The sequence below is a fragment of the Thermobia domestica genome, chromosome 16 (assembly GCF_964235325.1).
Source record: "Thermobia domestica chromosome 16, izTheDome1.hap1.1, whole genome shotgun sequence".
NCBI lineage: Eukaryota > Metazoa > Arthropoda > Insecta > Zygentoma > Lepismatidae > Thermobia > Thermobia domestica.
This window is the reverse complement of record NC_137469.1, coordinates 188,616,753-188,760,931: the sequence shown is the minus strand read 5'-3', so window position 1 is coordinate 188,760,931 and position 144,179 is coordinate 188,616,753. Positions and strand designations below refer to the sequence as shown.

General features: G+C 35.3%; 1 protein-coding gene across 2 annotated transcripts; it reads left to right on the top strand.

The window, feature by feature from the left end:
• The first annotated feature begins 28,916 nt into the window (after positions 1 to 28,916).
• On the top strand, positions 28,917 to 123,135 carry LOC145673571 (uncharacterized). 2 transcript variants are annotated; one of them, XM_081743411.1, is made up of 3 exons: positions 28,917 to 29,020; positions 37,478 to 38,030; positions 114,814 to 123,135. In XM_081743411.1, exons 2-3 carry the CDS (start codon positions 37,543 to 37,545, stop codon positions 116,414 to 116,416), a joined length of 2,091 nt encoding a protein of 696 aa, XP_081599537.1. In that variant the 5' UTR covers positions 28,917 to 29,020; positions 37,478 to 37,542; the 3' UTR covers positions 116,417 to 123,135. The 2 variants fall into 2 exon arrangements, with proteins under 2 accessions (XP_081599537.1, XP_081599538.1); XM_081743412.1 differs by lacking the exon at positions 28,917 to 29,020 and adding an exon at positions 34,588 to 34,964.
• Positions 123,136 to 144,179: the final 21,044 nt, after the last annotated feature.

Genomic DNA, 144,179 nt, shown 5'->3' with positions numbered 1-144,179 from the left:
GTGCTAAATCGAAGTGAAGAAATTAAGGCAAAGATTGAAGAAGACAAAGGCGCTTCAGTCCATCAATGCTCAAAGCCAATTGCAGAAAAGGAAGTGAAAAGCAGTTCATCGGAAGCTTCAGATGCTGACGTCGAATTAGCTGAAAATTTTCATTCGCTTCTAAAACGAAATAAGAAATATGTGATGGAGAACTTACCTCGACGGACTTTAAAACTTGATCATTCCGGACAGGTGAAAAACCGTGATAGCATACAGGTTGAAAAAACTAAACGTGACGATACCTGGAGTTATCGGGATCCGGATGTTGAATCATTTGTTGACTCAGTTAAGATTGATTATGCAGATGTTATAACGGAATGCGTTGGATATATTAAAGATCTCGTCGGAAGGCTTATAAGTATATATTTGTTTATTTGTATTATTAGCTTTACTCTTGTTAAAATTATTAGCGAGTACTCTGGGCTAAAGATGAGTCCAATCGAAGCTTTATATGGACGTCCGAGTTATACCCCTTTGAAAAGCCGATGGAATATCTGTGAGTCCGATCTCGCTGGTAAATCTTCCCAAGAAATTTGGCTGAAAGCTTTGGCCAATATGGAAAAGAGCTGGAATAACAGGAGGAAGCTCATGATGCAGCGCAGAAGAGAGGTGAACTTCAATATCGGAGATAAGGTTTTACTCCGCACACATGTTAAATCGTCCTTAAAGGATCATATAGCCAAATCTCTAAGTAACATGGGCCTTATGTTGTCAGGAAGTTCCTCACACCCAATACCATTCTTGTCTCTGACGAGAACGATACTATGACTTCTTATAGAAAGAGTCATGTATCAGACGTAAAGATTTATCGTGAACCTCCATCGAGAGATTATTAGATCGGAATCAGTACAGGAAGAGATAAGAAAATTAATAGTATGAGATGGGTAATAATATAATTAAGAATATTCCAAGGAATTATGTATATGTATATATGTGTTTTTTTAGATGTGTAACTTCTTTGTTTTGTTGAATGAATTCAGAAGCCGTGGCCACGGATTCAACAAAAATTGTCATGATGGTAAACTGAAGAGTGTATTAATATTTGACTTAATAAATTGTAAATAGTATTTATTGAATTACGTATATTTGTTTTGTATTTATGTTAATGTTTTCTTATATTTTGTAGCCACTCTATTCCTTGCTGATTGGAGGAAAATTTTTGCATGTTGCAAAAATTTTTTTTACGGACGGGAGGATGTAACGAGTCGCCTTAAGAACACCCCCCGGCTCGCGACTCAATGGACTCGTCCCATGTTGTTGATGACTTTTGTGAAGTAAGAAATGGAAAAAAATAGAAAATAAGGGAATATAATTACATTGTTATAGTATTGTTTAAAACAAGTTAAATCTAACCTGTTTATATATTTATTCTTTGTATCTTTTTTCAGTTAGTTTTTTAAAAAAAAAGTAAAAAGGAAAGAGTACGAATGCGCGAATATTAGATCAGATATGCAAATCATTCATGTTTGCTAGCGCGTCACGTGATGGTTCTTAGCTTCGTGGTATGTGGTTGCCTTGTGCCCGCATACTCTCTCGTAGTTTACCAGCCAGGACGGATCGTGAGCTCGTAGCTGTAGTTTACCAGCCAGGACGGATCGTGAGCTTGTGGTTGTAGTTCGTCAGCCAGAACGAATCACGTATTCATGGTTGTATGTGTTGTGACGGTTGTGGAACGAAATGTGTACCAGTCTTTGCATGGTGTCGTTGTTTGTGTATGAGTTTAACAGTGAAGTTGAACTGGGGCAATGAATGTATTGGGCATAACGGCAAAAGGAGTGAAAAGGTTGATTACTATAACCTTAGTTGTCTGGTTAGTTTGTGGAGCATTTTTGCCCCAAAGGACGAATTCTGCATATTTTTGTGGGACTATAATCTGCGAAAAGAAAAGAAAAGAACTGAGAAACAATAGTTACTTGCTTGGGTTTTGTAATGCAGGAAGCTTTTCCCTTAATAAGCTCTACTGCTATTGCAAGTAACCGTTTGTATGCCGAAACTAAGTTTAGTTTGGATTTTTTTGACGAGAATCTTTAAAAAAAAAGGTTCTGGGTTGAAGTGCCGTTTGACCAATATGTTTATTCGCTTCAAGTTTCATCTCGGTCAGTCAACTGTAGCACCACGAAGTAAGGTAACAAGAAGACGGAAAATTTGGGTGAGTGGATTTTTAATTTAAGTAGTATATGGGTCACTTTGTCAACAATTCCTGTTTGGTTGTGGTTAAAGTCGTTTCCCCTTTGGTTAGGACGCTATTTGCATTTGATTTAAATTGCCACAGTAGGGATCTGTTACATAACCTAGTTGAATCCTCCCCAGATTGTAATTTTGAAATTGGTGGAATGATAATCCGGGAGTATTGATCCGAATAAATCTAAAGAATATCAAGAAGTTTGACATTTTTTCCTTGTGGTTATGTTTGTGGCTTTAAAGTGTAATTTTGACTCGTTAATACGTGCATATTACATTTACTATTGATGAATGATTTCCATTGAGATTCTATATCGAGCACTTAAGAGAAAAGCTTCCCAATGAGCATTTAATTCTGAAGGCACTTTGTGCGATATTTTGAACATCATAAAGATTAGCAATTGTGGAATTAAAATATTACGTAATTATCTAGTATTATTTTCAAGTTTGTACAGTCACGGTCAATAAAAGTAGGACTAGGTACAATTTTAGTAAAGAGTGTTGTAATTTGAATAAGAATTTGATTCGAAAGAATTTAATAAGATTATTTGTGGTATTACTTGATGTCATCAATTGGAAATTGTTCTACAGTCGGTGACAAAAGTTATTGAATCATACATTTTCTAGTTAACATTGAACTTTCACTTAATATTTACGAAAGAAATTCTTTGAATAATATATTTACATTGAAAGCAGATTGTTGAGACTGACTAGCTTCAGAATTATTTTATTATTATTAAATTTTCTATTACTTTTTGAAAAATTACTTTACGACTTTGTATTATATTCAAGCGAATTTAGATTCAAATCGAGATACCGAGATTGCTGTTAGATATTGCAATTAAATTAATAGTTAATATATTTGAATTAAATCAATTTGAATTGGATCTCTTACGTATTACTACGCGGGATATACATATATTTTTTTAAATTTTACTTCTGTTGTTATTCTTGCTTTGTGCATTTATATTAATTTAACGTATTAGTATATATGCACAACCAACTCTTTGAAATAAAGTTTATTGAAAATTTGAAATCTGGTTGTTCCGTTATTTATGATTAGCTGTATATCCTATTTATTTGTGTTCTGTATTAACATATTCACAAGGAATATCAATCCGTCCAGTCTGACGCTACGGCTTTGGGTTTATGTGTCTGTTCGGCCAAGACTCTTCTTCCGGGTTTGCTACTCGAGTTTAAATCGATTGTTGAATTATAATTATTTTTCTTAGTTAAGACTCTCGATTTGGATTCGTGTGGCGTGACTAGGGGAAAGGGTAGTTTCATGTTGGAAAACCTAACTCTACTGAAGAATACCAGTGTTACCATCAAAGAAAATAAAAGAAATAATACTAATAGTTTTATTAATACTGGTACACTACATATTTATTAGTAGTATCAGCACCTACGGCCCTAAACCTATCAGATGTATGAGGGATAATGTTCTTCATCGTCCCGAGTGGGCGAGCACACTATTCACGGAAAGTATTTTGTAAAACACATATTTTACTTCAAATAGGCTATAAGCACAATCCACACATTAATTTGTTGTATAATTATCTCAATCTAAAGTACGGCTTTTTAATGCATTCAGAACTTTATAAAGGTCTTACGTTGAATGTTGTATATCTTAACGTGAAAGCACCTAATTCAACCAACTAAAGTCCAAAATCTGATAAAATGTGATCACATTAATTGCACCAAAAACATACTAACGAAAATCTCAAAATCCTAAGTGACAAACCCCGAATACAATACTGAAATCGAATATATATAGAGTGATTCCATTTCAAATCGTCCAGGGTGGTCCACACGACTATCTCAGATTTAACTTATTTTTTAAAATAAGAAACTACATACAAAATTATTAGACCCATATTTTTTTCTTTTTGCTGAAAAAAATTTTTCTTCGATATACAGCCTTCCAAAATGGCTGCCCTCCTCTCGGATTGCTCGAAAAACTGAAAAACATGTCAAGTTAAAAATTTTATTGTAGAGAAACGAGTGTACTTAGTAACGTAATCGCAATAGCAGGAAGAGTATAAAGTTGTATGTTTCGTTGGAGGGTAAAAATTCGTCTATTGGTCCAATAGGAATCGCGCAATTCACTCGCAATGTTGCCAACTTTGATGAAATTTTTGCTAACTTCAAATTTTTTTTTCTGTCCTCACGAGCAATATCAACCATCTGCTTGTAGCATCGAAATGTACTCCATAAGGTCTCTTGAAAATGTAAAGGACTTACGTTTCTGATTATTACATCCATCGTTATAGCATGATGAAAAGCTGAAAATTTCATTAAGACGCCATGTTTGGACGCCATTTTCTCAAAAACCCCACCTTTTAAAAATCTGAATTTTTTACATGTATTGGAAAAGTACCTAAGTATTTAATATCCGTTAACCGTTCATGCGGCTGAAGCCCCTAACATTCGCAATTAATTATTGAAATTTCGATTTTTGTACTTGCAATGTAAATATTTCCTTTGGGCATTTAGGTCCTATACACAAGGTGATTTGAAAGGGAGTATGAAAATTTTGAGAGATGAATCCTAACATCAAATCCAGTAAAAAAAAGTTTCTATAAACATGAGTCGAATTCCGCTTAGTTTTCGAGTTACAGGGTTTCCAACTCGGGACCAAAAATCGGCTCGCGACAATGGAAAATAGAATATATATTTCGCGTTAAATCAGAAACTGTGTGCTAAAGTTATGATGAAGTTCAGAAAGTTGATTTGTATCAATATGAAAATTTTTACGTGCGTTGCAATTCGGTTGGCAGTGTTGCCAACTTGGTAGAACTTTTATTTCTTCCCAAATGACACTACGTGGATTTTATTTGATATTCATTAATGATTGCAAACATCACATGAAGCACAATTTTCCCAACATCATCACAGTTTTCGAAAACTTACATGTATTTCATTAAAAGGTTTATCTCATGCGTTATTGATAGTTTGTGTGATTCGGTGTCGTGAACATCGTCCTAGTGTTCTCTGGAACCATGAAAATTGTTTACACTGGTAGCATGACATTCTAGTGCACTAGTTAAGTGTTTGTGTGAATAACAATGGGGAAGTCCTATTAGAGTAAAGACCGTATTAAATGTGTTGGTTATGCTAAGAGTCGTAAGAGGATTGTGCACAGAAAGACTTCTAGACAAAAAAATTATCTTGCGGTAAAATATATGGATTGAGTACAGCGTGTCAGCCCAAACGTACTATTAGGGGAGGATGATTATTTCTGTCCTGTACACAAAGCGATATGAAAGCCAGTATGAAAAATTTTGAGAGGTGAATCCTTCACCGTAGTCTAGGTTTCACCGATAACGGCCGTTTTAATGGGGCCACATTCATCTTTAGCATGTTAACTGTCTGGTTAATGGTTTCAAAATCTACATTCAGAGGAACAAATTCTTTATCTTGCTGGTGCATAATTTTATATTTACAACTCTTTCGTGGTCACTAATATCTCACACACATACACGTTGTTCACGGTGAATATTCAAAGCACCCTTTACACAAATAATCATCCTCTCCTAATACTACGTTTTTGGCAGACGCGCTGTACGCAATACATATATTTTACCACAAAATAAAATGTTGGTCAAGAATTCTTTCTGTACACAATTATCTTATGCCTTTTAGAATCATCAACACATTTAATACGGTCCTTACTGTAATAGGACTTCCTCATTGTTATTCACACAAACACTGTAACTAGTGCACTACAATGTCATGTTACCAGTAAAAACAATTTTCATGGTTCCAGAGAACACTAGGACGATGTTCACGACACCAAACCTCGTAATAAACTGTTTCGTGGTTTCAGCAGAACTTCTTGAATAAGTTCGAACTTGATGCGTGGAGTTATGAGAGGTTTTGCAATAATAAAGAATATTTTTTCTTCTTTTTATTATTATTATTATTATTATGATTATTACAACTTACACAGACGTAGTTTTTATTCGACATTTTGGTTTTACTAATGATGACAAACATCGAGTCAAATTCACACTTAATGTTGCAAACTATCAATAACGCATGAGATAAACCTTTTAATGAAATACATGTAAGTTTTCGAAAACTGTGGTGATGTTGGGAAAATTGTGCTTCATGTGATGTTTGCAATCATTAATGAATATCAAATAAAATCCACGTAGTGTCATTTGGGAAGAAATAAAAGTTCTACCAAGTTGGCAACACTGCCAACCGAATTGCAACGCACGTAAAAATTTTCATATTGATACAAATCAACTTTCTGAACTTCATCATAACTTTAGCACACAGTTTCTGATTTAACGCGAAATATATATTCTATTTTCCATTGTCGCGAGCCGACTTTTGGTCCCGAGTTGGAAACCCTGTAACTCGAAAACTAAGCGGAATTCGACTCATGTTTATAGGAACTTTTTTACTGGATTTGATGTAAGGATTCACCTCTCAAAATTTTCATACTCCCTTTCAAATCACCTTGTGTATAGGACCTAAATGCCCATAGGAAATATTTACATTGCAAGTACAAAAATCGAAATTTCAATAATTAATTGCGAATGTTAGGGGCTTCAGCCGCATGAACGGTTAACGGATATTAAATACTTAGGTACTTTTCCAATACATGTAAAAAATTCAGATTTTTAAAAGGTGGGGTTTTTGAGAAAATGGCGTCCAAACATGGCGTCTTAATGAAATTTTCAGCTTTTCATCATGCTATAACGATGGATGTAATAATCAGAAACGTAAGTCCTTTACATTTTCAAGAGACCTTATGGAGTACATTTTGATGCTACAAGCAGATGGTTGATATTGCTCGTGAGGACAGAAAAAACAATTTTGAAGTTAGCAAAAATTTCATCAAAGTTGGCAACATTGCGAGTGAATTGCGCGATTCCTATTGGACCAATAGACGCATTTTTACCCTCCAACGAAACATACAACTTTATACTCTTCCTTCTATTGAGATTATGTTACTAAGTACATTAGTTTCTCTACAACAAAACTTTTAATTTGACATGTATTTCAGTTTTTCGAGCAATCCGAGAGGAGGGCAGCCATTTTGGAAGGCTGTATATCGAAGAAAAATTTTTTTTCAGCAAAAAGAAAAAATATGGGTCTAATAATATTGCATATAGATCCCATATACAAAAAATAAATGAAATCTGAGACTATGATGGGGACCAATTGTGGTTTGCCTGGACGATTTGAAATGGAATTGGTCTATACAAATCGCAAAAGAATAATTGTAATTGTTCGGCAAATCTAGTCTGATGACCTCCTTGAATTTTATATATGCCAGGTGAAATATTTACATGTCACCTGCCACAAATCATTTAAGAGACAATAAGAAAATTAGGGAAAGAATTATAATTTTTCAACAATTATTTCGAGCGGCACGCCAACAGTAAACATGCACGCACAATTAGGCAATACTCTAGCAGAACGTTTTACCAAATTTTGACGCATTTCTTGCATTTCGGGTTCCTTTTTGCAGAACATGCACTAAAAGAAAAGAAATCCTTAAGTTTAGCGTCCCACAGTTATGCCGGTTAGGCTAAAGGACACTGTGATAATGAGAAATAAGTGAAATGAAGAAAGTGGGAGCACCGAGAAAACCCACGAGAAGGTTAACACGGCGCGAGCTGGGATCGAACCAGGGACCCGAAACACCGGAGGTGAACGCTCTACCACTGAACGACCACGCCCCCTATGCACTAAATGAGGAGCTCCGAAAGAAAACGCGAAACAACTTCTGCTAGGTGGTCAATAAAAAGCACGAATGCTATCTAACCGAGTCTTGCTGTCCTTCACCTTCGCAATGCTCTGACTCAGATAGTATTGGTGCGGGAAGGTTCTAGAACGCAGGTACCCCATATAGGTTAATATATGTTTTTTTCTGTACCAAAGTAAAATATTTAATTCACATAGTATTGCCGAGCGATCGTTAGCAAGTTAAGGTGGGTTAGAGCCACGCAGGGCTCGTTGATATCTGTCTTTATTACAGATAATGGGAAGAGGAACCTCTGTTCTAGAACCTGCCTATTGGTGCTTTTTAGTGGCCACGTAGTACAGATTGATTTGTATTTTTTGTACTGTAGTTTGTACGTCGTACATCCGGCCCCGTATATATATATATATATATATATATACAGGCCCGTAGCCAGCCTCCAAATTTAGGGGGGGCTAAATGTAAATTAGGGTGGGCACACATACAGAGACAGAAAGACATTATACCGTATATATATAATGTCTGTCTCTGTATTTGATTATGAATAATTTCTTATGCTCTTAAAACTAAACTACAGCCTGAAGGAATTATTATTAAAATTTTCCCCTATAGCGCTAGTACAACTGTACCTCAAAGCTAGAATACTATGTGTTTCCTTTTTATTTATTTATGGCAACAAAATATTTCTCCCGTTTTCTCTTCTTCAAGGAAATAAAAATAATATTTTTTTTTAAAAAAAATATAGTTCGCCGAACGAACCAATCAATAAAATTTCCAAAGAATTAGTACAGGATATTCGTTTTTTTAAAGTTTTTGATCGAATGAAAAAGTAATCACTGAAATATCGTATTCACAAAAGACGTTGTGGAACGTACGAAATACACGTATTGTTGAAATTTTAAACCAAATCATGTTAGCTGAAACATGTTACCTAAGGCAACAAAAACATCACTTTTATTTTGTCAAATGTGGTTCTATCTGTTAATATCCCGCCAAACAGCAACCAGCTTAGTCTTCTAGACCAGTGGTTCTCAAACTTTCCGATAACGCGGACCAACTGGCAATGTTATCTGAAATTTCCCATGGTATTAAAAAATATATATACTGATTAGAATTACCACTGACAAGAAAAAGATCAAGAAACTAATGCAATAAGTATTTTATTATAGATGGAGGTGTGTGTGGTAACACTTAAATCCTTGAAAATAAAAAGTTGAAAATGTGAAGGGCAGTTAAACCGTGCTTTTATGATCTAATCACATGATTTTGATATTGAAGAAAAAGAACAACATCGAGTGTAGTTTCTCTTTGTTGCTTAACAATACAGCAAGTCCCAAGTTTAAGTTGTTTTTTTTTTTTTTTTAATTGATCACTCATGGAAAATTAAAGGAGGAAAAAAACTTGCTTCAACAATAAGACCACAGTTCTATATTATTGTTTCAGAGTTGTTCTTATCTTTGCTGGAAAGAAAGAGGTTATAAACCAATATTGTGTGTTTGTTGACTGAAAGTGATTGAATCAAAGCAACGTTCTTGTTTCTCTGTTGCGATCTATCTTCCAATATAATTTAAAAGGAACCTGAAATTGGTGGTAGTGGTGGGAGCTTTCCGCCACTGGAAGATGAAATCCAGGAAATTTCGTGGCGTCGTGCAATTAATGTAAACTCCTTTTGAAAAAAAAAAATGCCCTAACAAAGAAGGTATACCTCTCACCTGAAGTAATCCTATATAACGGTTGAGCGGCCAGGGCAGAAATTTAGTAAAGAAAATATTCAAATTTACAAACGTAGGTATAATTTCTAATTGCTTTCTTTTTAGTAATTGAAAAAATACTTTTTGCATAACAGCTGTGAGTTCCATTTTATCACAACACATTTCAATTTTTAGACGTCGTGGACCCCGTAGCCGGGTAACGCAGACCCCCGGGGTCCGCGGACTCCAGTTTGAGAACCACTGCTCTAGACGCTTTGGAACATACTATTAACAATCATTTAGGACGATTGCTACTAAAGTCATGTTTAAATAAAAATCATCTGTTATGTTTTGGTACTCGAGCATTCAAATAAGAAATAACTCCAAAAAAGTTCCCTGTTCTAGCGCAGTTACCTTCTTTCTCGAAACGAAATTGATAAGAGAAGTAACAGTTCATTTTTTTTTTTTTTTTTTGTATAGCACAATTCATTTCAAAGTATACATGAAATTATTCTTTACATTGTACAAATAAGAATTTGTGATCAGTTGCTTTCGTAAGTACTAAAAAAGTTTAAGTTAAGAACTAATGATTTAAACAGCTATTTACTTATTTCTATTGAAGATATCTCTTCTTCAAAATGAAACTACATTAACAAATTGTTACTTTTGTGGGCTACCCAGTAGCCTCATGGGTACAGCGCTCGCCTTCGGCGCGTCTGGTTTCGGGCTCAAACCTACTGGGATTCCTCGGATTCAAACCGATAGTGATTTGGATGTTACTTTAAGCTATAGGTCCCGTGTCTATATAGCCTCTCTGGTGAAGAGGGACGCTAAACTCCCCAACACACCGTTTTAAGTCAAAGGTCAAATTTCAAATTTATAAAGCATTATACATATCATCCAATAAGGTTCAATTTTTAATTGAAAATCCTGTTTTTCCTATAAGTGCAACCACTACCTCCGTTTAGTCCGCTGCATTTTTTGTTTACATACTAGAAGATTGCAAGGTATTCTTTTACAAAATAGTAACTTTGGATGATTAGGCTTACGTCTGATGATCTGCATGAACATTTGATTCTGGCACCAAAGATTGGCAACAATTATTAAATTATTTTAATATAAGTATCTAATAATTCATCCCCGATAAAGATTAAGTGAATCGAACTTATCTTTAGTTTAAAGATATATTAAAAATATTACTTACCTATTCCAAGTTATTTAACAAATAGTCAAGTTGCTGCTACACTAGAATTCTCATTCTTCAAGTCAACTTCGGTGCATCTTCAGAAACCAGCATCGATCAACTTTCAATTATAACTATGTTCAACTCACAATACAACAAGAGTAAATACAATTCAGAAAATGAAACTTTTCTTACTCCGTTATCACGTGACATAAAACGTAGTCAAAATCCCCCCCCCCTTCCTCTCTCCATGTCCAATATACACAAAACAAACCCATACACCTGTGTGGTTATTAGAGCGAAGCAGTTGCGACCCCCTGTTGAGGGATGCTGTCTTTTCAATCTCTCGCATATTGACCGAAACCCAATGACTCACAGCAAAAGGATGTTTTCAGTTGCAAATTCCAAAAAGGACAGGAAGAAGTAAACTCTTCGTCCGCAAATTAAGGTAAAAGTATGATGTTTCTGAACACAAATGCATGTTTGCCGATAGAATAACCATAAATTATTTTTCTCCTGCAGCGAGGGTCGTTTGCACATGAAGCATTAAAAAAAAAAGTCTCACGCTCAAAGAAATATTAGTAATTCAAAGAAGCGTAGCGCATAAATAGGCCAATACTTTAAATGAGGATAATAAAAGTAAATTTTAATTTAGCACTGTAAAGTACATTTGGAAATACAATTTCTTCCAACATTACAGTCAGTGTTCGAATTAAACTTTCGAACGAGAGGGTGATACTTATGTATTGTTACTGTAAATGTAGAAGGCGAAAATTTATCCCAGACAGGGATATTATGTTACTTCTGTGATACGAGCCGGACATAAATTTTTACCGAAGGGGAGTTTCCCCGGCATCCCCCGTTAATTCAAACTATGATTTTAGTTAGGGGGGCTACAAAAAATTTAGGGGGGGCTGAGCCCGCCCTAGCCCCCCCTTGACTACGGGCCTGTATATATATATATATATATATATACGCAAATCATAAAAGAATATCTAATTTTTCGACGATTACTCCTGACGCTTCCTTTGAATTTCATCTATGCCATGTGACGTATTTCAAATCGCCTAGCGCAAATCATTTAGAAGACAATAAAAAGAAAATTACTAAAATAATCTATTTTTCAGCGTTTCCAATGTGAGCCAAAAGTAACCCTGCACGGAATTTTATGTATTGACATAAAAAATAGAAATCTAGCATCCCACATGCCTTTATTAATTTGTAAACATAAATTTCTCGTTTACACGGCGCAAGCTAACTTTGCATTTTGAAACCCTTACTTCAGGAACGAGTGAGATGAAAATGAGAGGAAATGGTTGATACTACGAATGCGCAAGATATGTTGCCAACCGCGATTATCCAAACTTCTCTGTAGTAGATCCTAAATCGTTTATTTTAAAAAAAAATAGTTTGTTTATTACTGAATGTTTGCCTCTTTGCAAAGCATCACACATCCTCTCCACTATTTTTGCAATTGGTACAATTGATAACAATAGACCATCGTTTGCTCTTTCTTTCTCAAAGTAAATTCTGACATTATATATCATTTCCCTATTTACACTTCTGATCGTAGTACTGCCCCCGATTTTTTTAAAAAAAGATATTTTATCTTCCATATCATAGCCTTAATCAACCAAAGTATAAGAGAATTTGAAATAAATTATTAAAATTAAGAATAACTGAATGTATCAAACACCTGAACATCCCTGCATTAAAAAAGGGTAAAGAACTCATACAAATTTATCCACACAATCCCAGATATTAACACACAAAAGAATAGATACACATAGTATTTTCGTTCTACAAAACACAAAACTTCAGATTTTTATACACCACTATAACACAATGCTAAGTAATACTGAGTGGAAAACATTATTTCACCCATCTTATTTTGACCTTTGGGTTACCAAAAAAAGAAAAGAAAGAAAATGGAAGCCTCCCACACATCTGTTGGTCAATCGCTTAGGGTCTAAAAGAAGAGACATGGCTCACTCACCCCTCGAAATTAGATATTTCCTATGCTTGTCGAGGTTTGTTCTTTGGCTGGGTTTCGTGTAGTGTGCTGGTAGATTGAAAATGAGATGTTTGTTGTTACGAGGGTATTATTATCGTATTCCGGTCCAGTGTAGTGTGGATAGGGTAGCGTAATGGTTTGTAGGTGTCTCGGTGGGTATTGTAGTGAATTAACGTGACTATGAATGTTATAAATGTTATAAACCTCACAGTGAAGCACAAAAAGATCCCAAGGATGGGTTGAGTCATGAAACACAACTTTCAAAATTAATGATGTTCAAAAACTCTTTGAAATTAGGTTCGGGCAAATTGGGAGGAACGAATGGATATGAGTTTCTAATCACGTGAAGCAAATTCAAACTGGGTAGCAGAAGGAATTATGGATGAAATTACTGAGAGGTTCGTTATCAGTCTTGGTGGTGTTGATAGTGATAGCAACAGTGATTCAGAAGAGGATACTGACGTTCACTTATCCGGAATAGAAGAAATGTAGATGGGTGTTTCCTTTATGTAGGCATACACATAGATGAAAAATATTTGACATTTCATTTTTATTTGTGGAATGCAACGTCTATTATTAATAGTAATGATCTAGATATACATAGATGAAAAGGTACAACGTACAAGTTATGAATAATACCTCACATTTCTACATTCATGGTGAATATTTCAGTTGGCAACGCTTATAAGTTCACTTTTCTGACTCCTAAATCACGGTCAAATGGGAGCCAAATAGCAAACAGCATTACGTCTCTCAAGTGCAGAGTTGTTGTGCGCTGTGTCTACAGACAATAAAACAATTATTTTATGTATTCGTTATACTTACCGAGTTTTCTTGTATGTTGTTCTTGTCTTGTCTTGTCTTCTTCAGTGTTTAGAGTAGTTTATGCGCCAGTCTTCGTTAGTGATGGGCAGTATGAATATTCCCGGTGGGAAGGAATTTAAAAATGGGAATATTCCCGGTTTTTTTCCCTGGCCTATAAATTCCCGGGAAGGAATTTATTTCCATTTCTTTACTTTATCTTCCAAATTATAAGAACCATATGACTAATTACTTTATTTTATTATATTATGATTTACTTCCAGGTTTTAAAGAGTTTGGAGGTTAAAAAAATTAAAATTATTTGACGGTACTTTATATAACTAATAATATGATTTTTTAAGTTCCATTTCCATTTGCACTAAAAACTAAGGTAATTGTTTAGTATTGGGGGCCAAAACTAGCAAAAAGTAGGATGGTTTGTGGAAGAAATGAGTTGATAGTGATATTCAAGTAGTCAAGCACGTATCGAACACATTTTTTAAGGCAGTAAGGGATTTATACAAAACGGGAAGGTAAGTGGAAGTGATTTATGTGAGAAAAGAAAGTGAATTGTTGGTAACGAATATAGAAAACAACGTGTCATGCGGGGTTAACCCGCCTTCATTCACTAACGCTCGCTCTGCAATGCTGTATGAATTTAATGGTAACGTTATTTACCGTATGAAACCATAAAACAACCGTATCGGAATAGAATATCGCAAAAAAGTAGGTGCAAAAGCTGGCCCCCAATGCTAAAGAAAAGCCAAAATTAGCAAAATACTAATTTACAAATGAGGAAAAGGTACCATTTTGTAAAATAATTTAGAATTATGTAGAAATAGAGATGAAGTACTATTAATAAACCCTGAATCACCGTTAGTAATAGACGTCCTGCAGTCTCCCCTCTCTGACTCGAATTTCTGAAGAGGTACTCGGACTTCTTTTACATGTGATTTAATGTATGGGATTACGAGAAATAGGTAGAATGAAAGGTCGTGTATGGCAATGTTACGTGCTAAAATATAAAGATAAGTATGTATCTTGCAAATTTTGTGAACATAAATATGTATGCGCAAATGTTGATAAATTGGTGAGACACGTATCTTCTAGCATTTACCCAATCTAATTGCTTTATAACATTTATAAATTTAATGTGTTCATAATATCAGTAATAGAGTCAAGTTGAGCAAATACATATAAATTTAAACTGTTCATTCATTCATTTAGAATTATGAATGTTTCTATATAATTTTTTCACACATATTTAATTGATAGAACATATAAATAAATATACATTTATGAGTACTCTCTAAATATAATAAAGTGTTCATAAAGTAACATAGTAGACTTCAGAATATACATTTTAAAGAATCCTCTGTGGACAACAGTAATAATATGCTGGGATATAAAATTTAATTCAACTTTGAAATCATAATATAGTAATAGAATGCAATTTACTTTCTGATTGAACATAAATTCCCGGATAAATTCCCATTTTAGAAATCTTCCCGGGAATTTACCCATCACTAGTCTTCGTGTGCTGAGATTACACATTATTATAGACTAAAATCTTGTTTTGAATTTTCGGCTCCGTTATGATACAGCTTACCTAAATACAGCTTGCTTAACTCAAATTCAACATAGCGCGCACGGAATACTGGTACTTTTCATAAACAAATGATGGTTGATGTAGCGATGCTAATTTGCAATCCTACATAGATGCATATGCGATGTCACACAGGATATCATAAATTTCAAATTTTTAACAAATATATTTCTTTGATGCTGCTATAATTAGTATAATGATTGGTAATAATGCTACTACGATACTCTCGTGAGTGAATTTATTCAACATTCGATAAAATATTCTTGAAATAATTCTAAAATTTTGCATGAAAATATTTCATTTAAGTTACAGGACAAGGTAACAAAAACATTTCCATACAAACTTAATAGGCGTTTTAAAAATATTTCTTATATTACTAACGAATTTATTTTGAAAATATTCGAAATATTTTAAAAAGTATATTTCATATGTTTTCTTGTAAGAATAGAAAATATTGTAAATGACATGTTGGAAAACATTTTATTCTGTTCATAGGCCTATTCTGATTTCTTTATCATGTATGTAAAACATTTTTAGTGTTACTTCGAAAACATTTTCTCTCTCAACTAAGGGTAAAAGTGTGGGGGGACGCCGCCCCCACCTCGAAACAATATGTACGGCGTCTCCTCAGTTCCTAAAAAAAATTACAATGGGCAAAGATAGGCAGGGGGAACGCCGTGACATTATCCGCTATCAACCGTCTCCCCACCTTTTCAGATCCACTTTTACCCCCCTCTCAACATTGAAAACATATTACATTACATTCAACACAATGGGCGGTATTCAGAGAAATTCGGTAATCGAAGTTTAGTCACAGACTAGTTAGTAAGCATACTAACCTTTTACTAAGGAAGGTGCACGTTATGGTATTCAGAGTCTACATTGAGTACAACTAAAAAGATGATTTCTGTTTGATTAACTTATATAACTCCAATACATCGGGTGAGGGAAATAAATGTGGCAACGACGGAAAAGTAGATGAGCGCATGCGTAGTCTGTAAAAATGAAAATATATTAAATACGAAATGTGTCGCACGCTAAGCCGTGGGTAAAAGATTAGCATCTGATCTAGATTAATTAGTCACATGTGATTAACTTCGTCGAATATTATGTCCTAATCAGAGACTCTGAATACAATTTTGATAACCATCCATTAGTCAACCCCGTAGTATGACGTTAATCAGACCTAAAAACGACTCTGCATAAGGCCCAGTATTTATATTATAATTTGTGAAAATTTTCCTTACATTATATTCCTACTAACGTTCTAAAAATGCACATCCTGTCAGTGGCGTATTTACGATTTTGTTTCGTAGAGGCAATCTTTGCTAACTTTATTCCTGGAAATGTGATAATTGTGCAAGATATTTCATTTACTTTAATATAGTAAAACAAATTTCGGGGGAGCTTAAGCCCGGAAAGGTTATTTAACGCCATTGTTTCCTGTACTTCATTAAATGTTTTCCAAACACATTTTAAAAAATATTTCCGGCAAATATTTGTGATACTTTCTCAGATGTAACAAAGAATATGTTTTCTCCAGTAACGGAAGAGTATATTCTGAAAGCAATGTAAAAGTGTTTCTATAATAGACCTATATCAGAAAATGTTCTTCACTAAAGGCACAAAATATCTTCCAAAACACAATGGAAAACATTTTCTATTCATTTTTAATGTTTTCTTTTACCGGTTTTAAAGTTTTATATTCAAAATTCGATAACATATTCTGGAAATAATACTAAAATATCATACGAAAATATTTAAGTTATGGGAGAAAGTTACCAAAATACTTTTGTAAAAACAAAGTAAACCTTTTTAAAACATTTCTGAAAAATATTTCTTATATTACGAAAGAATTTATTTGAAAAATATTCTAAATGTTTTACAAAATATATGTGTAATACGTTTTCTCGTAAAAATAGAAAATATTGCAAATAACGTATTAGAAAACATTTTCTAAATATGTGGAATATATTTCGTCTCATTGTTTTCCGTATCATATATGGAAAACATTTTTAGTATCATTTCAAAAATATTCCCCTTCTCAACAGTGAAAACATATTAAATTAGATCCAAAACAATATTTCTAATATATTTTTTGAATATTTTCCTGGATTTACTTTCCGGCAAACATTCTCAAAATGTACTCCCGGTAACTTCTGAAATGTTTTACAAACATTTTTGGGAAAATATTTTCGGGAAATGTTCGGAATACATTGGGGGAACCAGCATGGAAATCTCCAGAGAAGGAAAACCGTTTGGAAACCAAGGAAAATATTTTCTTTTGATTGAGGAAATATTCCGTGCTGTGTGGGTAACTGTGATTCACGTTGCATTTTGATGCTACCGAAATAAAACTGCTTGATTGGGTTCTTAATGCAGTATTATTATTAAATTGCATTGATGATGCATTAACACTAATTTTATACAATGATAATGATTTTCAATTTGTTATTAGTAACTTTAGTATTATTCCTCACCAGTTTTAAATTTTGGGTTTTTATGGTAATTTTTAGGCTTTCAGTCAAGCAGCTTACAGTACCAACACTGTTGGCGCTAGGATCATGGGTACTACCTCGTTTTTCTTGTAATGAAGCGGAGTTTCGTACTGCATCAGTGGAATTTCCCTATTACGTACCAAATAGGACCAGCTCAGGAGAGTAATGCTCCGTGAAGTAGGAACGAAAAACACAGTTCTGAATGGTTGGCATTATCCATTTCTTGCCACGTTGCATTCGAAGAGCAGAAATCAAACGTTTGCTGCTGCCGGCGGAGTAAGTTAGCGCTATATGCTAATAACACAAATCTCTTTTGGCGTGAATTCAAACCCGGCCGGACGAAAGTTTTTTTTTTACATTTTTATAACACTTTTTAAATTAAAATAATATGAAAATAATAATCAAAAACGTAATTTACTTATTTTTGTGCAGATAAGTAGTATTGGAACGGGTTAGAAGCCCCGCAGGTGCTCGTTTTGTTCCCCTTGTACTCCATGATATAAATTTTGCGACCAACTTAAAACAACTATGATAGCGCGTAAAACAGCTGGCAAGAGTAGCACGCGGAAAAACGTACTTGCGGGAGCATTACTCTCCCGAGCGGGTCGTTACCAAATGCGAGAAATTCCCGCTCAAAGTGAGAAAATGGGATTTTTTCAAAAATCCTCCTTTATCGCGAATTTCTCCGCTTAGGTATATGCGAATGGTACCAAAAGACTTTCCTTCATTGTGAAAGTAATGAGGAACAAAGAATGTACGGAAAAAATAGTCGACGCTATAGCCGATCTACCAATTTTCCCTCGATAATACAGTTTCAGTCAATTTCTATCGAATCCGCTTCAGCATAAAGACTAGTCATTGTAAGAACATGAATCGTACCTCGTCTTGTTCCGCATGAATCGGTCTTTCGAGCTGTATAACTTGCATATCCCTATCGTGCATCTGTGGGGCGAAAATTCCCCAAAAGTGAAATTTTTGTAAAAAAAATTCCTTTTTTCAATTTTGGATCCCTCTGAACGCACCGGGTGGTAACGCTCAGTGCCCAAAATATTTGAAAATATACTATATAATGTATGTAATAACTGAACGAAATACGAATCTCATATCTTGAAAACTAAGGGCGTGAAAAAATATTAACCCATGTCTCAAGAATACGCATGTTCCCCTATAGCATGAAAAAACGCCGAATTCTAGATGAAAATTTCCTGACATCACTAATTGTGGTAGAAACACGAATCATAGCTTGTTTTGTTTGGCATGAATCGGCCTTTACAACGGTATAATTTGCGTATCCGTATCGTGCACCTGAGGGAGACCTTTTCTTAAAATGGTCCCAGGTTTGACTCAAGGCCTTGAAAATATGCGTTTATGTTTGTTCTGTGGTGGGGTTTCAGGTTTGTCGTAGCGTAGTGGCTATGAACAGAAGAAACTTTGCGTGCTTTCATGATGATACGGAAAAAAAATGTCCGGTTATGGCTGGCCATCACGTCGACGATGATCTTAAACAAATAAAGATTATAGTTTACTAAAACGGATCGTAAGTTAGGACTGTCTGATGAAATAAAGTTTGATTAAACTTCATTTCAAACAATATCAATGTCTCGGTCTGGCTATGGCTTACCAAACGGTTCATCGTCTTAAAAACTTAGTCCCAAATATTTCTTCACCATAATTTAAATTTAAAAATCAGTAAACGGCTATGGTTAAATATTTTCAAGAAGTTTGTTTGAAAATTTGGAATTATTTCTTTTGTTCGAAACTTTAACTTTTAGTTCGACAATTTTGGGTTGAAATTTTAGGTCCAAAATATTTGATTTGAAAATTTCGTTATAAAAATTTTTAATTCGAAAATTTTAGTTTCAACTTTCTAGTTCAAAAATTTGGACTGAAATGTTTTGGTTCGAAAATTTTGATTTCATTTTTCGAAAATTTTAATTTAAAATTTCTAGTTCAAAAATTTCAGTGTGAAATTGTGTGGTTTGGAAAAAATTTGAATTCGAAAAGTTTTTTCAATTTGTTTTCTTCGAAAATTTTAGTTTCAAGTTTCTAGTTCTAAAAATTGGTTTGAAAAGTTGAATTCGAAAGGTTTTATTTCAAATTTGTGTTCGAAAGTTTTGGTTCGATGTTTATAATTCGAAAATTTCAGTTTGATTTCTTTTGTTTGAAAATTTGAATTCGAAAATATTGATTTCAACTTTTTTGTTCGAAAAGTTTAGTTTGATGTTTTTAATTCGTAAATTTCAGTTTGAATATTTTTGATTTGAAAATTTGAGTTCGAAAAAATTTAGTTTCAAATTTTCACTTGAACTTTTGTAATAACTGGAAATTAGTGGACTCAAAATTTAATCGAATAGTTAAAAACCGTTTATTTGTTAATCGAATAGTTAAAAATCGATATTTTTAATCGAATAGTAAAAACCCGGATAACGTTTGGCGGTTAACCGTGAAACGACTCCCTCTTTAATTCACTGAAAATTTTTGGCACATACTAAAATATTTTTGAAATGATGATTTAAACTAAACAGTCAATTTTATTTAAGATATAAATTACACGAACTATCACCAGGACCAAGAAGGTGACCTTAAATATCGTGGTTCTCTCATCAAAGAGCTTAAGAGGAGTGCATTTAGGTACGCATATCCTCATTATATGTAAATAAAGTAACAGCAAACTCTACTTTGAAGAGCTCAGACAACGTCTATGTAGAGCATAAATCCTAAACAGCACAAGAATTTAAGTTAATATCAAAGTCATATAAACTCTCATCGAGAATCAAACTTATGACCTTCGGAGACTAAATATAGACCGTGCATGGCTATAACGTAATAAAAAGAATACATGAGGCTAGATACCTTCCCAAATTATATCTTTAGCAATTTTAGGTGATCAAATACAAACATTAGTTCTGGGGACCATGACTTTGGTTCTGCCAAATTAACCCACAAAAAGTTGGTACCTATCACGTTCGTCCATGTACCCTTGGTCTATTAAAGCCTATACGCATCCATATACTGTAATAAATATCCAATCAAGCTTAGAAATATTACACAATATTGAGAACATTTTAAATCATGAACCTAAACAACATATGACAGGCATATAACAAGTGCTGTCGGCAGGGACGTACGGAGGGGGGGACACGGGGGTCCGGACCCCCCCCCGAAATTTCGACTTTTTAAAAATTTAGCCTAATTTTAGGGGCAATTTTAGCAATTTTAATATAAAATAGCTTCATATTTAGTTTGGACCCCCCCCGAAATAAATTCCTGGGTACGTTACTGGCTGTCGGAACAGTTTTCCATCAGCTAAGCCCTTACTAATTAAACTAAACACAAACGCTGAACGTTTAAATCGTTCAAACCAATAACAATGTTTTGTAAGAGTTATTACAATGAACTAATCAGATTTAAGCAAACAGTAAATGTAACGTCATTATTATTAAATCCACGAACGGAAACGAAAGGTAGTAACTAGGTTCGAAGTCAGCTCATCACTTCCATCTTTTATCTTCTCTAGGAATCAATATATTCTTTCAAAGTAAACCATTACACACTATTTGACAATTAAACACCGTATTTGTTCGAACAAACAATGCCAACGATACTGTGACAACGAATACGTAAGCATAGGTAACACGATATAGCTGACGTTTCCTTTTCACCATATGAATTATAAGTCAATACACGAAGAAACTTTTTAAATCTTTCCAACAGTTTAATTTAACCCACAAACGAGTACAATATAAATTATTGTTGTTAACCAGGTCCGGGATCGCCCCTCCCCCTCTTTTATGCGTCTCAATAAATGTATGCTTTCCTGTACACACTTTTTGACAATTGAATATCGTGGTTTGAGTCCCATATGTCCCGTGAATGAAAAATAATACCTTAATCAAAATCAAGTATTCCTCCCAAAGTTTTCGAGTTAAGTTGATTTTGAGTTTAACGTCCCGTTCAGCAGCGAGGATAAAACCTACTAATTAACGTGAAATCCAAACCGCATGAGCTTCTTCCGGGAATCGAACCCTGGTCTCCCACGTTAAAGGCACATACGCTAACCGGTTAGCCACGGAGAAAATCCAAAGTTTTCGAGTTTCATATTAATACTAATACTAATTTATACTATTACTGGGGTCTACTAATTCATAATGTAATAGATCGTCAAGAAAGATATCAAACCTTATTTTAGTAATTTTATACCCATAAAAGGGAACGAAACAAGCCATTATAACCTCCAAGCTAAAAATTCGAGTTCAGTGACGTCATACGAACATATTAGCTCGAACCAAATACCTCTAATTCATTCGCACCAGTGGGGGCGCGGTGGCTCAGTGGTAGAGCGTTCACTTCTGCTGTGTGGGGTCCCTGGTTTAAACACCGCGAAAGTAGTTTTGTGGTGGGCAACATTATGCTCGGGATACTCCAATTTTCTCCAGCACTTTCATTCATTTCTCATCGTCACCGTCTCCTTTAGCCTAACCGGCATAATCGTGGGACGTAAAACTAAAGATTTCATTTACACCAGTGTTAGTCCACCTCATCCAAGGGATAACAACCAAAAATCAAGTATTCCTCCCAAAGTTTTCGAGTTAAGTTGATTTTGAGTTTAACGTCCCGTTCAGCGTCAAAAATATAACCTACTAATTAACGTGAAATCCGAACCGCATGAGTTCCTTCCGGGAATCGAACCATGGTCTCCCACGTTAAAGGCGCATACGCTAACCGGTTAGCCACGAAGGAACTCCAAAGTTTTCGAGTTTCATATTAATACTAATACTAATTTATACTATTACTGGGTCTACTAATTCATAATGTAATAGGTCATCAAGAAAGAGATAAAACCTTGTTTTGGTAATTTTATACCAATAAAAGGGAACGAAAAACCATCATAACCTCCAAGCTAAAAATCCCAGTTCAATGACGTCAAACGAACATATTAGCTCGAACCAAATACCTCTAATTCATTCATACCAGTAGAGGTGCGGTGGCTCAGTGGTAGAGCGTTCACCTCTGCTGTATGTAGTCCCTGGTTCAAACCCCGCGAAAGTAGTTTTGTGGTGGGCAACATTATGTTTGGGATACTCCAATTTTCTCCCACACTATCATTCATTTCTCATCGTCGCCGTCTCCTTTAGCCTAACCGCATAAGCATGGGATGTAAAACTAAAGATTTCATTTGCACCAGTGTTAGTCCACCTCATAAAAGATATAACAATCTCCAAATTTTATGCCATAAAAGGGAACGAGAAATAAAAAGCATTCGTAAACCTGTACTATTTCATAACGTAATGAATCATCAAGACCATACTTTTAGTAATTTTAAAGAATCATCATAACATTTGATCCAAAAGTCCCAATTCAATGACGTCATAGCAGGGCCAAGGTACCTCTGACTCATTCGCACTAGCGTGCATGGCCCCTGAATAAGCATAAGCAAAATTTCAATAGGTGACGCAATCCCGGGCCAAAGCATCCCTGATTTATTCGCTATGGTCCATGGTGGCCCCAAATTGGATAATCGAAAGTTCGATAGTTTGGGGCAATTACTACTTAGTATATATGTACCATGGCACTTATATACAGTGGCGTAACAAGACGGGGGTCAATTGGGCATTGCCCCCCCAAGTTCTGGTAGAAGTGATTGGGGGCGCCGAAGGCGCCTAATGATCACTTTGCCTTTTTTAAAAAGCCGATTGAAGAATGAAAAGTTTTTGCACAAAAGCAGTGCTTTGTATGCTCTGCCAAATCTTCGGCAAAATATAGAGTGCAGTGTTTTGTATTATTATAACTAATGGACACTTTTCTGTTCCTTTTGTGTTGATTGTCTAGGGCACCTTTGATACAATAAAATAAAGAAATAGAAATTACCTATATGACAGTCAAGCAGCTGTATAAACATTTTCTTAATTCTTTTGTCGCCCCTCATTATGTACGGAAATAATGTTACAATGGAGGAGTATTGTAAATATATTAATTATTCCTTTCGTCGCCCCTGACTGTATAGGAAAGAAGATAGAATAAGAAAGAAATAATATTGCCCCTAGGGGCGCTGTAGATACATTAATTATTAATTTTGTTTCCCCTGATTGTATAGGGCGCCTTCGATAGAACAAACAGGGATATAATATTTCACCAGGGGCGATGTAGATATATAGATTATTCATTTTGTCACTCCTGATTGTATAGGGGCGTCTTCGATAGAACAAAAAAGGATATAATATTACACCAAGGGCGCTGTAAATATATTAATTATTCATTTTGTCGCCCCTGATTGTATAGGGGCGCCTTCGATAAAACAAACACGGATGTAGTATTGCACCAAGGGCGCTGTAGATATATTAATTATTCATTTTGTCGCCCCTGATTGTATGGGGGCGCCTTCGATAGAACAAAAAAGAATATAATATTGCACCAAGGACGCTGTAGATATATTAACTATTCCTTTTGTCGCCCCTGATTGTATGGGGGCGCCTTCGATAGAACAAAAATGAATATAATATTGCACCAAGGACGCTGTAGATATATTAACTATTCCTTTTGTCGCCCCTGATTGTATAGGGGAACCTCCGATAGAACAAACAAGGATCTCCTCAGCTACCGCGCAGAAAACAGACCCCGAAAAGACTAGAACACTCGCAGACATCCGCGAAAAATTACCAATTCCACACCCCAGAAGAGAAATTACGCGCAACCTATTCTGAATGTTTGCACAATATCATTTGCGAAATTGAGTCGATTCCATCAGCCTGAACTGAAGAAGTATCGTGCAATAGAGGATGCAATTCTCGAAGGTAACTTTTCTCAAGACATTAGTGACATTTTAAACGAATACCATGTCAATCCGGACCGACTACAACTACAGATGCAACATTTACTCACCACTATTCCCACTTCAAAAAAATCTGAGAGACCTGCTTGAGAATTTCAAGAAACTCTGTAAAGAAACAAGAGAGTTGTTCCCTGAAGTGTTGAAAGTCCTTCGTCTCCTGTTTTTCATCCCGGCGACATCTGCAACTGTCGAGAGAAGTTTCTCAATGTTGCATCGTCTCAAAACTTATCTGAGGTCCACAAAGACCCAGGCAAGACTGAACCATTTTGCAGTTCTTAATGCATACTCAGACAGGTTTGACTCACTGGACATGAAGGAACTCTGTAGAGAATTCACAAATATCTCCTACCGTGCGGCTATCTTCGGAAAACTGTGAATTCTGCTGTTTGAAAATGAAATGAAATCTCTGAGTTTTATGTCCCACGGTTATGCCGGTTAGGCTAAAGGAGACGGTGATGATGAGTAATGAATGAAAATGGTGGAATGAAGAGTGGGAGGAAACGGGAGAACCCCGAGGAAATCCACGCACACGGTGTTTGTCCACCACAAAGTTCACTTGGCGGAGGCTGGGATTCTGCTCTTTGAAGTGTGCAGTTTTTCTTGTCGAAATGAGCTATAGGATCACAGCGGCTCGTTATTTTCTACATTGAACATTTAATCAAATTGAAATTACATTATTCCGTTCTTGTTAAATATATTAAAAGTTGGATGTTACGTACGCAAGGGCTCAAAAAAGGGCTTCTAAAAACGTTTTTCCGCCGCTTTTATGCCTGTCAAATTTTTAACCTTTTTTTTTTTTTAATATTTCGACTTTAATGAAGAAAGTACTTTCCACCTTTGTTCCCCATTATAAGAAGAAATGCGACTTAATTACTGCATTCTGAAGAAAAATAAATATGAGACGTTCACCAATCAAGAATAATCGATCACTCATAAGAAAAAAGAAGGGCAAATATATTAACCCTTTGGGAACTTTTGGTACAGATCTGAACCATGGCGTCGACATTCGGAATTTGCTTTATAAATCTCCAGTAAAGCTTTTAAACTGATTTTTTGCATTCATTCAAGCGGAGACGCATCAAAGAATGTGTTTCATGAGCATTTTGCAGTCACGCTTGCGATGCCTGGGGGCAGTGACGCCATAAATATGGACGAAGGAAAAAAGAAAATGATAAATTTTAGAGCTCTTTTTTTTTTAAATCTTAACACATCGCTATTAATCCTAGGATCATGGACCGTACCTAGTTGTGTTCATAATAAAGAAATGTTTCCAACTGCACCACTCAAATTTCCCTATTATGTACCAGAAGCGGGAATATCCCGCCCAAAATGAAAAAAGGGATTTTCAGAACTTTTTCTTTTTTCGGGAATTCCTCTCCTCAGGGACATGTGAGTGGTACCGTTTAAAACCTACCACCATTCCAAACAAAACAAGGTACAAACCATGATAGTAGGGTAAATAGTGATCTTTCAAAAAAAAATCTGAATTTTCTCCCTATTACACATTTTTAATCAATGTGTTTAGTAAAGTAGCTACAGGTCATCCCTATTTGTCGTAGGATCATGGTCTGTACCTCATTTTGTTCGTAATGATGCAACATTTCCAACGGTACCACTACCATTGGGCTGTCATGTACCTGAGAAGATAAATTTCCGCGAAAGTTAATTTTTGAAAATTTCAATTTCCCCCTTTTCTTTATACATTTTGGGCGGGAATTTCTCCCCTCAGGTACATGATAGGGACATACAAGTGATACGATTTGAAACGCTGGTTCACTACAAACAAAAAGGTGCAAACCCTAATCCTAGAATAAATAGTCTTGGTGCTAGAACTGATTTACTAAATTTCCCTCCCCATTTCTGAGTAATAGTTACTAATGTATTGTTATTCAATAAGTTCTAGCGTCAAGAGTGATCATTGTAGGACCATGGTTCATACCTCAGTTTGCTTGTAATGAAGTAAGGTTTCGAACTGTACCACTGCCCTGTCACTAGCATGTATCTGAGGAATGAAATTCTCAAAAAGGTTACTTGTTCTTGACAAAAATCTCTTTTTTCGAATTTGAGCGGGATTTTTTCACTTCTGATACATAATGGGGAAATTTGAATGGTACAGTTGGAAACATTCCTTCGCTACAAATACAAAGAGTTACGAATTATGATCTTACGATAAAGAGTCTTGACACAACAGCTTGTTGAATAACAATAGTAGATATTAAGAAAAAACATAGTAAATTAATTTTAGCACCAAGGCTATTTACCCAAGTATCATGGTTCATACTTCGTTTTGTTTGGAGTGAAGCAAAGTTTTTTTTGTATCGTTCGCATGTCCATGTTGTGTCAAATTCGCAGGAAATGGGGACTTTTAAAAAATTCTTTTTTCCCCATTTGGAAGGAATTTTATTTTCCTTAGGTTCATATTAGGGAAATTTACAAATTAGGAAAGCATTGTTTCATTCCGAACAAAACAGGGTATGAGCCATGTTTCTACGATAAATAGTCTCGACGCAATAGCTGCTTGACTAAAAGTCTAAAATTTATCTTAAAAAGTGGAAATTTCAAAAGGGTTAATGTATAAGGTTTTCTAGTTCGAACGAATTGTTTGTACAATTCTTAGAATAATGTTTGACAAAAAAAAAAAAAAAAAAAAAAAAGTTTAGTGAAAAGTTAGTGGTGGGAACAATAACTTCTAAATAGTGGTTTAAGGTCTCGAAAAAAACTGCTTTTTTTAAAGAAAATCTTTTCCATGCTTTTTTTGGATTGAGATTTTATTCTTTTAATATTTCATATTTAGTGAAGAAACAACAGTGTGTTCCAGCTTTCTTTTCCAATCATTACTTTAAAAAATACTGTATTCTGAAGAAAAATAAAAGGTAAGAGCAACCGCACTAACATTTGTTGCTCCAGTTACTTAAACTAAATCATATTATGCTTCTGCTATTAGTGAAACATTTCCTTCTGAAATATGAAAAAAATTATGAAACTTTTTTGGCTCTAATATTAGGTATTGAAGAGTATCTGAAACAATAGTGTTTCTGGAACGGCGGTGATACTTTTTTCTTGTCTGCCAGTTTGACTTTAAGCAACCGAAACAACACATTTCAAGATGTATAACTTTCAAGAACTTGATATCATGGTTAGGCAACCAACGTGGGACTTATGAGATGCTAGTTGTGTCAAAAGAGCGAAAATAACCGTTTTCTTTCCAAAAGCCGTTTCTTTTTAATAAAAATAAAGCACGTGTCAAAAATCCGGCTATTTTGCATCTCTAGTCCAGTATATCAATACAAAATGCAGTTCAATCTATGTACTGAAACATTTGAAGATTAGTGTGGTGTGAAAGTTAAATAAGAAAAGTGTACGTGTAGGTGTATTGTGAAAATCTGTTGATCACTTTAGAAAAAAATTTTGTGGTTGTGATATGTCTTCAGCCCCGTGGCGGATCTAGGGGGCAATCGAGGGGGTGAAGAAGCTGTCTTTATTTCAAGTAAGTATAATATTTTAATTTTCCAAATGTATAGCTGTTTTCGTAAATTACAATTATTTTCCCCCACACACGAAAAAAATACAAAACAGTAATAATGTAAACATTAGTGGAAATTACGCGCTGTGATGGGGGGGGGGCGCAACAAAAAGACTTGCCCCCTCCTATATTTGAAATGTTGTTACGCGGCTTCTTATATACAATAAAAGGTTTGGTTAGATATACGATACCAGATCACCTCTTGTTTTAGTACTTTTTAATGTCAAGATCTGACAACCTTATATTTTGATGAGTTTACGCTGTTCCAATATCACCGACGCTGTTCCTGTGTAAACGTGAAAATCGCAAATTTAATTGTGTTACTCTATTATCCTTATTAACATAAGGAGTAAGTAGAGTTACAATAAAAACTTCCAAAATTTATGGCTCCCAGATAAAGAATTTAGCCATTTAATTAAAGAAGTGAGGAATAACAGTGAAATGTCATACTGTTTACTTTGTAAAGTGTATTTCAGAGCCCTCAAAACTCAGTTAAGCAAACATGTCAGTTAGGAAATCAAAGAGTTGCTCATTTTATTTTAACATCGTCTACCCAGTTCATTGCACATTGCAGTTCCATTACTGCCGAGGTAGTATGCAGTTTGCATTAAAACACAACCGCGGCCAACCCAGATATCTGACATAATTCCAACTCTATGGATTCCAAATTGATAAGGATATATATGATTCGTAAAAGTGTATAGCTGCAAATTAATTCATTTTTACATTTGCGCTACAAACTGTTTAAATCCGCTACCTTTGGAGCATGGCCTCGTTACTTTTTAATACCCAGACCTGGCAACAGTGTGTCTTTTGCTTTTATGTTGTAAGGGTTGCTGTATGTGGTGCCGATTGGACTATTTTGCGGAGAGGTACTCTTGTTTTACTGTACGGAATGGATCCATAGGCTGTAAAATGTACAGAAAAATTTGCGTAAGTCTTTAATATGCCCATATTATATCGAGAACAGAACCCAAACAACCCCTACAGTGCTTCTAACTTGTTCCTAGTGATGGGCAAATTCCCGGGAAAATATTTTTCCGGAATATTTCCTGGGAATATTCCCGGGAAGATTCCCAAAATGGGAATTTATCCGGGAATTTATGTGCAATCACAAAGAAAATTGCATTCTATTACTATATTATGATTTGAAAGTTAAATTAACTTTTATATTACAGCATAATACTGTTGTCCACAGAGGATTCTTTAAAATGTATATTCTAAACGGTACTATGTTACCTTATTAACATTTTATTATATTTAGAGAGTACGCATAAATCTATATTTATTTACAATATGTTCTATCAATTAAATATGTGTGAAAAAATTATATAGTAAATTATATAGTAACAGTTTAAATTTATATGTAAGTGGATTAGCTCAACTTTACTCTATTACTGATATTATAAACACATTAAATTTACAAATGGTATAAACAAATTAGATTGGGTAAATGCTGGAAGATACATGTCTCACCAATTTATGTTCACAAAATTTGCAAGATACTTACTTATATTTTAGCAAGTAACATTGCCATACACGACCTTTCATTCTACGTATTTCTCGAAATTTCATACGTTAATTCACATGTAAGAAATAAAGTCTGAGTACATCTTCAGAAATTCGAGTCAGAGAGGAGACAGACCGACGTGTATTACTAAAGTTGGTTCAGGGTTTATTGATAGTACTTCATCTCTATTTCTATATCATTCTCAAATTATTTTACAAAATGGTTCCTTTTCACCATTTTAAATTAGTACTTTGCTAATTTTGGCCGTTCTTTAGCATTGGGGGCCAGCTTTTGCACCTACATTTTTTGCGACATTCTATTCCGATGCGGTTGTCTACGTTACCAACATTAAATTCAGACAGCATTGCGGAGCGAGCGTTAGCGAATGAAGGCTGGTTAGAGCCCCGCATGGCACGTTGTTTTTTATCTTCGTTACCAACAATTCACTTTCTCTTCTCACATAAATCAATTCCACTTAAGTTTCCGTTTTGTATAAATCCCCTAGTGCCCAAAAAAGTGTGTCCGATACTTTTTTGACTACTTGAACATCACTATCAACTCATTTCTTCCGTAAATCATCCTACTTTTTGCTAGTTTTGGCCCCAATATTAAACAATTATCCTACTTTTAGTGCAAATGCAAATGAAACTTAAAAAAATCATATTATTAGTTATATAAAGTACCGTCAAATAGTTTACAATTTGTTAACCCCCAAATTCTTTAAAACCTATAAGTAAATCATAATATATTAAAACATAGTAATTAATAATATGGTTCTTATAATTTGGAAGATAAAGTAAAGAAATGGAAATAAATTCCTTCCCGGGAATTTATAGGCCAGGGAAAAAACCCGGGAATATTCTCATTTTTTAAATTCCTTCTCACCGGGAATATTCCCACAGCCCATCGCTACCCGTTCCCACCAGTGCTACTATTACCTAGTGATGGGCAATGGGAATATTTTCGAGTGTTTTCCCTGGTATATAAAACACGGGAAGAAATTTATTTTCATTTATTATGATTTACGTTTTAAATAACTTGGAGGTTAAGAGAATAAAATTCGTTGACTGCACTTTATATAGCCTAACTAATTAATAATATGATTTTTAAATTCCCATTTCTATTTGGACTAGAAAGTAGCAAAATACTAATTTATAAATGATGAAAACGACTGAGTTTGTAAAGTTATCCAGAAATTCTGTAAACAGAGTTGTGTATCTACACATCGAATATCCGTTAGTAATACATTTTGTCGTCGTCTCTGACTCGAATTTCGCTCTCTGATGATCAATCAAATATTGAATAAGGGAATCTTTGTAGCTGTAAATACATTTACATTTAAAATATAATATTATCAAAATGAGGGTTGCATCTCAGGATGTTTCGTTAGTACTGGCGTTTCCGGACTTGTGTTAATTAGTATTTGTTTTCTTCTTTACGTGTGTATATATGTGCAAGCGTTATTGCAGAATTTTTGTAGCACCGTAAATATTGTAAAGAATTTTCTTAAATTAGAGATTTAATAGTACACAGTAACAAAGCACAGTGTACTTTACTCAACATTCTGTATATAGGCCATTCCTTACACTGGCAACTTTACGGATTTTTCGACAGACGTATCTTGTGGTAGTTACATAACTTAATTTCTTTATAACATAAGTAATTATTGTGTTTACAATATCAGTAGTAGGATCAAGTTTAGAAAATTCACTAACATGTAAATTTATACTGCTTAGCGGTGTAAGATATTAGGACTTTCTATACCAAATATCTCCAACGTATTTACTTGGATAAGACATATTTGTAAATATACATTTATGCGTACTCTCTAAATATAATTAAATAACACAATACCGTTCAGAATGTAGTTTTAAAAAACTTCTGGAGATAACACTCACAAATGTACTCTTATAAATGTATATAAATGGAGTGTAGAAAATAAGCTTAACCTTAATATCAAAAAATTGCATTTATGATAATGTCAAGAGCGAAAGAGCGTATTAATTGTTATTCATATACTGTTAGTGGTGAAAACATGGAAGAAATTACCCCATGTAAAGATTTAGGGGTAAAAATTACACGTAATTTATCATTTGATAACCATATCACTGAAGTGGTTCTTCATGCCTATAGACAGCTTGGTTTCATTATACGGAACACCAGAAAATTAAATGATGTTGTAGCTATATCTATGGTGTGTAATACCTTGGTTCGGACCAAAATAGAATATACATGCGTTGTTTGGGCTCCATATTATAAATCTCTTCAGGAGAAAATAGAAAGTATTCAAAAGAAATTTCTAAGGTATCTCTATTTTAAAACAATGGGAGCTTCCGCTATAAGAAACAAAATATCGTATAAAACCCTTCTAGATAAATTTAACTATTTTAGTTTGAGTAACAGACGTGAGTTTTTTCAACAATTATTTCTCTATTAAATTATGATTTCTTATGTTGACAATAGTAATTTCTTACAAAAAATTGGACTCAATGCAAACCAGGCTATCTACGTAAGCGACATCTGTTGACTGTAGATGTTCCAAGAACTGAAATGTATAAAGGCTCACCATAATATAGAATGTGCAGTAGATTTAATACTATATCAGTATTAAACAAAGATCTAGATTTGGCATTACCTCTGTCTCTGTATACAAAGAAGTTGAAAAATATAGTGTACTAGAATGTGAATACATGTATTTGCATATACATGTGTACAGCAATTATTTCAATTTTAATGGTTTCTTTATTTGTAATACTCTTCACGTTTAAAGGTTAATACTCTTACGATAGTTATTATTGTCTTTGTCACATATTTACAGAAATTTTGTCAGTATCATTATATTTACTATTATGTATAATATTTATTATATGAATTATCTGTATTATGTACCTTCTGTAATTGGAGATTCAATTCTCTGTTGAAGGACAATAAATAAATAAACTAATTTTACTTAGAAATCATAATATAGCAATAGAATGCAATTTTCTTCTTGTTTCCACATACACTCCCGAAATATTCCCATTTTTTGAAATTTTCCTGGGATGATTCCCAGGGAATATTCTCGAAAAATATATTCCCGGGAATTTGCGCATTACTACTATACCCCTACTCTTACTACTACTACTATTTATACTCTTTAGCCGTATAGTAAAACAGCATGCCTAATAACGTAATCTAACGTAACTTAATTTAGTCCAACCAAATGTAACTGAATGCAGTTCAATTCGGTCAATTTTTACGATTTAGATGTTAGTCCGGCGATACAGCAGTAATGTCTAATTTTGCATCTGTGACCTGTATGTTGTATCTCTGAGCCCTTATTTTTTTTAATCCGTCATTGTGTTTGTGGAAGAAAATATACCAACGTGAGTGTATAAAATTTTGAATTCACAATGTGGCAACGTGAATTTATACATGTTTATAAATCAACTTAGGGATTAACTTTGCAATGCCTGCACCAACTTTTATACTCACTCAGAAAAAAAAACTGAAAATGAGTCAAAACTACCCTAAGGTTAAGCTAACCCTTTCCTATCTCTATCTTACAGTACTATACCTGAAGCGGTCCTACTTGTCGAGGCGTAGGTGGGTCAAGTATATTAAAGTTTACTCTGAGTTAGTATTTCACGTAAAAATTCGTACTTCTTACGGTTCTCATTATCCTCCAGAATTTTTTGCTCTCATCACAAAATTCTACTTAGCATAGATGGAATTCACGGGATCCACCAGAAATAATTTGGTGGAATTTTACTATACGAATCGAGAGATTCTAAGATGTACGGAAACATTTGTACAAGTCTTAAATTTGCTAATTTTATGTCTAGAACAGAAACCATCCAACCCCTGCGGGGCTTCGAACCCGTTCCTACTACTACTCCTACTGGTACAACTACTTATCCTATGGATCTGTATAGTAAAACTGCACGAATAATTGTTTAAATCATAAATTATTTCATGATTTGTGTGTAAATAATCGGTACAATTGAAAATATCTACAATAAAAAAGAAACCAGTTTGTGCTAATGTGCTACCAAACAACACGAATACCTTGTGTTTCAAACACTGCGAATCTCGTGCTCTAGTGTGAGTCATTAGATCAGCCTAGTAATTGCATATCTTGGGAAAGATTCCTCCTGGAGTCCCGTCATTCATACAATCAATCACTCGCAAATAATTTTCATGAATCCAAAGGGATTAATATGCTGCTGGTAGTTCTGTCATACAGTATACAAAATTAGATCAAATCGGTTGATACGTATGAAATGCCCCTGCAGGAAAAAGATTACCGGCTGGCACGTTTAATAAATTCCTTTTCTAAATTTATGAGAATGATATTGTCAGGTACATTTTCTCGCCATTTTTGTGCTAGGATGAGATAAAATCGGTATAAGACAAGAACACCGACAGAATAGTAAGAACGATTTGCTCTTCATCCAGTAACTAAATTCCGATCTATGAAATCCAGGGTATAATTTAAGACTGCTAAGTTCGTACAAATACGAAGGAAAACAAAATAAATCGTGATTGGAAACATGTCTTTATGTGAGCACAGTCTCAGCATGTTCGGCCACTCCGTATGCATAGTCTTTAATACCAAGTGTTAATATGTCTTTGGAAAATTAATTGTAGTAGTGATGAGTTGAGAAGTTTCCTGCCTAAAATTGAAAGAAATACTGCGAAAGCACCTGTAACCCTACTTCAGTCCGATCGGAAAAACCTCCTTAGAGAGTTTTGTAGCTCCGTGAGGAAACATTCACTGACGTAGAAAAAGGAACTTGAGATGAAGATTGTCAGGCAACTATGATATAATGTACTAAGTCATGTCTAAGTCAAACCAATATTTGTAAAAGGAGGAAATAATATGCGATTGTTTGCCTGTAAGGTAGAGAAAATCGTGCCGATTTACTTTAAGCCCACTACTCGAAATAATTGGTGAAAAAAAATAATTGTTTCACTAATTTCCTTCTTATTGAAACCTGAAGGATTTGCGGTTGTCAACATGAAAATATGTCGCTTGGCCTAGATAAAGTTCTATGGGACCACCAGAAGTAATAGTTGAAAAATTAGAATTCTTTTACGATTTGTGCATAAATACAGTTTCTGGATGTATAATGTAACAACTACAGCGTAAGAAATCACCAAGCTGTGCTACGCAGCCATTACAAAGTGCAAATGTTCTCTACCCGAGTCGTAGCAAGGGGTGTGCGGGGCTGTGTGAAAAAGGAGCCTCGATAAAATGTAATAATGTATAAGAAACTTATAATGATATGGAAGAAAGATCCTATAGGCCTATGATATTTCGTATGTAAGTAGAAGAAAGTAATAGGTTTTCCTTTGAGAGGAAGTAAAATTTAAAATCGTATATTGGTGAGTACTTCGATATTTCTTTATATTTATGTATTTTTAGCATTTAGGTATATCCTTATAAGAAGTAGCAAAATTTCGGATATTTTAAAATACTGGTTTCAGTACTTTTTACATCCCTAGTGTGATCACAAACAATTCCAACCACTAACTCAATTTCACTTGAAGTGGCAACTACCGTTATCTTCTTCCTTTATTGTCCACTGCCCTCACCTGTTCTTGTTACGCCAAGGTCATAAGGACCACAGTTTCTAAAGTTTAACATGCAATAAAATAAATGAATGTGACCCTCTTCTCGCTAAGTAAAGTGCACAGAGATTGTTTATGATGTATTTTTTCCTTAGACTGAAGTAGATATTCTTCGAACGAAATATCACCAAGCAGACACCATCGGCTACACGCACATTTTTTTTTTTCAAACAGCAGATAGGCCGACGTCTATTACTAAACTTGGTTCAAGGTGTATTTATGGTACTTCATTTCTATTTCTACAGAATTTCTACATTACTTTACAAACTGATTTCTTTTCATCATTTGTAAGTTAGTACTTTGCTTCTTTCTAGTGTAAATGGAAATGGAACTTAAAGAATCATTATCTATTAAAATGCTACAACAGCAATTAAAAGCGCCTACGCTCCAACCCATAACTTTGGCTTTCAAATCTTTCATTTACGGTTATGTGTGATTTCACGTTTAACAGAGACAAACTTCTTAAGTTTGTGTACTTTAAATAAATAAGTTAACTAGAAATAAATAGGTTAATATAGTTTATGATATAAAATTATTGCAAAAATCCTTTCTATTTTAATAAGCCTTCTCTAAAATAAATGCACGTGAATTGTGCTTCCATCTTCGAGTTCTTTTAAACTATATGTTATGGACGTTTATGTTTGTGATCAATCCTTTCGACAATGAGATCTCGGAAACTACAGGCTCTCACTGATCGATTGGAAATTTTGCTTAGATTGTCCAGTTCTAATTGAATATTTAATAAAAAAAAATTGTCATTATTTCTTTATTACATTTTTAGGATACACTGGGAATGTTGAAATTAAAAAACTAAAGCATCATATGCTACGCGTTATACATTCCAACACCACACTGTTGTATATATGAGTTGCATATGTCTCAGGCGTTCGTTTCATGGCCTAGTAATAATGAAAAACGAAGGATAATCATTTCTCCAGTCTAAGATGAATATTTTTTGATTGTTTTTGTCCAATGAACACCATATATAGCTGTCATTATAATTAATTGTGTATGTAATGTGCTTGCTTATTACATACTGCATGCAAAAAGAGAGAAAACAGTGGTAATGCATAATTAGAAACTCCAACCGGAAGTAGGCTCAAATCTTCCAAACGGTACGAGATATTGGGAACGAAATCGATAAAATCTCCCCTTTTTGATACGCCTTGCCGATTTTTTCCAAGACTAATTTCACTTGTGTCTGTAAAGGGACATGCACAGATGTTGTGCGGAATGAGAAGGAGATTTATGCTCATATGCGAATGATGCGCTGTGTAGAGAGCGGAGGTTCAACTAGTATTATTAATTAATTATATAAAGTACAGTCAACGAATTTTAATCTTTCAATCTTCAAATAATTTAAAACCTAGAAGTAAATGATAATAAATCAAAGTAATTAGTTTTGTTATTGTTATAAGTTCCAAAATAAAGTAAAGAAAGGGAAATAAATTCCCTCCCAGATCCCAGCAATTTACCTAGGTATATGCCAGGAGAAAAATCCTGGAATATCATTTTTTATTTTCCGTCCACTGGGAATAATCCCACTGGATTCCGCTACTAGTTGCCACTTAGCCCTAACCTTAGCTAACCATGTTCAGTCTAACCAAACATCTTGAGGTCATTCCGTACTGTTCTTCAACAAATTGTGTGCATAGTTTCTCAAGGCATAGTTATGCGAAGTGACATATTAACTACTATTTAGATTATCTCGATTTTTCAGATACGCTAAAATTTGTACAACATTGCTGTCATGTTTTATTTTAAAAATATAAGCTACTAATATAGTAGAAAATAGTTTAGTTTTGGCTTTTCTGTGCTCATGCAACAGCTATCTGCTATATGTAAAGAAAAGAAAAAAAAAAAAACAAGTATCGTTTCTCGATAAAATATAATAATATATTAGAAAAGTATAGTGATATGGAAGAAAGAAGATATAGGCCTATGATATATCGTACGTAAGTAGAAGAAAATAATAGGTTTTTTCTTTGACATGGGGTAAAATTTTAAAAAAAGTATATCGGTGGGTATTTCCATATTTCTGTATAGTTCTGTGTATTCGGCTTTGAAGTCTATCATTATTTTGGTATAAGCAGTAGTAAAATTTCGGATATTTTAAAATACTCCTTTCAGTACTTTTTACATCCGTAGTGTGATTTTAAACAATTTAACCCACTAATTAAATTTCACCTGAAGCGGCAGTCACCGTTGTCTTCCGGCCCGCTCATAAATTTTGTTAAAGCGAATAATATTTTTCTTATTGGTTTCAGATGTATTGGTTTTACTCGAACATTAACTGCTGAAGGTTTCAAATCTCCGACGTGAAGAGTTTTGTATGATCGAAATGGCTTCACATTATTTCAACTTTTCCTATAATGAAATTGAAATAAAAACAGAAAACGATTGTATTAAAGTTGAATTGAAAACAGAAAATGAGTCATTTGAAGAATGTGATTATAAGCAATGTGCTAGTAACACTAATGACCATAAAGACCCTCTTGCAGTACATGTGGAATATAAGAAACGAGAAAGTGCAACAGAAGGAGAGAATATCGATTTACAAAGGAATGAAGATGAAACAATATCAGATTGGATACTAACTTCGAATGCTATATGTTTGGTGAAGCGTTTACCAACGGCTGATGCATTTGTAAATGCCGAACATTTTCGCAGTAACATCAGGCCATCATCTTCCGATCTTACAAACATGACAGAAGGGTCAAGGAGTCACATGTTTGCCACTATCGGAGACAAGAACGATGACGGAGAGGATGTTCAAGAAAATGAGAATCTGGAAGTTGGTAGCAATGCACAAACCCTGAGGTACGTTTTAATGCATTTGTTTTATTTGGAATATGTTTTGTATAGATATTTCTTTTCAACATTTGCAATAGTTCGTTAAGCATTCTTTTTTCCTTTATCTTAAACTGTATTATTGGAATCGCAAACATTTGAACACATAAATAATGCAACCTAATGCGTAGCGTTGAAAAAGGCAAGACAGTTCGGCACTGAGATAATTATGCAAAGGTAATTGTATATTGCTATAAACCTCCTTGCACCAGGGTTAAATATCTGGATTAAATACTTACACGCTTCTGAGTAATGTCGGTAATACGTTTCCTATTACAGGGATGAGTACCTCGCCGAATTATTAATATCTTTCCCCTCTCACTCAAAAGGTTTCCATGATATAAAAATGATACTTTAATATTCATTTATATATCGGTTTTCAAACTGTAACATTATTTTATATACAAAACAACTTAATAATTAAAAATACCAAATGTGTATTACACGAAGGAATTATCGAGTTTTTTTTATATAAGATCCTTACACGAATTATCGAGTTTTTTATATAATGTTACAGAATCCTTTCTTTTATTGTGATATTTTAATATTGATGTATCATAAACGAACTCTTATTAAACCAACCATAAATTCAACTTTTCCTCTTTTACAAGTAACTTATTTTATTATATGGCTCATTAACTTAACTGGTAAAAGTTCGTTTCTAACAAGGTTATATCTTGAGACGGAGTGTCTCATAATATGCACTTGTATCGTCCGCAAAGCTAATAGATAAAAGGTTTTTTCTTGCTACTTTTGTATGACATTTACAGGCAAAATAATATGGTTCTGTTAAAAAACGCTTTCGTTTGTTCTTTGAACACTGACCATGTTACAAACTCAAGGTAGCTCACTGGAAGTGTCATCACCTCCAGCATTGGGGCTACTGGTTCTGTCCCAAATCACGATAGGTTCCTTCGGTTTCTTGGAGTTCTGGCGTGTTCTTACTTTCCTCATTGCACTGTTGTTATAAGTTTCATCTTTCTCCTTTAGCTTGCATTTATAAACATAGGATGTTTAAACTTAAAATAACCATTCTACAAATAAATGTTGACAGTTAAGTAGCCCAAGGTAAGATAATCTAAGAGGAATAAAATTCACTTGAAATCGACAGGATTTGATAACATTACAAAGAAAAGGAAGTTATGAATACTTAACTACTCTCTTTCAATTTTTTCAAGCGAATACATTACTTTGATACTTCACTTTGCTTAGGTATAGACAGCAATACCTATTCTATAACGAAATGTTTTCAGGTAACAACTTTAGGGTTTTTTCTTTGTATTTAATGATAATTAGTCACATAATCGTTCAATGAAAAATATTGAAACTGGTGCTTTGTAATTGTTTAATGAAATGGCAGGCAAACACTCTATTACTGTAACGTGTGCTGTTGTATGTTTATTAAATAAGCAGGCATTAAATTGTTTCAATGATTGGCAGTAAGAGGTTGATTAACTCGAAATTTAAAGTTTCAAGTAGACTACTTTTGACAGAAAGTGCGAGATAAAAAAGAGAATGAAGAAGAACGAAATATTTAAGACTTTCAGTAACAGACTGACTTATGTATGAAATGACTTTATTTTACCCTCACTGAAACTTTGCGTTATGCATTTTTGACTCTTGCTTTTAGGCAAGCTATAACCAATATTCTACCTGCATATATCATAATGGCGTGATGTACAGTTACTGTACGGAAAGGCCCGTTTTAGAATTATTCATAGAGATTCACACTCTGGAAACGAAATATCAACGTTCTTTGTGTTTTCTTCCCTCTCACCACGTAAAATTACACATAAGAAATGTTAATATATAATGCTCATTTTCAGCAGGTGTTTCTTAGACGTCGAACATAATAGATGACTGTTGACCACAGTGGTTGCTAAGAGCGGTAGATCATAGTATTTACTAAGGTTAAGGTACATAGTTGGCTTAGTGGATCGTGGTGTGAAGTAGTGGGTGTTTCATGGATGAAGTTTTTATTGACTCATTCTTTTCGGATACACACATCACCTTTTTAAATCTGAAATATGTTTGACAATTTTCTAATATTTTCTTTGTCCGATTTAAGTGTTCAATAGAAGTACAATATTAAGATTACACGTTACACTAGTGATGAGTAATGTATAATGTTAACTTTCTTACCGATATTTCGGATGGAAATCTCGAACTCCTTACATTGGAATGTTTTAAGCTCTTCTCTAAAGGTGTTATTAGCATTTTGTTGATGGCATTTCGTTAGATTCACTAATAACTAATTGAACCTGTAATCCACCTATATTTAACACAATGTTAAACCTATGCGTTCCAGATCTGACGATTCGTTACTACTAAGAATAGATAGAAGACTGACTTCTCGACTGGAACGCTTACAATTAAGTATTAAGTATTCCATCTTCTAACAGTCCTACGACTAATGAAATGGTTTTCGCTATTTTTCATCTGTTTCTCGATCTTCAACTCCCAATATTATAATTCTAACTTCATCGATTGGTTGTGTTCTTCTTGTTTCTACTTCTCTCTTCCCTTCCATTTCGACTTATATGATGGTTTGAAAAGGAAAATTTTTTGTTGGATGATGGCTAATTCTGCCAAATTTAGAATGTGTCTTATACGTTCAACCGGTTATTGTTTTATTCATTGCAGAAACTCCTTAGAATTTGAAATCTTACTTTTGTTCAATTTTGCATGCAAGACTCGCACATTACGCAGAAATGCAATGAATTATAAATGTTCTAGGGATATCAGCCAAGTGAGGTCTGACGATAGAGCCGTTTCAAGAACTGACACCGTTCTCGTCTTCAGAGTGATTATATTGACACCAGTTCTTGTGTACTATTTACAGTAGATGTAAGGAGGTTTGGCTTAAGAATCAGTGTCTACGATTGGATGGCCTATAGCTTTACGCTGATTGGTCGTATTCATATAAGCTTTCTTTATGACTGGTGCCAATGCCTGGGTGAGGTTAAATCCTGTACCCCTGTTGATATACTATAGCATCTATAGCGGGTTCTTGTACTATAGCAAGAGATTGTTTCATTATCCTATCCCAGTGGTTTGAGCTCTTTAAAATAATTTTAGTGTCTGAAAATAAAATTTTATGTCCTTCCGTTATACCGTGTTCCACCAGGGCTGATTTCTCTAGATGAAACAGCTTGATGTATCTCTCACGCTCCTTATATCGATATTCCAATGTTCGTCCTGTTTGTCCTATATAAGTTTTCCCTTATTCGCAGGGATTCAGTATACTCCTGGTGTTTTAAGACCCAAATCGTCTATGACTGGAAGGAGTAGGTTATGTTACGTTAGGTTAGGCGGGCTGTGTATGATTTTGATGTCTCTCTTCATGATTCTTGCAATTTTTCCAGATAGTTTCCCAGTGTAATGCAGGACTGTGATGTTGGTTGGATGTTCAGATTCTGTAGTGGTCTGTTTACTGGAAAAGGTCCTTTATAGGGCCAATTGAATGTCATCTTCCTTGTATGCATTCTGCAGTATGATCTTCGTGAGATGTGCAAATTCACTGGAGAAGCTTTCTTTGTCCGAGATGGTTTTTGCTTTAAGTGCAAGCGTGCGAATGACTTGTTTTGCGCTTTGGTTTATGGTGAAAGCTGTAAGATAAAGTTCAGTATGGGTAAGTTTTCTGTAAAGTGTCCCAGACTTCCATCAGGTTTGCGACAAATGAGGATGTCTGGAAGTGGTATGAAGACTTCTGTTTCTATTTCCGTGGTAAAATTGATGTTGCTGTGTTGGTTGTTGAGAAATTTATGGAACGATCGCAGTGCATTTCTTCCACAAGGCCAGATGACAAAGGTATCTTCAATATATCTATAGAAGCACGATAGCTTTAATGGTGATGATTCTAGCGCTTTCTACTCGAAGCTTTCCATGAAAACGTTTGCCACTGCTGGTGACAGCGGTGATTTTATGGCAACGCCGTCCGTTTGTTCATAGTACTGTCCGTCGAAGAGGAAATATGTGGAAGTTAATGTGATTTTGAATAAGTCAACAGTCTCCGGCGAAAAGTGCTCACTGATTAAATGTAACGTGTCTTATACTGGGACTCCGGTAAACAGAGAAACCACATTAAAACTGACTAGGGTGTCGTCTGGAGAAATGCGTATGGTGTTCAATATTTCCACGAATTTATATGAGTTCTTAACGTGGTTTTCACACTGTGCTACCAGCGGTTGAAGAAGAGTGGTCAGGTACTTAGCCGGACAGTAAGTTGGGTTTCCAATCGCACTAAGAATATGTCTAATGGGAATGTCAAACTTGTGTACTTTCGGAAGTCCATACACTCTCGATGGTTGGCAATTATGTGGCGTAATTTTCGTGCGTGTTTCTTCTGTTATGTTGGTTTTCTTCAGAAGGTAGGTAATTCTACGTTCATTACTGGAGGTGGGCTCTTTCTTGAGTTGTCTATAATCCGAGTCGTTGAGTAAATCCGATATCTTTGTTATGTTATTCAAATAATCAGTGCAAGGGTATTTATCTTAACTTTCCAAATCTTACTAGTGTTCTACAATGCACGTGTAAACAACTACCTGACTGCATCAACCTTTTACTCCATCTATATATCTCTGGATACATTTACATACTCCGTTACAGCCACCAAGGTTCAGAGATACTACACTTCAACTACTTTACAATACACTCAGCCACTTTTGGCTCATATTCACTTTACTAACAACTTCAGCCACTTATGGCTTTATTCAAACATCAATACAAATACACACTGTTTAAGTTACGTAGTTACGCTCTTCATTCTGTTCTTACAAATTTCTGACACTTTGTCCGATTATTTATTAGCAATGCCTTGCCCGACTAATTGACCCAACCCAACAATCTTCTTGTAGACTTCAGTGCGTATGAGTAACGTGGCGTTGCGTTTGTCCGCTGGCAGTACAGTATTGCTGGCGACTTGACGAAGTTTCTTAATTGTTTTTTTTTTTCTTTTTTGTGATAATTGATTTTTGCATTCTGAACCATTTTAGGGCATGGGTTTTGACAATCTGGCCCTTTGTAGAGCCAAACAAGTCCTGGCGGATTTCTTTTGCCTCTTGTAGTGTACCGCTAGGCTGTACTGCTTGTAAGAAAATTACCCACGTAATTTCCAACCACCGATACTATGGACTGCCGATAGTACACAAGATTGATATTCCAATGAAAGCCATTTCTAGTGCGATTGGGAGGCCCAACTTACCGTCTGGCTAAATATCGCACCCCTCTTATATCGCTAGTAGAACAGTGTGAACACCACGTCAAGAACTGATATTTGTTCGTGGAAATATTGAACACCATACGCATTTCTCCAGATGACATCCTAGTCAGTTTTGGTTTGGTTGCTGTGTTTACCAGAGTCCCAGTACAAATCACGTTACATTTACTCAGTGAGCATTTCCCGCTGGAGACTGTTGATTTATTCAAGATCACATTGACACCCACATATTTCCTCTTCGAGAGACAGTACTATGAACAAACAGACGGCGTTGCTATGGGGTCATCTCTCTCACTAGCAGTGGCAAACTTTTCATGGAAAGCTTCGAGCAGAAAGCACTAGAATCAGCACCATTAAACCCATCGTATTTCTATAGATATGTTGATGTAACCTTTGTCATGTAGCCTCATGGAAGAAATGCACTAGAATCGTTTTTTCTTGAATTTCTTAACAATCAACACAGCAACATCAAGTTTACCATGGGAATAGAAACACAAGGTTGCATACCATTTCTAGAAATCCTCATTCGTTGCAAACCTGATGGAAGTTTGGGCCACAGTGTTTACAGAAAACCTACCCATACTGACCTTTATCTTAACAGAAACGGCTTTTACCATAAATCACACCAGAATAGTCATCAGCACGCTTGCACTTGAAGCAAGAGCCATTTCGGACCATGGGCATGAGAGGTACATGAAGCTGTTTCATTCGGAGAAATCAGCCCAGGCGGAACACAGTATAACGGAAGAACATAGAATTTTCTTTTCAAACACTAAAATTATTTCGAAGATTTCAAACCACTCGGATAGGATAAATAAACAATCCCTTGCCATAGTACAAGAACCCTACAATATCAACAGGGATACAGGATTTCAATTCACCCAGACATGAGAACTAGGTACAAGGAAAACATATATGAATACGACCAATCACCGTCAAGCTATAGACCATCCAATCAAAGACACGGATTCTTAAGCTCTCCCCTTACCTCTCCTATATATACTAGACACAAGCTGATGTCAGTATAATCGCCGTGAAGACGAGAACGATGTGAGCTCTTGAAACGTGGACTCTATCGTCGGAGATATCCCGAGAACATCTCTATAATATGCCCCGCCGGGAAAGTTTCAATTTTTATGCGATAAGTTGTTCTGTACTGTGCGCCTTTGGTATGTATTCCTGTAAATCTGAATTCTAAAAATATATTTATAACTCAAGAATTATGGATTTTCAAATGTTTAGTTTCTTCAATATTAATTCTAATGATACAAAGTTCTCTAAACATTACTATGCGAATTTTTCCGCATTAATCTAGCTCTCTTCTCGTTCATTTGATTATTTTCAGTCGTGTGTCATACATTTTAACTTATTCAACTTCTCTGTATTATTATTATTATTATTATTAAAAGTAGTAGCAGTATTACTTAAATAGATATTTATGATGATGCTGGTCGTTACCGTGTACCCGTCTGTAATGGAAACTGTTTCTTTACTTAACACCAGAAAAATGTTTGACGTTTGTTGTGATTTCACTTTTATCTCCGGAGGTAGCACCACGTCGTAAGTACAAAGGTTCTTACTTATTCACCAGTAAGTGTAGAAGTCTAAATAACACGAATATTATATCACTTCTAATAAAATTCAATAGTCCTAACAGCCAATAAAGAATATAAAGGTAAGGTCATTACAGCATATTGTGTTGATCTTATTAAATGCATAGTTATTCGTTCACCGGCATAATCTTTACTTCAGTAGTACATTCATTGTCTTATAAACAATTGGTCATATATATATATAAAAACATAACTCATGAACACAAGATGGGGTAATTTAAAGTAGCACGACACCAGGTACGGAAGTATATTCAGAAAATATTTGAAAATGCTTACAGTTGATAGCGAGTGTAGGTAGCTTACTGTGTTCTAGAAGCATCGTTGATACCTCCATATCAGGTGGCAACCCTTGTTTACAAGTCAATACAGGCATATTTACCCTAAATTTTGTATAGAAGTGGAACAATATACAGTGCCAGAATGAATTCTGAAAGTGATTCCCAGGATAATGAAGCTCCAAATCACGACATACTAAAACAGCTTGTCATGCAGATAGCGAAGAATTTAAATCAAGAACTGATAGAGCCTATCAGAAGAAGTAATGTGCAGGAGAGTAATCTCACGGAAGAAATCAGACACAGCCAGGTAACATATCAGTAAAAAGCGATGCACAGGAGAGGAACCTCACTGGAAAAATAAACATACAAGTAGATAACTTAGCAGAAAAAGTAAATGCACAGAGGAAATAAATGAATATCCAGGTAAATGTCTTGGTAGGAAACAAACCTACAAGAGAAAGAAATGATAGAGCAGATAAAGAAGTAAGAAGGAAAGTAACTAAACGAGTGGATGAAATAAAAGGTGAAGTGACCACACCTATTCAAGAGGTGAGAACATGTTGGAGTATAGAAAGTAAGTTCGTGAAAAATATAAGCAATATGAATAAACAAGTATGTAAGGTAACTCAACAATTATCCAAACGTATTGATGAAACAAGTAAGCATTTCAATGATGTTAATACCTGTTTAACAAGGCAACCTGAACAATTGAAAGGGAGTGTAGATGAAGACATCGATAAGATAAGGGAAACTAAAAAAATAACATGATAATTATGCAACAAGAATTAATCCGAGTTGAAGCAGATCATGAAGTGCTATCACGAAAAGAATAGAAGACCTTGTCATTTGTCAGGATAACGCGCGTATCTCTAGTAATCATGATAGTGAATTATGGGGAAGTGAACAGTGCAAATCATGTTATGATTGAATAATAATACTGCGGTTTTGATTATTGTAGAGTTGGCAAATGTAACAGTGACAGTGTAAAAATATTTTACGACTGATCAATGTGTGATAGCTTCAAAGAAGTCCCGTTGTGAAAGCAGACATTCACAAAGCAGTAATGCAGGGGAAGAACGATGCAGAGATCACTAGAAAAAGAAGGAAAAGCATGTGCATGGTTCTCTTTTGTATCATATGGGAGATCCAGGCAGAGAGAGATAGGCAGAAAAAATATATTATGGGACACCAAGTGACACAGACGTCATACCAGTACTGGATAAGAAGAATCATCCTATTAAGAGGAGCCGATTACCAGTTAACCTGACTGAAATAAAGCACTTCACAAGATTTAGGGGTCTAGGGTTACCCCTAGTGCAAGATTTAGGGGTAACCCAATAGACCCCTAGTGCTAACCCTAGCGAGAGTTGAAGAAGCTGCCATTATGAACTTGTTCCATCAAAAATTTCTTCGAATAATGCCTCTATTATTTGATGACCCGCCGAGGAGTTGGCTCTAATTGTAAAGGAAACCTTTCTCATTATATCAGAAGTTAGTGAAACCATTAATATAGACGTTTGTATCTTCACATGTTGTGGCAAGTAAATTGACTATATGCAGAAATTAGCATTTTGACCCTCGCAGGTTAAGGAATTTGCTACACACAAATTGCAGCAATTGCAAGAATTATGTCCGAATACACCTGAACCTGACATTCTTTCGGACATCATGACAACTAGTTTGAAAAACAGGGAGGTATTGGTCTTGTCACCTGTATATTCCTTTCCGGGAGCGAGTAGAGTCTCTAGCAATGGGGAAAAAATTAGGAAGTTTGATACATGTGAAAAAAAATATCAGAGGACATGCAACAATAAGGTAGATCGAGTGACTCTTCAGCAAGAAGTAATGCCTCAGCAGACAAACATGGGACCAAGACCACGAAAAGGACGATCTCCGTGGAATGATAAGTAGAAAAACATGGGAAAGCGCAACTGGAAGCCAAACATCTGATAGAGAAGATTCAATAAGAAATCAACCAGGAAGACCCTCAACCAACCCTGTGATATTAATACATATAAGCCCAAATAAGAGTCTCGGAGTCACACAGCATTTTGAACATCCAACAGAGAAGACCACACGTGGTAATAACCAGGCTTGCTTACAACCTAACCATCAATCGGGAGACTGTTAAGACGCATCGATAGTGGTCCATATTGACAGCGTGTGGGAAATGATATTACTGCAACACAGAGGTATCTTATTTGTTCTGACCACACCGCAAAGGGAGAAAAAGAGGATATCAATGATGCAGAAGATAAAGAAATAAGTCAAGATATTATGGATAATTCATCCATTTCACAAGCAAGATTAACATTTCCATAAACGGAGTTTCGTACCAATGGCTATTGGACAGCGGCAGTGAAGTTTCTCTTATGTCTTGTGATGCATGGAGGCGTGCTCGCTACAATGTGACGCACTATCGATTGTTATGTGCCAGCGATGTATTTTACAGGGAAGGCCAGGCGAGTGTTAGGCCAGATTCAGATATTGGTCTCAACAAGTGGTGTTCAAATTAACGTCCAAGTATTTGTCGTACGGGCTCTGAGTGTAAAGATTTTTTATGAAGCATTGATGCACTAAAGAAACTAGGCGCTGCTTTGAGTTTCAGTCATCCAATTGTTAGAATTCGAGGACAGGATGTGAGTAAAATAGTCCGTATGCTTCTTCTTCTATTAGAAGAACTACTGAAAGCAGTATTTTAGACTCTTACTTGGTTCAATACTTAAGGCCAGACAACAGAATTGGGTTAACGGATCGTGTTACTGAGTCAGTTGATTCCTTAAATCAGACGCAGAAAGAAGGTTAAGGGATTACTCGATGAATTGAGGGAAATGTTCCAAGATCATCATGGATGACGTAATAAACTTACATTTAAGGTAGAGGTGAATACAGAAGATTCCATAGCAAGAAAGAAAAATCCTATTCCATTAAAGTATAGATCTCAAGTTAGAGAAGAAATCAAAAAATGTATGAAGCTGGAATTTTACAACCTAGTGTATCTATCTATTCTGACCCCATTTTACTGCTTCCAAAAAAGGTACAGACAAAATTAAAACGTGTTTGGATGTGAAAGAAATGAATAAACATATCCGACTAAGACAGTTGAAGGAGCGATTGATAACGTTTATTAAAACTAGGTATCGCAAGTTTCAGTCGCAATTGAATTTTCTTCTGTTACCATGCAATACCATTACACCCTATTTCGCGACAATTTACTTTTGAAGGCAAAAAATGGCAATTTACGGTTGTGCAGTACGGATACATCAATGTATCAATACAACTGGTTGCAGCACTCCAAAGAATATTGCCAAAAGGAGTCGGTAGATACGTAGACTACATATATTTATCTCATGACACCTTTGATGGACATACAACAATTAAGAACATTATTTGCATGTTGTAAAAAAGCCAGTATTTACGTGAGTCTCGAGAAGTCAGCTAAATGTCGTTCAACTCGTAAGTTCCTTGGATACATTATCTCTCCAACTGGAGTAGAGAAGGATGCGGAATCTAACTCCAATAGTAAACTACCCAAGACCTGTAAGCATAAGATCGCTACAACGATTCCTTCAATTATTAGTATAAGTTTTTTTGAGAGCGTGGCCGGAGTTGCTGCACCGCCTTACGCATTTTTAGAAAAGGAGAGAAAATGGTTGTGGACAGAATTGTGTGAAGCGGCATTTATTAGATTGAATCAAAGGATTCGCTAAGATGTGAAATTAGCACTGCCATACCTTAATGTTGGATTTATATACAGGAGTGGCACATCCCATATATCACTAGCCACCTGTTTAGAACAAGAACAAGACGGAAAAATGAGAATAATCCAATCCTGACGTATTCAAGGTGAGCATCCCAAAAACGCTTGTTTCAGTACTGTTAGTTTTAACATGACGAAGAAGGCCATTGAGGAGTTGATCGGACCATCACCACGATACAAGAAGCCTTGTATTGAAAAAATACGAAACCAAATATGACATGTTACATCATTGATTGCAGAAAATGTACGGAAACAAAAGACGACTTTCACCTTATTGTGAAAGTTATCAAATCATCACATTAGTGTCAGACAAATTGTGTATATTGATTTTCTACGACAATGGTCCCCATCTACCAATGGACGCAGATATATATATATATATATATATATATATATATATATATATATATATATATATATATATATATATATATATATACATATATATACTAAATGTTTCAGAATCATTTGCGGCATATTTGGTCACATATCCACATCGTAAAGCCAACACCCAGGCTGTTATTAGGAGCTTGCAGGACTTTTTTGAGCACTTAGACCAACCCGAAAGTTTATGTGATAATGCTTCGGTGTTCTACACACACCCCTTTACTGAAGTGCGGAGAATTTAGGCATCAAGATACATTACAGAATGAGGTATCGTCCGGGCAATAACTTAACCGAAAGGCAACATCTAGATCTTCTAAGACTCCTTCAAAGTATAGTTAACGAAGATCACTAGATATGGTATCAGTATCTTCAAAAATGCGTGAGATTGATGCATAGCGATAGCGTGTCAAGTTCGCTAGGTGTATCTGCAGCATCCCTAATGTTAAATATAGATTAGCATGCTGCTCTTATGAGATTTTTGGACAGTAACACAATAAGGAATGTGACGATCCTGATTATGTCAAGAGTGGCAAGAAATGTTACTAAAATCAGAGCAGAAGAATGTAAAATTGAAGAGAAGAAAGAAGTAACACAATTCAAATCAAGAAAATAAGTAGATGATCTTATTTTCATAAAAGAATATCATCTAAGTAAACATTCAGAAGCTAAGTTGTTAAATATTTTTAGAAGCCTGTATATCTGTAGAGACACATTTAGCGATAAGGTAGTTCAGCTTGTAAATCCTAATGATGGGAATACACTACCCTTTGAGTCGGTGGATAATTGTCGATTATACAAACCATCAGAACACACCAAGAGAGAATGCGTTGAAATAGCAAATCAACATATGCAATATCGTTAATAAGAATTGAACAATTAAAAAAGACATTGTTGCGACCTCAATCGCCTAGTTGCAAGTTCCAGATTATATCTGATATTTTGCATTTTTATGTATAAACAGTTGCACAAGTTAACAATGAACTTCATCTATACCGCCAGAGTCCTCGAACTACTCTCAAGAAGTTCGGTCCTTGCTCGAGACAACTTATTGCCAGTCAGAAAAACGATAATAGCAGTGATGTTGGGAATACAGATAGTTGGGAGTGATGGAAGTTCCAAACTTGACTTTCTCACGCTGGAAACAGGAGAAAGCAGAGGGTAGTATGGAGAAAACTCTGTCGCAGCCAAGATAAAGGATAGTTGTAACAAATCTAAATATATATACACATCATCTGTTAACGGCAGAATAAACATTTGTATTTATGTTACAACTAATAGTAGACTTTATGAATATAGTATTTAATGATATGATATTGAGTGTGGGAAGTAGGTATTTGAATAAGCATGAAATGCATAGTTCGCTTCTAAGATAAGTGCACGCTGACATAGTGATATCAAGGACATCCAATAGTATAACAGCCATCCGTCAGTGTATGTGAATAATAAGTGTTCAAATATTAAGTGGACGTTCTATATGTTGGATGTATCTGCAATAATAGTGTATACGTGATAGTGTGTATGCCGATATTTGTTGATATAAACAATCATCGATTTGTGTCGGTGTATTGCTACGTCCAATACGTAAAGAAATTTGTATTAAAGCCATCCGATAGTGAAAAGTATGGGATATACGATAATGTATCGAGTGGATTACTACATATTTTAATACTTACATTATTGTTGTACAAGTGAAGGTATTTAAATCAATAGTAACTCATATCGGGTTTTCTAAAAATGTCGCCCACGGACCACAATGTACTATTCTACAGGTCACAATATAGCAAAAATGCAATATGGTGAAATGCCTTCCTCGGCCACCTTCAGCCGCTATGGAGAACTAAACATTTCTATATAGTAACATAATTCAAACACTGCACTGTTAAACAAGATTGTTTTATTCATAACATTAAAAACTCTACATGATACGCCTCGACCTTCTAACTAAGATCCACATTATGTTGTTTGTACACCGTCAAAGAAAGCTTGAACAAGACCGTTAAATACCTCAAATTTACACATTCAAAGAAATATTGTTTACAAGAGTTTCGAATGAACGTGAAACAACGTTCAAACGATCATAGAGGTACTGAATTACGTTTTATGTAGTTGTTGATAGGTGGCAGTCCAAAACAATTGACCGAAACTATGAAAACAAATAAAAGCGAAACTGCGTACTGATCTACTTCAGACCTACGCATGAATAAGTATATTAGTATTTATTTCCTAACTTTCACCAGGCATTTGGAGTTTAATAGATTATATTAAATCATTTAGGAAACAGAAAATTGATCTTGTAGTAACGCCATCGAATTTTCAGTAAGTATTTTGTACCTTTTACATTAAATACGAGTTAGGTTAGTTTAGGTTGAAAGAATAAAGTGCTGTTTAGGCATAAAATCGTTCCCTGTACTAAGCTTTTTTAAAAATCTGCTTCTCCATATGGCGTACTGCTGACAGAATTACACTCAAGAAAAAAATCGAACTGTTTCTCTTAATTGTGTATAACACGAGGCAATGACTGTCTTTTGATGTTATTTATGCTATGGCATCGAAGACTGTTTTAAAAAAGATAAAAACAGGAAACCAAACGAAACAATGATAATACTTTTTCAGCTACCGGACATTCTACACAAACTTATCCCATATTTGGTAGTGGTTTAGAATAGCCCGTCAAACAAATAGTAATTTTACTTTTAAAATGTGTGAGTATATATGAAAAAGGATTGTCTGGGAATGTTGATTTCCACTGTCGGAACATGCTTGTACAATATAGGAAACAAGTATTGTATGATTGGAAGTTAAATGTTACCAGTATCAAATCATTACAAGGACTATAGTTGAATTCAAATAAGTGAATATCATATCAAAGGATTGTTTCACTATTCTTATTTATGCATTATTCTTATTCTTATGTTTCTTGCACTATAACCTCCATCAATGACGCGCCTGCTTTCTATGGACGTATTCTCGCGTGGGCCCTGTTCTACGCTCCTGCCCTGACACTGTTAAATATCATTCTCGATTTTATTTTTTCATTTCGTATATGTAGCATAAGTCTGAATGTGCATTTGTACTTTACGGAAAATACCTCATAAAATTAATCTGTGCGCATGAACGCAACTCCTACTGTAAGAAATACTTCTAAAACACTACGTGTAAATTTCGTGACAGAATAATTGCATATATTATAACAGCATAGCATGTAGTCACTTCCAGGCAGTGTTTCTTCCAGACTTGTTTTTGGGGGTACTACTCCCCGGAGCTCTGACCGTTCCCCCGGAGCAGACCAAATTAATACGTTCATTATATAATAAAAATAGAATAGTACCAGCAGTGCCCCTCGCGGAATACTGAGTGTGCCCCCCGGAACATTAATTCAGAAAGAAATACTGTTTCCAGGGTACCTCAATTTGCGGGCATATTATCAATCTGTACTTATTTATTATAATCCCAGATGAATAACAGTACAAAACGTCTTATTGAAGCAAGAAAAGTCATATATATATATATATATATATATATATATATATATATATATATATATATATATATATAATTTGATTGGCTCTTCTTTATTAATCTACACTCGATTTTCTTGTATATTAAGTTCTCAAATTAATATTATTATACTCATCAGTTAATCAAAATTTAACAATAGTTATAAGCATACAAACACTGTAACTACCTACAGTAAATCGTTTATATCATCAACAATAATACTAACAATATCTTCCAGTGCGGATATTTGCTTATTATTATTATAATACATACTTTCAATATCAGATAATTGTGGAAAAGAGTAATAAAAATATATTTATTGAACAACTGCTTCTGTCTCACGACGCCATCATAGTTGTTTTGTATTTTCCTGCAATCAACTCGGGTGCTGATTGGCTTTTGAATGTTCTTGAATTGGATTGCTAAGAACAGGACCGAAACGAAATATCTTGAATGAAACTATTGAATTCAAGAGAAAAATTACGTCTTTTTCATCAAATACTGTTGAATGGTCTTGAACAAGAGTCTTGTTCAAGCTTTCTTGGATCGTCTACAAGCAGTATTAGACATATACAAAATCTGTATACAATGCAACCATACTAATATATTAGCCACAAAACGTGCCTGCTTCTTCATTGGTTGGAACAAATAGCCAGTCAACGACGCCCGTTGAAGACAGCCTAAGTCAATCATAGACGCCCAAAAATATGACTACTGAACCAATAAGAGAACATTTCAAAATAACAAGAAAAACATCATGAATCAGCATTAACATATAATTCCGTGTATTTGACAGGGTGTTAAAATGAATAATGATGAAGGGTGGTATAATGACAAGGTTAAAGAATTAATAGATGTTCAGTATGATTTAGTGGATAAGAAGAAAAAGGAGATCATACAAGAAATAAAGGAAGAAGAATGTGCTCAAAAAGTGGGTAAATGAATAAGGGAGAATACCAGTGTTAAAAGAATAGTTAAAAGAATAGTTAAGAATAGTTAATTTGAACCATTGGAGAGTGAATTAATACCAATTTTAAAGTGGATAAGAGACAGGGCGCATTGGCAGTTCAGGAATATAGTGAGGTAATGGACTACATAACTAATGCTGTAATTGAAAATAATTGTATTTTATTTAGTCAGGATGTCATAGCTGTGTTCCTGAGTTTAGGTGCCATATTGCATGTTATTAAGGGGCCATGGGGAAAGAAAGTATGAAAACTTTTAAACGGGAGAACGTAAGAAAAGATCTCAACTTATGGGGTTATAATTTTTGTAAACAAATAAACATATATAGAATTAAGAAAGATTTGAGTATAGGGTCTAAAGTAAGCCCTGTGTTATCAGATATCATTATGGAAGAATAAGGTAATGGAGAAGGGCAAATTATGTATTTGTGTAGGTGTGTTGATGACTGTTTTGGGATTTGGGAAGAGTCTAAAAAGGAGTTATTGGATTTTGTAAAAATCATTTCAGGATTAGGAAAAAGGCATAGAGTTTGACCTTGAGATAGAGAAAGAAGGTATTCTTTGTTATCTGGATATTTTGATGACTGAAGACGCAAGGAAAATTAGAACACAATGGTACCAGAAATAATTCAATGCGGGTATTTATTGTAATAAGAAAAGTAGTGTGGACAAAAGTATAAAATCTAGTTTTATCAGAATTATGATGACACGAATTACCAACACTAGTAACAAAAATGTAGAGGACAACATTGAAAAGTTTGAAAAGCAGTTATATGAGAATGGGTATAGTAGAAGGGATATTTTTAAAGCTTCTGTGGGTTTCGCGAAAGATGAAAAATGGGAGGAAGGTAAAGAAGTAATATGGAATGGTATTACTGGGTTAGGGTAGGAAACAGAAGTTTTAAAACGATGTTAAAAAAACAGGGTGTGAGAACGTACAGAAAAGGCAGTAAAAAGTTGTTAAGAGTTAGTGAGAAGTAAGGGAAAAGATAGAAAGGGAAAGGAGAAGAAAGGTGTTATATACTGTATAAAATGTCTAGATTGTGATATGAAATATATTGGAGAAACGGGTAAATTTTTGAATGAAAGAGTTAAACAACATAAGAGTGATGTAAATATAGTAGAGAAATTAATGGTATATACAAACATGTCAATAGGACATTAGATGGACTGTGAGAAAGTTATTATCTTAGAATATGAAAAAAAGTATGTTTCCGAGGAAGTGGAAGGAGGCACGGCGGGTAGGAAAAGGGGATAAGTACTTAATGAACTGGAGTAAAGACTTAAGTCTTAATACAGAATGAAGAACGCTTATTCAGAAATACAGAGGATTATGTGTTAATGCTAATTGATAATGTTTTTCTTGTTATTTTGAAATGCTCTCTTATTGGTCGAGTCACCATATATTTGGGTATCTATGATTGGCTTAAGCTGTCTTCAAGGGGCGTCGTTAATTGGCTATTTGTCCTGACCAATTCGTTAGCAGAAAGGTTTTTGTGGCTTGTATATTAGTTTTTTGCGTTGTATACAGATTTAGAGTATGTCTGATGAGAATCTTGGTTGGAAGATCGAGACGTAACATGTAAAGTATTTACTTTTATGAATAATATAGTCTTGTTCAGCAGTGCAGTGTTTTACTTCTGTTCTTATTTGCAAGACGTGCAATAATGGTGTGTTGTCAGAAGGCAACAATAGCAGTTAATCTACGAATCCTTCACGTTGTTACATCGATTATCGGCAGATGGAGTTATAGATGATAGGTGCAGAGTAATAGAAATCACATGATATATGTCATAGCAGTAATATTGAGAGTATCTGGGAGTTATATCGAATATGCTAAATGTCTGATCGTCCGTTTCAGCGTTCTTCATTGGCAAACCCGTTGTCGATTGCAGAATAGGTTGTTATTGCTTGTACTTTTCTTTAGTCCTATGGACGTTGATACTAACTCCATCTCTTAGTATCAGTGGCATTATATCATGGTCTAACAGAATTAAAACTGGAGTAATTTATTTGTGTGTGTGTTTGTGTTACACAACTTACACAGCGGATTGATACAAAAGGAAGTCTCGTTTGATAACTTGTTTAACATCATAACAATGAAATGTATTTTTAAGTACTTGTACTAGTGAAATACTTGTCTTGTTATGTATCATTGTAGAAATTGAAGAAAACATTTTTTTTTCATTTCTACATTACAAGCATTGCGAGGATAGTACTTCTGTGAAACAGAACCAAAAAATGCCAATCTTCAGAAATATATCGATGCAGAGGCGGCGGTTTTCTAAGACAGTAGAGGCCCTTTAATTAATATTAAAGACCAAGAATCTCAGCTTGGGGTGCGGATAACTACCAGACTTATAGAAGAATCGTTTCCCGGACAATTCTGGAAATTGGTCCTCGTAAAATTGCAATTTTAAGTATTTTTGAATGAATATATTTTTTCGTGTTTTTCTTTTTTGTCATAGTGAAAAATATATATTCTTGGATGAGAATATAGCGGCTTAACTAATGATGCTCTAAGATTCTAACCCCAGACTTTACAAGAAACAGACAATGTGTCATCCGGACATCTGAATCAAACGTAGTCCATTCGATAAACATAACAAACATATGTTCATGCACAAAAGAGTAGGTGCAGCCGGAGTAAGTACCTGAGGCCCATTAACCCTGTTAGTATAAAGAAAATCGTAGACTCGCAATGAAATAGCTTGCATCAACACTCTTCATTCCAGAGTCATAGTTATAGTTCATTCTCTTCAGCACAAAACTAGCTTTCCAGAGGTGCTGTGTAACATACTTGAACAGATGAAATTGAGAGAATGTCGAAAAAATCCCCTCCACAATTCTTTCTTATGAATTTTGGACTCCTCTGGAGTGGCCCCGGGTAAAAGCAGACAAACCAAATGTATCTCGAAAAATTCTATAGGGGATAAGAAATGTGTGTAGCAAATTTTGTTTTGATAGACGGAATACATATGAGGAAAAAGCTTTATATATCAATACACGCTTTTCTTTCATACTTATTCTGTCTATCAATACAAAACTTTTTATGACAAATTTTACTTTGGAAGGGGGGGATGCAATCAAAATTATAAATAAATATAAACTCTATAAAAGAATTGAATGTTCATAGCTTCAATACAAATTCGTTTACACACTTCAGTTAATAAGGCAATAATTCTCTAAAGGATACATATACTGGATATACACTCTAAATACAGTACCCACAATTTCAAAGGTACAAAACGGCCGTAAATGGCTGAGGCCGTTTTGTACCCATGAATTTAGTAGGTACATGATACCCAAGAGGTAGCAGGCACAATGCACCTGTGATTTCTTAGGTACAAATATTTTTCGTGGATACTAAAGCTCCAAATTTCATGGGTACAAAACCTAATTTTATGGGTACATGTACAGTCAGAAACAATATTAAGTATAGGTTGGAGCTATAATTTCATATACTTTTAACATATACTTAAGTTAATATTGTTTCTGACTGTGCCTATTACATGGAGCTGCAGTGGCTCAGTGGTAGAGCGTTCACCTCTGGTGCATGATGTCCCTGGTTTGACTCCAGCTCTCTCCAAGTAAACTTTGTGGTGGACAAACACCGTGTGCGTAGGTTTCCTCGGGGTTCTCCCATTTCCTCCCAGTTTCCTCATCCTATCATTTCATTCATTTATCATCATTACCGTCTTTTTTAGCCTAGTCAGCATAACCGTGGAACGTAAAACTCAAAGATTTCATTTCATTTTGTACCTGTTTTATTGATAAACACAAGCTGACTCAGTCAATATCTAGATTACAACACTTAACAACATTTGCTATTATAGGTTGTAATCTAAGCATTTTCCAGTCAGCATTAAAAGTCGCAATCACTCTCATTAACGTAAATATGCTTTAAAAAAAGTGATGGTTCAGCATAAAACTTAGGTGGGCGCGAGAAAACTCGTAACGTGAGTCTGTTGTTCACTTCACAAGTAGAAATATTGGTTTAATCTATTAAAAAAAAATGGAAACAAGGGTCATGCGATGTATCACCCTTAAGACTAGATTTCAATAGAAATTCAAAGGCAGTCAGATTTTCAGTATTTGTACCCTGCTACTTTTCAGCGATGACTTTATAAATGATACTGAAATTAGGAACAATATGAAACTGGTTATATAAACAGTAATAATGAAAAACTCATTTTTTTAATGAAGTTCTCATGAAGTACTAGCAATAAATGAGATGGGCTCCTTTTTCCATTTAAGATTTTTTTCAGACAAATCCAACAGAGCTACCTCCAAAATGGCCTACAGAACACATTATACTGCTAGAAATTTCCCGCATCCTCCTAAACCCATTTGCAATTATACTTCTTTCACTTCAGAATATACAGTAATCAGGGTGGCTCTAACTTTGACTTACTTTGTAACGTATCATATATGAATATACCTTGTACTTTGTTCCTTATTGCTCCTTGTATTGTTTCTTATTTTAAACACAAATATTTATTTGATTTGAAATGTTTGAATACATTTTATATTAATAATAAAGTACGGCCATTCGTCCTACTGGAAGGACGCGCCTCCTGATTAAAAAATAGAGAATCTGTCCTTCCGGAAGAATATGGAAATCCTATAAGAGGTATTCTGCAAAAGAATGAATATCAGTGTGATATTATTCATCAAACATCACCTTGGGAAAGCACCTTTAATGAACGAACAATCGTAACTTTTCCCTCTTAAGATTGGATGCCATACAGAACTGAAACTTCCTTTTTCCTTAGTGATGCTTTCTATGCTGCCACAAATATGCAAACTCCTCTTAACTGTGGGAAAATATTGTAGTACCTCTTGGATATTTTCGGCATCAAAGCTCTGCTTTTATTAACCCAAATAAAACAACAGCTGAGCAATGCAAATACCTTACATTAAAAGCTAAGCTTTTAGTTTTTAATAAAACTTATTTTGTTTGCTCAGCTGTTATTTTATTTTACTTGGGGCAAAATGCCACATATTCTTCTTCAAGCTGTGGATTAGGAATGAAGAAAGAATACTTCAGTTTGCACGTGCGGACTCACACCGATTAAAGCATCCCAAATTGAAGAAAGCAGATCCGGAAACTACGCGAAAAATGTCAAAAACAACCAAGGAGCAGACTGGTTTGTTGGATTGGGGGGGGGGGGTTGATAATGCAAATTTGATGTTTTAATCTTATTGTTTACAATTGTTTGCTGCTACATTATATAATCTTATTATATAATAAATAAACATTATTATTTTAAAATGAAGTGCTAAAAATACTTGATATACAGGAACATAATTCAAGTGATACAAAAACAAGTTTATTGCTATTGTTTAATTGCTATTCTTACAGTTGTTTTCGTTATATTTTTTAGTGTTTTACATGGTTTCTGCAGTACGCTGCGTTTAATATTTCTTTGTCACTTGTTGAAAATTGCTTGCAAGTCCCAGAAATTGTCCTAACCAAGTTGGGTATAATAAATTCTTAACGTAATAAATACATAAAGCAGCAGTGAGGTCTCTTCGATATCACAGCTGTTTCTCCTTTTCTTTCCACAGCATTTTGGACTCGCCAGTATAGAACAGGGTTGGTCCTTGAGGTTTCAAGGTTTCTGGAAACGATGCCTGTAATATATATATCCAAAAGGAATGAGTTTAGATATGTTTAATAAAATATAAAGAATACAGTACATATTTACATAAAGAAACAAAATCACCAAACAACAATGCTGTGTAAAATATGGAATAATTATCTTATCAAGTGTAGCTACATCTAAATTGAAAAGTTGTTTACATACTATCGTTATGTAGACGACACGTTAATTCTCTATAAAGACGACAAACAAATAGAAGTACTCCTTAAAATGTTTAACAATATTAATTTTAAAAACGAAATATGTTATACTTTGGTACGCTTTTTTAGTGGTAACATAGTACAAAAATTTATAACTCTGGAATTCGCTTGTTCTTGGTAAAACTGTATTTTCGTCAGAGTTTGTCCATGTGGGCCCAGCTCAGCCAAAAAAGGTGTTTTTTTTCGGGTTGGAAACACCTGAAAAACCTACCTGGTTATTGAGCTTTTGATGAGTATATTAGTCATACAACTAAGCGGATCACATTAAAGGTGATTTTTACAAAATTTGGACTTTTAGGCATACTACATGATTCAATATATACTAATTAAGTCTTTTCTAGGAACTTTTGTAAAGAACTGAATGAATTTTTAAAAACTCAGCTTGAGATAATTATGGAATTAATTGAGATAATTATACAAATTAATGTAGAGATTATGTTTATATTTGAAATAAATGAAGTCTGGGTTTTACGTCCCATGGTTATGGTTCGTGGGCTAAAAGAGGCTGTGATGATGAGAAATGAATAAAATGGTGGAATGAAGAAGTGGGAGGAAAAGGGAAAACCCCGAGAAAACTCACGAGCACGGTGATTGTGCCCCACAAAGTCCACATGGCGCGAGCTGTGATGGAACCAGGAACCCCAAGCACCGGAGGTGAACGTTCTACCACTGAACCACCGCGCCCCCTTGTTGCAAATTGTGACAATGAGAATCTTGAAATATAAATCACATTTTAACACTTTTAACCACAGACATTTAGATATTTTGAAAAATAAATTAAATCCGAGGAAACCGATATGGGCGCACGTGGGTTGTTTTTTTTTTTTTAAAAAAAAAACCTGATTTTAGTAGCTCCCGACTTTGGCTGAGTACGATGCTATTAGGTGTTAAGTTTCTAAAATCCACAAACAACCATGCTCCAGTGAGAATCGAACCTGGAACATTAAAGTCAGCGGCCTGACACTTCAAAGCGCATGACTACTGCGGTCAACTCTCGTTTTCATTTACAAAATGAAGTAAAAGGTGAACTGCAAAATTGGTTTCAAAGTACTTTTAAATTCTTTTGTGCAACAGATGTACTCTGTTGGTGGTAGAAGGATGTCAGAAGGAAAACAAAAAATGTATACAATAAAAATATATTAAAAAACTGCAGCAATTCCGTGGAAAAAAAGCGGGAGATCGCGGAAAGATCTATGCAACTTTAGATAAGAATGGTTTAATATGTTAAATTTAGAATTTTGCAATCAATATACAATGAATTTTATGTTGAGCGTTCACTGATACACCAATTCCAGAAATTTTTTCAAAAGTGTTGTGTGATTGGAAAACAAAACTAGTACACGTGATTAAAGGTATTGGTACAGTAATTAATTAATTGGAAGTTTACTTTCCATTCATTCATTCATTCTTTATTCATCCATGTCGTACATTATTGGTCAGAGACCAGTACATAGAACTTGTCAAATAATAAGAAGACATTTCAATATAATTGATACTACATTATTTTACAAACTATCACCCAAGTATTAATTAATATGATAATACATTTTCTTACACAAAAAATTAAATAGTTCATTTTTGAAATATCGTATGTTTTTGATATCCTTCAAATAACTTGGGAGCTTATTAAACAACTTAGCGGACATAGGAAGAACACTTCTTTTGGTGCACGCATAGTTTTGGTATGCTGTGAATATGTTATTCTTTTGTCGTGTGTTGTATGAATGTACATCGTCAACATGAAGAAAACTACTTTCATTTCTCTTTACATATATGATACTTTTGTATATGTACAGACAAGGCACAGTTAAAATTTTATTTGACTGAAAGACTCTTTTGCATGAGGACCTAGGTGATAGATTAAAAATAGATGTTATTGCCTTTCTCTGTAGACGAAAAGTAGTAAAACTGGAATAGGAGGCTTCCCAGAAAATTATTCCGTAATTTAACAAGGATTGAAACTTACCATAGTACAATAACAGCAAAGTTTATTTTGACACTGAACCACGTAGTCTATAAATGACAAAACAGGCACGGCTTAATTTGCTGTTTAGCTCAGTAATATGTGCATCCCATGTAAGCCTATTGCTTATTGTTACACCTAAAAATTTAGTGGATTTTGAATAGTGTACATCAGTTGAATTTATCACAATGGGATGTACTGTTCGAGGTGTACATGAGTAATGAAAATTTAGTGCTTTTGTTTTCCTTGCATTTATCAGCAGTTGATTCTGTGATGTCCATTTTATCAAACGCTCCACAGTTTGTTTTAATTTACTTTCTAGTTCAACTGTGTTGTCCGCTGTTACAAGGATATTTACATCGTCAGCATATAGTACAATATGTTGGGCATACATATATTGAACAAGATCATTTATGTAAAATAAAAAAGAATTGGCCCAAGAATTGAGCCTTGAGGAACACCAGCAGAGATAGTAGCAGTTTTGGATGAAAATGTGACTTGTTTATTGTTAATTATTTTTTATATTTTTACTACTTGTTTTCTGTTTGTCAGGTACGAGCGAAACCATTCATGCCTAATAAACCCCTAATACCATATTTCTAGAGTTTTGCCAGTAGAAGAGAATGTTGAACACTGTCGAATGCCTTGGAGAATTCAACAAATAAACCTACTGCATATTTTCCCTTATCAAGTACTGTAGAAACCTCTTTAATAAAGTTAAACAACGCTGTATCAATTGATTTTTTTTTTTTTTTTTTGGAAACCATGTTGAGAAGACGAGATTAGGTTATGGCAGGATATAAAATTTCTCAAGCGCGATAACATTAGTGATTAAAAAATCTTCGAGAAAACAGACAAAATAGAAACAGGCCTATAGTTCTGAAGATCATAAGTATTTCCTTGTTTGTGCAAAGGTATAACTTTAGCAGTCTTCAATCTGTCGGGCAAATCGCCTGATTCAAATGATACATTTACAAGAAAGCATAGTTGTTTCACTATTAAAAACGCACTCTTTTTTATAATTAGAGATGGGACTTCATCTATACCTGCAGAACGGGTACTAGAAAGCCTTTTGATACGGTCCAACAATTCTCCTTCAGTTACCGGAGTTACGTACATACTATGTTTGTTGCATGGAATTTTTGACTCTACAGCGAGATCCGACTAAATGTAATAAATGTATACAGGTACCTATAATTATTACTGCTATTTAAAGATAGCAACACTTTACCATTTTAATGATAAGAGAACATTTACTTGATCTTTAAAATATCAAAGCGAATATTTATTAAAACATACTTCGATTTTGCTGCTATCTATGGCTCATAAAATAACGTTTTATTTATTGAGATCACAACGCAAAGGCGTAGAAACGAAATTAATCAAATTGCGTGGTCCCAATTCCAAGAAGTTCTATTCTAACAAAAAATAAAGAATATCCTTCAGTATCCTACTGCCATATTACCAGATATTACTGCCCTATGGTCACTCGCTAATATAAAGCAATACTTTAATATGATTACCTCTAACTGCAGTAAGTAGTCAGATACATTTTCTGTTGAATTTGCTGAATGTGATTTCTCATTAGATGAACCGGCCAAGGGTTCATTTGGAACGACACGGGTTTGTCGATTCTCTTTTGATATCAGTTTTTGCCTCTTTCTTCCTCTGTCAATCTTCTTATGAAAGTACCTTACGAAGAAGAAAAGGAGAGAACTGTCACTTTTATTTTACCAATAATAAGCTAATTCATAATTATAAATCAAAATACAAGTTACTCTGCTTTAAAGATGAAGCAACACATTTGTATTATAATCGCGCTATTTATTCCTATTGCATCAGATAGCTAAACATCTTCCTTGTAATCGATAATTCGGAAAAAGATTTATTTTCATATCACTGTGTTGCATAAGGACGTTAAGGCCAAATAATATTATTTATATCCATATGTAATCTAAATAAATTAAGAAATTTATTTAAATCAAAACACCGGTTCAAAAGAAAAGTGTTTTTTGCTAACCTTGTGTAGCAGACAGATACTGGCACCCAACAAGATATTTCCCACCAGCTGTATCGAGTAATATTAAATGTTAGTAGCGTCAGTTATTTTGGGGGTCTTATAAATTACACACGAGTAGAATCACAGTATTTACAAATTGTTGAGTGGATCAGGTAAGCCTTGTTGTTCTTGCTACCACAACATATGTTCTCATTGTCAATCACAATAGTGCCAAACTCTGTCGGTCTGCATGCTTTAGCAAGGAAAGGAAACCGCTAAGAACACCGCCCAGTGGTTTTAACCTGAGGCTGAGAGTGACCAGTTCCATTTTCCTCTCTCTGGAAGCACTTAGGACTTTCCACTTGAAAATTCGCTAATGCAACTTATGCATGTTCGAATTATGCCTTGAGTTGCTTCGTGTTTCAAGTTGCTTTAAAAAAATTATTGGTAGCAACATTAAAAGAACATTAATTATGTGTTATAACTACTGTTCATGAAATGATCAGAAAGAATATTAGTTGATGTAAAATATGTATGGCAGCTTAATTTAAATTTTATTTATTAGTCTCTCTCTCTCTTATGAATTTACTTGTACCTAATGAGTTACTTTTGTTAATAAGAGCAAACGTTTCGGTGTAAGGATTGAAACTTTTACACCGACCAAGGCTCACAAGTAATCTTTCTTACATTGAAGCTGCCTTCTTCTGATACCATGTTCAGCTGTAGGTTCACGTCTGATAGCCTTGATGCTGAACTAAACGTTAAACTCTTATCCAAGCAACTAAAAACATATTACATAAAAGCTTATCTAGTTTTTCTCAATTTTAAGACCTATGGTGCATATGCTTATTGCGGCTTTCACATAATCCTTACCTCACGTGGTTTAACTTAAATGATTTAAGAATGAAAGTCCATTAACAATGGAGTATAACCTACCCCCCCTACGACTTGGAAATGTGAGGCAATACTTCAATGTAAAATTATATTTTATTTTCATCTATTTTAACAATTTATTTTATTTTATTTTGAATTACTTTTTTGTCAATTATTTCCACTCCTAGGTTTAAAACCACCAAAGAATGAGAGAATGATTTTAGCTTCAACTTTTTATTGTCAGTTGAGGAAAACTTTCCACGATAACTCATAAAAATTAATACAATTCATATAATATGGTACATACTCTATGCTCGTTGAGTATATGCAACAATCCTCACTACATGGGCTCCAAACTGGCTAATTGTCTAGGAGTAAATCTACTACTCAATTTAAACAAGTTCTAGCAGTGTCACGTGTACACCATAGTAGTACTGGCAGCACCCTATCTAAATCTTGATTATCCAGTTTGGGGCCCCATGGGTTAATAAGAATGAATCAGGGATGCTTTGCCCCGGAATTGCGTCACCTATTTTGCTTATGCTTATTCAGGGGCCATGTACGCTGGTGCGAATGAGTCAGAGGTACCTTGGCCCGGCTATGACGTCATTGAATTGGGATTTTTGGACTAGAGATTATGATAATTTTTAAAAAAATTATTAAAAACATATTCTTGATGATTTATTACGTTATGAATTAGTACAGGTTTATGAATGCTTTTTATTTTTCGTTCCCTTTTATGGCATAAAATTTGGATATTGTTATCCCTTTGATGAGATGGACTAACACTGGTTCAAATGAAATCTTTAGTTTTACGTCCCACGCTTAGGATAAAGGAGACGGTGACGAGAAATGAATGAATTGGAGTATTTCGAGCATAATGTTACCCACCACAAAACTACTTTCGCGGGGTTTGAATCAGGGACCCCATACAGCAGAGGTGAACGCTGTACCACTGAGCCACCACATCCCTTATGGTGCGAATGAAGTAGACGTATTTGGTTTGAGCTAATGTGTTTGTATGACGTCGGGGTGATCCTATTTCACTTTTGATTATCCAATTAGGGACCGATGCGCTATAGCGTTAATGTGAATGAGTTAGAGATGCTTTGGTCTTGGATTGCATTACCTATTGAAATTTTGCTTATGTTTCCTCAGGGGCCAGGGAATGCATAGGATCACTCAGGACACACATGATCACCTTGATCCACGTGACGAGAAGGACCTCTTTCCCTTTGATGAGTATAAAAATATCAATTTTGGAAGTTTTTTTAACTTATCCTATTATCTTTCACGAGATATTTTCGTTATATAATAGAGTACAATGGTTTACTTTTTAAATTGGAGTCATCATTCCCTTTGATGAGTATTGATTTTTGAGCCTTATTACGTTATATGGAGGCGTATTTAAAATAATTCCCTGAAATTTGATAAGTACTTTGTGATTCATTTTGTTCCGCTTTAGGGTGAACATGGATACCTTAGATGCGTTGCAATCGTCCCGAGTTCGATTCTTGGGGCTAGTTTAGGAAATGTTGAATTTAACGTCCCCACGAAAACGATGGCGATGAGAAATGATAGGACAAAACAGGGGAAACATAAACTTGCTTGACTGAGGATTGAAGCAGAGATCTCACACATTAGAGACAAGTGCTGAGCCACCGTGCCCCATTGAGAAATTTTAATTTGTTGATTACTACGTTATAGACAATGTAATAGTCCCGAGTTTGATTCTTGGTGTTAGTTTCAGGAAATGTTGAGTTTAACGTCCCCTTGAAACGATGATGAGAAATTATAGGACGAAACAGGAGGAAACATGAACTTACTTGACTGAAACAGAGACCTCACACATCAGAAATAAACGCTGAGCGACCTTACTCTATTCAGTGCGAGCAGTTTTGCCTATGAAAAGAAGACGAGCAGGTTTAAACAGATTTTGTTACATTATACATTTCTGCTCGTTGTTACGCGTGGAAGTTTGTTATTGTGAAATTGCAGAATTGCTTTTACGAAGAGTACAACATCAGCATTTTTTCTCAGCTGACGGACTTTTAAAGCTCAACTTTACATTTATGTCAAACACAGTTTCGTAACATATCGATGAGTGTTACATTTTTCAATCAAGTTTAAGGAAAATGAATCACTATTTAGATGTGTTAATTTGAATGTCGTAAGAACTAACGAGTCAACGGTATGATGTCATGACCGGAATCGCGATACTAGATGTCGTAACGATTGATGTGTAAGAAGAAAAACGTGAATAATGTCACAACCAATCAGATTGTTTCTTACATCACGTTTGGGCTCATGATACATGATGAAACCTGAGTTTTCATTGGTTGTCCGTGATTTCATTTATTCATTTCCTTGTTTCTGATGGCTGATAGTGATGTCACTTTATAGTTGAACACGTTTCAGACCTAAATAAAAATTCCATTTTTCATTTTTCAAGTCCAACTTCTACGAAGATTTTGAAATTGAGTACGTGTACCTCTTGTGTCATCTTGACTTTGCTCCGTTCCTTGAATTTGAGGTAAGTTATTAAGAGTTTATCAACCGCGTTTTCTTAATATCAATGGAGTGCTTTTGCATGAGGATAACATTGTTATCACTGTTTTTATTTTAGCATGAAATATTTAGTCTATGGGAGAGCAAATGGAAGAATTAATGGGAGTACCCTCACTTACTTGACCGGGGATCGAATCAGGAATCCCACACATTAGGAGTAAGCACGAGAAATGACATGGTTTGTTGATTTTGGTTTAGCGTCCCTTCAGCAGTGAGGTTAGGAATACAGCTTAATGTTGAATCTGAGCGCATACTGGGTGTTGAACTTGGGCCGGGGGTGCGCAACGCTAACCACTTAGCTATGAGGAAGCTCAGTTTCTGAAAGTTACCATTAACGTACACAAAATTTTAGTTTTCAAAAAACTACGCACGAATTTGTTAAGCTACAACTGCCTTTTAACAGTGAGACGTGTGTAACGTACCCTTTTACCGGTACTTTACGTTGTTATTGTTTTGCCCGTTACTTTACATTGTTGTTGTTTTACTGTTGCTTTGTTAAATGGTCCCCATTTAGTATAGTCGTGCCACAAGTGCAAATACACGTTTTATTTGTTTTTATGAGTTAGTTATTACTGTTAGTAGTAATTCATGTTTCTTCACTATGAATAAAAACTTTCGGGGGACAATGATATTCAATAACAATAATTGCACACTTACTCAATAACTGTACACTGATTAGTCATAGGTAATTTCTAACAGTATGTCGGGATATTTTTAAAATTCTCTACGTAAAAATATATAATGAATGTGTTAAATTTTTACAAAAATAAAACTTACTTATTATCGTAAACATTCCGCAATCGATGATCGATGATTCGATCTTCTTTTGTCGAGTGCTGTGGAATTATGGGTAGAAGAATTCAATATGGCGTGTGGTAGAATTCTTACTTCGATGTATTGAAAAGTGGTGATTGGCCTAAGCTACTCGTACAAGACAGGAGCGAATAAGTGATGGGTATAAATACTTTAAATCTTAATTTAAAGAATTGGTAATGTAGTTTAATATATTGTATTTGTTGATAATTCATTAGATTTTCAAAAATTTAAGGCGGTAATTATAATAATGTTTATGTTCTGCGATATGGTATATTGCAAAATAGTGGGGTTTGTAATGGCCAAGCATTGCATGACGCTTCACGAACACAGAGTGAAATGAAGTAGGTGACATCGTCAGAGACCTCCAACTAAAATTGAAATTACAAGCACGAAACGGCTTATTTTAGACGAACAGTTAGAAAATTCGGATTTAGGCTCAACCTATAGTAAATTGGACAAAAATTTGGAGGCTCCGACCTAAAATTTTAATCAACATATTTAGGCAAACAAGTGTCACCTGGAACTATCATCTTCGCTTCGCGATGAGGGACCGAAGGGGATGGTAGAGTTGCTGTTCTTCCTGCCGAGACACATTTTGAGACCGGCCCCTGCAGTCTACTGGAGAGGAGGGAACAAAAGGAGTCTAGGTTAGTAAAACAGCTTATAAGCAGGTAAAACAGAAGTTTACCTTTTCTTTAGTTGAATCGATCAGACAGATGACAACGTGTCGCCGTCGGTAGATGACAGTTACAGCCCGTGAAGGTCACGTGCTACAACATGAGTAAATCAACGTATGAATAGACTGCAGCAGGTACACGCTGTTATACTCACCTTTTGCGCGTGATTAGCGTGTGATAATCTGTTATGGTAGTTCAGTGTAGAAACACCACTTACCTTGTTATAACTTAATGACTGTGTTTGTTGTAATAAACTATGTACATTCCTCTACATATTTGATTTATTGGAATTACGCAGTTAGCTTACACAAGTGCATGTGCCATGAACTACTTGCACACTGTTCCCACTGTCACAAAAGTTTTACTCACAATCTTTACACTACTATATATTTGACAGACTATATATCTGACACGATCTACGTTGTCTATGTTTACTTTTCACAATAACACAGTCTTCGTTATAGCCCGGAGAACTTAATACTTTCAGTTTGCCTTTTTGCACATCAGTCGGCCGAAACACCTCTCATTCCTCTCTTCTTCTTCTTCTTTTCTACCCGGTTAGTTTTTATTCTTTTGATACCGACTGAATATTGTCCTCACCTACGGGTGTAAACGTACTGCGACAAATGGTGCCCAGTGGGGCTATTCCACGATGATCAATAAATCCTCGTGGACTCGAACCCATACTCCTTACGGTGGATAAACACCTTTCAATATCTTTACTTTTGGGACACCCTGTATGAAACATAATGAAATACTGCTAAACTAAGATATGAACATACTAACGTAAATGAACAAAAAACAAAGAAAAGACAAGCAAGGTACACGAAAAATCACTAAGAACACACTTTAAATACAACTTATTATTTTCTGGACTGTCCGAACAATTACTATTTACACACGTCCATTGTGGTTCTGCTCACTCCGCTTCAACCATTTCCTTTTAACTTCTGGGGTTGGGTTCCAAATTTTCACATTGTCCATGGATTCAAGTGGTAAGGTTTGTCCATTCTGTGGATCTTCCAGAAGAAGAACTTTATCATTTAAAATATCTCTACATATATAAGGACCTTTGAAAATGTTGAAGAATTTCTTGATCTTCAATTGAGGTAAGCTGCTTAAGTTATGCTGCCGGACAAAAACAAGGTCTCCTCTATGGACTATGGGTCTATGCTTTTGCTGGCTGTTATGGCGATCGTTGTCCCGGTTTATCTTATACTTCTTTCTCATGCTGGCCATTAATAACTTTCCTTTCCAGTCTCTCTGATACACTTCGTGATCAATAATCTGGTGTTGCATTCCGAAGTAGCGATTGGCTGCTGCATTGTCATCTATATTCAGCATCAGGGCAGCTGGCGACGTCCCCAGTGAACTAGAAATCGCATGGTTCATCAGCCTGACGCACTGTTGGAGATGATAATACCACTTGTCATGATGGCTGCTACACAAGTTTCGTATCAACTTAACCAGGTCTCCGTGGTTCCTTTCACCGTAGTTACTTTGGGGATGATATCTAGTGGTATAGTGAACTTTGATGTTCCATTGGTCCATTCTATCTACGAATTTCTTGCTTTTGAATACCATGCCATTATCACATACTACTGCTTCAGGGATATCTAAATGTTTAAAGTAATCTTCCAGACTACGTAGGACTGCGTTCGCGTTTGCATTTCTAACAGGATAAGTTACCAAATAACCTGTGAATCCTTCTGTTACAGTTAGGACGTATTTATAGCCATTATAACTTGTAGGCCACGGACCTAAGAAATCTAAACAAATCCATTGTCGCACTCTGTCAGGGTGCATGGGTTTCAACAAACGAGCCGTAGGGTGATAGTCAGGTTTTATCCTCATGCAATGATCACAATTAGCTATATGGTTCTTCACGTCAACTCTGCAACTCTTCCAGTAGAACGATTCTTGGATTTTGGCCAATGTTCTATCAAATCCCCAATGTCCAGCGTTATCATGGTATGCCTTCACTACACATGGCACCAACACCTTAGGTATGCATATTCTCCACTTGTCAGGAAAGTGATAGTCCCTTATCCTTAGTATTCCATGGTCGATTTGATAGTGTTCTTTATATCTCCTGAGTTCATCTTCTGAGTCGTTGTCTGCTTCCAAAGCCTGAATAATAGGTAAGAGTCGTTCGTCCTTTCTCTGTGCATCTTGTAGTTCACGTGGTTTGACCGCAAGAACTTCATTTCTAAACGTCTGGTATGTATGGATATGGTATTTTTGTTCATCTTTGGCTGCAACTCGAGAAAGAGCATCTAGTCCTATATTGTGTGTCCCTTTCACATGAACAACTTCATAATCATATTGCTGCAGTTCCACGCTCCATCTGAGCAATCTCGAGTTCCATTTCTTAGCATTTCTCAACCAGGACAAGGCTTGGTTGTCACATAAAATTTTAAATTTATGTCCTAGCAGTAATTTGGACCACTTTCGAACTGCAAACATTATTGCTAGGCATTCAAGTTCCGAAGAGCAGTAATTCTTCTCAGCCGGTGTTAGTGTACGACTAGCATAGTGTATCACCTTCATTTTTCCACTCTGAACCTGTTGGAGGGATGCTGCTAGCGAAACATGTGAAGCATCCGTTCTAATAATAAATTCACTATTCAAATCAGGATGGGCTAACATGACATCTTCGCCTACCATCTGCTTCAACTTCTCGAAAGACTGCTCACACTCTTCATTCCATCTCCATTTCTTGCCTTTCTTCGGGAGAGTGTACAGAGGTGCGGCTACTTCAGCTAAATTCTCTAGGAACCGATATTGGTACTGCAGGAACCCCAAGAAGCGTTGTAACATCTTTATACTGGTGGGCCGAGGATATTGAAGTATTGGCTTGATGGCTTCCGGATCCTTCTTGATCCCTTTCGGTGTTACAAGATACCCTAGGAAACGCCTAACCATTCGACAAAAACTTGATTTCCTTAAATTCAGGTTGAGATTGGCTTCACGAATAGCTTGGAATAATATCTTGAGGTGTTTTAGATGTTCATCAAAGCTGTCGTCTGCAATTTGAAGGTCGTCTATATACCTGACAAACGATGAACCAAGTTGTTGGATCGGTAGCACGTGTTGCAATGCCAAAGCCAGAGCCGATGATCCATTAATATAACCGTAGGGCACGACGGTAAATTCCCAATTTTCACCTTCGAAATTGAAAGCGGTAAACTGTCTGGACTCGGGATGTAATGGTATCCCATGGTAACTTTGGACGAGGTCAATTTGTGTTTGGTACGGCTTATACTGAATCTTAGCGAATATATCTTCGATAGGCTCCGTTTTATAGGTTTCAACGATACGTGCTTGTTCACTTCACGGAGGTCTAAGCACATTCTTATATTGTCCGTTCCCTTCTTTGGGACGACAAGGATCGGATTAGAATGTATAGACCCACTGGGCTGAATTAACCCTGCTGCGAAAAGTTTCTGTATCTCTTGTCTAATCTGTGGGCGATACTTCAAAGGGATGGGATATTGCCGGCGTACAATTGCACCATCTGTTTTTACCTCCATCTTATACTGATAACCTCTGCAACGTCCTGGATGATCCTTAAATATATCACGATATTCGCTAAGTAAATTAAATAATCTTCCTTTTTGGTCTTCATCTAAGGCGTCTGCATTCCGAACCACTTCTTTCAGCTCTTCTTCATTGGGCATGTCATACAATGGCTGGCATGACTTGTCCTTCTTCTGATTATGACACAGATAGACTTCTTCAGCGTTCTCTTCATCTGGTAATATAGGTATCATCTTGCATATACTATCATTTGTCAACGACTTCAACATTACAGTCTTATCTCGGAAATTTATAATGGCTCCTAACTTCTCCAGAGTATCTAATCCTAATAGCAAGTCCTGGCTCATCTTTTTAACAACAAACACTCGTATATTCATTTCAATATCTTCGATGTTTGCCAAGATTTCAATTTGACCAAGAACTTTTCTACCTTTACCCGAGTAATCTACTAAAGTGATATCCGATGCAGGAAATAATCGAGGATGAGACACATCATAACTCACCTTTTGCCACGCTTCTTGAGTCATCAATGACACTTCACTTCCGGTGTCTAAGAGAGAGACTAATGTCACTCCGTTTACCTTAACCTTAATCTTTGAACTTGAGTGTACCACCTCTTCTACCAGTCCTTTATCATAATCATCTTCAACATCACTTCGTTCTTCGGGGTTACTCCTAGCATGTGAAAAGCACACTAGATATCTCTGCTGAGAGGCCCTAAGCCTTTCTGTGGACGTTGGTTGCGGGCCTACCAACCCACGGTCGATGCATTTCCCGGTTGGTTGCCGTTTTTTCCTCTGATGTGTTCCGTCTGATTCCATTGTGCATGATGGGTTAAATTACTATTGTCCCTCAACAGGCTATTCACCGCAGGTGGATCACTTTGTCTGGACCTTACTTCAAATTGGTTCCTGATCTCTTCGTTCATCCCTTCTTCGGATGCCGATCCGTCACTTTTGTATCTTCTCCGCTGAAATCGTTTCCCCTTGCGTTTGTTGCCCCGCGTCGATTTCTTCTGCTGTTGGTAGCCTCTTCCTCGTCACTTTGTGCAGTCCGCTTGCTAGACTTGCTCTTCACAACTTGGTGCACACTAGGTTTAGGACTCGCTTTATGGTAACTCTTATCTTGACGGTTCTTCATCTCACAATTTCGTAAAGACTCTACACGCTCGATAGTAGACAAAAATTCGGGGAAAGACTCCGCCGGTTTAATCACAAATACCTCACGGTATTTCCATGGTAGTAACGCAGTGACGTCTGATAACAGATACGTTTCCGATAACGTAGGACACAATTCACGCAACTTCTGAAACTGTTCGATTGCAAACTGCTTCACAGACTGGTTCACCCTTGGGTCAAACTTAGTGTTCTTATAAGCTGCTAACTTGCTAGATATAACCTGAGTTGATTGAAACGTATCGAAAAGAGATATCTTGAATTCTTGGTAAGTCTTAAATGGCTTGGGTTGTAGTTTGAACCACGACTGTGCTGGTTCGTCAAGTACTAATGGGATGATACTTAATAACTGGGCATGGGACATATTCATAACTTTAGCTTCTTCTTCAATCTTGCTTAAAAATGACGATACCAAGGGACCGTTAAATTCACCTGAGAAGCGTGAAAGATGCTTGATATCACTCATTCTCAATAGCGTTACACTTCCACTGGAAACCTTTGAACACGGTAGTTCCTTATGGTTAATATTTTCTACGACTTTTCCTGGATAGACTCTTTTCTTTTTATTGCGTGTACCATTAAATAGTCGGTCCTTGTTCCAATTGGGCATGTTTGGCGATTCGTCATTAGACCACACAGAAATACTCGGTCGTCCATCTTGGGTTATTGAATTTTCTTCTGATATATTATGGTGTGATGATTCCTGTCTTCGGTGTTTTCTATTTCTACAACAGCGTGAAACTAACTCATCTTTATTCGAAGAACCCTCTGAGTCACTGTCTGGGCTTGGATCAACGATTTGGTTCATTGGTCCCTCTGTCACTTTCGATGTTTTAGGTAGTTCAAATTGGTGACTAACCATATGGTCAAATTTCTGTTTCAAATTTTGGATTTGTAGTTCCTGTTCACCTTGACGTTTCTCAATTTCCACCTGATTTACTTGCATCTCTTCCATGTCCTTCCTCATTGTCTGCTGCTGATCCTGCAGCTCGTTGCTAGTAGTCTTCAGTGTTTCCACTTCAATATACAATCGACTGACACCTTCTTGCACTGTTTGCATGATGTGAGTTACTTCGTTTAATCCGGAGCGTAAGCCTGCTATCTGCACTTCTGTAGTGTCACGGCAATCAGATATCTCTTCACGGAGTGTCTGTAATTGGTTTTTCACCTCTTCTTGATTACTATTTAATTCAGACTGCACTAACATAATGTCGGTACTCAAATCCTGTTGTAATGACTGTAACTTCACTGCTGTGTCTTCTTGGAATGACTTGAACTGGTCACCAATTTCTTTGCGAATGTTTTCATTACCTTGTTGTAATGATTCCAACTTTACTGTTGTGTCTTGTTGAAATGAGTGTAACTGTTCGGCCACATCTTTCAGCAACACTTGAAGAATGTCCATGTTTTCTGTCGTTGTTTGGTTGTCTGCACTCGCCTCCATACTTACACTGTATAATTTACCACTTCTAAGCCTAATGTTGGCTTTAGTAACTTCGATGCACTGTTACACTAATACTGTTCAGATGTAAACACACTTTTAGCACTAATTCACACGCGTATATGTGTGAGTTTTGAGTCTCATAATCTTTATGTCGCCGTCGGTAGATGACAGTTACAGCCCGTGAAGGTCACGTGCTACAACATGAGTAAATCAACGTATGAATAGACTGCAGCAGGTACACGCTGTTATACTCACCTTTTGCGCGTGATTAGCGTGTGATAATCTGTTATGGTAGTTCAGTGTAGAAACACCACTTACCTTGTTATAACTTAATGACTGTGTTTGTTGTAATAAACTATGTACATTCCTCTACACATTTGATTTATTGAAATTACGCAGTTAGCTTACACAAGTGCATGTGCCATGAACTACTTGCACACTGTTCCCACTGTCACAAAAGTTTTACTCACAATCTTTACACTACTATATATTTGACAGACTATATATCTGACACGATCTACGTTGTCTATATTTACTTTTCACAATAACACAGTCTTCGTTATAGCCCGGAGAACTTAATACTTTCAGTTTGCCTTTTTGCACATCAGTCGGCCGAAACACCTCTCATTCCTCTCTTCTTCTTCTTCTTTTCTACCCGGTTAGTTTTTATTCTTTTGATACCGACTGAATATTGTCCTCACCTACGGGTGTAAACGTACTGCGACAATCTTCATTTGTATATAGTAGATACTCATTTATAGGGATAATAAATGTAATGCTTTCTTCTTGTATTGTATGTAAAATGTGACCCATGGCGTATGAGCCAATATTATAATATGCCACAACCATATGAAGTATGAAATAATTCCCGAAGTGAAGTATGAAATAATTAACTTTGAATCTATGATTACATTCCAGAAATTCATATTAAACATCTAGATTATTTGATAGTATTAAGATGTATTTTAAGGTTGTGTCGAACATGTGCTAGATTGCACATCGACTAAAATCTCAGTGAGGGTCTACCGCTACAGCAAGAACCTGCGATAAATGTTAAATTCTTGTTGCGCGTGTAAATTAGAAATCATTATTAATTTTCATTCTGATTTTTAATACTGATTTAAGTTAGTCAAGCTACTGAATCTGAAATACGTTGAAATTTTTTTTCCAATCCAGTCTAAGATTTTGCATGGTACATTTTCATTTACTTTTATGTCCCTAAAACAGGACGTATCAAAATTGGCGACCCTTCAGCCTTATTATATTTTATTAGCTTAAAAATTAAAATTCGTTAGCTTTAGCAGATAGGACTAAAATGAGACTTTAGAATAATTAGCGGTAGTATTGGGATGAGACTGAGAGATGCGTGACTCATATTCTGATGTAAATAGATGATGTTGAGTGATTGTATTTATTGTAAAGAAAGTTTAGATCGAAAGAATGTGAAAACGATGGCATGTGTGAATTGTAGAAAAGAAGTTCACTTTGACTGTTTGAAAATATCGCAGCCCGGAGTCGAACGAAGTATTGAAGTAGACTCATGTTGGATTTGTGTTCCATGCCAACAACGCATAGTTAATACTATGGATGAGTTATTCGGTGTAATAATCTCTGATGTGAAAGCGCTTAAACATGAAGTATCATCTGAGGCGAAAGCGTTGAAAAATGAATTATCGTCTAACATGTCAGTCTTCCGAAAGGTAATGTCATCAATATTGACTTCTGGGAATGAAGTAAATGAGCTCGCTACTGATAAATTAGAAATAAGAGCTATGGGGTCAAGTGCAAATAATAATGTTGAAGGCACAGATATACAATTAGTAAACAATAATGTTTGTGATGTTTTAGAAATGAATAATAATTTGCAAAATAACAGGGCTGAGTTAGAAGCGCCTGAGCTCAAGTCTCATTTAAATGTTAATGATGATGAAGTAGCTAATGAGACTGAGTGTTATAATGATGTATATGTATATGTAGGTTTAGATTTAGTGTGTAGTATTAGATATAGTATATGTGTCAATAAATATTTGTTATGTGAACCCCAAATAATGTGCGATGAAGTAAATAACAGCTCTTTTAAGTGTGTCGGTTATAGAACGGATCCATGTGATAGAGTAGCGAATCTGAGTAGATCGTATATTGTAAAACTTTACGTACTAGGCGGTGATGACGTTGATAATTCCTTCTGTAGTGATGACACAAGAATGAATAGATTCCGAAAACGTAGAAAAGAGACAGGGAAAACTAACCTAATACTAGTCATAGATGTTAATGTAAACAGATCGAAGGTGTTCATGTGGTTAGTAGGGAACTGCTCTAGCCAGGGTCTGAGACATATGCTGATTGGTTAAAGCAGGCTTGGATGCAAACAAAAATACGGGATTTGAAAATTTTAATGTAGATAAACATTTTGAAAGTAGCATAGTAGAATTATTGCAATTAAATTTAGCTATAGTATGCGTATATAGAACACCTGACGGTAACTTAGACTTATTCACAAACAAACTGGAAACAATTGTTAGATATTACCAAGAAAGAAGAAAAAACGTAGCAGTAATAGGGGATATAAATGTTGATTTTTTGAAAACTGAAAAGATTGATTTTAAATTTAATGCTATGTTAGAAACATATGGCTTGAAAGCAATCGTACACCTACTAGAATAACCGAAAATAGCAAAACAGCAATAGATCAACTTCTGATAAATGACTTAATATTAAATAGTCATGCTAGGGTAGTAAATACTGGGTTTTCTGACCATCTCGGTCAACTCTTCACTATTAATGTACCAATAAATAAAAGTACGTCTTTAAAACGGGAACAAGAAAAAATACACGCATATAGGCGGAATTTCAATACAAATAATATTATGCACTTTAAAATGCTAATTAAAGATGAAAATTGGGAAGAAGTATTTTTGCACAATGACGTAAATGAAGCATGGAGCGTTTTTCTTGATAACTTTAATTACTATTTCAATGTAGCTTTTCCCAAAAAGAGTGTTACTTTACGAACAAAAGCTTCCAAACAATGGTGTACTCAGGGTATTAAAATTTCCAGTCAAAAAATGAAAACACTAAACTTGTTAAGGAAGGAAGGAAATACTACTGAAGCATTCGAAAAATATTACAAGAAATATAAATATATATATAAACGTGTAATTATAGCAGCAAAACAAATGCATAACGAAACTATAGTACAGCATTCGTCTAATAAGACCAAAGCGTTGTGGTCATTAGTAAATAATGAACTAAAAATAAATGAAACAAGAGAAAATATTACTGAAATAAAACGCAATGATGAAGTAATTCATAACCCACAAATGATTTCAGACACATTCAATTCTTATTACACAAATTTAAGTAGAATATATGACAAACACAAAAATAGCAACCAATTTGGGAAAGTTAACATAAGAAATAATCTAAATTCAATGTATATATATCTTGTAAATGTGACCGACATAATAAAAATTATCAATCAAATGAAAAATAAATGGTCAGCAGCCATTGATGAAGTACCTCCTGCGCTTATCAAAAAAGTTGTAAACAGTTCTCTAGCTGAAGCTTTATGCTATTTAATAAACCTTTATTTCCAAACAGGAGTATTTCCTGATAAATTAAAAGTTACCAAAGTCAAACCAGTTTATAAAAAGGGAGATAAAATGGATATCAGTAACTATAGACCAATTTCTCTTATTAAAACATTTGCGAAAATATTAGAATTAGCAATGAACAAACAGGTTACACTGTATCTACAAAGTACTGGAACAATTTCAAAATATCAACATGGATTTATTCAAGGAAAATCAACGGAAACCGCTATTTATTAATATCTGAATTACGTAAGCGAACTACTAGAAAAAAGAAATAAGTGCATAGGATTGTTTTTAGACCCTACAAAAGCGTTTGACTTAGTGCCTCATAGAGAACTTTTATATAAAATAGAGAAATGTGGAATAAGAGGAATAATAAAAAACTGGTTTCGTTCATATTTGACAGATAGAATGCAGGTGGTAGAAATAACTAGAGTAGATGGGAGAAATTCAAAATTAACTACTTTCACATCTACAATGAATAAAATAAAATGCGGCGTACCACAAGGATCAATTCTTGCGCCATTACTGTTTTTGATATATATAAACGATCTCCCGGATAATTTAAACTTTGCAAAAGCCACATTATTCGCGGATGACACAAGTGTAGCAATAACAAGCGAAAACCAACAACGATTAAATACTAACATAGAAAACACCGTAAAACAGCTAACGAACTGGTTTGATCATAATAAGTTAATAGTAACAAATAAAACACAGTTCTGACCAGAGCAGAATGAAAAATATTAAAAGCTATACTTACAATGTTACAGTTTCAAGGACCTAACGTCCTCTTCATCAGACACAAACACTGAGAAAAGACAGGTGACAGCAGATCTTATATACATGAGAAAGTGAAAGGCCACACCCCTTCTTCTCTCTCATTGGTCGGAGGGAACCAATGAGGATAAAGTCAATTCCGCGCAAACAGAAAAATATAATGAGCCCTTTCACTTTTCTAACAGTTCTTTAATGAGATGGCATACAAAGAAAGTAAATAACAAATAGAAAATATTAAATAAGAAAAAAAAATAACTAAATATATATATAAATATATAAATTTAAATAAATAAATAAATATTAATAGCGTATATGCACTTTTCTTGTTCCTTTTCTATCACATCCAACAATTTCTCCCATTGCTCGTGTATATTCATACCGCTTGTCCAATTCATTAGGTTCTCCTCTTGTTCTCTCTTTATTCTTCTAGCCTCTTTCCACTTTCTAATAATCTTCCTCTTCTCTCTCTCTAAACCCCTAGCTCCCTCCCAGTCTATTTTATGTCCCGTTTCCTTCACATGTTTGTATATAGCGTTATTATCTCTTTTCAGTCTAACATCATCCTTATATTGTTTTAATCTGTCCATAAGCCTTTTCCCCGTCTCCCCTATGTATTTCATGTCACACTCACTACACTTCACTTCATATATCACTCCTTCTTCCTGCTCCTCTATATGATTTTCCTTCCTTTTCCTTTTCTTCCTTATGCACTACAACAAAGTTTCTTCTCCTTTTCTATGTCACTTCGGTCTTTTCGCCTATGCTCTGAATTCCATACCACTTCTCGTCTTTCTCTTCTTTCCTATCCATATTATCTTGTTTTCTCTTTCTCCTAAACTGCTCTATCCTATATCCATTATTGTTCAATTGTTTGTAGAATTTTTCCATATCTTTTTTCTTTCCCTCTTCGTCGCTGTTGATGTTTTCTATCTTCCTTTCCATGTTCCTAATGAAATTCTTCTTAGTTGCTTTGTCTACATCACTTCTCCAGTGGCAATAAATACCTGCCCAACACGGTTTCTGATACCAACTAGTAGTCACTTTCTCACCTTGCTTCTCTATCTTCATATCCATGAAATTGATAGAGTTATTTTCCTCAACTTCTAATTCTAACCTTATGCCTTTCTCTTGGTCTTCTATACTTTCAACATATTTCTCCAGTTGATTTCTATTCCCTGTCCATATGCCTAAACAATCATCAACATACCTGCAAAAGAACAGTAACTTTCCTCCTGCTTGTTCTGTCACTTTTTTCTCCCACTTGTTCATTACTATTTCCGCTAGAACTGGACTCAGCTTGGATCCAGTGCTTAAACCTTCTTTTATCTTCACTAGTCTTTCTCCAATTATGCAATAGCTATTTTCCCACAAAGTCTTAAGCGCTCTTATGACTCTCTTTTTTCCACTGACTTATAACTTTCCCTTCCATCTCCTCTTCTATTGCCTTTATGACATAATCCCTTCTTATACTGGTGAACATGGCTTTAACATCTACACTAAACATTAACACCTTCTCCTGATTCCACTTAATCTCATCTATCCTCTTCCTCAATTCTTCCGTGTTCTTTACTTTGCATGTCTTTTGTCCTTCTCTGATTTCGTTCATTATCTCTCTTAATTTCTCCTCTAGTGGTTCAAAATAGTTACCTCTGCAGTCCAGTACTGGTCTTAGCTTCACGTCCTTCTTATGTATTTTAGGAAAACCTTTCATGACAGGAATCCTTCCTTTTTCGTTGATCATCTTTTTAATCCCCGCCTTTTTCCCTTCTTGTACTATCTTTTTCAACACATCTTTCATGTCCTTGTTACCGACTTCCTCATATGTCTGATCACCTAACTCCCCTAGCTTCTCCTGGTACCATCCTTTCTCCATTACTACCAACGCGCCTCCTTTGTCCGCCTGTTCCACTACGATATCCTTTCTTTTCCTTAATCTTTTCAGTCCTTCCTTCTCTTCTTTCCTTAAGATACTATGCTTCTTGTTCATATTCTACCTAACAATCGACAATGCTTTTTTCCTTATTCTCTCTCTCTCGTCCTTATCCTTTATGTCTACAATGGCTTGTTCTACTGTGTACACCAATTCCTTCTTGTCCACTTCTTCCTCTTTAACCTTAAATTTATGTCCTAGACTTAAGCACTTCTCCTCTTCTTCCGATAAAACTATGTCACCTATCACTACCACTCTGTTCCTATTATCCTTTTGTTCTCTCCAACATAACAATCTTCCTTTGTTGGCTAATCTGGTATTAACTTTTTCTTCAAAACTCCTTTCCCATTCTCTTAGATCTCTTATCACTGCTTCTCTCATAAAAATACTGACACCGTCCTTTATATGTTCCATAAGTTGGTTAGACACTTTCTCACTTGTTTTCACTTCCTTACTTCTTTTCCTTATGACGTCCCAGATTATTTCTTTTTCAATTTTCTTTACTAGTTTCTTAAACCTCACTGATTCACACACTAATCCTTTCTTTCTCACCCGTAGAACTTTTGGAGTTATTCCCTCTTCCAGACACCTCCTCAAGAACTTGATCTGCTGCACATACGAGATTTCCTTCCTCCTTTTGTCTTTCCACGTGTTAATCCTCCTTTTCAGACTTGGAGGTAGATCATAATGAACAAACTCCATGGCTCTGGATAAGTAGAGTAACAAATAAAACACAGTTCTGACCAGAGCAGAATGAAATATATTAAAAGCTATACTTACAATGTTAGAGTTTCAAGGACCTAACGTCCTCTTCATCAGACACAAACACAGAGAAAAGACAGGTGACAGCAGATCTTATATACATGAGAAAGTGAAAGGCCACGCCCCTTCTTCTCTCTCATTGGTCGGAGGGAACCAATGAGGATAAAGTCAATTCCGCGCAAACAGAAAAATATAATGAGCCCTTTCACTTTTCTAACAGTTCTTTAATGAGATGTCATAGAAAGAAAGTAAATAACAAATAGAAAATATTAAATAAGAAAAAAAATAACTAAATATATATATAAATATATAAATTTAAATAAATAAATAAATATTAATAGCCTATATGCACTTTTCTTGTTCCTTTTCTATCACATCCAACAATTTCTCCCATTGCTCGTGTATATTCATACCGCTTGTCCAATTCATTAGGTTCTCCTCTTGTTCTCTCTTTATTCTTCTAGTGATATATGAACTGAAGTGTAGTGAGTGTGACATGAAATACATAGGGGAGACGGGGAAAAGGCTTATGGACAGATTAAAACAACATAAGGATGATGTTAGACTGAAAAGAGATAATAACGCTATATACAAACATGTGAAGGAAACGGGACATAAAATAGACTGGGAGGGAGCTAGGGGTTTAGAGAGAGAGAAGAGGAAGATTATTAGAAAGTGGAAAGAGGCTAGAAGAATAAAGAGAGAACAAGAGGAGAACCTAATGAATTGGCCAAGCGGTATGAATATAAACGAGCAATGGGAGAAATTGTTGGATGTGATAGAAAAGGAACAAGAAAAGTGCATATAGGCTATTAATATTTATTTATTTATTTAAATTTATATATTTATATATATTTAGTTATTTTTTTTCTTATTTAATATTTTCTATTTGTTATTTACTTTCTTTGTATGTCATCTCATTAAAGAACTGTTAGAAAAGTGAAAGGGCTCATTATATTTTTCTGTTTGCGCTGAATTGACTTTATCCTCATTGGTTCCCTCCGACCAATGAGAGAGAAGAAGGGGCGTGGCCTTTCACTTTCTCATGTATATAAGATCTGCTGTCACCTGTCTTTTCTCAGTGTTTGTGTCTGATGAAGAGGACGTTAGGTCCTTGAAACTGTAACATTGTAAGTATAGCTTTTAATATATTTCATTCTGCTCTGGTCAGAACTGTGTTTTATTTGTTACTCTACTTATCCAGATCCATGGAGTTTGTTCATTATGATCTACCTCCAAGTCTGAAAAGGAGGATTAACACGTGGAAAGACAAAAGGAGGAAGGAAATCTCGTATGTGCAGCAGATCAAGTTCTTGAGGAGGTGTCTGGAAGAGGGAGTTACTCCAAAAGGTCTACGGGTGAGAAAGAAAGGATTAGTGTGTGAATCAGTGAGGTTTAAGAAACTAGTTAAGAAAATTGAAAAAGAAATAATCTGGGACGTCATAAGGAAAAGAAGTAAGGAAGTGAAAACAAGTGAGAAAGTGTCTAACCAACTTATGGAACATATAAAGGACGGTGTCAGTATTTTTATGAGAGAAGCAGTGATAAGAGATCTAAGAGAATGGGAAAGGAGTTTTGAAGAAAAAGTTAATACCAGATTAGCCAACAAAGGAAGATTGTTAGGTTGGAGAGATCAAAAGGATAATAGGAACAGAGTGGTAGTGATAGGTGACATAGTTTTATCGGAAGAAGAGGAGAAGTGCTTAAGTCTAGGACATAAATTTAAGGTTAAAGAGGAAGAAGTGGACAAGAAGGAATTGGTGTACACAGTAGAACAAGCCATTGTAGACATAAAGGATAAGGACGAGAGAGAGAGAATAAGGAAAAAAGCATTGTCGATTGTTAGGCAGAATATGAACAAGAAGCATAGTAACTTAAGGAAAGAAGAGAAGGAAGGACTAAAAAGATTAAGGAAAAGAAAGGATATCGTAGTGGAACAGGCGGACAAAGGAGGCGCTTTGGTAGTAATGGAGAAAGGATGGTACCAGGAGAAGCTAGGGGAGTTAGGTGATCAGACATATGAGGAAGTCGGTAACAAGGACATGAAAGGTGTGTTGAAAAAGATAGTACAAGAAGGGAAAAAGGCGGGGATTAAAAAGATGATCAACGAAAAAGGAAGGATTCCTGTCATGAAAGGTTTTCCTAAAATACATAAGAAGGACGTGAAGCTAAGACCAGTACTGGACTGCAGAGGTAACTATTTTGAACCACTAGAGGAGAAATTAAGAGAGATAATGGACGAAATCAGAGAAGGACAAAAGACATGCAAAGTAAAGAACACGGAAGAATTGAGGAAGAGGATAGATGAGATTAAGTGGAATCAGGAGAAGGTGTTAATGTTTAGTGTAGATGTTAAAGCCATGTTCACCAGTATAAGAAGGGATTATGTCATAAAGGCAATAGAAGAGGAGATGGAAGGGAAAGTTATAAGTCAGTGGAAAAAAGAGAGTCATAAGAGCGCTTAAGACTTTGTGGGAAAATAGCTATTGCATAATTGGAGAAAGACTAGTGAAGATAAAAGAAGGTTTAAGCATTGGATCCAAGCTGAGTCCAGTTCTAGCGGAAATAGTAATGAACAAGTGGTAGAAAAAAGTGACAGAACAAGCAGGAGGAAAGTTACTGTTCTTTTGCAGGTATGTTGATGATTGTTTAGGCATATGGACAGGGAATAGAAATCAACTGGAGAAATATGTTGAAAGTATAGAAGACCAAGAGAAAGGCATAAGGTTAGAATTAGAAGTTGAGGAAAATAACTCTATCAATTTCATGGATATGAAGATAGAGAAGCAAGGTGAGAAAGTGACTACTAGTTGGTATCAGAAACCGTGTTGGGCAGGTATTTATTGCCACTGGAGAAGTGATGTAGACAAAGCAACTAAGAAGAATTTCATTAGGAACATGGAAAGGAAGATAGAAAACATCAACAGCGACGAAGAGGGAAAGAAAAAAGATTTGGAAAAATTCTACAAACAATTGAACAATAATGGATATAGGATAGAGCAGTTTAGGAGAAAGAGAAAAGAAGATAATATGGATAGGATAGAAGAGGAAAACAAGAAGTGGTATGGCATTCAGAGCATAGGCGAAAAGACCGAAGTGCTGAAAAAGTTACTAAGAAAAGGTGGTGTGAAGACTTATAGAAAAGGAGAAACTTTGTTGAAGTGCATAAGGAAGAAAAGGAAAAGGAAGGAAAATCATATAGAGGAGCAGGAAGAAGGAGTGATATATGAAGTGAAGTGTAGTGAGTGTGACATGAAATACATAGGGGAGACGGGGAAAAGGCTTATGGACAGATTAAAACAACATAAGGATGATGTTAGACTGAAAAGAGATAATAACGCCATATACAAACATGTGAAGGAAACGGGACATAAAATAGACTGGGAGGGAGCTAGGGGTTTAGAGAGAGAGAAGAGGAAGATTATTAGAAAGTGGAAAGAGGCTAGAAGAATAAAGAGAGAACAAGAGGAGAACCTAATGAATTGGACAAGCGGTATGAATATACACGAGCAATGGGAGAAATTGTTGGATGTGATAGAAAAGGAACAAGAAAAGTGCATATAGGCTATTAATATTTATTTATTTATTTAAATTTATATATTTATATATATATTTAGTTATTTTTTTCTTATTTAATATTTTCTATTTGTTATTTACTTTCTTTGTATGTCATCTCATTAAAGAACTGTTAGAAAAGTGAAAGGGCTCATTATATTTTTCTGTTTGCGCGGAATTGACTTTATCCTCATTGGTTCCCTCCGACCAATGAGAGAGAAGAAGGGGCGTGGCCTTTCACTTTCTCATGTATATAAGATCTGCTGTCACCTGTCTTTTCTCAGTGTTTGTGTCTGATGAAGAGGACGTTAGGTCCTTGAAACTGTAACATTGTAGGTATAGATTTTAATATATTTCATTCTGCTCTGGTCAGAACTGTGTTTTATTTGTTACTCTACTTATCCAGAGCCATGGAGTTTGTTCATCAAGTTAATAGTAAATTCAGAAAAAACCTTGTCAATAAGTTTTAAATTAACAAACAACAATCTACATAAAGGAAGTATAAAAATAGGAGAAAACGAAATAAAACAAGTTAGTTTTGTAGAATTTTTAGGTGTACATATATCAGCAGATTTAAAATGGGATTATCATATAGAAAAAATTGCGAATAGGTTAAGAAAAATTTCTTTTGCCGTACAAACCATCAAAAATACTATAAACCGAAATACAGCAAAAATATTATATTACTGCTCATTTGAATCTATATTAAGATATGGATTAATATTTTGGGGAAATACTGTAAAAAGTAGAGATATTTTTGTTCTTCAAAAAAGAGTTGTACGAATCCTAGCTGATGTAGGACCCCGAGAGTCCTGTAGGAAATATTTTAAAGAACTAGCTATACTACCTTTACCATGTTTGTATATATATTGCTTAATAGAATTTGTAAGATCCAACATAAATGAGTACACAACAAACAGTGACGTACATGGATACAACACAAGAAATAAGACTCATTTTCATCCACCAAACCATAGAACAGCAATGTACGAAAAGGGAGTAAAATATGGTGGTATTATGCTATACAATAAGTTACCAAACAAATTAAAGGTAATCAAGTCTAATGTTACATTCAAAAGAAAATTAAAAGAATACCTATTGTCACATTGCTTCTATACAATAGATGAATATAATCAATTAAATAGTCACAATGTAAATAGTAGTAGCAAAGTAACAAGATAGGTTCATTTATGTATAAGGTATGCTGTAGTATTTGTATAATGATATTTCAAATTACTGTAATGTATAAAAGTATGAATTATGTTTAACAAATGTTTCTAATATATATGTACTGCATATTAACCATGACGAATCCCAAGTACTATCGGAAAATTATTTCCAAGTTTGTACAGAATGGAGGATAAATAAAATGAAATGAAATGAAATTCAAAAATATTGCTGGAAGTGGCTAGAAACGCTCTGTAGAATCAGGCAGGCTAGAATATCACCGCCTGTATTGGCTCCTCCTACAACTGAAATTGTAACCATGAATTTTGTTTTTCTTTTCTTTCGTTGTTGTTTTATTAACTAAAGTTAGGTGTTGTGATGTTTTATAACTAATGTAGGAGGTAAAATAATATATATATATATATATATATATATATATATAGATCTGCAATAACAGAATGGAGGGTTTAGAACCTTGATTTATAAATTTCTTGCCAGTGGCCTTATTTAACTTAAGAATAAGCTTAAAATTTGAACCTAAAACCTAAAATTCTGTAAAAGAACGACAAGTTGGATCAAGTTAATCCGAGCAGTGGTCATAAAAAAACCCTTTAAAATTTCTTATCGTGCAACTAGGGTTACGGGAAAAGAGTTTTCCAATGAAAAGGATTGTTAGAACTAACTCAGAATATTCAGGATAATTTTTTTTTTCGTACCAGTATATTATGCGGTACCGGAAATGTATAATTTAACGGTATAAACCTACCTGGTAGCTAATTCCTTTCGGGTCCAATGATGATTTCTTCGTGTTTCTTCAAACGTACCATAGTGATTACGGTCTCATCTTCGTTGTATCGCCGTATTCTTCTGTTGTAGCGAAGTCAGTTGTTAACAATAACAACAATCATAATAATATTTCCCAGTTCTTAATTCGAAAGGCATATCGAGCAGTCGTCATTAAGGGGAGGCGATGGTTACTTGACTGAACTTCTCTCTTCAAAATAATATTTGAATTTAAAACGAATTCGTTCAGAGACGAAGGGAGTTTGTATACCCTCTTTGAAATCATTAACGTACCTTGTTCTGAAGGAAGAAGAAGAAAATACAGCAATTTGAAATTTTGAGATATTTCCTTCCCCTTTCTTTAAATTGTAAGGTGGGGGGGAAATACAAATAAGATGTATCCTGAACACAGGAGTCGAGCTGAACTTTCTAAATTATAATATTTAGCAAACCTTACAAAATTTTTTCGTTTGACTAGGTTCAACCTGTGCTCAGTGTACATTTAAATGCGTTTGCGGGAGAAAAATAGTTTCCAGTGTGCCGATAATTATAGCTAAGAATATGAAGGCTGAAATATTGTTAGGTTCATTTCTTTATGATTTGTTATGTTTTAGCTCGAACTTAACTGAACATTTTGAACTTTTGGAAACGCTCTTCAAAATTCTAGAATTTGGAAATTTTGCAATAAATTTTAAAAAATGTCAGTTTATGAAAACCGACATTTCGTTTCTTGGACATGTTGTAAATGGAAAGGAATTGAAGCCGAACCCTAAACAGAATGAAGCCATTAAGTGTTTCCGGCTCGTAAAAACAAAAAGAAGTTAAGATCCTTTTTAGGTATCCTTTCGTGGAGGAGAAAATTTATTCCTCAATTCGCTGCATTAACGGCTCCATTCTTTGACCTTTTAAAGAAAGACAGGAAATATTGTTTTACGGAGGAATTAATGAGTAGATTTCAACAATTAAGAGAGTTGCTAAGTGAACCTCCTGCACTTAGTCAACCGAATTTCGACAAACCATTTCATCTATTTTCAGATGCCTCGTTAGAAAATCTGGCGGGTTATCTGGCTCAATATGACGATGATGGAGAACTTTTGGTCATCGAATACGCGAGTCGAAAATTAAAGCTCCATGAAGTGTCTTACTCGATTTTTCAATTAGAGTTACTAGCTGTTCTGTTCCTATGCGAACATTTTTCGTATTATATATTAGGCAGGAAGGTGACGGTTCACTGTGACAATAGTGCAGTGACCTATGCTTTCACTTTGCAAAACCTTGATCCTAGAACGACCAAAATTTTGTAGAAAATCCAAAGGTTTGATCTCCGATTTGAGCATATCAAGGGAGTAGATAATAAAATTGCTGATATATTGAGTAGGAATTCTCCTGAACTCTTTGCCAAATCGGAGGATTATCATGTAAATTTCATTAATTACAATGAGAATACCTTGTTTGATGCAAACGAGTTGGAGCGAATACAAGCATCGGACAAGTACTGTCGTGAGTTGAGAGCTAAAATGAATTCGGAATCTGCGAACTCTAGAATCAAGGTTATAAATAATCTAATTTATATTCAAAATTCAAAAACTAAGAATAGGCTGCTGGTGATTCCACAGTCTCTGATTGAAAGAACAGTAAAACATATTCATGACACACGACATTTTGGCGTTGCTAAATGCATGAAATTAGTGCAAGACTTATTCTTTTGGAAAGGTCAAAAGCGAACGTTTCGGCAACATATAAATAATTGTAAATCGTGCGCGCGAACAAAATTTTCGAACAGAGCTATCTCTCGCGAAGACTTGCATATTGAGGCAGATAAACCACATACCAAGGTGTGTGTTGACCTCGTTGGTAAGCTTCCATGTAGTTATTGATATTATTATGTATTATCAATTGTTGACGTTTACTCCAGATTCCTTTGTTACCTACCTTTAAGAACAGCAACAACCGCCGAAATCATTCGAACCTTGGAGAAAGATTACTTTTATCTTTGTCCGTATCCAAATTATATCGTCTCTGACCAAGGCCCACAGTTCGTTTCTCAGAGGTGGATTACTGTAAGGAACATCAGATACAGCATATTCTGATTTCTCCTTACAACGCTCGGGCGAATGGAATTTTGGAGAGATCCCATCGCGATTTGAATAGGATCATCAGGTTACTATGTAGTAGTAACCATACCAAATGGAAAAATGTCTTATAGGTCGCACAAGACCTGTTAAACTACTCCTACAATAGTTCCATTAATTGTACACCTGCAGAAGTTTTTATTTCTTTTTCGGCTGCAGATAGGTTTCGGGAGAAATTTCCTTGGCCTTCTGAACTTCAAAATGTAGAGAATTGAAAGAGGTTGATACAAGTAGAACCTCGCTTGTTGTCAAAAAGGAAATTGAAAAAGAATGTAGTTGAAATTAAAGAAGGGAATCTAGTCATGGTGAAAACTCATTTTCTTTCGGACGCTTTTAAAAAGGTCACACACAAATACTTTCCTGTGTTCACTGGACCTTATTTTGTGTCAAAAGTGCAACATAATTCTGTATTTTTAAAGGATTTGAAGGGGAGAGAAGTGCCAGTCCAAAAAATTAATAAATGTTAAATTGTTTAATTGTTCAGAAGAAAAGCGAATTGAGTTATTAAAAGATTTCGAACAACTTTAACTTTGAAAAAAAATTTTCTCGAGGTCGCTGGGGAAAATGTAACGTACCCTTTTACCGGTACTTTACATTGTTATTGTTTTGCCCGTTACTTTACATTGTTATTGTTTTACTGTTGCTTTGTTAAATGGTCCCCATTTAGTATAGTCGCGCCACAAGTGCAAATACACGTTTTATTTGTTTTTATGAGTTAGTTATTACTGTTAGTAGTAATTCATGTTTCTTCACTATGAATAAAAACTTTCGGGGGACAATGATATTCAATAACAATAATTGCACACTTACTCAACTGTACACTGATTAGTCATAGGTAATTTCTAACAGTATGTCGGGATATTTTTAAAATTCTCTACGTAAAAATATATAATGAATGTGTTAAATTTTTACAAAAATAAAACTTACTTATTATCGTAAACATTCCGCAATCGATGATCGATGATTCGATCTTCTTTTGTCGAGTGCTGTGGAATTATGGGTAGAAGAATTCAATATGGCGTGTGGTAGAATTCTTACTTCGATGTATTGGAAAGTGGTGATTGGCCTAAGCTACTCGTACAAGACAGGAGCGAATAAGTGATGGGTATAAATACTTAAATCTTAATTTAAAGAATTGGTAATGTAGTTTAATATATTGTATTTGTTGATAATTCATTAGATTTTCAAAAATTTAAGGCGGTAATTATAATAATGTTTATGTTCTGCGATATGGTATATTGCAAAATAGTGGGGTTTGTAATGGCCAAGCATTGCATGACGCTTCACGAACACAGAGTGAAATGAAGTAGGTGACATCGTCGGAGACCTCCAACTAAAATTGAAGTTACAAGCACAAAACGGCTTATTTTAGACGAACAGTTAGAGAATTCGGATTTAGGCTCAACCTATAGTAAATTGGACAAAAATTTGGAGGCTCCGACCTAAAATTTTAATCAACATATTTAGGCAAACAAGTGTCACCTGGAACTATCATCTTCGCTTCGCGATGAGGGACCGAAGGGGATGGTAGAGTTGCTGTTCTTCCTGCCGAGACACATTTTGAGACCGGCCCCTGCAGTCTACTGGAGAGGAGGGAACAAAAGGAGTCTAGGTTAGTAAAACAGCTTATAAGCAGGTAAAACAGAAGTTTACCTTTTCTTTAGTTGAATCGATCAGACAGATGACAACGTGATTTTATGGTACCATATCTTGTGTGGTGAAATCTTTAAAGCACTGAAAAGTTCAAACTGTTTACAAATTTTATTCGTACTTAGTAACAGTATGATGAATATGTACAGATAATTTTATTGCTGCGTTACGCATCTTCTGGTCTCATCGCAATATTATCGCTAATCCACTGATATTATGATAAAAATATCTAGTATGCATTAGTACGATTATCGAATTAGCTTCCAGTGCCAAAGTTTTACCGATTGAATTAAATGACGTAATTTGAAAGTTTAGGTTAGCTCCGGTATGGTCAAATAACTTGTCGTTTTTAATTTCTTTGTAATAGTGCGATGTATTGATGGATCCGTATAATTAAATAGTACACTTATAGCATGATCAGGAAAGTACTAAAAATTAGATTTTTTTTCATCTTCATTTGTATATAGTAGATACTCATTTATAGGGATAATAAATGTAATGCTTTCTTCTTGTATTGTATGTAAAATGTGACCCATGGCGTATGAGCCAATATTATAATATGCTACAACCATATGAAGTATGAAATAATTCCCGAAGTGGAATAGCATTGTAGTATAAGTATGGGCACGTCCAAGGAACATTTTTGTTTGTTATCATTTTTCTTGTAATCCTTTCTTTGTACTTTCCTGAGTTTAAATGAGCTTTGATGCATCCACGTATGATAATATAAATTAGTGTTAGCCAAATCCTATCATTGCATTTTGATGAGTATTGTCTCACCAAAGAATATTAACTTATCTTGATCTGTTCGACCTACCAAAGAAGCTATTAATCATTTGTCATTTATATGTTATTTTATCTTCCTTGTACTGGAAAGCTATGGATATAGAAAACAAGTGTATTGAAATCTACGTAGTGATAAAATGTGAAAACTAAAACAGGACAAAGTCAAGATATTTGAACGCTAACATATTTCGAAATCCGTAACCTTGTTAAATTGTAATTTGATTTTTTTTGCTGTGAATCAATAAACAACAACTTTAACTTTGAATCTATGATTACATTCCAGAAATTCATATTAAACATCTAGATTATTTGATAGTATTAAGGTGTAAAGTTTGTGTCGAACATGTGCTAGATTGTACATCGACTAAAATCTCATTGAGGGTCTACCGCTACAGCAAGAACCTGCGATAAATGTTAAATTCTTGTTGCGCGTGTAAATTAGAAATCATTATTAATTTTCATTCTGATTTTTAATACTGGGTTAAGTTAGTCAAGCTACTGAATCTGAAATACGTTGATATTTTTTTTCCAATCCAGTCTAAGATTTTGCATGGTACATTTTCATTTACTTTTATGTCCCTAAAACAGGACGTATCACGTGGACCTTCAGTTTAATGTGGGATGTGATCTCCCGCCGATAATCGAATTCGAGTATTCCCTGTCTAACAGCTTAGCTCGAAAAAGCAGACGCATGATATTTTGTTTTCGTTTCATGTTCGTCATACGTTTTAAAGTTCAGTGTGAGGGGAAATGCTTACTACAATGATTCTCTGAGCACAGGTAGAAAAACAATTTCATTCATTCTTTTTGTCACTACAGAAACTTAGGTCAGTTGCATGTTGATGTTGGTCCCGGGTTTGATTTCCAGTATGACGACAATAAAAAATTTTACCAGTATAACTATTTGAGATATGATAATTCTTTTAGGATTGATCGTGTAGTCATTTTGATACCGTTAAACATGTTAATGATTTCTGATTTGGGAATTCAATTTTAATTTATGCTTTTTTTCTCTCGTTTTAGATATTGGTTTTCTTTGCCATTCCTTTTATGTTTTACCTTACCTTTTCCTATTTGAATATGGCTACCTCTGGGTTTACTGTTTTGCGAGAAATCAATAGACATTATCGGCGTTTTAATCTTGAATTACGAATGCTGGAAATTCAAATCAATGCTCCGACCAGTGACACCGATATTGTTGAGTGGTTTCAAACCTCCTTTCAACATATGTTGGATTACTTATTGGAAAATGTCGATGAATCATCGATGGTTGGATTATCTATTTTATCTCATGATGAGAAGAACAAGCCGTTTTATTTATCTTTTCGGCATGCAAGTAATTTGACACTGGAGACTTTATGGGCTTCCTTTGATCGCATCCTTCAAGGTAACGATAGTTTTCTCATGAACGAACCGTTCATTGTACATTTCCATCATGTGGATGTGCCCCGTGGATTTGCAAGAATGCGTCGAGGTCTTTTATTAAACGACGAGTTAACAAAACGCAAGAATGGCATTTTACGAGTAGAAAACACCGACAAGAAATGTCTGGCGTACGCGATTGATTGTGATTGTTATTGGCCTAAAAATATAAAGATACAAATAAGAAACTGTACAGACAATATCAGAACCAGAGCAAGTGTGTCGTTCTCCCTGACGTACATAAAATTTTGTCTAGATCTTTAGTGAATTTAGACCATGGGGGATCCGTGGAAGAATGGCGACAATTGCAACACTACTTGACAAATTATAAACTTACCGTATACACCAGCTTTTCCGGAGAAGATATTCTGTATGAAGGACCTGGTGGCGAAGACAAAATTCCAATCAGTTTAATGTGCATCAATTCACATTATGACATCATCACGTCATTAACGTCTGTTTTTTCTACCAACTATTACTGTGCTGCATGCCACAAAAAATATGATCATCTTAATAGGCACGTCAAAAACTGTTCGGCCATGTGTGAGAAATGTTTGCAGAAACTGCCATGCAGTAGTAAGACCAATGCGGAGAAGCAGTGTCCAGAATGCAATCGTGAATTTTATGGTGAAACATGCCATATCATAAGGGCCAGCCAATATGCAAAATGGTAAAACAGTGTGCCAAATGTTTACGCATTTATTCGTTTGTCCATACAGGGGAAAGAGAACATGATTGTACAGATTATTTTTGTAATGTATGTCGTAAACACGTTTTGTCTACCCACCCATGCTACATGAAGCCTGATACGACTCAATTAAAGCCTGGAGTTCCCTCAGTGTTACATGTCAAGGAGGCTATGATTGTCTTCTATGATATCGAAGCCACACAGAATACTTTCTTCGATGAAGACACGTTCATCCATAAGTCCAATTTACTGGTGGCCTAACAAGTATTTTACAACTGTGTTCAAGATGAAGATATACATCATCTGTGTGAAGTTTGTGGACAGCGGGAACATTTACAAGATGATCCGATCAATGACTTTCTTTGAATATTTACGTCAACCACGACCCAATATCAAGCTTATTGTATCTTTGGCACATAACACTAAGGGATATGATGGTCATTTTATTCTTAAATCCTTAGTGGAAGAACATGAATTGAAACCGAATTTGATCTTGAACAGAGGAAAAATTTTAAGCACGAAAGTGAATCACTTATTGTTTATTGACTCCTTAAATTTCATGCCAATGGTTTTAAGTTAATTATCCAAGGCATTTCATTTACCAGCGACCAAAGGATATTTTCCACAATTTTTAATACTGCTGCAAATCAAGCGTATGGGGGAAAATTACCGGACATCCATTATTATGGTGCAGATGAAATGAAAGAGGATGAACGAGAGAAATTCATGACATGGTACAACGAACACCAGAACCTTACGTTTATTTTCGAAGAAGAATTGGTGAACTATTGTGTCCAGGACGTCAACGTACTTCGAATGGCTTGGATATCTTTCATCACCACTTTTGAACAAGAAACCCACGTCAATCGTTTCCTGGAGGCTATCACGCGAGTGCGTGCAATTTAGTATTTCGACGAAATTTCTTAAAACCCAATACTATTAGCGTTCTTCCTGCACGAGGATACCGTGACAGAAATAATCAGTCACGGATTGCTTTGCAGTGGCTTGCCTACATGGAAGAAAAAGTGGGGCATCCAATTCTACATTTAGCAAGAGGAAAAGAAGTTTATGTTGCTGGTTTTCATCTGGCTACTACAAACATCCCGACACTGAAGAGGAACACGTGTATGAGTTTCAAGTTTGTAGGGTCCATGCCTGTCCTCTCTGCGTCCATACAGGCCGTGATCAGCCCATTTATGAGAACTCCGAAGAAACGATAAACTATCGCTACGAGAACACAGCGTAAAATGAAATTATTTCGATCCATGGGATATAAAGTACATGAAATGTGTGAATGTGAATTTCGTCAAGTGTTAAAATCCAATCCAGCATTGGCCTCTTCTTTCAGCACACATCCTTATACTAATAAGACACCGTTAAATCAAAGAGACAGCTTCTATGGTGGCCGTGTTAATGCCATTAAATTGTATCACGTCGCAAATGAAAATCAAGGCGAAGAAATTACATTTTTGGATATTGTTTCCCTGTATCCATATGTAAATAAATGTGGACGGTATCCTTTAGGGCACCTACAAATATATCTACAGGGAGATCCAGAAATGCCCGCCATTCAAGATGTCAACGGATTAGTCAAGTTAAAGATTTTGCCTAGCAGAAATGTGTTTCATCCAGTACTTCCATTTCGCTCAAATAAGAAGTTGTTATTTTCACTTTGTGCTGCCTTTGCCACAGCATTAAATCAAGATTCTGAATGTACACATTCCGACAGTGAACGAAGTCTAACAGGAACGTGGGTGTTATACGAATTTCAAAAAGCCATTGAACTTTGATATCAAGTCATTGAAATTTACGAAATTTGGGATTACGATATCACCGTATATGATCCAGAAACCAAGACTGGCGGATTATTAAGCCAATACATTAACACATTTTTGAAATCCAAGCTGGAAGCTTCTGGATGGCCCGCCAATTACGTCACCGAAGAAGAAAAGCAGCAGTATATTCAAGTGATACAACAACGTGAAGGCATAACTTTAGATGCAGCAAATATAATGACAAATTCAGCACGTCATAGTCTTGCAAAACTCTGAATGCCTTCTGGGGACGACTCGCTATAAGAGACAATTTCAGCCAAACGACCATCATTAACGACCCCAAAGAACTGTATCAGAAATTAAATGCTCCAGATATAAAAGTCAATCAAATTATACCTGTTAATGATTCGTTGTTATACCTTTATTGGCAGTACGAAGATTATGTTCCAGTACAAAATCACAATGCTAATGTTGTCCTTGGAGCATTTACAACGTGTCAAGCTCGTCTGGAACTCTACAAATATTTAGAATTGCTGCAAGAAAGAGTGCTATATTTCGATACAGATTCTGTGATATTTACGCAGCGACCAGCAGAGCCCACAATAGAACCAAAAATATTTCTTGGTTCAATGTCGAATCAATTGGACCAAAAGCATACATTAAAAAATTCGTGTCTGCTGGCCCAAAACAGTACGCTTTAGAAATCTATGACCCCGACACCAAATCAACCAGTTATGTATGCAAAATTCGTGGATTCACACTCGATTATACAGCAAATCAAAAGTTAAATTTTCAATAGTCTGGAGCAAATGATCGTTAATCAATCCAGTGAAAAAATCTCCATTAGCACGCCACACAAAATTTACAGAAACCACGATCATCAGCTTGTCACAAAAGCTGAAGAAAAGAAGTACAGTTTCAACTATAAAGAACGCCGATTAATACCAGACACATACGAGACATTGCCCTATGGGTATAAAAAAGCCAAAACAGAATAAAAGCCACATTTTCCCCTAATCCCTCCAACATCAATTCCCAAAGATGGGCAAAGAGACAACCACAACACAAGACATGCTTCAACGATGCACAAGTTCCTTCTGATGCTACAGCGGAGACAAACTCAGGTGCAGAAGATGACATTACCTTGCAGAAACCAGGGTAGAAAAAAAGGAATTCAGGTACGTCACATTTGGTTTTCTTTTTCTCATCTCACTCTCTCTTGATCAGTTAGTTTATGTTCTTGTTCGATGTTAATAATCTGTTTTTTTTTCTTTCACAGGAAACAAAATAAATATTACCACGTATATTCATATGTTTTATTTTCTCTTTACAGAATTTGTACCCGTCACGGACACGTCTTTCTTTGAAGAAAAATAAATGCACACCAAGATGAAGAAAAAAGAAATTCTGTATTCTCTTTCATATGCTAAATAAAATGTACAGAAACATGAAAAATAGTAATTCTGTATTTTATTTCACATCCTAAAGTCAAATTCTTTTCCTGTACTGCGATTTCAATGTCTTTTTCTGAATCAGTTTACCGGTAAAATAAAATTTCTGAAATCAATGTTTTGCGAAAAAATCTAACTAAATTTTTGTTTCAGAACTTTTTTCGTATACGAAATAAAAAAGTTTGTGTACAAAATAAAATTCTGTTTTAGATATTTTTTGTGTACGAAACAAAAACTGATTCAGACATTTTTTTGTGCACAACAGAAAATTGTTTCAGAAATTTTTTGTGTACGAAACAAAACTGTTTCAGAAAAAAATGTGTACAAAACAAAATTCTGTTTCAGAAAAATTTGTGTACAAAACAAAAAAACTAGTTTTCATCAGGAAACTGCTCCGACTAAATGAATCAATTCATTCTGATAATGGTGGTAGCACTGGAAAATCACGCAACTATTATTGTAGTATCGCTCGGGCACTGAATTACAGCGAACACAACTAGATTCGAACCAACAACCCTAAACGTGTGATTCGTCTCTAAATACATCCAACTAAACATAACTAAGGTTATATTTATACGTTCTAATGCCAACGCTTAGTACCTTCTATCTTTCTATATGAAACACAAACCTAGCGTAAAAACTGCTCACACCGAAATATATAATGTAACATAACTTGCCCATGTTCTTTTCATACGTGAAATTGCTCGCACCGAAGGGGGTATGGTGGCTCAGCGCTTATTTCTGATGTGTGAGGTCTCTGCTTCAATCCTCAGTGAAGTAAGTTCATGTTTCCTCCTGTTTCGTCTTATCATTTCTCATCATCGTTTCAAGGGGACCTTAAACTCAACATTTCCAGAAATTAACACCAAGAATCAAACTCGGGACCATTACATTGTCTATAACGTAGTAATCAACAAACTAAAATTTCTCAATGGGGCACGGTGGCTCAGCGCTTGTTTCTAATGTGTGAGGTCTCTGTTTCAATTCTCAGTCAAGTAAGTTTATGTTTCCCCTGTTTTGTCTTATCATTTCTCATCGCCATCGTTTTCGCGGGGACGTTAAATTCAACATTTCCTAAACTAGCACCAAGAATCGAACTCGGGATGATGCAATGTCTAAAACTTAGTAATCAACACATGTTAGGTATCCATGTTCACTCTGAAGCGGAACAAAATGGATCGCAAAGGGGCCTACTTATCAAATTCCAGGGAATAATTTTAAATACGCCTCCATATAACGTAATAAGGCTCCAAAATCAATACTGATCAAAGGGAATAATGACTCCCAAATTTAAAAAGTAAACCATTGTACTCTATTGTATAACGAAAATGTCTCGTGAAAGATAATAGGATAAGTTAAAAAAACTTCCAAAATTGATATTTTTATACTCATCAAAGGGAACGAGGTCCCTCTCGTGATGTGGATCAAGGCGATCGTATATGTGTTGAGTGGTCCTATCCATTCCGTGGCCCCTGAGTAAGCATAAGCAAAATTTCAATAGGTAATGCAATCCCGGACTAAAGCTTCTCTAACTCATTCACATTAACGCTATAGGGTATCGGTCCCTAATTGGACAATCAAAAGTGAAATAGGGTCACCCCGACGTCAAACAAACACATTAGCTCAAACCAAATACCTCTACTTCATTCGCACCATAAGGGATGTGGTGGCTCAGTGGTACAGCGTTCACCTCTGCTGTATGGGGTCCCTGATTCAAACCCCGCGAAAGTAGTTTTGTGGTGGGTAACATTATGCTCGAAATACTCCAATTCAGTCATTTCTCATCGTCACCGTCTCCTTTATCCTATGCGTGGGACGTAAAACTAAAGATTTCATTTGCACCAGTGTTAGTCCATCTCATCAAAGGGATAACAATATCGAAATTTTATGCCATAAAAGGGAACGAAAAATAAAAAGCATTCATAAACCTGTACTAATTCATAACGTAATAAATCATCAAGAATATGTTTTTAATAATTTTTTAAAAAATTATCATAACCTCTAGTCCAAAAATCCCAATTTAATGACGTCATAGCCGGGCCAAGGTACCTCTGACTCATTCGCACCAGCGTGCATGGCCCCTGAATAAGCATAAGCAAAATAGGTGACCCAATTCCGGGCCAAAGCATCCCTGATTCATTCTTATTAACCCATGGGGCCCCAAACTGGATAATCAAGATTTAGATAGGGTGCTGCCAGCAGTACTACCATGTAGAGGAGTTTGGTATTCATCGCTTGATATATTTCACAATTAATATTTAAACTGAAACTATTAGTGGATATCTCTCTCTATCTTTTTTTGAGTTTAACGTTTCATGGTTATGTAGGGCTTCCATCTGTCCTATTTTTTCTATTTTTTCTATATTTTTGAAATTTGTCTATATTTGTCCTAAATATGTCCTATATTTTAATCTTATCCTTTATTTCCTGTATTTTTCAGTGATTTAAATATTAAAAATACATACCGAGGGCAGTTCCAGTGATGATTTAAATTGCCACTTATTAGCAATATGCTAAATGTGAAGAGGGACTAATCACTAATCCTGGGGCCGCGGTCGCTTTGTGGTTGAGCGTTCACCTGTGGTGCATGGGGTCCCGGGTTCAAACCCTGCTCCCGCCAAGTGAACTTTGTGGTGGACAAACACCGTGTGCGTGGATTTTCTCAAGGTTCTGCCGTTTCCTCCCACTTTCTTCGTTCCACCATTTCATTCGTTTCTCATAATCACGTCTCCTTTAGCCTAACCGGCATAAGCATGGGACGTAAAACTCAAAGATATCATTTAATATTTTAGTCACTAATTCTGTTTTTTAATTTGTTTTTTTTCTTATCCTCCTATATCCACTATTTTTTTCTTTCTTCCCTATGTGCTTATTCTTCCCCAATGAAGTTTAGCTGAGGAACCTTGCCGTGCTCCAGTTTCCTATAGCGCAAGCTGTGTTAGCATTTTCTTTCAGCACCCGCGTAGTGTAGTCGCTAATGCTCTCGCCTTCGGTGCGAGCGATCCCGGGTTCGATTCCCGGTGGGGGCACTCGGTCGAAAAGTGTAAAACGCTTTTATAGGCCACTTCCTTCCTTCCCCCAATCATTTCTTCCTTTTCTTTCCCCGGATAGTGTGCTCGCCGAGAGACGTCATCTCTCAAAAACATGACCGGCTAAATGGCCTTAGATACCGAGAGCGCAGAAATCTAAATCCTAAATCCTTTCTTTCAGCAGTGTGGGCAGCAGTATTGGCTAGGCATGTGGGTGTGTTGGTATTCACCAACATATTTCCACGCCTTCCAATACTGTTGTATATAATATGGAGGGTTCCCATACGCGTTCTGGAAAAACTGGAAATGTATGTCGTGGAAACTCCCTGGAAATTCATGGAAAGCAAAAAGATGATGAAAATCCTGGAAATTACGGTATTTATGAACTTGGAAATATCCTGAAATTTATATTGTATAACAATTGTTAGAAGTATTTGCATATACAATTTGCAGAGCTATGATGAATGAAATCCTATTACATTATTTATATCAGAAGGAAATACTTTGATCAAATAATTCAATGTTTGATTAGATTCAAATATTTCATTACAGAGAAAATAAGTTATCAATCTTCTTTTATCATTAGAAAGATACGAAGTAATGAAAAATAATGTCAAAATAAAGTTCATCTGTAAATTAAAAAAAAAACTAGAGGGATAGTAGTGAGATAAAGAAATAGTTAATATTTTTGCGCGCATTAATTGAGTTTACGTATACAAAATTACGTATAAGTAGCGACATGTAAAAAGTGTTAAATTCCATGGTAATCCCTATAAATAAGAGTTAACTATTTCTTTTTCTTCTGAGATAGTGTGAATACGTTCTGAGTTCTAACAACATTCAAGTTGCATTTTTTAGTGTTTTACTATTTTCAATACCTTCTTCAAATTCTGTTGTTTGCACAAAAATCATAAAAACAAAAGAAAAAGTAACGTGAAAAGTGTAATTCAGAATGTATGGAGAGGTGGTATCCTTAAAAAAGAAAATTCTTCCAGCTGCATTACTAATTTGTGTTTGTGTATTGTAGTGAAAATTGTTGGTACCCCGAAACATCTGCAATGAATACTGGAAAAGTTTTGGAAGGTTGACGGGTGAATGGTGGCCGTTTTTTACAATAGATTTGTTTTTTTTTTCTGTGCTTTAGAGAATAATATTTTATTGTAGAAACCAAACTGTCCTATATTTTTTCAGTGTCCTGCTGGGAGGCCTAGTTATACCAAGGCGGCTAATAGAGACGTGGACCTATTAATTGCACTGGAATCTGAACGACTTTCTTCGTTCAAGTATCTCCACTGGGAATCGCACCCAGGACCACACGCACTAAAGGACAGCGTGCTACCCACTAGACCAAACGAGGGTCTGAGTTACTATCACTTCCCGTTTTAGTAGATATATAACAGTGGAAATCTATCGTACATACTTGAGATGCCTAATTGATTGCATGAAACCCGTTTCTTGATGTCTATTACCATTTTTCATATTTGGTTGTATTAGGTAGTAATCATGTGGAACAAAGAATGTTGAAGTATTGAAAGTCTAGGTCGTGTTATATGAATAGTTTTCGGTATGTTGAGAAAGTGGTATCAGTATACTTTGATATTGAAAACAAGGAAACATCGAAAAGTATCCAAATACTGAAAACTAATGAGAAATCGACATCGAAATATCCCAGCATTTCAAATTATCGAACGATACATCGAAATATCGCAGGTTCTACCCACGACCCTGTGCACCAAAGGTGCGCGTGCTAGTCAATAAGCTAGCGGGAAGAACTGTACTTAAACTCACGAAATGGGCGCTCACGAGTTCGGAACTCACGCTCACTCGACCTCAACCTCACGAAGTGAGCGTGAGGTTGAGTGAGTGTGAGGTCAGAGTAGTGAGGAGAGCATGAGGTTAGAATGATGTGGGCGTGAGGTCAGACTGGTGATGTGAGCGTGAGGTCAGGCTAGATATGTGAGCATGAGGTTGAGGGAGCGTGATTTCAGGCTGGTTATGTGAGTGTGAGGTTGAGTGAGGTTAGATCAGAGGTCGAATGAGCGTGAGGTCGAAATGAGTTTGTGAGCGTGAGGTTGAGTGAGGTTAGATAAAAGTGGTCACTTCTGGAAACGACAGACTGTACGATAATAATACTTTCACAATTTTAATTCACACTGTTTATTTCGAGACGAGATCGAGACAAGCATATGTTAACCGAGATGAGACCGAGACTGTGATTTTGGTTCGAGACGAGATCGAGATCGAGACGGATATTTATCAACTGAGACGAGACCGAGGCTGTACAAAGTCTCGTTTCTGTACCATCCCTAGTTTCGATTTTCGAGTCCCGGGATGAACATAAATAAGTAGTTGCATTCATTATTGGATTAAAAAAAGTAATTAAGGTTAGTGATTATTAGATTAAGCTCTTTACTTAGTTTTTCCTTTCATTGTTGCATATGCTTTCAAAATATAATGTGTGATAACGTCATAAATTATAAAGATATTTTCTGTTATGCCTATTATTATTATTATTATTATTTGCCGGACTTTCATTTTGCATTTAGAAGACTGAAATTTTGCACACTCGTTCAGTGCACCCCTTTAGATCTCTGCGTGAAAATAAGGGGTGCAGAGGGGCAAAAGTGCGAAAAAGGGGAACCTTTACAAAAAATGAAGGGTAAGGGAAAAAAACAAGGAATGTCCATGTGTGTGGCTTCTCTGGTTCTTTGTCCTATCTGTTGCTGACTATTGGTACTACTTGGCAGTATATGCCATGCATGCGTAGATGGCGAAATGTCCATGTAAATAGGGGCTGAAGATTTAACTACCCTATTCATTTTACGCGGTTTAAAATATAAAAACGCTGTTTTCTCGAAAATGCAATTTTGTGACATTCTTCCTTTTTTTCCCTTACCCTTCAAATTACCTTTTTTGATTTTCCTGCCTGGGACAAAGACATATAAATGGTACCTTTTGAAAGGCTGTTCTATTCTGAAATGAATGATGTACGAACCATGGTCCTGGGATAAACAGGAATGATACTGTAGCTTCTTGACTAAAAGTCTATAATTTACCCCCCACCCGTTCCTCGCAAAGAAACATAATTTAAAGGTTAAGAAACATTGTTTGGGATTGATATAGGTTTACGATTGGGGATTGATTGAAAATTAAATTCCAATACTTTCACTTACATTGTATAATTAGCATATAATACTAATTCCTAATGCTTTTTCTTCAGCTCGCGACTTGTAATATACGGGGAGAAAGATTTGACCTAAATCGACTTAAATAAAAAAGTCAACAACAATGTTTTTAAGAAATATCATGATTTTTTTCCACCCTGCATGAAACCGTACACCATGTTACTTAAGTGGTGATCAAAAACGAATAAACTAAATAAATAAATAAATAAGTAAATAAATAGAAGTTGAAAATTTAGTGTGAGTTTCCTTCACTTAATACAAATTACACGTTATGCTTTCACAAAAAGTACGCCACAATAAATGTTACCTATTGTACATTCATGAGCTCGTAAATTATGGTAATTATATTTTAGAAACAAGTTAACGTAAAGTTATCAAAAAAAAAAAAAAAAACATTATATTCATTTATTTTTCTAAATTTTAATGTATCTTTCAATTATGTCACAAATATTACACCACTTCAAAATTTAAAATGTCAAATATTCTGTTATTACGTACCATATGTTTAATTTATTTTTCGCCGGCTGACTGAGAACTTTGTTTACCAAAGACAATCTAAAGATAGTCGTATGAGTTGTGTAGAATATTCTGTAACAACATCAGATTTTACACTTGGCTCGGTAGCCGAGCCTGTTAAGGCATGTTTCTTTGACACTTAATTTGTAAATTTGAGAAATGATTTATACCCACTGTATTCTACTTTCCGTTTATTTATCCTACGATCTAATTGTATAATTAGTGTATTAATTTTATTTATCTATACCATTTAATTGTGCTTTTTTTAAAAAAAGAAGAGAATATTAAAAGTTTATGTATAGAACTCTATTTTGAGATCTCATTAGACAGTCGTGGGGCATAATAAATCCATCTAACCAATGAAGCAGAATTTATTTGAATTTAACAAGTATTTAAATCTCAGTCATTCTCGTTTTAAACAATTATGTATTTGCGATTCGTTACAAAAAGTAAAATTACAATAATTTAGTTAGAATATAGGTATTTTTGTAGAAACAATTTAGGTTAACTTTGTATTTGCTCTTCTATACGCAAATGAATTGAGCTTATGTTTGTACCCACGCTAATAGATGGTGCTAGTACCATCGTCTATCGGCTTTACTGCTATCTGGAAAGAACCGATGTAACTATTTGACGGAATGCTAAATTATATTGTCAAGGAACGTTAAATTCGGATATAAATTTCTATGTTAAATTCATTTATTTAGCTAAAGATGAAAATTAAATTATATTTTAAAATAAGCTTACATTCAGAAATGAGAAATCATGCAGACAGACGAGTTAACAAATAAGATTACTTTATTCTTATGGTTGTTTGTTTTGAATGAAGTAACGTTACAGACACGAATCTGCACGTGTCATCACAATGTAAACAAACATTGAGGCAAGATGAAATTGTAAAACTTTGTAAATTTCTGTTAATACCAACACATTCTGAAAGTTGGGTAAAATTGTGGAAATCGCAAACGTAGACTGTTTGGAGATTTGATCACTGAGAGACATTGTAGAAACTACGGGTTTCAGCAAAGAGATGTAATAACATCAAAATTTGGTAAGGAAAGAAACCACAAGATCATCGTCTAGTGAATGACATAAAAAGGTAATGTCAAAGAGAATCAAGATCAGTTGCTGGTGATCTGTTGCATAGGATCAGTTCTGGGAGATCCGTTTTGGAGGATCAGTTTCTAGAGGTCAGCTGTAGAGGATCAACTTCACGTTGTCAGTGGAAACCCTTCCACTGTGGTTCACCGCTGACATCTAACTCGGAGTCCATGAGTTCGATTCCATCAACGTCAGGTATGTGGTATTACATCTCAAGTTGCTCTCAGACGAGTGAATAACCAACAGTCTATCTGATGTGATCAAAGAATTAACTAACGATTCATAAACATACACAGTACACATAATTCAACATTAATTAATGACAATAAATTACCAATTTCATTGTAAGTGTTTCGCACATGATTTATAATACAACCTCTCGCATGATTGTTATGTAATCCCTGTCTATTACGGATAATAGAGAAAAGCAACTAATATCGTGTCAAAGAGCATTCTACATCCCAACATTTAGGCACGACACGATTGTTAGTTGTTAATATTATGCTCCTTTATCTGCAATGCCATGTTGCTACATAGTGGAAATCGCGCCTTCAGTCGACCATCATAAAGGTGTACAATTGTATATTTTTTTGCTTTATTTTGACGTAAAAACGTTGCGGCAAAATTTTTGAAACACCCGTTATATATAGTTTTTCAGACACTTAGAGTATCACTGTCACATGTATGTCTGTTAATTCTGAATTTACTAATAGTGCCTTACACTCGTTCTCTGTTGTTCAGTCATCTGTGTGACATTACAATGAATAAGTGTAAAAATGTAAATAACACAAATATTATATCACTTGTATTAACAACAGTCAATTCAGTAGTTATAACAGTCAATAAAGAATATAAAGATAAGATCACTACATCATTTTGTGTTGATCATATTAAATGCATAATAAGTAATCATTCACGGACATAATTTCTACTTCAGTCAATTAAGATTAATAACAAACGCGTCATTACCTACTGCTTATCAAGGCGAGATATTCACGTTTAACGTTGACAATAAAGTAAGTGATTACTCAAAATAAAGTACTTGCTTATAAACAATTAGTCACATGTTGCATAATAGTTCGTCAGTAATTTGTATACTGACAACAATAAATTTAAAGTGTGCATGTGTGTTGAAATATAGGCCAAAATTCAATTTGTGATTTCTCTTTCATTGCTGTTTCATTTGTAATTCTCCACGTGAAGTCCACGCTTTTCCTGGCAGTAATTTCACAGCATCCTTCACACGAAACGAAAAAGTATATCATTTTAAACTGTTACTAAAGGACGCTGTCATTTCAGAAGCAGTTTCACCCTTAAGGAATTCTACATCTGTTTTCGAGGCGGTCAAAAGTGCTTTGCACATATGCGTCTTTAGTATATGGACAAACAAATGTGATAATTTTAGCAAAACACCTTTAACCATCTTTTGCGTATACGCGCCTGTTTATAAATGTAAACCATTCACGAACATAAAAGCAGCTGAAATACAGTGATTTCTTTAATATGGATCAGATTCTGGAACAATTATTTTCTAGTTGTTTATGTTAAACATATTTGGAAAAATGCGATGATACGGGATCCAGTGAATCACCTTTCCGTTTGATTGCTGTCGATTTAACCGTAATGAAACAATATACCGACATATACGGTGAACTGAAGTAAGCTCTCCCAATGACTTAAATGCTCATTGGGCCTAACGGAGACTTGATTGGATTAGATTTGAGTTAGCGTCCGGGTGAGCAGAGGCTATATGAGACGTTGATTTACAGCCTAACCTTGTATCTGAACCACATAACCTCCCGTCGGGAACCCAACCTGAGTATTCCAAGCCAATGCAGCGTACGCTAAGGCAAAGGAAAATGAACGTGTTCTGTGTAACTCTTCCTCATGTAAACCAAACATATATTAGTGACTTGATTTAGAGGTTTGAAACAAATGGCTTGTGTTTACGTATTTCGTTGTTTTACGATCAGCTTTCTGATATAGCTTTCGTCCATGCTAAGCAGTGCTTGTGTGCATTATTATAGTCGTAACTATGTGTATCTTTTCGACAAGTCAATTCATTCAGTCCTAATACTTCTATCACACCTTCGGGTTTTGTCCCGTATTAATTTTAATCACGTTTTCATATATTTTTTCCGACATTAGACAAAACTACAAGCATCACACTACCCACAAAGGTCAGTCTATCCGAAGTGATCTAGAAAAAAAATAAATTGGTTACTTGAGAATTTCTGAAAATTATGAATCTTACGCTTTCGTTTGCTTAAGCTTTAAGACTTTAAAACTGTGTTCATAATATGTTTGTCTGAAGCGGTTTGCCAGTGGAAGCCATACTTGTTTTGTGGCACGAGCCTAGTTTCAAGATTGTAAGGGTTAACTAAAATGTTCATTACGTCAAACGTGCTTGTTCGAGAACGATAAAACCAAAAACATTTGATTGGTAATGAATTGTCGAAAAAACTAGGCTTATAGGTATACACCTATGTTTCTCCTTTCTATGAGAAAATTACAAGTAAACGTAAACATCAATATCGGTGCAACTTCACGTTTTGCAATTTTATAGGTAGGAAGGAGTAGCATATACAGTTTGATTTGGTTTGTACTATCAAGAGATATGTAAGAAGTTTACCCAAAAATATATTGATCGTGATATAGTTACCCTTCTGCTTTTATGATTGTTTTAAAATCCCGATTTTGTCGAAAAACCTGAAGTTCGAGTTAATATATCTCTAATGGGGCAAGTGATAAAAATTTTAAATTAGCATAGGATGTAATGCTGTATATGTTTATGACAAATAAAAGACAATCTTGTGTATTTTACTGTTACAAATATTATATACTATCAAAATGAAACATACTCCGTTGAACTGTAACCGTTTTGACACACTGAAGAAGTGCTATATAGAGGATTACTTGTCTTCAGAGCTCGTTGATATGCTGTATATTTGTGGATTGTTTCGATATTGGAACAATATATATATATATATATATATTTGCGTATTTTCCTATTCATAGCACTTAAGTTTATGGAGTTTGAATAAAACTAATAACCTACTACGATTTGAGAGAGAGTACCTTACGCGAAGCGTTTAACACAACTGAGATTGCAATAAAAAGAAACTATTTTGAAAAAAATGTATTGTTGTTAAAAAACACAAAACCGCTGCATGTTAGCAAGATATCCATTTCATTATTTTTAATATTAACATCTTGTTTGATGAAAGCAGTAGAATACGTTACGCAGAATGGACGTCGTAGTCCTTTGACTCTAAAATGAACTGCCTTCTGAGATATGAACATATTTGTGGAAGCTTCTAATACCTACAATTCTAGTAGGGAGGTCAAACGTTTTTGTAGGGTTTCTGAGATCTTACCCATTTCATGTGATTTCACCAGAAAATATTTTACGTTTTGTGATTTCTCATTACAAAATGAAAACATGTCATCTAAGTGAGTATTTGATTATTTATTGGCCTTTGCAATTTTGCTTTTGTGACTTATTTTGTAGTTCCACCCACACCGTCACAGGCGTTTTTCCCATGACATGATCCGAAAAAGTCCAATTCGGCGTCAAGAAAGAAGTACTGTTTATGACAGCATAGATTAATAAAGTTCTTTTGTTTTTTTATATTGACTTGAAGCTCCATTAGTAAAGTAAATAAGTTTTCTTATCTTGCGATGTATTTCTTTAATATACGCTGTGAAAACCTTTCGAAAGCAATAAAATTTTGTCGTATCGTGCTTTAAGTGATGACTTGAAAAACAAACACTTTTGTGTTCTATTTTATCATTCTCTTTGAAATAGAACACGAAAGTTTGAATATTGAATTGGCTTGAATATTGATCCATTGGAAACTCTGTGTCTATTCTGAACGATAAATGAATAGTGTTCTGCAAAATCTGCTAACACTAAACATTCTTCTGCTTTAACCCATTTCCCGCTAACGTAGCGTTTTCGCAACACTTCGTTTCTCTTTCTTCATTTGCAATGTATTCAAAACAAACAAGGAACTTTAATATTGTTTACTAACTGAAAGGTACGATTGTTAGTTTATATAAATTCATGTTTTATAACACAGTTTCAGTTTTCTCTAAATGCATAATTTTGAATCCTGACAGAGCATGACTTCATTTGTAGATCTGGCAACACTCCATCGCACGTCTCAACCTGCTCCGGTGTCAGAGTATCACAAAGAAGTTACCAGAGGGCAACGTGTGCACAAAGTTTACTTCACACTATTTCTTGGATGTTTACGTCCATTGATTGTTTAGTGTTGCACTTCCGCAACGTCAGCGGAAAGGAAGAACTAAGTGCATAAAAGCGACTATCACTGACATTTTTATATTTATTATGGTTTGCCAATGGTTATTTTCCTTATTGTGCTGATTCAATTACACATTGACAATGGCTCAACGTCATACTTTTCTAACACTCGAGGAAGCTATTCATTATCTCTTAGACTCAGATTATGATGAAGAAGAAATTGTAATATTGCCTTCTTAACCTGCAGAAGTAAGCGATGAAGAATGGGACGATTGTGATATGAACGATGATAATCTCCCTCTGACGTGTCAGGTGAGCTTGAGATTCACGCAGTTGCAGACGACATAGATGAGTCTCGACCTTCTACGTCAAATGATTACCCCAAACCTCGTTCATTTTGTAGTAACAAGAGGAAGAGAACAGTTCATACAGACCAGTTTTTAAGTGGGTGAAAAAGGATGCTCATTATTCGACTCATCCTGTAAATCGAGAGCAGCATTGTGTCTCAACGGTCCATGTCCAAAGAAGTATTCTATTAATTCACTGCTTATTGTTCCCATTTCTTATGTTTAAGTTTGGGATAATGGGTCTTGTCTTTTGTTCCTTTATTGAATTCCTCCATTCATCTTCCCATTTCCATTTAATCAGTTAATATTGTCTTCGGTACTGTTAACTCTCCCGTGCTTTCCAATATCTTGGTTCTCTCATTATTCTTTAGCCACGTCTTAATACATCTTCCTAATATCTTAAGGTGTATGGATTCTTCATTAGCCAAAAGTTGTATTGTTTCTACAGAGATAGCTTTTATGATAACGTGGGTCTTAATTAGCATTAGTCCCTGCACTCTTATTAATTTTTGCCTTAGGTTTTTCTTTAGAAACAGTCTATGACTCCAGATTCCGTCTCAATATTGTGCAATAGCCATTAGAATAGCTTTGTTATACAATTTAAAAAAAAAGATGTCAATTTTAAAATCTTTTATAGCGAATGTTTACAGATTGTTGGCTAATTTTTCATCTTCTCTGTTGTTTCAGTTATGTTTATCATAGTTTAGCGGTTTGTCTAACTATACACCTAGATATTTGAATTCATTCACAATTCCTATTTTAATGTTCCTAATTTTGATTGTGGGTTCTTTCTGTACAGTTTGGCCAAATACTGTATTTTCGTTTTTTTAACCGATAGAGTTATTTTATTTTCCACAAAGCATCTGTCTAGATTTTCTAATATTATATTTCCTTTTTGCTTTGTTTGTTTTCTTGAGGATGCTGTCATCACAATTTTAAAATCGTCCGCATATCCCACTAGGCCTAAGGTTTCTAATAGATTGTTTAGTTTTATTAAGCATGGTTGAAAAGTAATGTCCCACATTGTAGGTCCACATATTGAACCCTGCGCGCATCCTTTGGTGCTTATTGTTATATCTTTTCCTGGAGATTTTAATGTAATCATTCTGTGAGTACAGTAATCCAGCATAATTTTCTAAAGAGCTTTGCTATATTTTAGTTTTTTGAGTTCTTCAAAAAGTGCGGACCACCATAAATTGTCAAAAGCACCACTGATTTCGGAATAGATAACAACTTGGCAGTTAAATGAGATTAGTCCTCTTACAGCTGTTTCGGTGCTTTTCCTCTTCTGGAACCATACTGCAATTCTTCCTTATTTAAAATTCTGTTTTTGTTTATTGTTTCCACAATGATTCGTTCCGAAAGTTTACTTATTATATTTAATAAGCAGATAATGCGATAGGATTTTTATCGTTTTTTTCTTGGAATCTGACTTTTTAATTTGATCAGATTTTCTTCTTTCCACCTTTCTGGAATTCACCCGTTTCCAAACAAGTTGAAGAGTTTTCCTAGGTATGGTGCCCATTTGTCAACATCATGCTTAAAACTTTCCGATTTTATTCCAACCGGTCCTGAAGTTTTTTTTTTAACTCGTTTTATGTGATTTATTATTTGTTGTTCTCCAATTACTTCTGTTCTGTCTTCTAAAGATGGTAATTGCTATTCTTCTCTAATGAAGGTTTGTGAGTCATTTTCTTTTCCTCTTATATCATGTGGTAATAGAGATTTTATTATATAGTCTATTGTTTCTTCGCCATTATTTGTATATGTACCATTTGGTCTTTTCAGAGTTGAGAGGGTGGTAGGTGTTTTACTTATAATTGTAGGGTTCACCGCAGCGATCTAGATTTAAATTAGTGTCAATGTGTTTTCAAGCTGTTTTTCTTTAATTCTATCATTTTATTCGAGTATTTTTTAAACTCTATATTTATTTAATCTGTTTCGTCTTAAATTACTTTCTGTTGTATGTTGATAAAGTTCCCTAGCTTTACGCGTTTTTCTTTTCACGTCTTCTATTTCACTGGTCCGGTAGGTTTCTGGTTTACTCTGTAATCGTTTGGTTGTCTTTTTTCCTTTTGTTTAGTTTCTGATTGCTAATTTTGTTCTATCTTCTATTTTCTCTGCTAATTCATCTAAGTTGCTCTCTTCTTGTATCTGCGGTAGATTTATCGGAGATGTATAGGTTTAAGACGCAACATCCACTTGAAACCCTAGTTTTCCTAAAATTCCTTCTATGCTGGCAAAACTGTTGCCACTAAATTGTATTAGATGACGTGATAGACGTCTGTATATAAGATCATAATTTTATATTGTACTACAAAACGATAATTTGATATATAATTGAAAACTACACAAATAGCCCGCTTTCAGCCCTTAAAGCGTAGATCATTTGCCCACTGGTTTATAGTAAAGATTTTGTGTAGAAAATTTCACAATCCTGACATAATCCACCCGTCATTTATCCTAGTTTTTGCCTACAATTTACATAAGTTCGATTACTCATAGGTCCTTATTGCAGTCCGAGGCAGTAGTAACTTCAGTATAAAATTTCATTTCAAACGATTTGCTCGTTTCCTGACCTAATGAAAGAAGCTGGATGTGAAATTTACGTACTGAGAAGTAATACACAGATCTTTTTTTCCTTTTCTTGGGACTACAGTATTTCCCAAAACACTAGTGCACGACGCAGTTAATTTTGAATGTTAAGCATGTGTACTAAGTTATCTCTCTCTAAGAAGAGTGACTCGTGAGATGATAATTTTTAACCAACATTTCTAATTCTTTTCTTCTTATCATACCCATTTCAATGAAAGGAAGATGATAATAACTGCGGTGAAGGTAGACAAACAAGATATTAGAAAATTCATTTCAAAGAATTCAACTGCCTTCCCTTCATAATGTAAATTATAACACGTTTCTTTCCTTTCTTAAATATACAGAGTGGACCATTTATCTTGACACGCTCTTTAAACTTTAAAGTAATAAACAATAAACACTGAACTTTTTCGCAATGCAAATAATACAAGAGACGTTTGACATACCCTGCGATAGTAGTGTTGAAAATCAAGTATAGAATTTATTTTTCGTTCATTGTCGTCATGAGTATATTACAAATTTAAATTCTATATGCTAACCAGATTGTAGAATAGCAGAGTTATTTTCCTGTGTGCAAGATGAGGACGTTACAGCTTAAAAACCTATGAAATTCGAAATGCTTGTAACACTAATAACACAGAGGAGACGAACGGGGCACTACATTTCCTCATTATTCTAGCGCTGAATTTTATATTCATAATCACATTTCTTATAAATAGATGAAAAGTTACGAGGAATTGAAAACTCGACGTTTCTCAAAAGGCTTTATTTCGAAAAAGCACCTACAATCGTATCACATTTAACCACGTAGATATATTTCAATGGCCCTGAAGATCGTAATGTGGATTAAAATTTTAATATATCAGAACAGTCGGAGAATAGTAAAATCAAATATATGAAAACAATCCGAGGATACCAAAATACCAGCAGGTTATGTTACACTGCAAAATCTTAAAAGTTGCTATAGCCTTCTTTTGTTTCCTTGTGACCGTCCCTGGTAGTTGTAATTGCAACAAGTTCTCGCATTGACTAAAGTTTTTGTCACTTAAATTAACAATGTAATTTATAAATATATTAATTGACTTCCATTTTCACCTCTATAAATCATGTTCATCCCATACTGTACCGTATGCACCTTGGTGCATACTTGACTTAATCTGATTTCTAATTTTTAAATGTAACACAATGCATTCTCGTCTGTGGAGAATATAACTGCTACGGAAAACACTCGAGTTCCATAGTATGAGATTTCAGTTGATCACGAAATATAATGTACGAGTGCTTGGGAATACTTATGGGCAGTGGGAATATTCCCGGTGGGAAGGAAAATAAAAAATGGGAATAATCCCGATTTTTTCGCTGACATATAAATTCCCGAGAAGGAATTTATTTTCGTTTCTTTACTTTATCTTCCAAATTATAAGAACCATGTATCTAATTATTTTATTTTCATTTATTATTATTTACTTCTAGGTTTTAAATATTTTGGAGACTTAAAAAAAGCACTTTTGACACTACTTTAAATAACTAATAATATATTTTATGTGCCATTTCTATTTGCACTAAAGAGTAGCTAAGTACTAATTTAAAAATGATAAAAAGTTAGCAGTTTGTAAAGTAATGTAGAAACTATGTAGAAGCAGAGATGAAGTACAATTAATACACCCTGAAACATCGTTAGTAATAAACGTCGGTGTCTCCTCTCTCTGACTCGACTTCTCTTACATGTGAAATAACGCATGAAATTTCAAGAAATAGGTAGGATGAAAGGTCGTGTGTTTCAATGTTACGTGCTAAATTATAGAACTAGGTCAGTATCTTGCAAATATTGTGAACATAAGAATGTATGCGCAACTTGTAAATTATTCATTGTAGCTTTGGAAAATTCAAGATTACTAATAAAATGCCAACTGACCAAAGCAGTATATATATTTTATTATTATATATTTGTATATATATTTTAAGATTATACACAAATACATAATCTTAAAATATATATATATATTGATTTGGTCAATTGGAGTTTTATTAGTAATGTATGCGCAAGTGTGTCTTCTGAGACATGGTGAAACATGTGTCTTTTGACAGTTACCCAACCCAATTTGTTTATAACATAAAAAAATTTAATATGTTTATAATAACAATAGTAGAATCAAGTTAAGAAAATCCACTTACATATAAATTTAAACTGTTTAGCGGTGTAAAAGTATTTGGAACTACTATACCATTTTTCCACATATTTACTTGCATAGAACATATTGGAAGTAAATATACATTTATGCATATTCTCTAAATATAATAACATAATGCCGTTCAGAATATACATTTTGAAAAATCCTCTGGACATATCAGTAATAATTAACGGTGATAAGAAACGAATTTACCTCTAAAATCATAATATAGTAATAAAATTCAATTTTCTTCGTAATTGTACATAAATTCCCGGAATGTTACCCATCACTACTTGGGAACCCCTCATCTTTTAGATGCAAAAGAAGTATAATACAAAATAAGTATCTTCCTATTAGTGCTGTACTTTATATACTAACGCTTGCATTTTTGTAGAATTTCCATTTCCTGTTTATTCAACTTTTCGCAGATGCCGTAAACATAGTCCTTCCAGAAGAGCGCATACGTTCATTACACCAAAGGAAAATATTCCTCATTTTGGTAAGGAATCTTGTACTAACAAGGAAGTTAACAAGGGAATCTCCCGATCACATTTGCCGACACAAGTGTTAATACATACAGCAGAAAATTCTTGTACGTGCCAAGAGTGTAAAAAGGAATGTATTAAACATTCAAATTTGGCTACACACATGGTAATACATACCGGTGAGATAACTCACATGTCCGAAGAGTGTGGAAGCAAATTTACTCATCATGGAAAGTTGGCAAGACACACGCTACTACATACAGATGAAAGATCCCACACGTATCAAGAGTGTGGAAGAAAGTTTACTTACAGTTTAAATTTCGCAACAAACATGCTAATACATACAGGTGAAAGACCCCACAGATGCAAAGAGTGTGGAAAGTGGTTTACTCAATCTGGAAGTTTAGCATTACACATGTTAATACATACGAATGAAAAATCTCACACGTGTGAAGAATGTGGAAAGGGATTTTCTAAACGTGGAAATTTGGCAAGGCACATTTTAACACATACAGGGGCAAAACCCCACACATGCCAAAAGTGTGAAAAGAGTTTTACTCAGAGTTCAACTTTGGCAAGTCACATGTTAATACATACGAATGAAAAGCCTCACACTTGCCTAGAATGTGGAAAGGGATTTTCTACACGTGGACATTTGACAAGGCACATCTTAACACATACAGGGGCAAAACCCCACACATGCCAACAGTGTGGAAAAAGTTTTACTCAGAGTTCAACTTTGGCAAGTCACGTGTTAGTACATACGAATGAAAAATCTTACACGTGCCAAGAATGTGGAAAGAGATTTTCTCGTCGTAAAAATTTGGCAAGTCATATTTTAATACATACTGGTGAAAAACCCCACAAATGCCAACAGTGTGGAAAAAGATTTACTCACAGTTCAAGTTTGGCAAGCCACACGTTAATACATACGAAGGAAAAGCCTCAGACTTGCCAAGAATGTGGAAAGGGATTTTCTACACGTGGAAATTTGGCAAGGCACACATTAACACATACAGGGGTAAAACCCCACACATGTCAACAGTGTGGAAAGAGTTTTACTCAGAGTTCAACTTTGGGAAATCACAAGTTAATACATACGAATGAAAAACCTTACACGTGCCAAGAATGCGGAAAGGGATTTATTCGACGTGGAACTTTGGCAACACACATGTTAATACATACGGGTGAAAAACCCCACAGATGCAAACAGTGTGGAAAAGGATTTACTCAAACTGGAAGTTTGGCAACACACATGTTAATACATACTGGTGAAAAACCCCGCAAATGCCAACAGTGTGGAAAGAGGTTTACTCACAGTTCAAGTTTGGCAAGCCACATGTTAATACATACGGGTGTAAAACCCCATTTATGCCAGCAGTGTGGGAAGAGGTTTGCACAGAGTTCAAGTATGGCAAGACACGTGTTAATACATACAGGTGGTAAAATCTCAGACAGGCCAACAATGTGGAAAACCTTTATTGATAGTTCAAGTTCGGCAAGACACAAGTTAATACATACAGCTGAAAAACCCCAGAGATGCTAAGAAAGAGGAAGGGGTATACTAAGAATTCAGATCTGCCAAAACACATAACACAGGTCAAAAATCCTACGTGTCAAGAGTGTGGAAATGCATTTACTAAACGTGGAAATTTGATAAAACACATTTTGATACATGCAGGTCGAAAACCCCACACGTACTAACAGTTTGGAAACAGGTTTACTACTAGTTCAAATTTGGGAATACACGTGTTAATACATACTGTTGAAAAGCATCATACATGCCTAGAATGTGGAAAGCGATTTACGCAAAGTTCAGATTTAAAAAAGCACATGTTAATACACACATGCGACAAACCCACACGTAACAGCAATGTGGAAAGAGGCTTACGGCTAGTTCTAGTTTAACAAGTTAATACATAACGGTAAAAAACCTACACGTGCAACGAATGCAGAAAAAGATTTACTCAACGTGGTCATTTGGCAAGTCATGTGTTAATACGTATAGATGCAAAACACAACAAAACAGTGTGAAAAGACGTTTATTGGTAGTTCAACCTTTGCAATACAGGTGTTAATGCATACAGGTGAAAAGAACCCAGCTGCCAAGAATATAGAAAGGGATTTACTCAGAGTTCGTCTCGTGGCACACATGTTAATACATACAAATGGAAACCAACGCATGTGACAAAAATGTTGAAAGAGATTTTTAAAAAGTTTAGATTTTGAGAACACATGTTAATACATACAGGTGAAAATCTCACACGTGCCCACAGTGTGGAAAGAGGTTTACTCATAGTTCAAGTTTGACAGCACACATGTTATTACATACCAAAGAAAAACCCATAGCTGCCAAGGACGAAAATAATTTACTCCAAGGTGAAAAAAACTTAAACGTCCCACGACTGAGGAGACGGATTTACTCGTCTTGGAAATTTGGTATAACACATGTTAATAAATACATATCAAAACAAACTCTCGTGCCAAAAATGTGGAAAGAAATTTATTCAAAGTTCAAATTTGGCGGTTTGGGTAGAAAACCTCGCGGCCCAAAATCTCGCCGGCCGAAACCTCGCCCCCCGAAACGTCGCAGGCCAAAATGTCGGGGGCCAAAAACTCGCGCCCCGAAATATCGCCATACCCAAAATCTCGCCTGAACAAAACCTCGTTGTAATGATATCGCCTGGTCTAAATTAAGCGAGACGTAGTGAAGCCTGGGAAGAAATGTCGTCAGGATGAAACCTCTTCATGACGATTTCGTCAATGTAGAATGTTCTATAAATTACTATATGTATATATTTAGTAATAACACATAATTACATTAAAATAATGAGAGGAAAAATTCTAATGCATGCTTTGGAAATCTATATATATAAAAATTAAATGACTATGTTTGTTGCATTATACCTCTTGAGCCATCCTACCAATCTCAATCAAATTTAAAACATAACTGAGGTTCGAGCCAAGGATGTCTTTTATAATTTCACTTTGTGGGCACAACAAAAAAGGGGGAGTGGGATATATATATAAAGAGCCGTAGCTAAACATTTCGGCGCCCGGGGGAAAGTAGAATTTGGCGCCTATACTTTTGGGTGGCAAGGTTTTGGCCCCGCGAGATTTTGTCATGCGAGGTTTTAGCCACGCGAGATTTTGGGCGGCGATGTTTCGGCCGAGACTTTTTGTCCGTATCCCAAATTTGGCAACACATGTTTACTGATGGGCAGTGGGAATATTCCCGGTGAGAAGGAATTTAAAAATGGGAATATTCCCGGGTTTTTTCCCCTGGCCTATAAATTCCCGGGAAGGAATTTATTTCCATTTCTTTATCTTCCAAATTATAAGAACCATATGACTAGTTACTTTATTTTAATATATTATCATTTACTTCTAGGTTTTAAAGAATTTTGAGGTTAAAAAATTTAAAATTATTTGACGGTACTTTATATAACTAATACTAGGATTTTTTAAGTTCCATTTCCATTTGCACTAAAAAGTAAGGTAATTGTTTAGAATTGGGGGGCCAAAACTAGCAAAAAGTAGAATGATTTACGGAAGAAATGAGCTGATAGTGATGTTCAAGTAGTCAAGAAAGTATCGAACACATTTTTTTTAGGCCAGTAGGGGATTTATACAAAACGGACAGGTAAGTGGAAGTGATTTATGTGAGAAAAGAAAGTGAATTGTTGGTAACGAAGATAGAAAACAACGTGCCATGCGGGGCTCTAACCCGCCTTCATTCGCTAACGCTCGCTCTGCAACGCTGTCTGAATTTAATGTTGGTAACGTAATTTAACGTATGAAACCATAAAACAACCGCATCGGAATAGAATATCGCAAAAAAGTAGGTGCAAAAGCTGGCCGCCAATGCTAAAGAACAGCCAAAATTAGCAAAGTACTAATTTACAAATGACGAAAAGGAACCATTTTGTAAAGTAATTTAGAATTGTGTAGAAATAGAGATGAAGTACTATTAATAAACCCTGAAACACCATTAGTAATAGACGTCGGTCTGTCTCCTTCTCTTTCTGAAGAAGTACTCGGACTTCTTTTACATGTGATTTAACGTATGGAATTTCGAGAAATAGGTACAATAAAAGGTCGTCTATGGCAATGTTACGTGCTAAAATATAAAGATAAGTAAGTATCTTGCAAATTTTGTGAACAAAAATATGTATGCGCAAATGTTGATAAATTTGTGAGACATGTATCTTCTAGCATTTACCCAATCTAATTGGTTTATAACATTTATAAATTTAATGGGTTTATAAAATCATTAATAGAGTCAAGTTGAGCAAATCCACTTACATATAAATTTACACTGTTACTATATAATTTTTTCACATATATTTAATTGATAGAACATATTGTAAATAAATATACATTTATGCGTACTCTCTAAATATAATAAAGTGTTAATAAAGTAGCATAGTACCGTTCAGAATATACATTTTAGAGAATCCTCTGTGGACAACAGTAATCATATGCTGTGATATAAAAAGTAATTCAATTTTGAAATCATAATATAGTAATAGAATGCAATTTTCTTTCTGATTGAACATAAATTCCCATTTGGGAATTTTCCAGGGAATATTCCCGAAAAATATCTTCCCGGGAATTTACCTATCACTACACATGTTAATACATACAGGTGAAAAAGCCAAAACCTCCAAAAAGTGTGGAAGAGGATTTATTGATAGTTGCAGTTCGACAAGAATATATTGACACAAAGAGATTACGAGCTCACGGGCGTAAATAGTGTCAAAAGGAAGTTATTAGAAATTGTACTTGGTAAAACACATATTTCTAAATGCAGCTAAAACCTAATTAGTGCCACGAGTATTAAAAGATTTTCCGGGGAAAACTGTTCTGGTAAACAAGTCACATATACAGGTGAACAGTCTCACAAATGTGCCAAGAATGTAAAAACTTATTTACTAAGTAGTCAGACTTAGCAGCACATATAGTTGAAAATGGATACAGTAGAAAGATCTCACACGTGTCAAAATTTTGAAAAGTTTGGTTTTCCATCTTGGTAAGACTTAAATTCACACATACATGTATAAAACTTTGTGACCGAAACTGTCCAAATTGATTTACTAGAAAAATCACTTGGCAAAAGCTATATCGACATCTACAGACGTGAAACCCCAGACATGCATAGTGTATGAAAAAAGATATAGTCTACGTTCAGATACAGGTTTCAGATACAGCCATTTTACACTGAAACATTTTAACAATTGTGCAACATAACAATAGAATAATTTGAAATCAAGACGGTGCAGTACAATGGCAACATTACAAAGATAGTTCATTTATAGATATGAAGGTATGTTCATTTGAAAAAAACGTGATATGAAGGTATGCTTATTTGAAAAAAAAACGTCTACACTTTCTGGTACCTGATTATACGTGCTAACAATTCGGTTTAGTAGGAACCTTGGGACAATATTATTCTCTCAAAGCTCGAGTGTAGAAGAGATCACTAGACCGTGTTGTTCTAGCGGGTACGCGAAAATTGATCTGACTTAATAATTTTCACATGATATATAGTAATTTACAATTTCATGCAAAAATATTAGGTCAGAAATTTTGTTTCTAACTAGGGGAGATTTGATATTGAGAAATGTTAAAACGTGATTTTTCGAAAGTGTTAGGAGGTAAGGTACTCAATACGATATAATAACTGAAAAGATATTAATTACAGAATTTATTTTTTTCAGACGAGTAGGGCAGGCCATAAACCAGATAGGAGAATAGTACTCAATAGTGGGAGCAACATATGACATAGTACAAGCTTAAAGAATTAGGATTTTTTATGTCAGTGAAGCGATAAAGGAGTTCTAGTTTCCTCATAGCAGTATAAGATATGGTGCTTATATGATCCGCAAAAGTAAGCTTACTGTCAATAGTAACACCACGATCTCTGAAAGAGGTGACAGGATTTATATTGTGATGACCAATTTTGTAGATGCGGTTTATAAGTTCTTTTTTTTAGACAAATCGTAAGAGAAGCACATTTTTCGATGTTAAAACTATTTCCAAGAGTTACACCGGTTGAGAAGAATACAAACATCACGGTGGAGAGCAAGAGCATCGTACTCTGATTTAACTTTTCTTTAGAGTTTGCAATCATCAACAAATAGAGTATTGGTAGAGCTGTTTGTATACGAAGAAGGCAGATCGTCCATGTATAATACAAGTAGACCCAGAAAACTGCCTTGAGGAACTCTAGAATTTACTGGAATAAATTCAGAAAAATAACCTGAAACTCAAACTCGTTGTCCTATTACTGAGATATGCTTCTAGAAGACTAAGTAATTTACCATGTATATTGAATCTAGAACTGAGTTTGTATAGAAGAAGATAGTGTGGAAGAGAATCAAAAGACTTAGAAGGTCCAAATACAAAATGTCGAGTTGAGAATTTTCTGAGATGTTGTCCACAGCATCGGACAGAAGTACTGATAAATTAGTAAGACAAGATTTTTCTGGCAAAAAGGATTGTAACATTCATCCTTATTGAATAAGGTATTGTAACATTCATCCTAATTGTTACAGGTTAAATAGTAGAGACATGTCAAGTGTGTGTGGAAATAGGTTTACTGCAAATTAAAAGTTTGTCCACACTCATTTTAGAACATACAGTTCAAAGCCTTTGCACGTAGTAAGATTGAAGTAGAATCCCTTGAGTTGTCATATTTAGCATGATACTTAGTACAGACAGAAGAAAAACCTCGTGCCAAGAGAACAGAGAAGATTTTATTCAAAGGCCAACCTTGGTAAGGCACATGTCGAAATGCACAACAAATACGTCATGTACGCCTCATGCTAACATAAAAATAGAAAGCATTCTATTTACCAAGAGTGCAGCAATTTACAGTTCACATGTAACAGCAAAGGCTAAAACAGTAGAAATATATCTGGCCAGAATGGAGAAAAACATACAACCAAAATCGAATTCTCTGAGCTATATTAGAGCATCACATGAGATACATCACACGTGCCTACAGCTGGGGAAAGGGCGATCGAAATCAAAATGGGCTGCATAGTGTTAAGACATAGAGCTTTAAAAATTTATATAAACTAAGAGTGGAAAGAAGGGATTACTTTAAAATTCAATCATAAAATATATATTTTATCTGATACAAGTTCCCTGTCTTGAGACTATGAATGAAATTTTTGAAAGTCGAAAATTTTGTACACCCGTAACGCATGCAGACAAAAGGCCTTAACGTGTGAGAAATGTGGAAAAGATTTATTGAAACATCAGGTTACCAACATCCATGTTAATTCATAGCTGTGAGGATATTTTCAAGTATTAAAAACAAACCACATATAACCCCTTGCACTGAAGTGACAAGTCTAGCTCATCAGAGCCTCCCGGTATCAAGTCCCACAATGACGAGTAACACTCGTCATAAACTTTAAACTATTGTAGCATCACGAAGGGTTACTATATTGATGTTTTGAAAGTTATACAATGATAAAATATGTAGAGTACACTTTTATAATTTATACGTCAATTATTAGCATTCAGAAAAAAATCGGAGTGGAAGGGGTTAAGAAACGAAGTGTTTACAGATACATAAAATAAACAGTCTCAATATTGGCAAGAAATTTAATTGAAAGTGATATCTCACAAGAGAGACTTAAAATCGAACATAACAGAGCGGATTTTATAATTAAGTAAGTGTGAGTAAGCATTTGTAAATAGATATATACAAAATTATCCATATATACCTTATATGTACAATTTACTTTCGCTGGATAAATATCATTACGAAAATCGGTTAAAGGTTACTGTTCGAAATTCTGCTTTCTTGATAGCTCCTCATAACCCTGTAAACTGCTTACCTATTTCTTGATTTGACACGGGTATATGTTTTATCCAAGCACATATTCATGTATGATTTCGGGCGGGAACATAAGAAGAGAAGAAACTCTTCTCTTAATACACGAAGCAAAGCGACATTGCTCGAAAACATGCATATATGTTAAAAAGTAAAAAAAATAATAATAATAATAATAATAATTTAGCGGATTTAGTGTGGTGTACTGATAATTATACAAGCTTAAGTAGAAATAACATCTTTCTCCATTCTTACAACTTTATTTTTTTAAATATAATACTTTAGTAGTTTACAACTGATAAGAAAGAAAACAATGTGACAAGTAAAAATGCGAAAAATTTGATAATCTATAACAGTATCATACCCAGAAAATCACTACCAGATCCGTGTTCAATTATCAATGCAGTGGAATTAAAAGTGTACTGTTTTTACGTGGAGTGTTTTCTTTAGCTCCCGGCGTAAGTACACGTGAGGGAAATTTCATCCAAGGTGTATATATATATCTATATATCTATCTATCTATCTATCTATATATATATATATATATATATAGATAGATAGATAGATAGATAGATAGATAGATAGATAGATATAGATAGATATATATATATATATATATATATATATATATATATATATATATATATATATATGTGTGTGTGTGTGTGTATGTGTTTTATTTGATTTGTTTGTGTGGAGGGTAATTTGTCGGCGTACACCCACCACGTCTGTTATGTGCGTTGTGAATGTGTGTTTTTCCTTGTAAACGTGAGTGCGTGCTGATATAACTGTGTCATGTCCTGTGTCTCACTTCAACGTGTGATACAAACCACACAGTATGAACCCGGATAATAGGTCTCCATACTATTTCGCTTAAAACAGAATTTTCCAGTAAACCTTCTCCTATACCGATCTTGCGTTTTAGTGACAGCTTTTCCAACTCTTCCGCCTAGCAACCAAGTTCGGAAATGGGAAACTTGCATTTAAGGCTAGAAAGGCAGACGTCATTTTCTGCCCGCTAGTTCGGAAATATAAGAATACAAGTCCCTTTTAGGGACCATGAATCTCAGATGATGGCATACACCGAGATTCGTACCAGGTATTTCTGGACCCAAGTTCTTATAATTTCAGTTGTATCTGTGATTAGCTTGAGGATCTATATTGGTTGAAGCAAAGAGAAAATTTCTAAAAGTGATTTTATTACAATGAATGAAAATGGAAAATTACATGAAAATTTCAAGAGGCTTACTTGGTGTGAAATACAAGCGGTAGGTTCTAACTTTGTATGAAATCAACCCCAACTTAACTGACTTGTGTAAGTTACTTGAAAAGCCTCTTTCGTGAGACTTTAAGTTAGTAAAAGTGAAACCGAGACGGGAAAGAAGTTCATACTACCGTAAGGCATGACAATTGTTTACGGGTTAGTGTTGGCTTCTTTCTAATTATCGCTACGGTCAACTATTTATGATTCAACCCTCCAAATCCAAATTGTGTTACCAACTCCTAAGTTCTAACTTAGAAATTCATACTTGTAAAATGTACTTCTGAGGTGGCAGAGTAACAGCCTACTGATCTCTACGACGTTGGGTTTCAGAGTGACTACGCCGACAATATTATTAAACTTAATAATTGCTTTGTTCTGCAATGATTATATGTTATATATGTATAACTGATGTATTTTAATCCAAATTTTGTATAATTATTCATGCATTGGAAAAAAAGTCATAAAAGTAGCATTGACCTAGATGGGAATGGAACTCACAACCTTACGATTTGAAATCCAACGGCTTACCACAGAGCTAACACACGCACTCCTTGTAACATGCATTTAGAAACGTATAACGAACGGGCACTCAGAACAATCATATTTATATTCACTGAAACGCTCTTTTTTTTCTACTTTGACTTTTATATAAGTACTCAGGTGAGAATTTTGTTCTATGTCTTAACGTTGAGCATTCTTTTATATATGGAAAGATTCCTTTACGTATCTAAATCTTTTTTACGTAACTGAACTAAATGACAAACAAGAATGTGCTGACATTAATACAAGGTTTCGAAATACGGTATCAATAAATTGCTTTTTTTCTACACTTGGTAACAAGTCTTATTATATTTAAAAGAAGTAAAACACATCTGCAAAATTTTTCACGATTTCTAAAATTGGCTTGGGAGTTCGAACCTGGTTTACTTTTTCCCGAAGATACCCGAAGTTGGACTTAGAAAATTTTTGCCTCAAAACTGCAATGAAGAATGCGCTCAACCTTTTTGAGACAAGGTGTACCGTGCAGTGAATATATAACTCGTTCCTCAATTTCTTGAAGTCTCTTCTGAACACGTGAGTAAGCACCACTAATCACAACTGCGTCATCAAATCCCAAACCTCTGAATTGTTTTAGAGACAATCTCAATTTCTCTACATAACACTAGAGTTGCAAGTCCGGAGGCAGTTGGATTTCTTACATGTAAAAATCACAATGTATAGAAAGCACAATGGACACTGCACCAAACAGAGTTAACTGACCAGACCGCTACTAAACGAATCCCGCCTGCAAACTTCAGCAGAGTTTCAACTCTTGCAAGAGGCACAACGGACGGACAAGCTTATTTTTAAGGTCCTCGAAAGTAAGAGACATCTCGTGCGTCGTTCTCAGTCCTGGTAGTTTATTACTTGGTTCAAGTAATTGAACTATTAGGAAAATACCATTCTTTTTCAAGTGTTTTAAAAGTAGTATTTACAGGCAAGATACAGGGAACCTTTAAAAACCCTCGGGCCGTTAACGGTCCTGGCCCCCCTCACCGCTAGGTTTTGTGGTTCATAGATCCGGCATTTAACGTAGATATTGTAAAATATTTTTCAATAGTTTTTTTTTAAAATTCTTTACTCGAGATTCCTACATAGTTTGTTATTACAATACTTACTATCATATCCTCATTTTATTGTCCAATATGAATTGCCAGTAAAACAGTTTAGATTGATCGAGCCCCAGATGTCATAACCGCAGTATTTCATGTCACGCCCAGCAACCCCCCAGTACGAAATCCTGGCTAATCGAACAAATATATGTTGCAACTAAAATACTTTAAAATGATAGAGCACCTGGTCTGTCACGGACCCCCAATTACGAAATCCTCGTTACGTGCTTGCAATAGTACACATACTTTACATAGTATATCAATATACTCAATAATTTTTTGCAATGAAGCAAACCGGAAGATGAAATTCCTGTGATATTAAAGTGGAATGTTCTACAATATAATCATTCTTTATTGTCCATATTCCTAGCAGTACTTTTGGCACGGACTGAGAACTACAAGATTAATAGAACTAGAAATTAGAGATTTCATTCCTATTTTCTCTCACACTAAAATACCTCTGCATTTTGCTGAGATTACGGTATCATTTCTTTTAAATATAAGTTCCCCATCCCGGGTTAATTCTGGCTGGGATCGTGTTATTAGGGATGAGCATAGCCAAGTTAAAGTGAGTTTTGCAAAGGACGTCAGTTCGAATCCCCTGCAAGAAGTTTTTTTAAACATTAAACAAAATGTTCAAAATGGTGTCCCTTCAAACTCTTAAAAAGTTCCAAGGGAACCAAATTTCGCCCATAAATGGGTATTCACAATGTTTGAGTGACCTTTCCTCTTTTACTGAAAGATTTGTGTGCAGGGACTTATCCTCTTTCATTGAAATATTGGACCCGATTAATCACCTAAAGAAGGTTCACGTCCTTTCGCTACGATCAGGCCTTTTTGTTTGAATGGGGTGGGATATTTTCCTATCAAAACAAGACGATTGTTAATGAAGATATGATGTTACACATTGAAAGTGAAGTAACCTGTAAAACGTGTTGTTTGAAAGAATAATATAATAAATATGCTCTTCCCTAACACAGAGAACTGCAAATAATGTATTTCGAGTTCGGGAGTGTGAATGCCGAGGAGTGTTATTTGATTTGCAATTTAGTACCACATTGCATTGCAAATAGTGGTAGGCAACATTAGTGGTAAGTAAAATAATAATAATAATAATTATTATTATTATTATTATTATATATAACAAAAAGGTGTTGTTTGTGGCAACGCAATATCTTACTCAATTCTTCTTCAAACGTAATGATTGTAACGCCATATCTCTCTTACAAACAAAATATTAGCAATTTATATCAAGAGTACGGGAAACTGTTGAGTGATGGGAGCAACGTTGGACAGTATGCATTCATAGTACTCTGAAAAATAAGCGATTTCAATGCAAAATGAACGAAGAGTCATTGTCATGGGTAGTCATGGAGCCACGGCAGAGCCCTCTTTAGGCAAAATGTCGATAACATATCGAGAGAACAGGAGGTGATAATGGGATGGGACCAACGTTGGACACCGTGCACCCATAAGGCGCATCGAAAAAAATATGAGGGGGCGCCAGACAGCCATACTTATTTCCACATGATAATATAAAGTTATATTGTGCGAAATGTACGGACGAGTTAGCTAGTAATATATCATAATATCATTATTATCAACAGCGTCTTTTCATTACGTGTGCATGTTAGACATGTAATCAAAGAGAAGATCCATCATTCGTAGAAAGAATAAGTATACACATTTACTTTGACTGTGAAGGACGACTAAAAATACGAAAAGAGTGAATACTTGTAGCGAAAAGGAACAATACTATATCTCAAATGGATAAAAAATCAAGCCAAAATAGATTTGAAGTCGGGTGGACGGCGAGAAAAACCAGTGCTTTGTGCACTCACCCACTGTGTCGTTAGGGATTACAACCACTGCATTAACAGGTACTACTTCTTTGGGTTGTATACTATGATCACGTGTTCCTTCTTTGCTAAAAATAATCAATGTTCTTACACGTAGTAGTTAAACCTACGTACTATGTATTTAGACCTACGTACTGTGCATGAGGTATTTAGAATTACATGCTCTTCATATAGTGTAATAGAAGGGTCAAGCTGGGAATAAGGAAAAGAACATTCCTTGGACCAAACGGAAACTATTGGCATCATAAATATTTATCTACGAGGCATGCGCATGGTTAAATTGATAATTTGTTCTGTATCCTGTAGTAGATCGTATCACAATTTTACAGGAGAGAAAAGAAATAATGACTACCCTATCATAGAAAGCTTTACTAACCCGATCATATAGACAAAAATGAATGTAACTTTGGGTATTACAACTTGGACTTAAGGAAAGCCGATTAAACATTCAGTAGTTTGCAGGGTTCTATATTCACTAAAAGATAAGAAACAATACAATTCAACACACCTCAGTGTCCAGTAGCTAGATACATTAAATTTCTAGTTAGATACAGAAACTGCTGATGGATTTGGATACATGACGTAATGCAGGATACATAATGCTTTTTATTACATGTTTGTTTGTAGATAGCTATTAGTTTAGTCTTCTGAAAAGTTGTGTGTAAACTAGGGATGGCCAAATCCGGAATTTTTACTTCCTGGACTCCCGAATGTAAAACCGGACAAATTAATGAATTCGGAAAAATTCATTTTTGGAAAAATTCCGGAATTCGGAAAAATCTGGAATTTAGAAATTTCTGATTCCGGAATCTTGATTTTTACGAATTAATGTATGTTCCTGAATTTCGAATTCTTTCGGAGTTCCGCATTCTTTTTGATTGCAGGATTTTACCGAATTCCATAATTTTCTGAGATCCGGAAAGTGAAAGTTCCGCTTCCGGTAAATGAATTTCTCTTGGTTAATATGTATCGTGGCGGACATAAATCTTTGACAAGGTAATAGTAACTGCTTTCAAACAAGCGCAGAGTGTGAGAATTAAATCTATCATATCTGTAGTTTCGTGTGGAGAGAAAACAAAACTTGTGAATCGAAGGTTTAAGAACAACAAAAGTTATTAATATAAATTTGGCGCAGATTATCACTTATATCATCATAAAAGAAATACGAAAGACGTTTTGAATCGAAGAGATATAACATACAACTTTGCAAGCGGAGACTAAGAAATCTAACGTAGCCAGACTAAAGACGAATCGTTTATCGCATAGCGATCGCGGTTCAGTGATCAAGGCGCTTGTTCGACTCCACATCGCACATATTTTTTTTCTACTTTAGGATTTTTGATGACGATTGATCGCGCGATGATATACATCTTTTTATATTCAGATATTTGAATACTCGGATGTTTCAATACTTGAACGATCAAACCTTCACGAATAATGATAGTAATAATAGCAAACTATTAATAATGTTTATTATCTCGTAGAAGATTAAAAGCTACGAGCTAATTGCCGCTCAGGCCATACAATTACAAGCAGAAACATGACATATGAAAAGAATATTTCGATTTTGCTTAATGTTGCCCACGAGAAGGGGAATTTCTCATCTCGTTTCTAAAACAAACAAAATAACATGAGAATCAATATTTTACATTCGAGACTAGACAAGACTAACTAAAATTAACGTCTCGCTTTGGAGATGAGAATCGAGACGAGACGAAAAGTATCGTAACCATTTATCGTCTTGTCTCGATTCTCGAAATAGAGTTTGTCCATTCTTTAAATAGCAATTGCTCTGTAGACTGAATCTTATAGGCTATTTTGTTACATTGTATCTCAGAGCTCATTGAATTATGGCCAGCGTAGGTATTTTTGTAGCAATGTTTTTCTTTTTACTTATGCATATTTTAAAAATTAGTATATTATATGCCTTACTGTTGCGTGATATTAAGTTATTTTTATTACAGTTATTTTCTTAAAAGCATACAGTAAACTACTTTCTACATGAAACTTTAGTGAAACGCTTAGTATAAAATTTGGGTAGTTGCAGAGGTGTATCTTGAAGGTTACGGAAACCCTTCTCCGAAATCCCTACGCTTAAGTAAGTTTTTCCAAATTCTAGACCTACTTTAAAACTTTTAATACCATTATTAATAATAATAATAATAATAATAATAATAATAATAACATTATTATTATTATTATTACTGAAGTGTTCTGAATTGAATGGTTCACCCTGTTCTACCCAGCTGCTGTCTAGTAGGCATTGAGCTGGACAAACAACGTGTGTATAGGTTTTCTTTCGGGTTCCACTTCCTCTCACTTTCTTTATTCCAAAATTTCTCTCATTCTCATCATCGACGTCTTCTGTGACTTAGCCGGCATAACCATTACGTAAAATAAAATTTTCTTAGGCCCTTTTTAAGGTCAGTCGTCCTACTTTCTACATGAAATTTGCCTGGAAACATTCCCTTTAACATTTAACTTGTTGTGGGAACGTATGCGGAGGGTATGTCCTGATGATCCTGACACTTCTCTCCAATCCCAACAATTTTGTAACTTTTGCCTAACGCTACGGGCGAACTTAATACAATCTGTCATACGGAATTTATCTTCTATATTATTATTATTATTATTATTATTATTATTATTATTATTATTATTATTATTATTATTACTGAATATTTGAGACCTCAATATTACCTGCTATTAAAATACAAATAAGCATACGGAAGTTAAGAAAATGAAAGGAAGTTTTTTTTGGACTCTATAAGGATGAATTGCCTTATAAGAGATATTTTGCCTTATAAGAGAGATATATGGAACCTGTTGGAAATGGGAAACGAAATTATTATTATTTTTAGTAAGAGTGGAAAAACTTAGAAACAATTCCACAATGATACAATAACGTTTCAGACACATTTATGACTCATACCGTACTTTATGTATTCATGAGTTGTTTGCTAAACACTGTAACGTTTCGAAGAGTACGAATAGAGTCTAGACTGTGACGTCATGTTGTCAGTATTTCCCGCTGTGAAGGAAGTCGTTTCATCTCTAACTTGTAAGAACGAGAGAAATTGACTATTTAATGTTAATATACGTCAGAAATATCAACATTGTAAATGATAAATTTTGTTCTTAATTTCCTCACAGGGAATCGATCCGCGGACACCTAAGTTACGAAACGAATGCTTAAGCCACTACCCTAAAACTGCTGTGTTAAGAAAGAGACTAGAAACACTCGTCTATGTAGCAAATTGAACACGTTTAGGATTCCAATATTTTATTAACTACGAAAGACTTATTTCGGTCATGATGAAATACTATAGTCCAGGGAATTCAAATTTAAATTTAAAAATACCTACAAACACGCAAGAACATGAAGTAGAAAGTGGTCTTAAGAGTAATTCGAATCCTTAACCTGGAGCCTCAGACCACTCTTTTATGATTCATCGAAAGTATCTCCGTAACTTATCTCTAGTATATTCGGTTATTGTGGGTTTACAGTTATTTCTCGTATCATTGAACGACAGGGACACGAACACAGATACATCGAGGACATCTAGTATTTCAAAGGCTCTCCCGCCAGGAATCAAAACTGAGACCCCGCCTACAAACTATCTGAAGGGTGGGGTACCTGGTTCGTTCCCAAGGTAATTAAGCTTGATACGGACAACATCGTGCTCATGTTTTTTTTCGAACACTCCCACTTTATCATTCTACCAATTCATACATCATAATTCACTTGGTTTAATCAGTCTTGTTCAGGTAACAGGCATAATCGTGGGACATTAAACGTAGAGATTACATTTTCAAGCTGTTAACCCATCCAATCCGAAACGAAGATCATTTGTATTTGATATTGCTCATTGACGTGTTCTCACAAATACACATAGAAGAAAAAAATGGAGAATCGTAATTCCATTCACAAGTGAAACAGCAGACTCATAATACCTTAACCTAAAACGAAACCAATACATATCGTTTTGAATTTTTCCAAAATATATACGGATATTCTAAAAAGTGGCAATATAGTGTCTGGTTTCAAACAAAGACTCAAAGAAAATTTCGGTTTCTTTTCGGAAACAAGGGGCACATTTTGTCTCAAGCTTAAACCGAACTCAAACTACATACCCGAGTCGTGGATCAATGAAAACTTGACCCACGACCCAGCACCCACCGTGACCCACGGCCCACCACCCACCGTGAACCAATCTGACGTATGACCCTCCATCCACCGTGACCCAGTCTGACTCACCACCCGCCACGAACCACTCTGACGCATGACGCTCAATCCACCGTGAACCACTGACGCATGACCCTCCATCCACCGTGATCCACTCTGACTCACCACCCACCATGAAACACTGACCCACCAAAACACATTCTCATCAACTGTGACATTTGATCCGAGGCCTCGTCACCGACTAAAGAGTTTACACTTATATTAAAACCAGGTTGTGAAATTCTAACTAATCAGATCTTGAATTTCTATGGTCAATCGCTCAAGCAACGCTCTGTTACAATAACGATGGATCTGACCCTTACGATATAAAATGGTAAAGTGTTTGTCATGGGTAAAATTACGATGAATTTCAATTAAATTAGCATGGTCTAATTATTTCCTTGTTGAATTATCGATACCTTTCAGTGGAAAAACGGATGAAATTTTTAAAGTCCGAAATCAAGGTAAGTAAGTTCGTTCCCAAGGCAAGTGAGCTTGAGATGGACAACATCATACTAGTAGATTTTCTCGGGAAACCCCCGTAAATGTGTCTGAGACGTGTCCCATTGTTTTGTAGCTATGGGCCTTTTAAATTTCATTTTTTCTTGTTTTCGGCAGCCTATAACTCCGAAAGGAAGCATTTGTGCACCCAGGTTGGTCTATACTTTTTGTGTAATATCCCATACAGCAAAATGCACGTACAGAACCAGTATAGTACATGTACAATTGCACGGATGCAACATGCGCATCATCTGTATAAATGCACGCTTGTACATATGATGCACTTATACGTCACAAGTCCTATTCAACATCTTCACGTGCACAGGACATGTGCAATGCACACTTACACGTTCTGCACAAGTGATTTACACCTACTGTGCAGGTGATTTACAAGTAGCACGTATTCGATTTACATGAAGTGCACAGGTGATTTACATTTAGGACAGCAGTAATTTACACGTAGCACACAGGTGATTTACATGTAGCACACAGGTGATTTACACGCAGCAACCAGGTGATTTACATGTAGGACAGAGATGATTTACATACAGTACCCAGATGATTTACATGCAGTACCCAGGTGATTTACATGTAGGACAGAGATGATTTACACGCAGTACCCAGATGACTTACATGTAGGACACAGGTGATGTCCTCCTAGTGCAGAGGTGATGTAAAAGCACATTCGAGATGCAACGAAAAACAGAGTTTATATATTTGGTGGCTTACGCAGTAACACCACCTATTACACCAAAGACATCACCTTCAAAGTATTTGACAAGTAACTAATAATTTTCAGTGAGATTTTTACTTTTGGAGTTTGTTATTTGCAACGAGCAGATCTTTGAGTAGTATCTTTGACATGTTTCCCAAGTAACAAATAACGCAACATATTCTGCTGTAATCGGTCACGAAAATAATTTTGTAAACCTATGAACTGTCTGACAGTAGTTACAACAGTACTGTGCTGTCACCTGTTGATCTTGTGTCCTAGCTCAGCGGACGTTATGGAGTTTCTACAATCATTCAGCTGTCATATGTCGAAAATTTTCTATAACACCGCCTGGAGGAAAAACGAAACCTACCAGAATTGGAGGTTACTTCATATTGTTGATGAAAATGAGAGTAAACGAATGAAAGTATAAGTATACACTTGCACTTTATTATGGACGTCTCATACACACGTGCAAATACACATTTGCACTCAACGGCTTAAGCACCGGTAATTTAAATGTGCTTCATCTTGGCAAATGCACATGTGCACATGCACGGCTCAAGCATGGGTTATGTACGTGCGCTGCATCCACGCAAATGCACATGTGTACATAACGGCTACAGTACGGTTTATATAAATGCGTGCTTCATCCATGCAAATGCACATGTGCACATAACGGCTTAAGCAAGGGTTACGTACGTGCGCTGCATCCATGCAAATGCACATGCGTACACAACGGCTTACGCACGGGTTATATAAATGTGTGCTTCATCCATGCTAATGCACATGTATGATCTGTCAGGAAAGTAAACGTACACCTATTTTTCGAGTCTGGCATTCCTGCGCTCCATCCGTGGAGAGTATGAGAATTAAATCAATCAAATGTTTACTGAGGGGCAAAAAGAATAGCTTAATCTGAATAAGACATTTCAGAGGGGCACAAGCTGTGAATACGAATAGTGCATTGTGTAAATAAAGGACGACACCGAAAGAGAAAGCCAGAAATAGCTGTTAAACTTACAAAAAAGAGTAAAAATTGTCGAAGTGGGAACATAAAACACAAATACAACAAATACGCCAACAACTAAACGATCACCATGCCATGATCTTGGTGTAGTGTTTAAGGTGCTGGCTTACAAATGCAAAGGACGCAAGTTCGAATCTTAAGCGAGGACATTTAAAATTTTTTTGTTAATAGTACATACAACTCATGAGAGATGGTAAAAGAGGTCGTATTTAGTTTTTCGTAGCAATTATTATTGGTAATGTTTAGTACTGATAATACTTTTTGTCTTTGCGTATTGCTTTTATTCTTTTCTTCATTTCGAAAGAGAAGAATATCCGAACAAATGCCACCAAAATTCCTCTTATTTTGAATGTAAACTCCATTTGCAATTAGTGAAGAATAAAAATTGAACGTTCCGATGTAGCTGCAAAAAGTAAAAAGAAAAACATGGAAGTGGACCATACTCATGGTTATTAAAAATACAATTTCTACATGCCTTACACCTCCCGACCACGTTTCTACGTTAGCAAGTAAGAGGCTTGTGTTTAGGTTAGGTTGGTCGATACGTTTTGCAAAGGGGCCCGGTTTAGCTCTGACGCACCACAGGTGCGAGAAGGGAGAAAAACACTTTTTCTCTCTCCCTCTGTGTGTCTACTTATCTATCTATTTGTATATATATAACGCTATTTGTGAATGCCATAACCACCCTAATTTTCAGCGGATTGAGTCGAAACTTGGCACAAACATTAATTGTTGAAATATCTTGATGAGTTCGTTAACCAGAATAATCAGATGAAAATGTTCAAAATGGTGGCCCTTCAAACTCTTAAAAAGTTCTAAGGGAACCAAATTTCGCCCATAAATAGGTATTCAGAAAGTTTGAATAAATTTTCCTCTTTTACTGAAATATTTGTGTGCAGAAACTTATTGAAATATTGGACACGATTAATCGCCTAAAGAAGGTTCACGCCCTTTCGCTACGGTTAGTTTTTTTTTTTTTTTTTTTTGCAGGAGGGGGTTATTTTCCTATCGGAACAAGATGATTGTTAGTGATTATATGAAATTACACATTGAAAGTGAAGCAACTTGTATAACGTGTTATTTGAAAGAATAATATAATAAATGTTCATTCCTCTAACACAGAGAACTGTAAATCATGTATTTCGAGTTCGGGAGCCTGAATGGCGAGGAGTGTTATTTGATTTGCTTTTTAGTAACACTTTGCATTGCAAATAAAGGTAGGCAACATTAGTGGCAAGTAAAATAATAATAATAATAATAACAACAACAACAATAATAATAATAATAATAATAATAATAATAATAATAATAATAGGTGTTGTTTGTGGCAAGGTAACATCTTAATTAATTCTACTTCAAACGTAATGATTGTAACGCCATATCTCCCTTACAAACAAAATATTAGCAATTTATATCGAGAGAACGAGAAACTGTAGAGCGATGGGAGCAACGTTGGACAGTATGCACTCATAGTACTCAGAAAAGTAAGCGATTTCAATGCAAAAGGAACGAAGAGTCATTGTCATGGGTACTCATGGGGCCACGGCAGAGCCCTCTTTAGGCAAAGTGTCAATAACTTATATCGAGAGGTGATACTGGGATGGGACCAACTTTGGACACCGTGGACTCATAAAGCGCATTGAAAAAAATAGGGAGGGGGGCGCCAGCCAGCCTTACTTATTTCCACATAATAATATAAAATTATATTGTCGAAATACACACACGAGTTAGCTACTAATATTTCATATTATTATTATTATTATTATCGACAGCGTCTTTTCATTACGTGTGCGTGTTTGACATGAAGCCAAAGAGAAGATCCATCATTCGTAGAAAGAATAATAGTCAGTTACTTTAACTGTGAACGACAGCAAAAAATACGAAAAGAGTGGACTACCTGTAGGGTAAAGAAGCAATATTTTCTCTCAAATGGATGAAAAATCAAGCCGAGATTAATTCGAACTCGCATGGACGGCGCGAAAAGCCAGTGCTTTGTCCACTTTTTTTTAACTGACTCACTGAACGTGTTTCAGTAACTTACTTATTGCTAATTTTACTTGCTTCACTCGTTTAACTTGCTTTTTCTAATAACTTATAACAACAGAGACACGAACACAGAAACCTCGAGAACAGTTAAAAATCATAGATGCTCTCCCGTCGGGAATCGAACCCGGAACTCCATACACCAAAGGCGCACGTGCTAGCGACTAGACCAGCGGGAAGGGCACCACTCTCTCCCTGTGTCGTTAGGGATTACGACCACTGTCTTGCCAGCTATCACTTCTGTGGGTTGTATACTATGATCACATGTTTTTTCTCTGCTGCAAGAGTAAAACTTACATTATATGTAATACATGAGGTATTTAGACCTACATGCTCTTCATATAATGTAATAAAAGGGTCATGCTGGGAATAAGAAAAAGAACATTCCTTGGACAAAACGGAAACTATTGGCATCAGAAATATTTATCTACGAGGCATGCGCAGTAGTATATTTCAGAATAGTTACTGTTTTGTTCAGTAAACGAAGAAAAGGGTATAAAAAAGCAAATATGTCGCGTCAACGAGATCGACCAGATTTGACAGGGGCGGAAGAAGATGTATAGTAATACAACAACTTCGCTCAGCTGATACGAGCCGAGCCGGTTGATATCACTACCCGAGTTGGTCTTCTGCTTGGGCTCAAGAATTCGACCGTGCAGGTCTCAGCCTTAATTTTAAGAACTACAGTATAATTTTAAGTACTACAAGAAAAATACCTTTGACTCGACTCGGATTGAACTCGAGTCGAGTCGAATTTTGGCTCAACTCCTGCTCATCCCTATTCGTATTTGTATTTTGTTTCCACTTCAACAATTTCTACTCTTTTTTTTCTTCGTTTACCTATTGTTTCTGGATTTCTCTGTCGGTGTCGTCCTTTATTAACACCATGCACTATTCTTATTCCCAGCTTGTGACCCGCTTCAATGTCTTATTCAGTTTAGGCTTTTCTCCTTACATTGACTTGACATGTGATTGATTTAATTCTCACTTTCCGCGCACGACCGATGAAAATGTTTTATTATTATTATTATTATTATTATTATTATTATTATTATTATTATTATTATTATTATTATTATTATTATACTATTCAACTTGCACGGCGAAATAACTGTATAATACGATATCATTTCAGTAATTTTATTCCATTGTATGTTATTTAATTTATTAATGGGCACTAAATTGTCTCCAGATCAACGAATAAATTAACTACGGCATGCACTTTGGTGGAAATATCATTACATGAACATGTTTGGAACGAACCAATAATCTTATTGTAATGATATTTCCACCAAAGTGCATGCCGTAGTTAATTTATTCGTTGATCTGGAGACAATTTAGTGCCCATTAATAAACTAAATAACATACAATGGAGTAAAATTACAGAAATGATATCGTATTATACAGTAATTTCGCCGTGCAAGTTCAGTATAATAATAATAATAATAATAATAATAATAATAATAATAAAACATTTTCATCGGTCGTGCGCGGAAAGTGAAAATTAAATCAATCACATGTGAAGTCAATGTAAGAAGAAAAGCCTAAACTGAATAAGACATTGAAGCGGGTCACAAGCTGGGAATAAGAATAGTGCACGGTGTAAATAAAGGACGACACCGAAAGAGAAATCCAGAAACAGCAGGTAAAAGGAGAAAAAAGAGTAGACATTGTTGAAGTGGAAACATAAAATACAAACACGAATAGGGATGAGCACAAGTCGAGCCAAAATTCAATTCAACTCGAGTACAATTTGAGTCGGGTCAAAGGTAATTTTCTTGAATTGAGTTTCGAGCCAAGTCGCTGTTTTCGAGGTCTAGTTTCGAGTTGAGTTGAGTTTGATAATGGCTCTCTCGCTCGTTCAGCTCGTTTTAACTCGTTTTGAAATACTGGCCCGATCAGACTGGAAAGCAAAAGCCATGAGAAATGTAAGCAGTAATATGGAATAGTGTTGCTCACGACAGAGGTGCGTCTCATCTCATAATTTTAGTGCATCTCGTGGGGCAATTTTAGTGTATCTCGTCTCGTCTAGATAACGAGAAGACAAGAGTTTATTATTATTATTATAGTAGGATGGGGACACTTGGTGCTGTTTTTTTCCTACTGCGCATGCGCAAACCCTTGGCGCTGATTGGCTGGCGCAGGTCACGTGACCCCGCCCCCTTGGCCACTCCCCTTGACGCTGATTGGCTGGCCACGCCCCCAGCCACGCCCCTTGACGCTGATTGGTCGGTGCAGGCCACGCCCCCAGCCACGCCCCTTGACGCTGATTGGTCACGCTCTTTTACGACCTCCTATCTACTGCGCTGACTGCCTGACAGCGGACCCCGCCCCGTTCACGCCGATTGGCTGGTGCGGGAACCCCGCCGATTGGCTTGCGTCGGACCCCGTCCCCTTGACACTGATTGGCCGGTCGGCACCGGACCCCGCCCAGCGCACATGCCACATAAGATTCGTTCCCTTTTATGAGCACTTTACGAACACATAGCAGATTGATAACACATTCTCCATCCACCTATTTAACATAGAACATATAGCATAGCAGGGGATGTATTCGTCCCCTTTTATGACCACTTTGAACATAGCAGATATTACTCAGAGACTACGAACACATAGCAGAGCAGACATCACATTCTTCATCCACCTATTTAATATAGCACATATTACACAGAGACTCGTTCCCTTTTATGAGCACTCTTTTAAACAGCAAAGACTCGTTCCCTTTTATGAACACTTTACAACCACATAGCAGAGCAGATATCACATTCTTCATCTACCTATTTAACATAACACATAGCAGAGTATGGCTTATTTTCTTTTACGGGGGTAGCCACACCCCCAACCCTCCTCCTTTCTCATCCAGGGCTTTGGACCGGCAATGGCGGAGTTTAAAAAAATAATACCATCATACTCTCATAAATGAATAAAGCATAATATCATTAGCATCAATAGTGGTGAGTGAGAATTTGTTTAAGAAATCGTGCAGTGAATAACCAGATGCACGACATGCTAGATATAGAAAACAGTAATGTCCACAAAATTGAGATAAATCACCTTGAATACGTCTATTATTCCATGTATAATACAGACAGTTTCGTTTTAAAAACCTTATATGATGTTGTATATAGGGAGGTATACCATAGCTATCGAAATACTCTCCCACACTCCTATTAGATATATAAACAGCAACCCAATGTTCACCAGGCTTATCACTAGAATCAGTGTTTATAATTATGGCGGCTGGAAATGTATGAATAAACAGAGGTAACTCATCAGCAGCATACACACCAATAAAATGATCTTTAGGCAAATTTTGTTGTAATGCTTCATAAAGTTCAATTGTATTTAACATTTTTTAAATTAATATATATTTTTCTCTGGAAATCAATTTCTAATTCTGAAGAGAATTCACCATAAATAATTGTTGTTACAGGAGATGGCAGTGCTTCTTTAAAATGAACCTCTAGGCGTACACTTCCCTGCCGTTGTGGACTAGTATGAAATCCAGCACTAGCACTAGAATCGGGAGTTAAATCAAACACCAGTAGAGTATAACCATTAGGATATTCGGCGAGTGAAATATTATTACCTTGATTAGAATAATAAATACCTGAACCTGTAAATAACGTGGAATATGCTTGTATATATAGCTTATTATCAAAATCAGGTTGTAGTGGTTTGGATGGCACAGGCGTTCCATCAACATACAGTGTAAAAAATGACATATTAAAATGCTGAAAATTGAACGGATTTGTCTGATAAGTACCATTAAAAGCAGTATTACTAACAAAACCAATAATAATACGTTTAGGCACTAGGCCTGAAAATAGATCTGGAAGTGTACTATCCATAATTCCTTGTGGCAGCCTTTCAGTCTTCACCTGCACTTTTGTTATAGGATATTTTACTCTAAATTTAGGATTCTGTAATACTTTATTCTGTGCTATTTTAACGGCCGGTGACACATCAACCTTTTTCACAAGCAATGTTGCATCTGTAATTACAACTTTTCCATCAGCATTTGCGTCACCCATTAGACAAAATGTAGGTTTAGCTGGAATTAGTTTAATGCGCAGTTGTACACCATTCAGTAAAAATTTCTCCTGATTAAATATATCAGCATGAATATAGCCCAATAGTTCAAATGAGTGACTTAAAGTAGTGAGAAGAAAACGTTGTTTAAATCCTACATTACTATCGGTCACACTGTCCATATGCCCTGCAGTATCTTTAAACCACATTGATGTTTGAAGATGCGTTGATTTAGCTTCAGCATTATAATTTAGTAGTTTTTCAATATACGATCGATATGGATATGTATGTGAAGAGTAGGAAATAAGTTGATTATTTAAATATAATTGCAATTCACTGAACATTGCGTTGAGAAAATCATTTACAGGGGCGATTTTCTTATCGGCAGAAGTTAAATTAGAACCATCTGATTTAGTAATTTTACCTTTAATATAAAACATTGTGTGCGGTAGGTCAATATAGTCATCCCCATGACCGGGGACAACAAATTCTATTGGTGCATTATCAGCTATCGAAGCCACAGGCTTATATGGAACTATTTTATTACCTATAATACTGGTTTGAGTGGGTAAACCAGCAAATAAATCTAATTCTGATTTCATACACTCACACTGCATTTTTCTCACTATTAATATTCACACATGGTAAAATTTATAATACCGTATTACGTTTGCGAAAATGTAATTTTACACATACACTGCCATGTTGGAAAGGAAGTGGATTACCTGTACTATCTCTTAAATCAATAATAATCTGATCAAATTGTTTACGTTGCACGGGGACATAGTGAGGATTGTCAAAAATATGTACATTATTAATACCATACTCTGTAATATTTGTATTTATAATACGTAACAATGGAGCTACGGTGTCACCCACCATTTGTGGTTCTACAATATCACTGTAAATATACATAAGTGTAGGTAGCGATTTTTGTAAATCAGGTGGATAACGAGCATGATGCACAACTGCAATATCTTCTTGTTGTATGTGATCAAAGCCTAGTATTCTGGCTAGTTCAGGAGATAGACGTACTTCTATACTCCTCTCTTAATCTTTTATTACTCTACTGACTTCAATTCGTTTTACTGATGCTTTAACTTTTAATTGTAAATTTAATATATCACTTTTATGATTAATTTGAGATAGAATATCATCAACATTGTAATAGTGTCCTGGTAAGATTTTAGTTATGTTCCAGCTTTTTGTATTCATGAGACGGTAATAAATATTATTAGTATATTTGGAAACATTCTGAAATGAATTTGTATAATGTACTTCAACAACTGCCGTCTCCCACTCACCTTTCTCTAGCACCAATGGATGATATAATTTGGTAGTATAACATGACAAAGTATTTTGTGGAAAATACTCCATAGAACTGTTACTCGGTAATGTAAGATAAAAGCTAGTAGTACTCTGTTCCATATTAATCAAAAATATCACTCTTCCTTTTCTTTTTACCACCAGTCTTTGCAAAATGAACCTTTCTCCGTTTTCTTCTTCTAGATCCTTCCAACACCTGATTTATTTTATTTTGAGCTTTAGTTTTTAAATTATTTTTAGCTTCTTGCCAACGTGATTTTAAAGCTTCGTCAATAGGTCTATTATCACCTAATACATCTCCAGCTACATTAATTCCTGTACGTAACAATTCTTTACCAACAGTTTTTGCTCCTTGTTTAATTAACGGAAATACACTTCGAAATAAACCACCTAGAAAACTTCCAATACCATAACCTTCTTGATATGGTGCACCTCTATACACGTTATAGCCACCTCCTGCTTGGTGAGTATAGTTCTTAAAGTATGGATCATTCATTATTATTTTTTTCCTATATTCACAAATATAACAGTCGTTTATAATAATGTATTGTGACTAAATGTTTTTCAAATGCGACACAGGAATCCATTAAATAAAGGAAGGGGGTACCCCCGCCAACGAACAAGTGCACGTTTACCTTTAGCTTCTAAAATTTCGTCTATTTCATAAAGTTTCGGCAGAGGTACTCATTGTAATTCCTCTTCGTAAAATGTACCATCAATTACTTCACCATTTAAGTCCTCCAACACATAAACCACTTTCTTCTCTTTATGTATCACCTGTTTTATTTTAAATATTTCTACAGTCCACTTTTCCTTGTACCCTTTTTCAAAATGCCGTTTTGCTTTAGAAATGCGCACAGTATCATCTTTTTTATATTTTGCAATGTTAGTATGTGGCATCGGTTTTATTAATTTATTCCAAACTTGTTGAAAAGTGTCCTGGTTCACACTGGCGGGTGGTAATTGATGAGCTCTATGGGGTCTAGAATTATATGCCTGAACAAGTTTCGATAGCACATCTATGTATCGGTAAGTCTTCTTGGCTGTAAAATATTTCCACATTCGCTCTTTAAGAGTTCGATTAAAACGTTCCACCACACTTGCCTTAATATCGGAGTTTTGTGTTGTGAAGAATTTAATATTTTGCATTTTTAAGTATAACTGAAATGGTCTATTAACAAACTCTGTACCTTTATCTGTTTGTAGACGTAAGGGTCTACGACGTGTAGATGCAAATATTTGCTTAAATGCTTTTATAATGTTTTCACCAGTTTTTGTACGTACAGGCACAGCCCACGCTTAACGACTAAACAAATCAATCACTGTTAAAATATACCTATTACCATCATTATACTTTTGCAGACTGTCCATATCGTTTAAATCAGCTTGCCACTGATCGTCAATATTGAACACTAAATAGGGATTACGTGGAAACTTTTTACGTACTGGCTTATGCAGAGTATAAGTCGACTGTTCTTTTACCCACTGTTGCACTTTGTGTAAAGGAATAGATTTCTTCACAGCTCTCCATAATGACGTAGCAGTTGAAAACGAAGCAGGGTGTGAAGGGTTATAATAAATATCGGCCAGCTTCTTCATATTTTATAATCACACCATCTGTTGACAACTTTACGTTTACGTGGTGGCTCCTCCTCCTCCTCTTCTTCCCGTTTTGGATCAGCGGCAGCGGCAGATGATGATGTTGATGTCAGCTTACGAATATATTCTATACGCTGTGGGTTGCCTATATACTCTAAAGGTATATAGGATTTTGCTAACAGTACAGCAAAGGGTTCCCAACCTGTAGTGGGAATATTTTTCTTGCGATACCTGACAGAATCTGCTATTAGATCTACTATATTAGCTCCAGGAATTAATTTATTATAAATATTAACATTACCGTTGTCATCCCAATGAATGTTGGAATTTTGTTTTAATATACGTAATAAAGGTCTTGCTTTACGCAGACAATTTTCGGGTAGAGTAGATAGTATTTCATCGTCCTTCTCGTCCTCATCCTCCTCCCCCTTCTTAGTACCAACACTAGTTGATGTTGTTGCAGTAGGTTTTTGCACAATGTGTAAATATTTTTGTAACACCTCTTTATAGCGTATCCATTTTTCTTAAACACTCATATTTTTATTTTTTAAAATATTTTTCATCTCATCATCTAAATTAGATATAGTTTGATATTGGTGCAATTTTTCTGGTGCAATTAAAACAAGCTTTTGTGCATGCTGATTAATTATTTAATTAAAGTAGATAGTATACCTCCAATAATAGGTGCAAGCAAAGCGGTAAGAAACCCACCTTTTTGTACAATTATTCGTTTTTTCTTTTGTTTTAATGATGGACCTTTTTTGGCTAAATACCTCAATTCCTTTCTATATCTTTTTAATCTATTTTTCTCTTTTTTATTTAACGGAACATTTCCTTGTAATACGTTATAGGAACATTCACAAATAGAGCGAATTAATTCGGGATCAGCATTTTGTAAAATTGCTTGGCGTACTTTTGGTTTTGCCTTTGCTAAAAGTTTTAGTAAATGTGCACTCTCTTTGCTAATCATTTTTTTGTAGCTATTATATTAAAATTGAGTATTAAAACATATCAGTTATTGAGATTATTTTTTTACTGGTACATAAACATAATTGTAAGAATCTGAGGGGAAAATTTTTGTTCGAACACGATGTTCGTCGGGAGTGTCCTGTTTTAAATCAAAAACCAAATAACTATGAGGATCTCGTGTTGCGTCCTGATAGGCCTCCTGTACAAATTTTGTGTTACCAGGATATAACTGGCGTGCTAGATAATTA

What these genes read in the sequence shown, in the direction of transcription:
- LOC145673571 (XM_081743411.1), top strand. Translation starts at nt 37,543, where the DNA reads ATGATCGAAATGGCTTCACATTATTTCAACTTTTCCTATAATGAAATT. An exon ending in AGCAATGCACAAACCCTGAG is followed by an intron (nt 38,031 to 114,813) that starts GTACGTTTTAAT and finishes AACTTTTCGCAG; the next exon opens with ATGCCGTAAACATAGTCCTT.